Source organism: Macaca fascicularis, chromosome 4 (assembly GCF_037993035.2).
Source record: "Macaca fascicularis isolate 582-1 chromosome 4, T2T-MFA8v1.1".
Classification (NCBI taxonomy): Eukaryota; Metazoa; Chordata; class Mammalia; order Primates; family Cercopithecidae; genus Macaca; species Macaca fascicularis.
In genome coordinates, this window is record NC_088378.1 from 18699030 (window position 1) to 18843208 (window position 144179).

General features: G+C 35.4%; 1 long non-coding RNA gene across 1 annotated transcript; it reads left to right on the forward strand.

Moving 5' to 3' along the window:
- The first annotated feature begins 5243 nt into the window (after nucleotides 1–5243).
- LOC135970392 (uncharacterized) lies at nucleotides 5244–100247 on the forward strand. The gene is made up of 3 exons (XR_010586068.2): nucleotides 5244–5593; nucleotides 59952–60086; nucleotides 100088–100247. It is a non-coding gene; the product is annotated as an uncharacterized lncRNA (long non-coding RNA).
- The last annotated feature ends 43932 nt before the right edge of the window (nucleotides 100248–144179 follow it).

The window sequence follows — 144179 nt, forward strand, 5'->3', positions numbered from 1 at the left end:
TCCAAAAAGTTAGCCGGGCGTGGTGGCGGGCTCCTGTAGTCCCAGCTACTCATGAGGCTGAGGCAGGAGAATGGCGTGAACCTGGGAGGTGGAGCTTGCAGTGAGCGGAGATAACGCCACTGCACTCCATCCTGAGTGACAGAGCGAGACTCTGTCTCAAAACAAACAAACAAACAACAAGAAAAAAAAAGAAAAGTATAGACAATAAATAATACATAATAAATTTACTTATAGATATTTCAATATATAAAAACTGAAAACATTTTGATGTGTTTTCTTCAGGATATATTTCTATTTTTCTCAGCACTCCAAATATAGTTATTAATCAGCCGTTTTTCACTTAACATTATACGCCATTAACATTTTCCAATATCATTAAGAATTCTTCCAAAATGTTTTTATTAATTGCATGTTATTGTGAAACATAAACAAAATACAAAATAGTATTTTCCCCTCATTCCTGTGCTTACAGCATTTCTATTGTCTTGCTTCACATTTTTATTATTAATATAAACATTGAAATGAACATCATCAGTTTGAAACTTTTCATGTATTCATTATTAATTTATTCATATATTTTTCTAGAAGTTGAACTGCTGAGTAAAGAGGTTTAAATATTTTCCAGATTTAACACACGTTGGTAAACTGTTTTCTAGGAATGATGGACCAATTTACATTCCAAACAACAAGAAGAAGCAAAAATCAATTTAGACTTGAGATCATTGCTCTTGGTCTTTTGAGTATTCATTAAAAATTCTATAGGTGAAAAAATCGTAACTTCTAGTTTTAAATTACATTTATTTAATTACCAGTTAGTTTAAGTTTAAAAAAAATGTATTAGTTAAATCATTTCTTTTTCAGTGAGTTTTGCACTAATGTTCTTTCCCCGTTTTTTGCATATTGTATTGTTTTTCTTTGTAAATTAAAAATATTAATTATCTGTTGTGTTAATAGAAAATATTTTTCTTAAGTCTTTTAATTCGCTTTTAAACATTTTGTGTGTTTTGTAGTTTTTATGTATTTATGTGCTTTTCTCTTTTTTAGAAGGTTTATTTTTAATAATTAGGAAATGTTTTCTAGTTCAGAGATGAGATAATTATTTTACTAACCTATTGTCCTCTAATTTTTCCTTGCTTTTCCTTTATAATTTCTCTCTCTAAACTTAGTTCAACTTTCTGAAGTTTATTTCAGTGTTTGGAGCAAGAAATAAACTTTTAGTTAAAAAATAAAATTTTTAAAAATTAAAATAAGAAGTGAAAAGTTTAATCTCCCTTTTCATTACTTCCTGCCTCCAGTTTCCATGCAAAGAAGTAACCTTAACAAGTATTTATTCATTTGCTCTTACATGTACTCATTTTAGATTACTCATCCATTTGGCAAAGATTTTAGAGATCCTACTATGTATCAGCCACTATTGCAAATACCAGAGATAATGGTGAGCTGCCTTCACAGAACCCTCCTTGCAACAGAGTGGAGCAGAGAAGATTAAGAGTTAAATACATGAAGAAACACAGTAATTTCAGAGGGTGATCAATAGTATGAAGGGGGGAAACACATTAATGAGATAAAGAGCAATGTGAAGAGCCACTGAGTGAAAATTTCATTTCTCATCTCTTGCATTTTACTTTTTATTTTATATAGCTGATTAAAAAAAGTCTTTCTGAGGAGGTGACATTTAACTTAAGATGTAGAGGAAGAGGCATCAGCTATGGGAAATTTGGGTAAAGTAGTTCCAAGCAGAGGGAGGAGTAAATATAAAGGCCATGAGGTAGAACCAGATTGACACATTTGAAAAACAGGAAAAGGAAGGACCAGAAGCACTGAGGTTTAAGCGGGGAAAAAAAGGAACCCCAGTAAGGTCAGAGGTAATTTCCCTGAAGATTGCCTCATGGATTGCTTCTACAATCCATTTCTCAGATTTTGAATCAGTTCTTGACATGTGTATTTGGGGCTAATGTTTTAATTTCTGCAGCGTTTGAATGCTTGGGGAGTGTATATAGCATGGATTACTGCTAGGGGTATTCGAGGGCTGACAGACTTGGGTCCAAACGTCTATACTGTCACTTACTAAATGTGTAATCTTGGGCAATATACACAGCCCCTTTAAGACTTGAAGCTTCCTCAGCTGTAAAAGGAGAAATAAAAATTCCCAACTTACAGAATTGTTGAAAAAATTAAATAAGATAGCATTTGTAAAAGATTAAGTTGGCAGCAATAGTAAGCCAAAAAAGTTACAATTTGGTAGGAAAATAACTTTTATTATGATTCTACAATTATTATTTCAGATCTGCTTTAGAATATCTAAGATATCCTAAAATAATTCTTTGGGGATTTAAAATATTTAGATTTGTTTACACCTGTAGGTTAACTAAAGGAATATTGATATCTTATTATTCCCATCTGGAAACAGTCACTTAAATGGGAGAAAAGTTTTTCAATCTACCCATCTGACAAAAGTCTAATGTCCAGAATCTACAAGGAACTTAAACAAATATACAAGAAAAAGACAAATAATCCCATTAAAAAGTGGGCAAAGGATATGAACAGACATTTCTCAAAAGAAGACATTTATGTGGCCAACAAACATATGAAAAAATCTCAACATCACTGACCATTAGAGAAATGCAAATCAATACCACAATGAGATAGCATCTCACTCCAGTAAGAATGGTGATTATTAAAAAGTCAAGAAACAATTGATGCTGGCAAGACTGTGGAGAAACAGGTACACTTTTACATTATTGGTGGGAATATAAAAAAATCTACAACAACCAGAGATAACATTTGACCCAGTAATCCCATTACTGGGCATATACCCAAAGAACTATAAATCATTATACTGTAAAGACACATGCACACGTATGTTTACTGCAGCACTCTTTACCAACCCAAATGCCCATCAACCCAAATGCCTATCAATAATAGACTGGATAAAGAAAATGTGGTACATATACACCATGGAACACTATACAGCCATAAAAAGGAATGAGATCATGTCCTTTGCAGGGACATGGATGAAACTGGAAGTAATCATCCCCAGCAAACTAACACAGGAACAGAAAACCAAACACCACATGTTCTCACTTATAAGTGGGAGCTGAACAACGAGAAGACATGGACACAGTATGGGGAAAACACATACCAGGGTCTGTCAGGGGTTGGGAGACAAGGGGAGGGAGAGCATTAGGACAAATACCTAATGTATGCATGGCTTTAACCTTAGATGACAGGTTGATAGGTGCAGCAAACCACCATGGCACGTGTATATCTATGCAACAAATCTGCATATTCTGCACATGTATCCTGGAACTGAAAATAAAATAAAAATAAAAATAATAAAATAAAATAAAGTAAAATTCATCTGATATGGTTTGGCTGTGTCCCCATTGAAACCTCAACTTGAATTGTATCTCCCAGAATTCTCCCATGTTGTGGGAGGGAGCCAGGGGTAATTGCATCATGGGAGCTGGACTTTCCCATGCTATTCTCATAATAGTGAATAAGTCTCATGAGATCTGATGGGTTCATTAGGAGTTTCCACTTTTGCTTCTTCCTCATTTTCTCTTGCTGTTTCAATGTAAGAAATGCCTTTTGCCTTCTGCCATGATTCCAAGGCCTCCCTAGCCATATGGAACTGTAAGTCCAATTAAAACTCTTTTTCTTCCCAGTCTCACATACATCTTTATCAGCAGCATGAAAATGGACTAATGAGGTAAATTGGTACCAGGAGTAAGGTGTTGCTGAAAAGATACCTGAAAATGTGGAAGTGACTTTGGAACAGGGTAACAGGCAGAAGTTGGAACAGTTGGAGGGCTCAGAGGAAGGCAGGAAAATGTGGGAAACTTTGGAACTTCCTAGAGATTTGTTGAATGGCTTTACAAAAATGCTGATAATAATATGAACAATAAGGTCCAGGCTGAGGTGTTCTCAGATGGAGACAAGGAACTTGTTGGGAACTAGAACAAAGGTGACTTTTTTTTTTTTGAGATGGAGTCTCACCCTTGTTATGTTTTAGCAAAGAGACTAGTGGCATTTTTGCCCTTGCCCCAGAGATTTGTGGAACTTTGAACATGAGAAAGATGCTTTAGTGTATCTAGTGGAAGAAATTTCCAAGCAGAAAAGCATTCAAGTGGTGTCTTGGCTACTGTTAAAAATATACTGTTTTAAAAGGGAAACAGAGCATAAAATTTCAGAAAATTTGCAGCCTGATGATGCAGTGGAAAAGAAAAACCCATTTTTTTTGAGGAGAAATTCAAGCCAGTGGCAGAAATTTGCATAAGTAGCAAGGAGCTTAATGTTACTCCCCAAAACCATGGCGAAAATATCTGCAGGCAATGTCAGAGACCTTCATGGCAGTACCTCCCATCACAAGCCCAAAGGCCCAGGAGGAAATAGTGGTTTCTTGGGCTAGGCCCAGGGTCCCTGTGCTGTGTGCAACCTAGGGACTTGGTGCCCTACATCTCAGCTGCTCCAGCAGCGGCTGAAATGAGCCAATATAGAGCTCAGGCCATGGCTTCAGAGGGTGCAAACCTCAAGCCTTGGCAGCTTCCATGTGGTGTTGGGCCTGTAGGTACACAGAAATCAAGAACTGAGGTTTGGGAACCTCTGCCTAGATTTCAGAAGATGTACAGAAATACCTGGATGCCCAAGCAAAAGTTTGTTGCAGGGGCAGGGCCCTCATGGAGAACATCTGCTAGGGCAGTGTGGAAGGGAAATGTGGGATGGGAGCCCCCACACAGAGTCCCTACTAGGGCACTGCCTAGTGGAGATGTGAGAAGAGGGCCACTGTCCTCCAGACTCCAGGATGGTAGATCCACTGATGGCTTGCACCCTGCACCTGGAAAAGTCACAGACACTCAACACCAGCTGGTGAAAGCAGCTGAGAGGGAGCCTGTACCCTGTGAAGCCACAGGGGCGGAGCTGCCCAAGACCATGGGAACACACTTCTTGCATCAGCGTTACCTGGATCTGAGACCTGGAGTCAAAGGAGATCATTTTAGAGTTTAAAATTTGACAGCCCTCTGGATTTCGGACTTGCATACACCCTGTAACCCCTTTATTTTGGCCATCTTTTCCCATTTATAATGACTGTATTTATGCAATGCCTGTACCTCCATTGTATCTGGAAAGTAACTGACTTGCTTTTGATTTTACAGGCTCATAGGCGGAAGGGATTTGCCTTGTCTCAGATGAGACTTTGGACTGTGGACTTTTGAGTTAATGCTGAAACAAATTAAAACTTTGGGGGATTGTTGGGAAGGCATGATTGGTTTTGAAATGTGAGGACATGAGATTTGGAGGGGCCAGGGGTGGAATGATATGGTTTGGCCGTGTCCCCATTCAAATCTCAACTTGAATTGTATCTCTCAGAATTCCCATATGTTGTGGGAAGGACCTAGGAGGAGGTAACTGAATCATGAGGTCAGGTCTTTCCCGTGCTGTTCTCATGACAGTGAATAAGTCTCGTGAGATCTGATGGGCTTATCAGGGGTTTCTGCTTTTGCTTCTTCCTCATTTTCTCTTGCTGCCATGATATAAGAAGTTCTTTTCACCCCCTGCCATGATTCTGAAGCCTCCCCAGCCATGTGGAAACGTAAGTCCAATTAAACCTCTTTTTCCTCCCAGTCTCGGGTATGTCTTTATCAGTAGTGTGAAAACGGACTAATACAATTCTCCTATATCGTTCAAAAAATTTATAGAGATTTTTCCCATATAAATTCTACATGTTTTTTGTGAAGGTTAAGTTTTACATGCATATTTATAAGAGTAATTAATAAATATATTAACAGTCTGATTTTAGTATCAGTGTTATGTAATAAACCTAGTAATTCCTTGATTGGCAGCTGATATTTTTGTAAATGGAATTACCTGCTTCTTGAGAGTTTAATGCAATTTATAGTTAAAACAATCTGGCTCTGAAGCCTCTTAAACAGGAAGTATTTTGATTTTTTTAAAGATATGTAGTAACTATTTGTCTTTTAATTTTGCCTATTTCTAAATATTTTTACAGAAGTAGCCAATTTTTAATTACCAAATTTATTAACACAGAAATATAGTGTGTACTGTATAAAACCTATATTTACTTTTCCCCCCTTAGTCTAATTTTGCTTATTTGTGTTTTTTCTCTCATTTTTCTTGATTCAATTTGTATTGATTTGCTAGGGGTGCCATAACATAGATACCACAAACTAGGTGGTTTAAGCAACATAAATATATTGTCTCACAGTTTTGTAGGGAAATAATCTGAAGGGAAAGTGCTGACTCCTTCTGACGGCTGTGAAGGAAGGATTTGTTCCATACCTCTCTCCTTGGTTTGGAGATGGCCATATTCATGTTCCTATAGAGTTTTTCTATATATGTATCTGTATCCAAATTTTCACTTTGTATAAGCACACCAGCCAAATTGAATTAGAGCCCACCCTACTCCAGTGTGACTTCAACTTAACTAATTACATCTGCCACAACCCTATTTTCAAATAAGGTCACATTCTGAGGTCCTGGGAAATAGGACATCAATATAAAAAATCTGCAGGGGGGAAGCAGACACAATTTAAGCCATAACACAATTTATCATTTCATTTTTTTTTAATTCAGAAAAGTATGCCTGGGTTTTATCATTTTTAGAGATTTCCCACTTTATAATTTCATCATTTTCTTTCTTCCATATTCTTCCATATTTTTTTCTAACTTCATTTTGTTTGCTTTTGAAATGTGTATTTTCTCTTATTTAATAATAAGGAAATACATTGCCTTCAAGTGGTCTTTTCTCTATGTACAGCTCTTGCTGTATCATATATTTTGATCTGTTTTTGTTAAATAATTTATTATTGCATGTTTGCTTTTGACTTTGAAAAATCATTACTAAAGAAAAATATTTTTAAATTTCCAAGTGTAGAATTTTTTAAAAAATGAGACAGAAAATCAGTATCAGGAGACAGTTTAGCAAGCTGATTTCCAGTTATCTAAGTGAGTGATAATCATTACATTGACCACTTACCATGGTGCATGTTTTGGTTATCAACCTCACAGAGAGAAAATACATTTTAAGTTTTATACTCAATTGTGCATTCATGTCTAAGATGTGAATCCACATTAAACTCATTAGGATATTTTGTTAACAAAACCAGACATCCAAGATGTGAATTAATAAGGAACATACCTGTTGTGGGAAAACTTCCATATTAGTGACCAGTTCATTCTTTTCAAAGGTACACCTATAAGAGGTATTAATCAACTTCAGAAGTTAGCTCTTTGAACAAATAGAGTGAGTTAAATAGATTACAAATCTTGGGCACAAGGATAATATCAGTGCAAAACTATAACAGAAGGAGGTTGTTTCTAGTAAAAAGGGATGTTCTGGTGATCTCTGGTTAAGTTTCCTACTCCTCTTGAAGGGCACTACCAGCTGCTTTAGCTCAGTGCTTGGGCAATCAGGACTGAGGAATGTACTGTTATTGACTTGTGATATCCTTAGCTACACTAACGTTTTCATTTAGGTTATAAGGAGAACTTGCTGATTTAGGCAGACTGGACCTCTTTAAGGTGAGTTTTCCTACATATGCAAACGCTCTTAAAAACGAGGCTAGTCCAAAAAAACACCCAACTATTCTATCAAAAAGACATGTGCACTCTCAAGTTCATCACAGTACTGTTCATAACAGCAAAGATATAGAATCAACCTAAGTGCCCATCAGTGGTGGATTGGATAAAGAAAATGTGGTACATATACGCCATGGAATACTATGAAGCCATAAAAAGGAATGAAAACTATTGTTGGGTACTATGCTCAGTACATGGGTGATGGGATCATTTGTGCCCCAAACCTCAGTGTCAAGCAATATACCCAGGTAAGAAACCTGCACATGTATCCCCTGAATCTAAAATTAAAGTTGAAAAAAAATGAGCATAGCAACATTCTTTTCACTTATTCAAGAAATAATTATTGAATGCTAATGTAAGCTTGCCTCTGTGCTCTGTCCTGAAAATATAGTTGTAAACCTAGCAATAGGTTCTCTACCCACCTGAGGCTTTCAAAGTAGAAGAGGAGATAGCATATGATCATATAAACAAATTTATAAATAAAGAAATGTTTGATTTACCATTGTAATATCTGCTAGAATGGAGAAATATATAAGTAACTTGTGAACTAACAAAGTTCACTCTTCGGAAGTGATATATAAGATGACTGTCTTAGAATAAGAATTTCAATAATGAAAGATAGATGGGTTGAGCATTCCAGAGAAAGGAAATTGCAATGGAGAAGAACAGAAGTCTGGACCTCCAAGCTGGCGCATGGAGAAAATAAAGTAAAATAGGAAACAAATAAACAAAAACAGAATGACTACAACACAAAAAGCAAAGGGAAGAATTGCAGAAAAGGAGATTCCTAGAGACTCTGCAGAATCTTGTAGATCATGTGAAGGATTTATCCTTTTCTTAAGATAGGGTGGCCATTGAAGTGTCAAGAAGAGAAATATTTTAAGATTAATTTGACTGCTGTGCTGAGAGTGATGGGAGCTAAGAGAAGATGTGGGAAGCTCCGTTACTATAGTGATTTAGGCCAAAAGTTGGAAGGCTTGATGTAGGGTGGCAGCAATGACAATGTTGAGAAGTAAGTGGACTGGAGATATGTTTAGTATTATTGGTAGAATTCACAGGACTTGGTACTTGTTTAGATATTCAGTGTAAATGAGAGCGCTATTAAAGATAACTCGCAGATGTTTGACTTGAGAAATCTAATGGATGGCCTTGCCATCTCCTGACACTTAGTAGAAGCTCAATAAATCTTATCTATTTTTAGCTACTTGTGTAATAGTCACAAGAAAAATATGGACACGTGACAAGTTTACCCCATCCCCAATGTATCACACCATACATACATGCATATAGAAAAGCCACTTGAAAGAAGAAACTTAAACCAAACATACAAGCAAACAAAAAGTAGGCATACACCAAACTAAGCTACAAATTGCCTTTTAGTCTAAACCATTAAATAATTCATAGTTTGAAGGCTATTTAGTTGAAGACCTGGGTTACAGTCTCACACTGCCTCTGACTCTGGGGTGAATTTAGACAAGGTGAAGTGGCTTTGGTTCACTGAACTTTAGTTTTCTCAACTGTAAGAAAAAAAGGCAAGGACCGTTGGCTATTTATTATTACAAAACCTATAATCCTCTAGTAGAGAGTCAGATCCATAGAACACTATGCAAATATCTGCAGTGGTCATAACTGTGGTTATGTAGTAGTCACTATCTTTGCTTCATTATTCACACATTTATAATATGTTTTATTGCCTAGAAGGAGATAAGAGTAGGATGGTGGTAGAAAAGCAAGCCTAATTTTGGAACATGTTTGAACTATTCTTTTCAGATAGCCTTTTACATTTTCTATGGAAAACACAATGCTAAGTTGTTTCTTTTTAGTATAACTTTCTATATTTTTACTGTAGCATCCCATTTGCTTTTGGCCCTCAGTTAAATGTCCATTTGTTTACTGGTATTAATTTGCAACAGCTATTTATTAAGCAGAGAAATAATTATAGCTAGTAGGTCGTCAACTTTAATATTTTTTCTTCAAAATTCATCAATGGTTTCCAGTCCCTTTAGAATAAAATATCAACTTGCTACTAGGGCTTAATGGAAAATACTATGAGCTGGCCTTGACTGACATCTCTATTATCATCTGATATCCTCCTTTCCTTTGCTTACCATTTGTGAAAATACCTTTGCTCCAGCTTTGTATGCCTTTTTTTTTTTATTTTTTATTTTTTTTTTCAGTTCTTAAAACATTGCAAGCTGTCTCCTGGCTCAAGACTGTATATAAGCCAGTCTCCCATTCTGGTAAAGCTCTACCCCTAGTCTTTTCTTGCCTGCTTCATCCATGATATCTCAGCCTGAATGACATGTCCTCCAGGAAGCTCTTTGATTTTTCCGCCTGTCTTGTTCTCTCTTGTTAACTTCTTTTACATAATCCTGTTTGTTTATTGCATTCATCTTTTCTAATTGTTTAGGAATGTTTGCTTTTTCAATTTTTTCTTCCAGGAATCATAGCTGTCTATTAATTATTATGCTCCTAGTGCCTACCATGTTGCCTGACACAATATTTGGTGTCTTTTAGACACTCAAAAATATTTGTTGAATGAATTAACAAATAATAGAGTTACAATATCTGGAATATAAACTACAGAATCTGAGTTCTGAACTTTTTCTACCTATACAGAATATGGTATTTGAATTCCATCAGCTTACCTTCAACTGATCTCTTGAGTCTCACAATGAGATAATTCAAAAGCATTTTTTAAAACTGAGAAATAGTACAATGAAGATAGTGTCCCTGAGGCAAAGTTAAGAATAAACACAAACCTCTTCTTCAAGTAACTCCTCCCTTTTTAAACATTTTCTCATTTTTTCAAGTGATGAAGAAAATATCACCATGTTATTCACACATATGCCTGAAGCATGTTTAAGCTACATTTTTTCAAAGTGTAAATTTAATTTAAAAGTCAGAAATAGCCAACAGAGTCATTGTTTTTATAGATTTAATCTGAATAAAGAATGTAAAAGTTTGATTTATTTTCCACATTAATTTAAGTTCAAATTGAAGGTAGTTTTTAAGTCCAAAGCCTGTCTCATATCACAAAGTAGTGTGCAGTTATCATCATTTCATTAGTTGGAATCTACTCAGAATTTCAAAGAAAAAAGAGAGTGCAATGGGTGCATAGATTGAGGATTAGAAATCATTGTAAGTGATGTATCCATGCTTTAATTATACAATAAAAGTCATGTAATAATATATCTTGGACAGGAAGGATTAAATGATGTGGTATTTCTCAGTTGGGGGAGTTCACAATAGTCTTTCAGATAACTCACTTGACAATCTTTGGTAGGGTGAGAGAAACTATATTTTGAGCCTAAGGGAAATTTGTATGGCTTCGCATATAATTCTTTTCATGATGTCCACTATTCTATAATTTTCCTTTTGCCATACTGGTACAGTCACAGAGGAAAATTTTTCTTATTATTTTTTTTATTCTATATCCATTTAATCAAGTGTTTCCTAAGCAATTGGCTAAAAAAATCCATTTCTCCTTCCTTTCTGTTTTCTCTAACAATGGACTTAGTTTGAGAAAATTTTGTATACTTTGTAGGTATTAATCATTATGTAGTACAAATAAAAAGTCCTAGGATTTTTTATACAATGATTCTAAATGTACATTATTTTCTCAATCCGATTTTGGGAATTGAACCCCTGCATTTCCATTTAGAGGGGAGAAAGATGCAATGCATTGTATTCACCATAGACAACATCAAGCATACAATTTATGCTCTGCCAACTTATTCTCAGGTTATACAGAATGGCTTGCATATTTTTCACATTTTTATAATTTATTCTAAAGTACCTATGAAAACAGTACTATAACCTTTGAAGTAGGAAATTTATCTCTAGGTAATATTCCCATCCTGTCAGAGCCATCCAGCTAAGTGATATTGATGGGACTTTAATGATATAAATTCATTACAGGGTTGAGTTGTTTCTCACCATTGTGTGCCACCATGTTGTCACACTGCTTTCAGCTTCAGTGCTCCCTGCTACTTGTCTCTAAAGAAAGTTTTGCGTGTAACTGAAGCATGAGCATGTTTATCTCAGTTTGAACATATGTGTGAGTGTGGGAGAGGATTTCATTTTGCTGATCCAACTTGTGATGACTGTTTAGTTCTTCAAATCATTTTTATTTTTCTTTGTCTATTTATTCCTTCCAGGACATCTTTCATTAAAAAGGACATTAAAATCTCCAAAAACAGCCACTCTAGAGCTGTTGCTGGCCATTCGTTAAACACAATAAAGATGACATCAAATATGTTAACTTTTAAAATATTATATTTAGAGTATAATACATGCAAGTTAATCTACATTCAAGTAAAAAATATTACAATTAATCTGTGATCAGAAAAGAAGTATTAGTATAACATGGTGATCATATAAAATCACAGAATTTTGAAGTTTTTATGAGCAGGGATGGGTGGGGGTGGGGAGTTAAGAATGAAAAAGAAAAAAATAAGGAAATAGAATATGTATCAAGAGCTTATGGAAATGTTTTAAGCTAATAGACAAAGTATGGAAATGCTTTTTATGCTAGGTGATGCTTTTTAAATTCTAAAACCAGATAAGGTTTAATAAAATCAATGGAGAAGAAGAGTTAGGAAGAATCTTAGAAGACACCTAAAAAAGAAAGAAAAAAGAAAGGGAAAAGAAGGGAAAGGGAAGGATCAGGGAAGGGAAAGGGAAGGGAAAAGAAAGTGGCTTTGACTAGGAACCATGACTATGAAATGTAAGAAGTACATTTTACCTTGTGACCCAATATGTACATGTAAACATACACATATAGTACTGAACATTTCAAGAAAGATAATTATAGTTACTATATGCTATGTACTCTTACCTATTTTGTAATTAGTAAAGTTTAATTTTATAACAGTTTTAGGTTCCAGAAAAATTGAACAGAAAGAATAGAGAGTTTCTACATACTCCCTCCCTTCACACAGGCATGACCTCTCCCACTATCAACATTCTGCACATTTCTTACAACTGATGAGTGGCACATTTCTTACAACTGATGAACTCACATTGACATATCATTATCACACAAAGTCCACAGTTTCCATTAGCGTTCGCTCTTGGTGTTGTACATTCTATAGGTTTTAGTAAACATATAAATGACATGAATCCACCATTGTAGTATTGCACAGAATAGTTTCATTAGCCTAAAAATCCTCAGTGCTCTGCCTATGCATCCCTCTTTCACCACTAACTCCTGACAAGCACTAGTATATTTACTTCAGTTTTTGCCTTTGCTGGAATGTTATATAGTAGAAATCACACAGAATGCAATATTTTTTGATTGACTTCTTTTTCTTAGTAAAATGCATTTAAGTTTCCTCCATGTCTTCTTGTGACTTGATGGCTCGTTTCTTTTTAGCATTAAATAATATTCCATTTTCTAGAAGTACTACAGTTTATCCACTCACCTACAAAGGACATCTTGGTTGCCTCTAGGAACTGGCAATTATGAAGAAAGATGCTACAAATATCTATGTGCAGGGTTTCGTGTGGACATAAGTTTTCAGTTTATTCGGGTAAATACTAAGGAGCACAATTGCTCGATCATAAGGAAAAAATATCTTTAGTTTTGTAAGAAACTGTCGAAGTATCTTCCAAAGTAGCGACACCATTTTGTATTCCTGTGATGAATGAATCAGAGTTCCTGTTGCTCTATATCCTTACCAGAATTTGGTGGTGTCAACATTTAGAATTTTTGTCATTCTAATAGATGTCTAGTAGTATCTTATTGCTGTTGTAACATGGAATTTCCTAATAACATATGATACTGAACATATTTTCATATACTTATTTGCAATCTGTGTATCTTCTTTGGTGAGGTGTCTGCTCAGGTCTTTTTTCCATTTTTAAATTGAATTGTTCACTTTGCTGTTTTTGAATTTCAAGAGTTCTTTGTATATTTGGGACAACAGTCCTTTATCAGATATTTCTGTTGCAAACATTCTCCCCCAGTCTGTGGCCTATCTTCTCATTCACTTGACATTATCTTTCATAGAGCAGAAGTTTTTAATTTTAACAAAGTCCAGCTTATCAATTCTGTCTTTCACCAACTCTGCCTTTGGTATTATATCTCAAAGGTCTTTACCATATGTATTGGTACATTCTTGGAGTGCTATAAAGAACTACCTGAGACTGAATAATTTATAAAGAAAAGGGGTTTAATTGGCTCATGGTTCTGCAGGACATACAGAAAGCAAGACTGAAGAGGAAAGCAGACACATTCTACATGGTTGAAGCAGGACAAAGAGAGAGTGAAGGGGGAAGTGCTATACACTTTTATAAACAACCAAATCTCATGATCTCATGAGAATTCATTCACTATTATGAGAACAGCAAGGGGGAAGTCCACCTCCGTGATCCAATCACTTCCTACAATGCCCCTCCTCCAACAATGGGATTGAGTTGAATATATAGATCAAATTGGAGGAGTTGACATCTTGACAATATTGAATCTTCCTATTTGTCTCTCCATTTGTTTAGTATTTCTTTGATATCTTTTATCAGTTTTATAGTTTTTCTTATATAGATCTTATACATATTTTGTTAGATTATATCTAAATATTTCATTTTCAAAAGTAAATGGTAATGTGTTCTTAATTATACACTGCTGATATATCAAAAGGTGATTGTTTTTTGTATTTAACCTTCTATCCCACAACCTTACTCTAATCACTTAATAGTTTCAGGAATCTTTTTGTTTATTCTTTTAAATTTTCAACATAGATAATCATGTCATCTTTGAAAAAAGACAGTTTCATTTCTTCCTTCCCAATCTGTATATCTTTTATTTCATTTTCTTGTTTTATTGCATTAGCTAGAACTTCCTAAATAATGGTGAAAATGAACAGTGAGAAGAAACATCCTTGCCTTGCTCTTGATCGTAGCAGAAAAGTTCTTATTTTCTTATCACTAAGTATGATGTTAATTGTAGGGTTTTATGGTAGGCATTTTTAAACAAATTAAGGAAGTTCCCCTCTATTTCTAGTTTGCTGACAGTTCTTAGTATTAATAAGTGTGGGATTTTGTCAAATGCTTTTTCTGCATCTATTGGTAGAATCATGTGATTTTTTTCTTTAGCCTGTTGGTGTGATGAATTACATTAACTGGTTTCCTAAGGTTGAACCAGCCTTGCATATCCCATCTGGTCATGGTATAAAATTTTCTTTATATATTGTCAGATTTGATTTGCTACTATTTTGTCGAGAATTTTTGCATCTATGTCTAACAGAGGTATATGTCTGTAGCTATTTTGTTTGTGTGTTTTGTAATGTCTTTGGTTTGGGCTTTACGGTAATGCTAGCCTCATATAACTAATTAGGAAGAAGTCACTGTTTCTGTCTTCTGAAAGAGACTAGAGAATTTGTATAATTTATTTCTTTAATGCTTGGTAGAATTCACCAGTGAAGCCAGCTGGGCCTGTTGCATTCTGTTTTTGAAGGTTATTCAATATTGATTCAACGAGGTTTATTCAAACTGTCTATTTCTTCCTGTGTGACTTTTCATATAGGTTATCAAATTTGTGGGCATAAAGATGTTCTTAATCCTTTACTATCTTTTAATGTCCATGAGATCTGAGGAGCTATTCCTTCTTTCACTTTTAATGTTAGTAATTGGTGTCTTCTCACTTTTTTTTTTAGTTAGCCTGACCAAAGACTTATTAATTCTATTGATGTTCACAAAAGGTCAGCTTTTGGTTTTGTTTTCTCTGTTGGTTTCCTGTTTTCAATTCTCTTAGTTTTCCTTCTAATTTTTACTTTTTCTCTTTTTTCCGCTTACTTTGTATTTAACAGGCTTTTCCTTTTGTGGTATCCTAAGGTCGAAACTTAGAACACTGGTTATTTTATCTTTCTTCTTTTCTAATATATGCTTTTAACACTATAACTTTCCATTTGACATTTAAGATTATTGAAATGAGTGGATGAATATCCACAATATTTGTTATCATTTTCTATTTATTCCTCTTGTTCTTTATTCCTATTTTTGTCTTCTACACTTTTTCTATCTTTTATGGCTTTAATTTAGCATATATATATACACACACACACATATATACATATATATACACATATACATATATATTTTTTGCTTTATTAGTGGTTGCCCTAGGGTTTGCAAAATATAGTTATGACTAATCCCAGTCCATTTTAAAACAACATTATACTACCTAATGGGTCATGCAAGGTATCTTACAATAACAATATATTTCTAATTCCTTCCTTCTGTCCCATGTATCATTGCTGTTATTCGTTTCACTGATACATAATTATACATAATTATATAGTCACATCTATATATATAAGCACACATAAACAAATACACTTTTACTATTATTTTTGACAAAATGTCTTCAAGATCAATTAAGAATGAGAAAAAGAACAATTTTTATTTTATCTTTGTTTATTAATTCTCTGATGCTATTCCTTTATGTACTTACAAGTTTCTGACCGATACCATTTTACTTCCCTCTGAACTTGTTTTAAAACTTTAAAGGCAGGTCTACTGGCAATAAATTCCCTCTGTTTTTCCTTTATCTGAGAAGTATTTATTTCTCCTTTACTTTTGAATAAAATTTTGCAGGATACAGAATCCCAGTTCAGTGGGATTTTTTTTTTTCTCAAATCTTTACATATTTCACTCGTCTCTTTTCTTGCTTGCATGGTTTCTGAGAATTATGATGTAATTCTTATCTTTGCTCCTCTATAGATAAGGCTCCCCTTCTTCACGCCCAGCTTCTTTCCATTTTTTCTTTATCATTAATTTTATGAAGTTTGAATATGATATACTTAAGTGTAGGATTATTTTTGTTTGTTTGTTTCTTGGTATTTATCCAACTTGCTGTTCTCCAAGCTTCCTGGATCTGTGGTTTCATGTTTGATGTTAATTTGAATAAATTCTCATTCATTTGTGCTTTAAATATTGCTTCTGTTTCCTTTTCTCTTTATCCTTATTCTGGTGTCTATTTCATGTATGTCACACCATTTATAGTTGTTTGGCAGTTCTTGGATACTCTGTGTTTTTTTTTTTGGAAGTATTTTTTCTCTTTGCTTTTCAGTTTTGGAAGTTTCTATTGTCATATCCTCAAGCTCAGAGATTCTTTTCTCTGCTTTGTTCAATCTACTGAGAGCATCAAAAGCATTCTTCATCTATGTTACAGTGTCTTTTTTTTTCTTAGAATATTCTAAGAATTTTTAAGAATATTCTTTTTTATTAAGCATTTCTTTTTTATTCTTTCTTAGAATATTCACCTGTCTACTCTCTGCTTCCATTACCTATTTGCTCTTGCAGAGACTACATTCTCTGTTAAAGTCTGTAGCATATCAATCATAGTTATTACAAATTCCTTGTCTGATAATTCCAATATTCCTGCTGTATCTGACCCTGATTAGATGTTTATTTAATCTCTTCAAACTGTACTTTTTTGCCTTTTAATATACCTTATAATTTGTTGTTGAGTAGGCATGATATACTGGGTAAAACAAAGGGCAGTAAACAGGCCCTTAATGTAATAGTTAAATTTCAGTGGGAAGAGGAAGCATCCTATAGTCCTATAATTAGGTCTTTTGGTGAGTCTTTGCCCGTGGACTTTGAATTTCCCCAGTGCTTCTCAATTTGTCCCTTTTTAGATGGTTGGAGGGGGCTGGAGTTGTTTATATCCTTTCCTTCAAGTGGAAGGATAGAAGGGGCTGGAGCTAGGTTTTCCCTTCCTCCGGGAGGAAGGTTACAGCTGCTTAGAAGTTGGACATTTCTTTACCCTGATAGTGAAGCTGATAAAATAGTTTCTTCTGCAGACAGGCCATGTTAAGAAGAATAGTATGCTTTGATGTATTTCAAAACGGATTATTTCCCCCTCACATTGCTGGAAGCATGAGGGGACTTTCCTCAAATATTTACTGTGAAGACCTGGTAGAGGCCCTGGAGACAAAACTTACAAAAGTGTGAGGGTCTCCCTATGACTGGGTTTTCCTGGAGTTTTTATCCCTCAAACTTGTGCACATTGAGCCTCTAGTTCAAGTTTTTCTGCCTTAGCATTGATTCCTACAGTGGTTTATGCTTAGGAGTTTCTGCCCCAATAAGTTGTGAATCTCTGTATCTATCTGTCACTCCAATTTCTGGGGCAGTAATTTGCCCTGTGATCTTCCTTCTCTGATAGATCTTAGAGGAGGACTTGGTTTCCAGTCTGTTCAGCTCTTTAGTTGTAGCCATGGCGTGGTGACATCTAAGTTCCTTGTGTATTGGACTGGTCTATTTTTTTTTTCTAATTTATTCTGCTTCACCTAATAGTTTAAAAAATACAAACTAACACTCATCTTCTTTTTTTCCAAATGAGGACACTTTCCCAGACAGGTTGTGTGATTTTCCCAAGGACAAGCAGGCTGCTACTTGCAGATCTCTGAGCTCCCATGACAGAATATTTTCTATTATGATTCAAGGAAAAGAACCCAGGGTTAAATTTTTAACTACCAGGTTCAGGGCTGGCTCTTCTACATTCAGTTTGGAAAGATATTTTACATTTTTACTGCAAATAAGCAAGTACTCAGATTTTTATAAAGATAATTCTGTACAGCCTTGAACAAATTATTTAACCTGCTTCCTACTTTACAGGTTTCCACACGCCCACTTTTCAGTGCTTCAACCACCGATGACTACTTTATTTAGTGGTTCTAAGTTTTATGATGCCATAGTTTATGCTTTTGCTAACATAAAGTGCTATGAATTCAAGGCATCTGCCACACTAATATCTTTGGTTGCTATAATTCATTTTTTCTATCAATAGATTAACGCCCCATCATTAAATTTGATAGGAAGAACTACTATTGTTACCAAATAGACTATTTTATATGTGTGAGAAAACTTTTCAAGGTCATTATCTCATTGATTCAACAAGTCATGTAAACTGTGCAGGTTAGTTCTTATTGCTCTTTGTTTACTGGTTACCTTTGAAATGTTTTGTCATTGTCCAAATTCTCATATCTAATAAACAACAGAGCTAGGATGGAACCAGGACTTCTACGTTCTAAAATAGTGCTCTTTTCATAATATAGATAAAACATAGCAGAATAGCAGAGTCAGAAGCTTGGAGCTTAGTTCCATACTACAGTGAATCTCTCCTGACTGGTGCTATAGTATAGCTGATTCTTCCCTTACAGCGTTATGGTACCTTCTCAATGAATAAAACTATTCACCCATCTGTGATGTAAACTGAAAAACAAGCAAATAGCTTTGCTGTGGCCTTCAAATATCAAGTATCAAATTATTCTTTGCAGAACAGCATATCATTTCTTATAAATTAGAATGTATTTTCAATAAAATTTGCTTATTTATTATAGGATGACACATAAATATGTGTTGATTTTCAGAGGCTCATTACCTTATGGTTTAGGTTGCATTGTCAATTTGAGTGAATTATCCCAAGTAAGCATCCAAGGTAGGTAGTCAAAATTCCCAATTTCCAGGGGAGCTGGGGCTGTACTTACTGCCCACGTCCCCACCATCAGAGCCAGCATTTCCACTACCTTGACAGCTGCTGTGCAAAGCTCTGCAGCTTTAAAAAAAAAACAGAAGTAGAAGGAGGAGATGAGCTGGGACAACTTAAGAGACCTGAGCCCAGGGACACATTCCCAGGCTGGAAACTTTGCCCATATGTTGAGGTAATTTTATGGTGAACAACTGTCTCAGTTTGCCTGGGACTGAGAAGTTTTCCCATATGTGGGACTTTTGGGGCTAAAATGAAGACATTCTTAGGCAAACTGTGATAAGCTGGTTATGCTAGGTTCTGTCCCCAAAGGTAGATTGCTAAAAGTGTCCAGAAAATTTCATTTGACTGTGTTACACTCCTAATATTTCAAAAATTCAAGGTTAGTTTGAATTAAGAAAAATAAATAGGCTAACAGAGCCTGAAGTTAAGGGGTTAAAATAAATTTGCTTAAAATTATGGCTTGATTCCTAAAAGTTATCTACTATAAGCTCAAAAGGAATGGTAGTTTGGGATAAGATGTCGGGAAGGATCAAAATAGAAGTAATTGGGATCATGGGGAACTTTGTATTCTAAAAGAGAGGAAAGAGAGGAGACTTTCCTTATTTACCTTTCTAAAGTAGAAGTATGGGGATTCTATAGAGGAATGGGGTGGGGAAAATCACTCGGAGTGTAGGGGGAGAACAAGCAAGGGCTTAGAAAAACATAGAAGAATTAAAGTAAAAAATAAACCTAGACTATTTTGATCAAATTTCCTTTGATCAATAATCCTCCCCGAATCAGTAAGCAAACCTTCTATAGAGAGCACATGTACATACCTATTGTGTTTCTAGCCTACTTTCCTGCTCTCTTATTCATTCCATGAATTCTAGCTGCTAGGATGCTGATCCAAGGTTAGTAGCTCATATACTAGTCCGTTTAAGCCTCTGGGGATTTAAATGTGGACAAAACAGACACAAAGTCCTTCCCACATGGAGATTATAATGTGGAGTGAGAGAGAGACAGGCAATCCGTAAAGCAAACTGGCAGTTTACAGTACATTAGACAGTTGTAAATGCTTTAGAGGAAGATAAAGTCAGGGGAGAGGGTAGGAAATAAGAGTATTGCATGTTCATAAAGATCTCACCAACAAGGTAAAATTTAGAAGCAAACACATAAAATAAAATGCTTTAGAAATCAGAAATTCCAGCTGGCTATTATTCTGGAGATTTACTTTTCGTAGAGCCAGTAGACATGTGCAAAGGAAAGCTTTGCCTCTTAATAAATAAATAATAAAGGCAGAACACTGAACACAGTTGGAAAAAGTTAAAGAGGCTGACAGAAGAATCAAGCTTCTCTATGCGTATAAGACAATACTACTGCCATTTTATTTCATTTTCATTTGTTTGCCTGGAATTGACCAGAGAAATACTAGAATCTGCACCTTACCTGCAGCCTCAGGCACTGTATGCTACAAAGAAACCTCTAAAAGTGAACCGGAGCACAGCACATAAACCAGGGTTTCTCTTGACACAATTTGTCTCATACTTTTGTTTCAACAGAAACTAGACATTCTTCAAGCCAAGTTATAGGAGCTTACAGCCTGAGGCATTGAATTGCATTGAACATAAAAGCCCTTATTCAAAAATAACTTATTTAAACATTCTGTTATAGCTGCATGGTATTTATCTATCAGAGTGGTGAGTAAGTCTTACATCAGTAACTCTTGGTTTTTCTACACACTCCATAAATCACTGACAAATACATTATTTTGAAAGCAAAAGCTAGCATCTTTTGTTTTTCAGCAATGTGATACTATAATAATACCATTCTTACAGATTATAAAAGTGCTCTTTTTGAGTACGAAAGGCACTCCAAATACTTCTTGGCACTTAAGCTAGATGTTTATCTCATTAAATTTAATAGATATTGATATTTGCACAGTTACTATAAAATAGAACAATTGCTTTTCTTGAATTATTTTGACTATTGATCCCCTTGAGTGGATGACAAAGGTAAGAAAACAAATCTGGTCTTGCATCACAGATATTCATGTGCTATAAATGACCAGAAAAATTTAAATTAGCATGTTATATTTGATAACATCAATAATTAATTATTTTGTAATCACCAATTGAAGTACACAGACTATGGAATTTTCTAATTTCTATAAACCAACTGTGGTCTCTCAAAGAACAGATAATTATGCCTTCTCCTTCATGGGTATGAATCCAGAGGTTCTGTCTATTGGAGTCGCTACATCAGAGTTTACTATAAATTTGAAAGCTAAAAAGTACTTTGGGGCAAAAGTCTGCAGGTTGACTGTTTTGCATTAATTTATTTGGCGGTTCTATTGTCATTCAGGGGTGACTGAATTGTGGCAGTTGAAAGGACTCCTCTGGGGTTGCCTAGTTTAGGTTTTCATTGCCAAACTCAGCTAGTTGATGTAACTATTATATTGGCGTGATGATTAATTCTCTTTATAAAGTGTTGACCTGGTGGGCTTGCCTTGCCCAGTTTTCAATCTCAACCGTCAGTCAATAAGATAACAAAAAGAAAAAGTCTAAGCTCTAGGAAGCTAAATAACTGAAATTAAGTTAATTTATACTAGATAGTTTCATTTAGTGAACACGTGATTTCTTAATGCCTTTCTTTTTCATTCAAAAACAGGGAAGGGGCACTTAGTTAAAATTCATGAATACTGATTGTTTTCAACTACTGGTAGCACTTTACCATTTATTATTAAAACAAAAAATAAATTTACCATGTTTATTTCAAAGTGGATACATATCCCTAAAAATAGTGCCATGAACTCATATGGCAAAGGGTATATTTAACTTTATATGTCAATGTAGATCATGTAGTTGTGTACTTTTTTTTTTTCCGGAGTGAAAATGGGGTTTCTGTGAACTACTAGCTTTTCACTTACCCGGAATAATTTTAAAAACTAAGAAGAGAAACAACAAAAAACAGAAATAGGAAAAAAAAAATAGAACATCTTTGACTGGAAGGCAGGAACTCTTCAACAGGAAGTTGTAATTAAACACACAAGCCAAGCCAAAGTTTTAAATATGATATCTGCTTCACTGTGAGATCTTGGTTTGAGGTCAGTAAGAGAAGAAACAGTTCAATGTTCATCACCCATTCATCCTTCAAATACTTATTGATTGCCTAGCATGTGCCTACAAATTGTATAAAACTCAGACTTTTTCTTAAAGAGTTCATAATCAAGTGAGAAACTATTATAAAAATGTCTGTATGTGTATGTGTATAGATGTACATGTATATACACACATACAAATATACATTGTATATAGGTAAATATATAATTATATACTATGCAGCCATAAGAAAGAATGAGATCATGTCTTTTACAGGAACATGGATAGAGCTGGAGGTGATTATCTTTAGCAAACTGATGCAGAAACAGAAAACCAAATATCACATGTTCTCACTTATAAGTGGGAGTCAAATGATAAGAACTTATGAACACAAAGAAGGAAACAACATACACTGGGGTCTACTTGACGGGGGAGGGTGGGAGGAGGGAGAGGAGCAGAAAAGATAACTATTGGGTACTGGGCTTAATACCTGGGTGATAAAATAATATGTATAATAAACCCCTGTGACATGACATGTGTTTACCTATGTAACAAACCTTCACTTGTACCCTCAAACCTAAAACTTAAAAAAAGAAAAATTAAAATTAAAAGGAAGAAAAAAAACAACCAAACAAAAAATATATTAAATGTTATAATAGAAAATAATAGACACCACATATAAATACCACAAAGGCAATTATATTCCATATGATTTGTGACACAAATTACACAAATTCAGAATATGAATACAATTAGAGTACAGTGTATGCTACAGCAGATATATCTATATAATAAGATATTTGTAATTTCTCAGTATATGGGTTGTAGGAAAGGTTTGAAAAGAAGGGTTTCTTCAAAAAGGTTTCTGAAAGCTTTTCAAGAGAAATTCAAGAAAAGGGGAGCAATTAGAGAGATAAAAGATTAAAAATCAAAACAGGGGGAGAAGACAAAAGTGGAGTTGAGAAGTGACGGTAGCCCACAGGGCAGCATCCGCATGGTGAGAGCCTTTTGCATTAACAATGGACGCTAAAATTTGGCTTTGGGTGAGAAAGCACATGGATAGTTGGGAGAGCTCATGATAAAGAGATAGTAAGTGGGACCCCCCACCCGTCGACCAGAACTCTTGGTATATAGAAACCTTTACCTAAGTCTCCTTAGAAAGCACAGGTATTTGATTATTTCTGTGTTTGTACATGCGTGTGTGTGTGTGTGTGTGTGTGAGAGATTTGTTATGTCCCCATTTACGGATGGAATAAAAGTAAAGAGTAAAGATGTTAAAGAGCATACCATTCGTTATAAATTAGCTTTTAAAGTGTGGCTTTTTTGTTGTTGTTGTTGTTGATTTTTGTTTTTGTTTTTTTGTTTTTTTGTTTTTTTTTTTTAATGGAGTCTCACTCTGTTGCCCAGGCTGGAATGCAGTGGCATGATCTCAGCTCACTGCCACCTTCACCTCCTGGGTTCAAGCAATTCTCCTGCCTCAGCCTGCCAAGTAGCTGGGACTCCAGGCATGTGCCATGACACCTGACTAATTTTTATATTTTTAGTAGAAATGGTGTTCCACCATATTGGCCAGGATGGTCTAGAACTCCTGACTTCGAGGAATCCACCCAACTCAGCCTCCCAAACTGCTGGGATTACAGGCATGAGCCGCTAGGTCCAGCATAAAGTTTTAATGTTTAAAGTAATCTTTGCTTCTGTAGAGAACCTTCTTGCCAGAGTACACAACCCTCCTGGTGGTAATGCTAGCTGATGTTCGATGAAATTATGTCAACATTTCTTTTCATGGTGGCTAGTGTGATTAAACATCTTTCATCTCACAGCTTTATATGATATATGCATTAAATTGCTCTGCTTCTTTTTGCTATTCATAACTTTTACTTGGTGAAATAAATTGTAGACATACTGTTGCAGCTTTTTAACTCCTGTTGTTGGTACATGGGCAGGGGTGTTACAGCTTTTTTACTACTGCTGCCTGCAGCTCAGAGAGCATTACAGCTTTTTCACTCCCACTGTTTGGTGAGTTCTGGGTTCTTGTCCCATGACCAAGCAAAACAATGTACATGGACTCCTGAGAGAGGGTAAGTCAGAGTAGAATTTATTTTTTATTATTTTTTATTTTTTGAGACGGAATCTCGCCCTGTTGCCCAGGCTGGAGTGCAGTGGTGCAATCTCGGCCCACTGCAACCACCACCTTCCAGGTTCAAGCGATTCTCTCGCCTCAGCCTCCCAGGTAGCTGGGATTATAGGCACTTGCCACCACACCCGGCTAATTTTTGTATTTTTAGTAGAGACGGGGTTTTGTCATGTTGGCCAGGCTGGTCTCAATCTCCTGACCTCAGGTGATCTGCCCGCCTTGGCCTCCCAAAGTGCTGGGATTACAGGCATGAGCCACCGTGCCTGGCCAGCAGAGTAGAATTTATTGAGTGAAAGTAAAGCTCTTGACAGTGAGCAGGGACCAGAAAATGGGTAGCCATCTGTGAGACTGAGTCTGGGGTGTTTATGGACTTAGAATGGGGGAATGCATGTTGATTGGTTTATGGGTGGGCTTGGAAAAGGCACTCTGAAATTAGTCAAAAGGCACCATTCAGAAAGGACCAATTGAGACAGAGTGGGTAAGACAGGGATGGAAGTTGTCTCTCTGGTCCATGGATCCTATCTGGAAATGGTAGCTCAGTTTTCAGGCTTTAGACTGACTGTGGCTTGAAGGTCAAGTATCACTGGGGATCCATCCCTGTCTTCCTGGGAATTTGTCTATCTTCTGTTACTAGCAATACATTTTGTGAATGGCTGTTATCCCAATTGATTGATCTGTATTTTTGTTAAACTTGTATGCTATAAAAACAGGTATCAAAATCAAAGTCAGTCTCTACAGGTAAAATTGATGAACTCTAGTAATGGTTTTAAAATGTGAAGGAATAACCATGGTTAAAATAGAAAACCTAATTGGCACCTGACTTACTTTCCTTTTTTCCATGTTATTTATTTATCCACACAAATCTCTGCTTTATTTTTACTAACCTCCTCGGTTTTTAGAAATTTCAGCAATACTTATACTTTTACAAGGCCTTATTTATTACACATTAAAAGGTTTTCTTCTTATTTCTTTAGTTTGTATAACATCTTTGTGAGATAGTCAGGCATTTGTCTTAACTGTTCTACAGAATGAAACGTTATGTGATGCATTTGTCTAGAGTTCAAGTTCAAGATAAATCATAGTAGAGCTAAGTTTTAATCAAATGCTTTTCTAAACTAGTTCTCTTCTCTCTTTTTCTTGGTTTCTCTCTCTCTCTCTCTGTTTCTGGCTCTCTTTTCTTCTTTTTATTTATCAAATACTGGTGTTCTATATTACATCAAAATCACTTTTCATAATTTTTATTTGCACATGACAATTTTTTGTTTAAGTCTTCAACATGGTTGGCAATTGGTTGTACATGCGATTCTTTTAAAAGTGGGTAAGGGATCAGCTCACCCACTGATCAACCCAGTGGGTGATCAGCTTACCCACTGGGTATGGGAAGTGGTGAGGAAAGGATTTTGGTTATGGACTATTCGTATACAAGGAATATTTACAAATGGTTAGCAGAAACTTCATGACTCCCATTGCAGTTACAAGAATAAATATTTTTCTTTTGTGTAGCCTGACAGCTCAATATTCTGAGATAAATTTTTGAGAGTCTTCTTTCAGCACTTCCACTCAAATTGTCCATATACCTGTTCTTTTCTCTCATTGTACATTTTCCCTTTTGCTAAACACTCAAGTAAAATGACATTAATAATTCTGATCTAGTTTTGGAATTTTCTTACAAAGGCAGACTACTGAAGTAGCAATAAAATATATAAATTGGACATTATTTGTTTCATAAAAATAGTAACTAGATGTGAGTTCTTGGCCAAATTGATATCTTTGTCCCACTAGCTATGTATTATTACTATCTCAAATTTTTGGAGGATGAATTTATGATTATAACTTTTTACAAATCACAAGTGAATATTTATACAAAAGTAATTACCATCTATAACTATTAAATCCTACTTAAACCAAATTCAAAACCTGTCATTGACTAGTAGAGATAACTTGAGTAAGTCAGTTAATCAGTTTTTGTTTCTCCAACTACTGAATGAAGGTGTTAATGAAAAGATTGAGTACAATTCTAACATTATAAAACCCTATTTGGAACTTCTAGAAAAAATGCTTTAAGCATGAATGTATTGTATTCATGCAGTGTATTGTTCAATGTTAGATTGGAATGCCATATTTTTTTTCATGTAAGCCCTGACTTATCCCCACAGTTCAGTTGAACTGTATTTAGTAAAAAATAAATAATGATGTGTGTGGTATTTTTAGTTAGAGGATGTTATAGGAGTGGTTACAGTCTCTAATTCTGTGAGCTATGAACAACGAAATTTCTAAAGAATAAGGTAGAGGTAAACCAGAGATGGAAGAAATGCATCAAAAATGGGTTGAAAGAGACAACAAAAAAGAAAGTCCAATGTGTGATATAAAATAAATAAGGAACACAAACAGGGGCTCATGGATGGAGGACAAACAAGTTTAGTAATAGGTTTGGGATATGACATATTGTGACATTTGGCTCCCCATAAGCAATATAATAACATCTGACAGCTATAATCTCTAGAAAATTCATATCAATGATGTTCTTTCCAATAATGAAAAATAAATGAAAAGCTGACGTATTTCTTTCTTTCTTTATGTCTATTTGAGCTCCTGAAATATAGTTTTTAAATCTAAGGAAAGGAAAACATCCTGAGAAAATATACAGTAAAAAATATTTGATGAATTTTTTTTCCTGTAAGTTATTGGGGTACAGGTGGTATTTGGTTACATGAGTAAGTTCCTTCCTTATTTATTTTTCTCCTTGTGCAGTTTTACCCCCTGCTTCTCTCCCGTTGGATCCCTGTGGTGGAACCAGCAAGCTCTCAGGGCCTTTCTGCTGCTTTCTCTACTCCTATATTTCACTCAACTCTCCAAATTGACTCAGCTCCAGGTAAAGCCGGAAACTTCTCTGGCAAACAGACCCTCAGCGCTTTGCCATTGGGGGTGTGTGTTCTGGAGAGAAGGTTCTCCCTTTCCCCCTTCCCCAGCTGGGGCACTCACAGTTTTCGGGGGGTCTCCTGGGTCCTGCAGGAGCAGTCTGCTTCCTTTAGAGGGTCCTCTCGGGATTGCTGGTTTGTTGTTGCAGTAAACCTTGAGCTAAAATTCACAGTGTGAGCCGCTGCCCGCTGCTCTGTCTGGAGCTGCGGTCTAGTCCTGCCTCCCATCCGCCATCTTTCTGGTCTCTCAAGTTTTTAATGATTTAATTGATAATATAATAATAGTTAAGCATATTAAAATTCAGGTATTAATATTCAGGTAATTGTTTAAATGTACTCTAGGATAATATTATGTTGGCTAATAGAACTTAAATGTCACTGAGCAGAACCTTTGAAATATTATGAAGAAAGACAATATTTATCTATCTTGAACTAGACTGCAGCCAAATAGGATGTCCAGAGTCATTTGATTATATGACACCCATATGAGAGTACCTGATGAAGGATAAAATAATTTTTAGATGACAAAATTGAATAACGTATCTTTTTTTGGGAGACATATTCACACTAACTATTATCTAGGACTTCTGGCATTTTAAAATTTAAATTTGAGAAGTAGGTAAAGAAGAAATAGTTTAGAAATAGAATGTACCTTTACATTTAGTCTATTCTTTGAATCAAACAATTTTTGGCTTAGCGTACACAAGGGAAATAAAATTATACAAAGCATGCTAACATGACAGAAATGAATTACCGAGATAGATATTAAGACTAACTAGAAAATAAATCTTAAAATCTTAAATAAATGGGTGGATGGCAGCCGTAGAGAAAAGTGCCTTATTCATTCTATTGTCAAAGGTCACAATTGCATACAACTGTTTATTGAGAACCTGTTAAGTGCTCAACATTGTGCTACACTGTTTATTAAATAAACAGTAAGCATAAACCATAAATTGTTTATCAGTAAATAGTATTAGGCCAATACTACCTACTAATAGTAAATTAGTCTAACAGAGTTTGGGGTTGATGAATCAACTTCAACATGAAGGTTGTAATTAGAGAACAGTACAGGACTTTATATAATAAAATAATGAAATGATAAAGAGGAGGGAACACTTGACCTGGGAGATCAGAAATTTCTGTTTAATTCTCCAGTACACATTCCATCACTTAACATTTGTCAGTCTCTAAGGAAAGGAAATAAGCATAGAAACTTCATGTCTCTTTTTGCTGATAAGATTTATAGTAATAATAAAAGCTAATTTTATAGTGTTTACTTCATGTCTGATATTATTTGATGTGCTTTGTAATATTTGAGTTAATCCTCACTAAAGAGTTAAGTGCTGTAGATTTAAGAGATGAGAAACCAAAAATTTTGGGGGTCACACAGTTGGTAAATGGTGGCTTTGAGATTAAACCATGTGGTTAATTATGAAGCCTGTAATTTTAGTTATGACTCCTTCATCCAAAAACTCTTCTGACTTTATAAATCTTTAAAATGTATCCTGCAAATGTAACAGACATGTAATGGGGCATGAAAGAATTAGAAAGCAATTGAATGGATGCTCAATGTTATTACATGGGAAACATCACGATACAAGCCAAATGGAGACCTGTTTTAAATTCTTACCGAATGAATTAAGAATCCTCACCCAAAGACATTTTTCTCACTGGATTCCTCTTCCACCTCCATTAACACCCACTATTATCCTTAATGCTAACACAGCACACACATACCATATAGATGTTTTCTTAGTCTGTTTTTTGTGCTGCTGTAACAGAATAGTTTAGACTGGGTAATTTATAATAAAGAGAAATTTACTTGGTTCTGGAGACTGCAAAGTCCAAGAGCATGGGGTCGATATGTGAAGAGGGCTTTCTTGCTATGTCATCCCATGGTGGAAAGTGGAAATGTAAAAGAGCAATTGTGGGAGAGAGCATCAGATTAAAATTGCAGCCTTCAGCCTTTTTGTAAGGGCAGAGCCCTTACAACTAAACAACTTACATTAGGCCCTACCTCCCAACACTGTTGCACTGGGGGTTATTTCCAATGCATGCTTTCTGGGGGACAGATGCAAACCATAGCAATGCATATCAAGATAATTTGGCGTAACACTGAGTTGGCCATCTCTAGAGTACACAAAAAGAGAACAGCAGTATTGTGTGATCAGCCATAAGGATTCTGAAGCAAAAGTGACTACATGAACTACTGACTTGGGACACCAAGAGAAGTATTGCAACTGGATAAGGATATAGCCTCAGTCACCCTTGTTAATATGCTTTCACTGGTCCTAAATCATGCTGCTGAAGAATTTTATTTGGCATATATAACTATTAATATATCTAAAATAAGGCTATTTTGCTTTGGCACTTATGCCAACCTTGAAAAACTCAAAGATGCACAAAGTCAGATCCATGAGGAATAACATTAAGTTCTAACATTCAATCAGAAAAATGCAGAACTAGAGAGTCATTTGTGACTTAGTAAAATACAGTGACTATCTTTCAACCACTTCTTTAACTTCTATAATTACATTTGTACACAAGGATATCCCCTCATTTTATGTAATTTTATACATTTGTTAGATGCAACAGAAACTCAGAGGTTGTCATCTTATATTGGAGCATTTTAAATTCATGATAGACTTTTAATAATTTTTATTCTTTAACTAAAAGCTAAAAACAACTAATGAGAAGCCAATACAGTAAAATATATTTATTTGTATCTTAGGCTGAAATTTTATCATCAATTCTTAAACATATGCCACTAAATGGTGGGAAGGGGTGAGAATTTATTTGCTTATGCTTTATCAGTATATACCAGGATACATTAGTTATCCATATCTGAAAGCACACTTCTCATGGTAAGTAATTTCTGAATGGAATTTCATGAAGTTTTATAGCTTTACTATGACTAAAATATGTAATTTGAATAAAGTCTTTGCAAAACACAAATGAACAGTATTCACGCATCCAAAGTGAGAGGGGGATGTGGCTTAATGTGGGGTGTGGCCTGTGAATCAAGTGGAAGGCTAATCATTCACACTTTGTGCTTTTAAACAAAATAGAAATATAACTTGGGACTCCTGGAAATGATTGAAATCACAAACAAAAAAAAATGATGTGTCCTTCACTTTTCATGTAAGTCATACTTGACATAAAATATATGTATTAAAAAATGAATAATTACCTAGAGTATTTTTTTACTAACCAATATCTCAACATGTAGCAGTCAGTGATAAGTAATTTTATGCATTTATAGTAAGAATTATCCTCACTATTAAAAATACTTCAGGGTCCAACTTAGTTATAGAAACATATTTAGTTGAGACTCTTAAACAAATGCATCTTTGATTTATTTCCCTGTCACACTGTTCTTCTCTATGTATCCTAAACTAAAAAAGTCATATTATCCAAACTTTTAAAAGATTGTAGGGTAGCAGTTTTTTAAAGGTTATTCATAATCAGCATTTGAAAATAGCACTTCATCTCTCATATTCGCTTAACATGCCAGTTTTAGTTGTTATTTATTATCTATTAAATCTGATTGAAACAAAGCAGAGAGAGTAATATACTATAGCACAATTTGTTTCTCATCTGTGCTGTTGCTGGATTTTATTTGTCTAATATTATATTATCTCATCATATTGCAATTATTTATTTATCTATCTTCTTCACTGGTCTATAAGATCCTCAAGAGCAGAAGAACTGAGTGGGGTTGTAAAAATGCTGTGTCTTTGGTATCCACAAATATGTGTGGCTGGGGAAGACAGGGACTATTGTTATGTGGCCAGATCAAAAGATTTGTCTAAATTGAGCCTCAATGTATTTTTTAAAAATCCAAGTGGCAAGTCCAAAAGTAGCTCTTTTATTTTTACGATACTTTAAATGAGATAGATAGGCCCTTAAATGGATATGTTATTCATTCGTTCATTTGTTTTCTTGAAAGTACTATGATGTATTTCCACGAGTTATTCAATGATTCAAGCAAACTTTCCTAAATTATTTCAGACTTGTGAGGTTTTACTACATAATTTTCTATTAGAGTGAATTTATACAAGAATTTCCCTCACATCATGTTTTTTTTCTTCCTTATAGATTACAAATAATTCATGTTACCTAGGTGTTTGTAGGTCTCATCAATACCTGTTTACAGTTAATAATTTTTCAACTGTTATTCAATTATGTCATCATCAGATGACTTTTTAAAGGTGATAGCAGTGATACATGATTATTTAAATATTACAAAGAATCATTTCAAAATTTTTTTATATTGCCTTGTAACACTCCACAGGGTACATTTTAGGTGCTCTCTAGTATTGCTTTTCTCTGTATGGGTATTTCGGTTTGCTAATGGTTAAGGAAACAGAACTGCTTCTGATTATGTATGTTTGTTAGAAACAGTTGGTCATGTAAAACACCAGTGACTTTGATGATTCAAACTTTTCTGGCTATTTCAGGTAATTAAACACAGATGAGAATTTACGACTGCTGGGGTTTTCAGAACTTTTCCTAATGCTCTTGATGGTGATATATAGATGTGAGGGAACAAGGTACTTACAGCCTATACACACACATAGAAAAAGTACTTTTTGTTTCCAAACACTTCTGCAACTCAATGATCATATGGTAATTTATGTTAATTAGTTTTCTTTCACTCTGAGGATTCGTCAACTACCTAATGGCTCAATTTTAGCTCAGACTGGTTGTGTGATATGGTTACAGAGTTTTTGCTTCAGGATTGTCACAATCTTATGTTATTGTATAAGCATTATGGCCTTAATTTTATTCTCTCAAGCCATTAGTATAATGACAGTTGAACTTTTCATGAAGTAAGCCCAAAAGTTAAGAAGAGACTATAGTCCGTAATACTTGTGGTATCATGACTCTGAGAGTGAGAGATGAGAGATGCTGACCATGGGAGTGTGATTTCTGAAGAAATAACAAGAAATTTTTAGAATTCTCCCAGTGCTACTTAATTTGCCATAATTGAGACACTTTACTAGAATCAGGATAATTCATCTTAAACTATGCATATAACATTTTAGCCTGGGATTAATGAAGTTAAGTGTTTTCATCAAAAGATTATCTTATTGTTTTGAGAATTGATTTCCCTTTTCTAAAAATTTTGCAAATATAATTCTAAATCTGTAGAACCTCTTTGATTAGAATTCTGATTTAAATATACTCTTGTATTAACTCCTAAGATGGCCTTTAACAATACTAATATCTTGGTATTCATGCCCTTGTGTGATCCCCTCCCCTTGAGTTGACTGAATTTAATGATATATTTTTAGTGAATTGAATGAGGCAGAGGTGATGGAGATTCAGAACTTTTCCTAATGCTCTTGATAGTGAAACATAGATGTGAGGGAACGTGATATTCTCACAAGTGTCTGAGATTGTGTTTTAGAAGATTGTGGCTTCTGTCTTGGATGTTCTCTCTCCTTCTCCTGCGTGCTTGATCTGAGGGAAGACAGCTTCCATGAGCTACCTTGTGGAGAAGTCCACATGGCAAGAAACTGAGAGAAGCTTCTGGCCAACAGCCAGTAAGGAACTGTGGCCTACAGTCTGACAATGTGTGAGCAAATGAATCCTGCCAAAAACCACATGAGGGAGCTTGGAATAGGATCCTCCCAGTTGAATCTTCAGATAAGACTGTACACCTAATTGGTGGCTTAACTGCAACCTTACGGGATGTCTTGAAATAGAGATAGTCAGATAAACTTCAACAGAATGCCCGATCCTCAGAAACCATGAGATAATGATGCTTGTGTGTGTGTGTGTTTTAAGTGGGTAAGTTTTAGAGTAACTTATTATACAGAAATAAGTAACTAATACAACTGTGTATAAACTAACCTTTTGAAAATTAAAAAGAAAAGTCAACTGGTTTCTGAGCGTCAAGTAGACTTTTAATGAAGCAACTGTTAAAATTTAATTATTTAGTTTATATGTTAGTTTGCCATGGTTGCCATAACAAAGTACCATAGACTAGGTGTTTTAAACAACAGAGTTATCTTTCCTCACAATTTTGAAGGCCCAATGTTTAAGATCAAGGTTTTGGCATATTTGTTTCTTCTGGGGCCCTCTCTCCTTGGCTTGCAGATGGCCATCTTCTTCCTGTGTCTTCATATGATTTTCTCTCTTTATTTCTGTAAAGACCCTATCTCAAAATAGTCTGATATCCTGAGGTACTGGGGATTAGGACTTCAACATAATAGTTTCTAATAATAATGGTTAATATTTAGTTGGCATTAATGTATTATCTCATTTATCACAATAACTCCATATGATACATGCAATTATTCAGTGATAAAAAGAAGAAAATTAAGGCTTAAAGAGGCTAATTAATATGCTTGAAGTTATACATCTAATGTAGTCAGTTTTCATGCTGCTGATAAAGACATACCTGAGACTGAGTAACTTACACAGGAAAAAAGGTTTAATGGATTTACAGTTCCATGTGGCTGAGGAGGCCTCACAATCATGGCAGAAGGCAAGGAGGAAAAAGTCACATCTTACGTGGATGGCAGCAGGCAAAGAGAGAGTCAGTGCAAAGAAACTCCCCATTATAGAACCATCTGATACCATGAAATTTATTCACTATCACAAGAAATGGGAAAGACCTCCCCCATGATTTAATTACTTCCCCCGGGTGCCTCCCACAACATGTGGGAATTCAAGATGAAATTTGGGTGGGGCCACAGCCAAACCATATCATTCCAACCCTGGCCCCTCCCAAATCTCATGTTCTCACATTTCAAAACCAGTCATGCCTTCCCAACAGTCCCTGAGAGTCTTAACTCATTTCAGCATTAACTCAAAAGTCCACAGTCCCAAGTCTTATCTGAGACAAGGTAAGTCCCTTCTGCTTATGAGTCTGTAAAATCAAAAGCAAGTTACTTGCATCCTAGATACAATGAGGGTACAGGCATTGGGTAAATATAAAAAAGGGATAAATTGGACAGAACAAAGAAGCTACAGGCCCCATGCAAGTCCGAAATCTAGCAGGGCAGTCAAATCTTAAAGCTCCAAAATGATCTCCTTTGACTCCATATCTTATATTGAAGTTATGTTGATATAAGAGGTGGGTTCCCATGGTCTTGGGAAGCTCCACCCCTGTGGCTTCACAGGGTACAGCCTCTCTCCCAGCTGCTTTCACAGGCTGGCATTGAGTGTCTGTGTCTCTTCTAGGTGCAAAGTGCAAGCTGCCAGTGGATTGCTACCATTCTGAGATCTGGAGGATGGTGGCCCTCTTCTCACACCTTCACTAGGTGTTGCCCTAGTAGGGACTCTGTGTGGGGGCTCCAACCCTGCATTTCCCTTCTGCACTGCCCTAGCAGAGGTTCTCCATGAGGGCCCACTCCTGCAGCAAACTTATGCCTAGGCATCCAGACATTTCCATACATCTTCTGAAATCTAGGCAGAGGTTCCCAAACTCCAATTCTTGGCTTCTGTGCACCTGCAGGCTCAACACCACAAGGAAGCTGCCAATGCTTGAGGCTTGCATCCTCAGATGCCATGGCCCAAGCTCTACACTGGCTCCTTTCAGCCACTGCTGGATCAGCTGAGATGGAGGGCACCAAGTCCCTAGGCTGCACTCAGCAGAGGGACCCTGGGCTTGTCCAAGTAAACCATTTTTTCCTCCTGGGCCTCTGAGCCTGTAATGGGAGGGGCTGCCATGAAGATCTCTGACATGCCCTGGAGATATTTTCCCCATTGTTTTGGGGACTAACATTCGACTCCTCATTACTTATGCAAATTTCTGCAGCCGGCTTGGATTTCTCCTCAGAAAATGGGATTTTCTTTTTTATTACATTGTCAGGCTGCAAATTTTCTGAACTTTTATGCTCTGCTTCCCTTATAAAACTGAGTACCTTTAACAGCACCCAAGCCACATCTTGTACGCTTTGCTGCTTAGAAATTTATTCTGCCAGTTACCCTAAATCATTCTCTCAAAGTTCCACAAATCTCTAGGGCAGGGGGAAAATGCTGCCAGTCTCATTGCTAAAACATAACAAGAGTCACATTTGCTCCAATTCCCAACAAATTTCTCATTTCTATCTGAGACCACCTTGGCCTAGACTTTATTGTCCATATTGTTATCTGCATTTTGGGCAAAGCCATTAACAAGTCTCTACAAAGTTCCGAAGTTTCCCACATTTTCCTGTCTTCTTCTCAGCCCTCCAAATAGCTTTTGGATTATTTATAACCCAAAGAATAAGTGCTTGAGGTGATAGATACCCCATTCTTCGTGACGTGATTAATTCGCAATGCATGCCTATATGAAAACATCTTGTGCTCCATAAATATATGCATCTATGTACCCACAAGAATTAAAAAAAAAAAAAAAAAACCTAGAAAAAAATATAGAGTAGCATTGACATGAGCCCTTGCACAATCTGGTTCTAGGAGAAAAAGTTGGGTTTCCCTGCAGCCTTCTTTTCCACAGTACTACTGTTCTTTTGATCTATCTCAAACTATTTTATTCTCTTTTCCTACAAAAACTCCAGTTCAGGCTGAAATCTTGTTACAGTATGGTGAACTGCTTTTTTATTTAAAGAAATAACTCCTGGTTTTAGTGATTTACATCTGTTCAGAAATAGTGAAAGACTGTAGATACCTACTTTTTACCAATTGCTCAAGTGATTTTCTATTTAATGCTTTTAATGCTGTTAATTTTTTGACATAAATTTCATTTTTTACTTAACTTCATTTATATAGCCTTTAGTCTCACATTCTTAGCTGGGTCATTCTTCCTTTTCTTCATAATTTTGTTTTCAGCCTATCAATCAGAAATTGTTTGTTTATAGCCTATTAGAAATTACTCTGAAGATTTACAATTTCTTATTAAACGTCACAAAGCAGGGAAAGAGAGTAAGAACAAGAAAAGCCATTCTACTGTATAACATCAAGCTTATATAACCTTTATAATTGGGTTTTAAAAAGTGAAATATTTCAGCCTGTGAATAGGAACTTTATGGTTTATCTTTATTCCCTTTTAAAAATAAGAACAGTAAAAACATACACTTCCATATTTCATTAATAAGTTTGTTTTGGAATTAAATCGTGAGTGCTATGGGCTGAATGTTTATGAGACCCCAATATTCATGTGGAAACCCAAGGCCCCTTGTGATGTTATTAGGAGGTAAGGCCTATAGGAGGTAATTAGGTCATGAGGTTGGAGTCATCATGACTGAAATCAGTGCCATTATAAAAAGACATGATTTATGTCAAAAAATCAACAGCATTAAAATCATTAAGTAAAAAATCACTTGAGCAATTAATAAAATGTGTTCTGTCTCTGTGCTCTATGCCATGTATAGATACAGTGAGATGGCTGTCTGCAATCTAGGTAGTGGGCCCTTAACAGAGAGTGGGTCTCTTAACACCTTGATCTTGGACTTTCTAGCTTCTAGAACTGTGAGAAATAAATTTCTGTTTTTTAAGTCATCCAGTCTATGGTGATTTTTGTAGAAGCCTGAACTAACTAAGACAGCAATTTGTATAGAGGTACCCCTTTATCTGTGGGGGACATGTTCTAAGACACCCAGTGATGCCTAAAACTGTGGAGAGTTCCGAACCATATATATATATATGTTTAATTTATAAATTAAGCATAGTAAAAAATTAACAACTAACAATGAAATCGAATAATTACAACATTATGTCTGCATCACTACTTTTGTACTTTGGGGCCATTATTAAGCTAAATAAGAGTCACCTGAACACAAGCACTGTGATACCATTACAGTTGATCTGAGAACTGAGATTACTAAGTGACTAAGGGTTGGAAGCACCGACAGCATAAATATGCTAGACAAATGGATGATTTATGTCCCAACCAGGACAAGTTGGGTTGTTACAAAATGTTATCACGCTACTCAAATAATGTGCAATTTAAAATTTATGGATTGTTTATTTCTGGAATTTTCCATTTAACAATTTTTGACCATGATTGACTATGGGTGCCTGAAACAATGGAAAGCAAAACCATGGATAATAGCAGCAGACAGGGGCTACCATGCTAAGAAGTAAAGGTGCTTCTGTAACAAATACATAAAAATATATGACTTTGGAACTGGCTAATGGGTATAGGTTGGAAGAATTTTGAGGGACATGTTAGAAAAATGCTGATACTGGCATGAAGGGACTTTTAGAGGTCATTTTCTTAGAGATAACATAATTAATCGGGAATAGTATGTTGCTCGAAATATGGACAGTAAAAAACTTGGTCTGTTTCTGCTGCTATAACAACATACCTTAAATTAGATAACTTATAAATAACGTGCATTTATTCCTCACAGTTCTGGTAGCTGGAAAGCCCAATATTAAGAAACCAGAAGATTTTGTTTGTGGTCAGAGGTCTCTGCTTCATGGATGTTGCCTTGTTGATGCATTCTGACATGGCAGAATGGGGACACAGGCTCTTTCAAGCCACTTTTATAAGAACACACATTTCATTCATAAGGGTTAAGCCCTCATGAGTTAATCTTCTCCCAAAAGTCCTACCTCAATGTCATCAAAATGGGAATTAGGCTTACATAAATTTGGTGGGACACAAACATTCATACCATAACAATGCCATTCTGATGAGATGTCAGATAGAAATGAAGAACATGCTATTGAAAATTGGAGGAAAGGAAAATTTTGTTACATTTTATCAAAGAGGTTAGCTGAATTATCTTCATATTCTAGTGTTTTGTGGAAATTAGAAATTGTGGAACAATCAAATTGAATATTTAACTGAGCAGATTTCTAAGCAAAGTGTTGAAGGAGTAGCTTCATTCCTCCTGATTGCTTAGGGTAAAATGTGAAAGAAGAGAAATGAATTGAAGATGGAATTGTTAAGCAAAACGGAGTCAGAACTTAAAGATTTAGAAAATTCTCATCAGGCTTTTTATATTTTAAAATACAAGAAACAGTGTTAGGAAGATAATGCGAATGATATGGTAGATGGAGCATTTGGTAAGAAGATGAGTGTGGCTGTGAACCACAGACTTAAACGACCATCACAACAGAAGCCAGGAATAGATATAGGATTATGGTAGCAGAAACACTGCTATCTGGGACATAATTAAGCAGAGGAAATGAGCCCAAATGAAGAAACACTGTTGAACTTCTTAGACTTTTAGGAACATACCATAGAACTATTTATCTGTGAACATGCTTTTGTTTAAGACAAGGAAAGAAGGACCTAGAAGGTGATGCAGAGGATATCAAGCCTGCCACTCCCACCACAGACCCAGAGTGAATAGGTGTAGGGATAGGGCTGTTGCTATCTCAATTTCAAAGGATGGGACCAACACTCAGTGGAGCCATGAGAGTGACATGGACCAACACTCAATGGAGCCATGAGGGTGACACTGCACAGAACCATTGGCTTCAGACCTCTACCAGGCAGAACTGCAGAGAAAAGGCTGCAATCCCAGTGGGTCCTGTAGGCAGGACCACTGCCTCAGTAGATCTGGAAGGCAGAAAATCAAGCAAGAGAGGATTATTATTAAGCCTTAAAATGCAACACAATTTTCCTTGCTAAGTTTCAGATTAGCTTGGGACCCGGCACTCTGCTTCTTTCCCATTTCTCCCTTTTGGAATGAAAATATCCTGTGAGTGTTCCACTCTTATATTTTGGGAGCATATAACTTGTTTTATTTCAAAGGTTCACAGGTGGGGAGGAATTTTGCCCCAGGATGAATGGTACCTCGAGTCTCACTCATATATGATTCACATGACATTTAGATGAGGCTTTGTACTTTAGGCTTTCAAGTTGATGCTAGAATGAGTTAAGAGTTTTGGGGCTGTTGGGATGGAATAAATGTATTTAGTTTGTGAGTAGGATGTGAAGTTTGGAAGGCCAGATTCAGAATGCTATAAACTGAATGCTTTTGTCACTGCCCCCAAATATATATGGTGAAATCCTAAACCTGAATGTAATGGTTTTAGGAGGTGAGACCTTTGGGGTGTAATTAGATCATGAGGGTGAATCTTTCATGAATGATATTAGTGCTCTTATAAAAAGATAAGATACAGTTTTTTTCCTCTCTCTGTCATACACCATGTGAGGATACTAGGAGAAAATGTCATCTGTACCCCAGAAAGGTGCCCTTACCAGACACTAGATCTGTTGGCATCTTGATCATAGAATTCTCAGCCTCCAGAACTATGAAAGAAAAAATTCTGTTGTTTAGCCACCCAGTCTAACTGACTAATCCAATGGGTCAAAAGATAAATATATAATGATCAAGAAGACCAAGCCACAAAAATATCCGAGGTAGTTAATTTAGCTCCTGAGATAAAACAAAGCAGGACTCTTTGCCTATCAATGTGCCTAAAAATAAAGAAGTCAGTGAGAGACTACTGGTCTCCATTTCTGCTGCTCAACTCTAAATAACTTTGGAAGAAATGCAATCAGGAAAAAAGAGTTTTATTCTGATTGTCAGGTCTAAAGGATAGGTGTACAAGGTGGAGAAACTGACAGTATAAAAATTCTAAGCTTTTTTCCAGGGCTTGATAGAGTGAATGCTGTATCTAGACCATTATTATCGTTGCCCCAGATTCAAAGCACTCAGTTTATCCAAGACTGGTAGGGTTGGGGGCCTGTAGAGCTCAGCCGTGGCCCAGTAGAAGCCATCATCTGGAATTTATCACAAGCTATTTTCATCCATGAGGAAATGTACTCAGACTCAAAAGAGGCTTTTAGACTGATTCCAACTGAGAGGATGAGTATATACATATACATATATATACACACACATATATATGTGTGTGTGTATAATATATGAAATTAATGTGTGAAAAAATACATATGTACACCTCTTCTCTGCTATTCTTGTTCTGTACTTTTCAACTTCTAATTCAGTTACCTCCTTTTATTGTTTTTTCCAATAAGAATGATTGACTGTTTTTTCTAACTCCAGAATCAAAATTCTCTTAAATTATTATAGGATAAATGAAACATTTATTTGCTTATAATTTTCTGGCAAGAGGAGATGGCGTTCAAGATTTCTGTATGTTCCTTTTACAGACCATGGAATATCTAAATCAAGGAATATATCTTTTTAATGTTGATTTTTGAATAACTGGAACAATGCTAAAAATTCCCAAAATATATGAGTGGGTAGTATATTTAATTTGATTTAGCGAACTTGAAGTTTTAAACTAGAGTTATAATATGAAATCTCAGGGCAGCGTGCTAGAAATCAGGAGGACTGGGTGGGGGCATTCCTTGATCTTTCCATCTCCTAGAGTCCATCTCTACCTTGCAGTCATGTTCTATGATGAACTACTGGTCTCGTAGTAGGGGCTCACTGAGTATTTGACCAAGTGGAAAGGAAAGTCAGGTTTACTGGGAACCCTGAGGAGCTCTCCAGAGTGTCATCCAGAGTGTGGCCAGCTCTCTGTCCTTTTTCTGCTTTGACTTCCAATGCAGAGTGATTCTCTAGCAGAAGACAATATGGAAAAAGGTAATACAGAACCACGCAGGAAAAAGAGTAACTGATTATGCTTACTTTAACCTTCATAGAAGCAAGGCTCTAGTATCCTCTTCTACAATTTAACATCTAAAAATCCAGTGATAGATCTCAATTCTCTCCTTTCTCATCTAGATATCTGAGGGTCTCCTTGATATTATTTCACTCTCAGTGAGAAAATGAAGCCTTGATCAACATTCTCAGTGCTTTCCCTACTTAGAAGTTCATTCAACAGTTTGCTAAGTTATAACTTTCTTGACAGCAATAGTTAATTCTGATTTTATTCCGCCTCCTGCATGTGTGCCCAGCACCAAATAGGTGCCAAATACAGTTGAGAATAAATAAACTATTTATTCAATCACTCATGAGTTTAAGGACTATTTTCTTCATGTTGAAAATTTCCTTAACTTTTTCCAGTTTAGTTTTTATTGTTTTTTGCAAAGCTTATTTACTCTTTTAAATTTTCCTCCCAATTTTTCAATAGTAAAGAAGTACAAGACTGGGCATCATGCTCTATAAGAGCACAAACATTCAGTATTAAACGGAAAGATTACTTTATAATTTCAAACTGCGAGAAACCTTTTAGAGTTTTAAATACTATGTTTCCTTAAAGAAAATAATGTTTTACTGCTGACTCAGGATCAGCCTAATATCCATTCTAAAGCCCTCCCCTTCCCTGCTAAGGTCTGTTTCTCCTGTATTAGCACTGAGGCAGTCATCCATTATAATAAAATCCCAAGACAGAAAGACAATTATCTTTCTAAATGAGCTTGTTCACAGTTAGTGAAAAAAAATAAAATGCATAATCCACAAATGTGTATTTTCTTTGCATTTCAATATACATGAATACTATTGTTTAAGCTTTCAACCAGGATTATGAGTATGATTCCCCTTTCTCCTTTAGGACAGGGATCTATATATAGGCAGTAAAGACACTTTAAAGAGTGAAAACCAAGAGGAGGCCTGTTGAGATGAGCTGATAATAGAAATGGGTGTCAGACTGGAGGGCAACAGTAGACTGGTGAGTCTAATGAAGAACACATGCAAGCATTGAGGTCAGGGTAAGGCAGGAAAGAAAGCCAAATAGACAGATCAGAGGCTGATAAATGCAGAATCAGGAGGTCAGATAGGTAGCTGGAACTAAAAATTAAGCTAAAAGCTATTAGCCAGGGGGTTTTCAACTTTAGGGAAAGAAGGGCAAGAGCAAAAAAAGAAATGACTGATAAAAGACTTCCTGTTGGCTCAACTCTTTCTATTTCTCTATTTCCCTGAAGGAGAGTGGCCAGAGAGTGCAGAAGGCCACTGAGCAAAGTCAGCTGCAGAAAAAAATGAAGAATCAAGGTGTAATCACTGTCTGAAAAGAAAGCTCTTACAAGATCTATTGTTCCTAGACTGGAAAAGCAAAACTTGGCTTAGATAGGGCCTTGATTATTATAATAATACTTCAATCAATCTCAGTTATATTGGATTGTTTATTAATGAAGACATACATTACCATTAAGAAGGACCTTAATATTGGCCTTTAGTTCTCATATCTTTTCTAGGAAAAGTAGGCAAAGTGAGAAATTGTATGCATTGCTGCAACCCTGTGGATCTCTGCTTATATTTATTGGACTTAGAGTCAAACTGCATTCTCTGTGCTCTAAAGTATGGGTGATCTTGTGACAGACAAAAATATTTTGTCTTAAAAACTAATTTGTTAGCAGGAGCCAATGATCCACAATAATTTGATTGGAATTGAGACATAGAAAGAACATGGGAGTTGGCATTAGAAGACAAAGGTTCTCTTCCAGGAATGGTACAAACCTGCGTATTACATTTGGCAATGACATTTATTTCCCTCTTTGTCTCACTTCTCTCAACTATAAAATCTGGGAGAAATCGATGAGATCCTTTCCAGTTCTGCAATTGCCATCCCTTTCATGATGGTGTCTGAAGACAAAAGGTAGTATTTGTTATTGTTTATTTTTTTCTTTTCAAATATGAAGCACTACAAAAATAAAATGTTAGATTAGTCCCAAATAAATGTATATTTTAAAATTTCCTTAAAATGATTTAGTGATTTAGAATATAGCTGGATAGAAAATGACATGAAATTATAATCTTCTACCTCAATATCAAATGTCTCTTCCCTACTCTCGAGTTGTTTGTAAGTATAGGATTTTTGTAAATGATAAGAAGGGAGCAGCCATTATATGCTAGCACATTATAGAGTTTTCAGGCACAATTAGTTTTGCAAGAGAAGATAAGTAAATATGTATTAATTCTTTTTACTATTTAGATACACTTTTATATCCTTTGCAGGTTCTTATCTCTTTGGGAAAAAGAAAGGGCGTGACCATGGGTCTGGCAGATGGTAACAATTCTATCAGCCCAGTTCCCACATATGAGCCACCATAGTTTGTGATAAGTCATTTTCAGTTGATTGCTAATTTACCTCTAAATTATTTAGTAGTTTTGATTTTGATTGTGCAACACCTAGAGGCAGTGATCTGCTAGAAACTAACAGCCCGTACAAATTTGACTTTAATAACAGTCATTTGCTCTTAGAAGTTAAGTAATAAAAATGCTATCAATATAAATGTCAGGAAGGAGGGAAAATGCTCAAAACACTTAGGACATCTGAGTATAGAATTTGCTAAAAGTAAATTGATTGTAGAAGAGATTTGTTTGTGTATTTTAATTGCAAATTTCCCTACCAATTAAGAAAAATAATATTAAAAAATAAAAACCTAGGAGAGTTATTTTGTATTTAGAAAATGGCATAAACACAATTTAAATAAAAATAAATGCTAAATTAAAAATTAATTAATTAATTGCCTTCTATTAAGTTTAGTACAAATTTCTGTCAGTGACCTCCACACACAGATAGATATTGGGTTGCAGATAAAAATGATAAGAATTCAAATTAGTAATATCATGGATGCAAAATAATTATAGGGCTAATAATAGGTGTTTATTATGTGCCAGAATCTGTTCTTACTACTTTGTAAGTAAATTTATTTAATTCTAACACAAACTTATGAGGTAGGTACTATTATAATTTTTGTTTAATAGTAGAGGCAATTGAGGCATAAAGTCACCTTTTGCCAAAGCTCACAAGCCCACCCATGGTCTATTTTCTCTAGGTATAGATACACATATGTACCCATTAAGAAAATAATGTTAAAGGTTAATTATATATAAATGCTGCTAGTCAAAACATTTAATATCAAGTAAGAGTAGTAAGTTATTAGAATAAAAATATGTATAATGTTATGTTTAAAACACGCACTGCAAAATTAGAGCTCTATAGTCACCTACAATGTTTACTTTTATCTTCTTTTGTTTCCCATGAATATTTAAATTCACTACTTGGTTTTGAGGTTCAATAAAGGAAATGCACATGAAATCATTCCTCCTCCCTGTTTCCTGGTATGCATACTACTGTCTTACACACATAGCAATTTTTATAATATTGTTATGTCTTTTCATATCCTTAACCCTTAACATGTTCCTAATGTTATGAGTGCATTATTTTCTGTTTGGAGATATTCCTTTAATCAGTGTTTATATTGTTTCATTGATTCACTAGATAAATATTTATTGAGAGCTACTGTCATTTGTCAGATGCTGCCAAGTAGTGGGGTAAAATGATGGATGAAGTACAGTGACTATCTTTAGGAAGACTGGTCATATAACTAGGAGACTATTTTATGATATGTTAAGCCTAACATTAAGTAGTATTTATCTGGGGGAAAGGAAATTAATATTGTAAACAGAGAAATAAGATACACCTTAGGATGACACTCCTTTCACAATGTAAAGAATGAACTGCAATGGAGGCAATCATGGAGATCCTAAAGCCAGTTAAGAGACTGTTAGTAATACAGGAGGGAAGTTTTGGTGACTAGCACAAAAGCAGTGGCAAAGGGGATATACAAATTTTTAGAATTTCATGAGGTCTATTCATTAGAATTTAAAGATTAATTGAATATAGTTGAATAAATAATACTTTCCAATTTTATGGGGTGAATGATAGATGACCAGGATTTTCCTAGTATAATCTTTGGCATGTGGTTCAAACTAGCATAGTAATGATCAAATGTAGCCATTTTCTTCTATGACCAGTATTTTCAAAATAAATATTTACACATGAAATACTAAATGGATATTTCTTAAAAGTAGTAATTTGACTTAAATAAATAAATCACTGGAACATATGCTTTGAGAAAATTAGGAAGAATCTCAGGATAAGTAAGTCAGTGAGGAATATAATCCATTGTGTGTGAGAATAATCCAAGAGATGTCTGAGAGTAACCTACATGCAACCAAATTCTTAGAGAATGCAAACATACTGAGACACACAAAAGGTGTTCTTAAGAATGCCTTTGTAGTCACCTTGTTCTTCTTCTGAAGAAGGAATGTGTTAATGTGTTCAAAGATGGATTAATCTTAGCCAGGCATCCATAAGAGTTCCAAGAGAATGTATGTATATAGATTCTACTAATTTACTAGGTTTCAGCACAGGAGTTGTTCTGTCCCACAAACATGCAGAGGTCTGTTTCTTAGAGACTTTGGCTACTTGTTAGATAAGTTGACCTTCTGGATTTTATATATGGATCTTTCTGAGTTTGGTTAATGTAAATCTGCCCTCCTAAGACATAAGGTTGCTCATGGCATGTTGACAAAAATTATTGCCATGAGGGACAGATATGGGACTAGGATGTATATTCAAGATAAAGCCTTCCTAAAAAGGGCCACATCTTGATGGCCAGCAAGCCAGCTTTCCTCTGCTGTCCATGGCTTTGATATGGACTTTTCTCTCTAAAACTATACAACTATCTCAAAGAGTAAATTTTATCTTTTATTGGAAAATTATTTTACTAAATATTTTAAGAATCAGCATTTTATTGCATAATTTGAATAGCACAGACTTTTCATTTTACTGTTTGGGGAAAATAGGTACTATTTATTTCATTAAAATAATACAAAATATTTTTCAGCTGAAAGTAGGCTTGGTCTGTTCTAACTATTTTAAGACCCACCTTTTATCTTTCTGGAACCGTAGCTTGCTCTCTCTCTCTCTCTAATCTATCTCCCTCCTGACTTTCCCCCCTTTCTCCCTCCCTCCTTCCCTACATCTCTATTATCTGTCTCTTTTATTTGTTTCTTCACAGCCACTAACAGCTAACCCTGACAATTTACCTTGAGTGTTTGAACCACCCTTTGCAAGAGGGATTCACAAAGGGGCTATGGTGTGGAATGAAGAAGGACAAACCCATCTCTTTTAGTTGAAACATAATTCATATATCCTGAGCCCTACTAAAGGTAGGGGTAGGTGAGATGACTTTTGAAAGAAGACCTACGTGCCTCACAGTAGCAACAGTCATTACTGCAGGATAGAATTACTGATAAAGGTTCTTGTCATCTCTTCAGTTCAATTTTATAACCCGAATTTGCAGAAAGTTTTAATGTAAGGTAGCATTGAAGCATAACCTGTAAGATTAAAATCAGGCTCCAAACACCATCCATTTAAACATTTTCTATTTTCCCTAATGAAAAACTTAGTCTCAAACCACACTGAAATATCACTGGAGAACCTAAGATATTTAAGCTTGCCAGGGTACCTGGATCTTGGGAAATTATCGTGGAGTCATTTTGGAATGAGAAAGCAGCAGCATTAGGCTAGCATTCAAGTCAAGTGAATCTGCTAGAATTTTGTTTTATTTTGTGTTTAAATCATTTGTCTTTTCTGTCAATCAAAGTTATTCCACAAGCCTCTTTGAGGTCTTCATTTGGGTTTATAGCTTTCAGATGATACCCTGCAGGAACAGTTAATCAAACATATGGGCAAAGTTTATTTCTTTACAGAAAGAAGTAAAAGCATGTCCTCATCCCTACTCTTGATGTGTTAAACTTTCAATCTAATGAAACATTAGAATTTACATGGATAGGCTCTGCAGCATAAGTGGGTATTTCAAATTCCAAGTCCTGTTATTACATAAAATGTTTGAATATTATATTCCTTATTTTCTTGTTCGCTAACTTTAAAAATATTTTGGGAATGAATGGAGAGATTTATTGAGATGGATTATGTAAACTGAAGTTTAGATGATCTTGAGTTTTAAATTTATTTTTTTCTAAATGGAGGTGGTAGTATGATTTTAAAAGTAAAAGACCTGTGAATCTAAAGTAATATTAAAGATATTTATATTACATGTATGCAACCACAAAATAACTCCATAATATACCAAATTAAAGAGGTAATTAGAAAAAGGCATCCTGTAATAAAAATATAGTACCCTGTCACAGCATCATACTTTCCCCTTGATTATATTATGTATATGCTATGATATTCACAAATTACCTAATAATCAAAATTCTTTGAATTGTTTTGAATACATCTATATGTTTCTCAACAGCACTCTCAGCAAAGCACCATTATTACTTTGTTAAATACTACTTTTGCCTACTTGAGCTTAACAAACAAATCTAATGGTATGAAAGAATTTAATTTCAGAGCTGAATGATAATTTATTAGACACTGTTGATTCACACAATTCAAAGTTAATTATGTTTGGAAAAATTAGGAGTAGAGAAATTTTGTTTTGTTGAGCTATAGCTTTTATGAAATTTTATATTCCGATTAAACAAAACTGATAGACAAGATATATAACAAATTATAATATTTACAGGAGATGTTTTGTGTGTACATGTGTATGCCTAATCATATCATATTTTAGACTCTAATTAAGTCACACTTGGTAGATTTTGTATACTTCATGAAGAACTTGTGTTTCATTTTTTTCAGTTTTTCTTCCTTGTTACAATTGAAGGTGAAATTCTCAATTATCATTTCCTATTTTTTCCTATTGTTTCTTTTCTCATATTATAAAAATTTAGTGACTTTTTTTGGCTTAAATTCACCAGACCAGCAAAAATGTGTAACAAATCACACTTCTAAAGAACGTTAAAATCAGCTTCCCAAGATGTGAATGTGTGTTACATCTCTTCCATACTGTTGTCTCTCCTAGTCAAGCTTTAAATAACAGTGGAAACTCTTACTTTTGTTATGTCATAAATAGAGTCATAATGAAACCATTTCAGCTTTCAGAAAACACAGGAGACAGCATATTATATCCATAACTTTTTCAAAGGACCCATGGCAAGAGTTTGAATATTTGTTGACACATTCCTGTATTTTAAATGAGCAAAACCACCCTGGGATGTAAGTATAAAAAACAAGAGAAACAAAAAGAATACATTCTGGAGAGTATGCTTATCACGGGTCCACAACCTTGCATACGACTTCCTTGAGTCTTTAGCGGAATTCCATGGTAATTCTTCAGATCTCTTTGTTCACCCTGAACATCATTTATCCCTATGATCAGAACTGCCAATTTTTGAAGCAGTTGGATCCCTTCATTAATATTCTTTCAATTATTAAAGCTTCTCTACATACCTATCTACTCCATTTCAGAGCTGCCATAATTAACGGCAGCTTTTTATAATGGTACTTTTAGCCGAATAATGAAAACAGTCATTTTTACTTAAAGTAGCCTCATCAATAAAATAGAATAAAATTCATAGTGTTATGTACTTTCTTTGAAAACTGTAAGCTAATATTATTTACAATTTAATGTGTTTATTGAAATTTGTTTAATTGCCTTTGTCTTCTTTATTTATGTACTTTTTTTTCTGTTTGTCTTAACAAGAAAGAGACCAAACCCATTTCATCAAAGAAACTTAACTTTTTGATGAAATGCATATTTATTTTGGTTTATTATTTAAAGACTTGTCTGCTTTCCATTAGATCTTCTGGTTATTTATGTCTGAGATTTTAATTTGCATGCTTTTCACTTCAGTTAAATTGTTTTGAAGGTTAGAGAAAGATGATGAAATAAATCTCTGGCAATTGGAAAATCTCTACAGAAGAACATGATCATTTTTGATTCCTAAGTTCTATAGCCATGGGTCTGGAGCTTGGCCAGACATCCTCTAGTACTTACAATGCTTACTGTCTTCCCTTGCTTGTCTTAGTGGTAACCCATCATGCTTCAGTGCTACACAGAGCATCCAGCAGACACAAATGTTCAGGCCACAAAGCTGAGTTCTTGTACCTGGTTTCACTAATGGGACTTATATTTTGCTGTAAGCATGCTGGGAGGGTCTAATCTTTTATTCAAAAGGATAAACTTCTTCAGTTTAAAATTAAATGTTATTGGTCATAAAATACCACACATCTCCTCATTGTCTTTTAAAATAGAAATGAAGATTCTGTTAAACATTTAAAAGATACCCAAGAATGGCTGCTGATAAAAAAAAGGAGATTGAAGCAATAAGGGTAATAAAAATTCAAATATAAATTAGTAGAATAAGGTTATTTCAGATAAAAGAATGATTGTCTGAATTATAGGATGTGGCACGTGGGATGGATCTTTTTAATACCACATACTCTTTTAGAGATGTGGTAACCAAGATATCCTTGGCTGTTGAACTTCAAAACTCCTAGCTAGGTAGAGCAGTGTCTTGCATTTTGAGGATTCTCAATTCATAAACTTGCCTTACATTAGTGTTGAGGTCCTTTGTTTCTTTCCATGAAACTCTGTCCCTCAATGCAACAGTACTACCTTCAACATACAAACAGCATCATGGGTTCTAGGCCTCCAAGGCCAGTATCTTAAATCTAGCTCAGCTTTATAAAAATCAAAAGGCAATCTGAAGGACTGGGTCCATCTCAGTCATCAGTCTGGTGATTATGACCAGGTTCCCTGGTCATTATATGACCTGGTTCTCTGTGTACACATCAGATAATAATTAGAAAACGATCACCAAATTTTTCTAGGAGCCTTACTTATAAAAAACAACAACAACAAAAACGTATTTTTCAATGGTTTCCTTGGAGTTAAGCATCTTGGGGTGAAGGGTAAAAATTACTTAATTAAAAAATAGCTTTAAAAACAACAACAACAAACTAAAGCATCATCTGGGCATTTAGGAAAAGAAAAGGAGATGCGGCCCGGCGGGGTGGCTCAAGCCTGTAATCCCAGTGCTTTGGGAGGCCGAGACGGGAGGATCACGAGGTCAGGAGATTGAGACCATCCTGGCTAACATGGTGAAACCCCGTCTCTACTAAAAAAAAAAACAAAAAAAACTAGTCGGGCGAGGTGGCGGGCTCCTGTAGTCCCAGCTGCTCGGGAGGCTGAGGCAGGAGAATGGCGTGAACCCGGGAGGCGGAGCTTGCAGTAAGCGTGAGATACGGCCACTGCACTCCAGCCTGGGCAACAGAGCAAGACTACCTCTCAAAAAATAAAAAAAAAAAAAGAAAAAGAAAGAAAGAAAAGGAGATGCATGAATCCCAAAAATGTAGCTTCCATAAAGTAATAGATTACTGTTATCTATTCCCAATATTGCTATAATTATATCAGAAAGTTTTAAACTGTATTATAGTGTCATGCATATGATATAGACATTATATGGACACACATTTTTCCCCTTTAAATAAGATTATATGAATTAACTCAAGTACGATTTGGAAAGTGCTACTAAAATTAACACATCCTTTGAAAATGGCTACTGGAAGGTAAACTATTAAATCTTATTCACTTAATTTGTTGCCTTATTTAGATCTTGTTTTGGATCCTCATTAAGCAAGGCTAACCTGATCAACCAGCTGGTGATAATTAAGTTCTACTTCACCACTGGCATTGCAGATGGCAGCTGTTATCCTAGTCATCCATCCAAACAAAAAGGATGGCAAAAAGCCCTCCCAGATCAATTATAAAATAAATTCATTTTCCTCTCTTTTTCTTCCGGGAAAAAGAATTTCAGCCTAAAAGGCCAACAACTTTTATTTTTAAAATTAATTATTTAGAGCAAATTCACCCCAGAAATGCAGAAAAGAGAAAGATTATTGGCATGTCCCTGAAATTAGAATTTATCTTGTCTATCAAGAGAGCAAGATAAACTGAAAAATTTCCTTTTAATCATACTTTCTTGATTAAAGATAAGTTCTAACTTTAGGAATATGTGTGTGTGTATATACAGATAGATGAGTATTTCTTTGAAGATTTTACATACCATGTAATGGACTTTGCTATAAGTATTTATCTCTACTGCTCAACTATTATTATTTATTTAATATTGTTAAATTTTCTAACCGTAATGTATGGTGTCCCACCAGTGGCCTGTTAAGATTTCACTTGTCAGGGACTTCAACTATAGAGATTGTATAAAAGGCCACAGGCATCCAGAAATCTAAGAATAAAACACTAGATAAGAGTGTTTTCTTTTCAGGTAGCATTAGTTACCCCTGGGATCATGCGGAGGGAAGATTGCTTGTTTATTCCGGTGCTACAAGTGCAATACATTTAGGGGTGCTACGCAGTCATGGGCCAATTAGGCAGCAGCTGGAATCAACGGAGGTTTTTCAGACAGAAGCTAAAGGGTCCATTGAAGCCATGCTGTTCCACGAACTCTAGAAAGGCTGCTTCCTCAGAGAAAATCCTTCTCTCCTTATCCGCCCTGTTTTTTAAAACTGAAGTGCAGTTTCTGTGGAATTTCCCCCTGCAGTACAATTATGGAGTCTCATTCTGAAAGCATTTGACTCTATAATAACAGCAACAGCAGCCTCAGCAGTTAGATAATGGCCTGAAATTTGAGATCGGGAAATGTTTTTCTAGCAATGGCTGATAATGGATAATAAACAGTGGCTTTAGATTATATGAGACTGCTAGGGATCAATATACTGAAATGCTTCTTAGCATTGATGCTGTTTTTACTGACAGAATGAGCACTGCTGTTCATGTTAGTAGCAGCATGAACAGCAGACTGCAGATGTGGAAAATTAAGGAAATTTGAGGGTCTCAAATCCCCCCAAAATTCATGTTTCAACATGTAGTAGAAATGAGTAAAAGCCCCAGAAGGCATAAATTTTATTAAAATACCTTAAATGGCTAATTCTAGAGTCAATGACAAATTAGAACCAGTAAATTAACTTGTGCTAGACTGCAGTAGATTATTTTACTGAACTTTGATCTCTGCTTTTGTGTTTTGCTACTATACCTAGCATATATGTGTTTCAGTTGTGCCTAAATTTCAGCAACCTATGATTTGTGTGTGCTTTCTTTTAATATTTATAAAATTGTTGCAGTAGGTAGCTAGGCACACATATGCAGAACAGGAGAGTGCCCCCCACCAAGAATGTCAGGCAACAATCAGTTTGTTGATGGTCAGGCGGTTGTTAAACTGTCTCTGTAAAATAATAATTGGTCACAGCCAGTGTCAAGGAAAAATAGTCTCCCAATAGATAGAAAACACCTGAAGCTGGTGATTAGCAGCTTCCTGATACAATCTCAGGAGTTGGATGAGCAGTCCCAAGCATGCGCGCTAAGAGGCAAACTGGCAGAGTTTACCTGGCCTATGACCTTCCTCTAGAACACTCGACTGGTAAGGGAAAAACGCCTCAAGTGAACATGTGCACAACTTCAGTAAACACACTGGACATGTGGCCCCTCCTAGGTTCTGGCAGGCCACTGCACATGCAAATAGCCCACTCCAAGAGAAGAATCAAGGGAGAAAAAATGCAAACCCCAGGACCAGGCCAATGTACAAAAATCCAAGTCAAGAACTGAATGGCACACTTGGATGTCTCAAGTTGCCAGCTTGGCCTCTTCCAAGTGTACTTTACATCCTTTCATTCCTGCTCTAAAACTTTTTAACAAACTTACTCCTGATCTAAAACTTGCCTTGGTTTCTTCCTCTGCCTTAAACCTCCTCTTGCTCCTCAGCCAGATTATTTCCTCTGATGAGGCAAGGATCAAATTTGCTGCAGACCCATTGGATTTGCTGCTGATAACAAAGTCACACTAGAAGTCGTATAATATTGATAAATGACAAAGCTTCAAGTGTAAAAAAGTGCTGATGGATCAAATGCTTAAAAATTTGATATGGTTACTGTATTATCTTACATAATACAGTTGAATGCAACATAGTTCTTAAAGTATTTCCCATCCTCCCCACCCCAGTATTAAATCACTTATTATGAGATCACTAGATTGACCGTTGTATGCCTTGTATTAGGCAGCTTCTTTTTTTAGTAATGTGGCACATATTATTTTAAATTATTTAGACAGACATTGAGAAATAGGAGCATATAATCTTCTGCAAAAATAATGAATTTGATAAGCAGAATTACATAAAATAATACTGGAAAATATTGGAAATCAAGTCTTAGACTATTGACTGTTACAATTTCTTTTCACTTTTTTTTAAACTTTTGTCTCTTCTTTACCTTCTATCTTCTATTGTTTAATTCACCTTGCCTTCATCCCCTGATTCTTTCTTCATGTACTTGCATGTGTGGGTGTATGTGTGTTTTAATTCTTCTGAAATAAAGTGTGTAGTGAAGACGATTTAAAGGGTCAGATTCCAGTTGCATAAAACCTCTTCAAGAGAATTACTGGGTATCAGAACCCGGAAGGGTGCTGTGGTGATCCTAGAGACCCCACCTTCATAAGGCTCTTGGGGCAGAGCCCTGCCAGGCACTTGCTAAGTAATAGCCAAATGGCCTTTACCTGGCTTCAGTCAGACCAAATAGTGCGGCACCATCCAATGCTTTGCAGAAACCTGAGAGAGCTGTTTCAACATTGGACTTGCTTATTGTTTGTTTTTCTTCTGTGTAGAACTCTAACCAGTGAAGAGAAGAGAATTAATAAAACAGCCAAGTGCGTTTCAGCACACCAGATAGGCTGGAGAGACCATAGTCAACCTCTTACCTGGAGATGTGTCCTGCATGTAGCCACTTACCGTAGAGTACTGTACCTTAGAGATTGATTTAAAGATCAACACTTTTATTTACTATAAAATAGAAAATAACCCCTTGTTAAATGTAGAAATGAGGTTTCAAAGAAACTGTATGCTTAATGCTCCATAGAAACATGAAACTTTGGAAACTATTGAATAGATGGCCTGTTTCTATTTTATGTATAATTTCAAGACTTAAAAAAATTCCAACCAGATTAGTTGTGAACCATGGCATTTTCCAAATATTAATTTATTCTCTGCCTCAGAGTTTACTAGCATCCACCTCGTAAGGCTTTTGAGGATTTAATAAATTAGTACATTTATAATTGCTCAGAACATTGTCTGTCACAGAGTATTCAAAAGTATGACCTGTTGCTATTTGTTATGACCTATGTGCTCATAATGTTAACTACAGAGGAACTTACATAATTGATATATTTATTAAATAACTTTTAATATAAATAACATGTATAAAATACAATAAAATCAGCTAACAAGAGAATGGGAGTAAATTATTCTTTCTTGGGTTGGAGGCAAGTGCTGGAAAGCCTTCATGTGAGGTAATATTTGAGTAGGGTTTCCAAGGATAGATAGAAGCTTGCTAAGTAGACAAAGACAAGATTAACTTTCACTGCAGGTCAAATAACATTACTCTGTGTTTAGAGACAGCCAGTGTTTCCCTCATATTTGCTTGATAAATGTTTCTATTTTAATGTGTACACACATCACCTGAAGACCTTGTGAAAGTTGCAGATTCTGATTTAGTAGATCTGAGTCAGGACCTAATATTTTGTACTTCTCAGGCTCTGAGTATGAAGACACTAGATTATTATAAAATCATCCGTTGGTACAATATACTTCCCCAATTATATGGGGACCTCCGCAAATACCAAAATCTGAGCATACTTAAGTCCCACAGTCAGTCATGTGAAACCTAGAAATGCAAAAACTTGACCCACCATCTAATTGGGTTTTGCATTGAATAAAGTATTCAATACTTTATTTTCAATGTGTGTTTGGTCAAAAAAAGTCAATGTATAAGTGGACCCACACAGTTCAAACCTGTGTTGTCCAAGAGTCAAATGTAATCTCATCTTAACATTGTTTTTAGATACTGTTAACTTATTTTATAAAAAATGTGTATCCTTAAAGCACAAAATAGAAAATAATGCAGAACTGTCAATACTCACTCAAATCTTGATGTGAACTGATTAACAATCTCTGGTGGATCTTATTTTAGCAGTTGTTAACCTGGGGTGCATGAATGAGTTTTAGGTGTCTGTGAGTCCCTCAAATTGTAGACACACTTTTGTGTGTCTGTAAGCTTAATGGTTTTTCATGGAAGAGGGTTCATATTTTTCAACTGTTTTTCATGATGTTCCTCCTCTACCTGACTCATATGAGTGGAGCTTCTGGTATTCTATTCTTAGTCATTTGAATACACATCTCTTGGAGCTGTGTTGAGCTGTGGTCAACTGCCTTTACTGACTTATCTATGGTTTTCTAAATAGAGATCTAGAAGTCACTTTGCTAAAGTTGCTTTGGACAGATTCAGTGGGATATACAAACAACAAATCTAAGAGTTTAGTCAGTAATTTGTTCTAATAAGATCCACTATATCTAGCCCTACTGGGCTATGAAGGCTACTGAGACTTAGCCCTATCACATCAATGAGACAGTAGGGGTGTATTCAGGAACCTGGGAGCTAGACTAAATAAAAGTGGGCTTCTTTTAGGCCTCAGAAGTGAGAGAGATGGGCTTATAACTTGGGAAGACAAGGATTTAAGAAAGGTTTTAAATGAAGGGTTTCTTAATAGTAGTTTTCTTCCACTGGGACCCAAAATGCCTACTTGGAATTGGAAGAAAATGCTCATAATACCAGTGGTGTTTGAGGAGGCACATTTATAATCCAAGGCCCTCACAGCATACCAGAAACTGATGGAAACTTTTTTTGAGAGACACTATAATCAGAGGACAGGTGGGACAAGAGCCAGGGCCCTCTCCTGGTTCCAGGTCTTGTTTCTGAGGACTGAAAGCTTACAATCCAAACCACAAATCTGAAGGTCTCTGGCATCCTTGGCCTGACTGAGCCAATGCCTGCCATGAGCTCTGCTCAGGTGAAGGGTGAGCAGCAACAGGCAGTGCCAGGATTGTCAAGTGGCAGTGGCATTGTGGGTTATGTTCAGAGCCTGCAGCTATAGGGAGAAGTATGGTCTTGCTCCTGCAGATGAGTTCTGGAAAGAACTGGATGGCTTGTCAGGGTTCTAGTCAAGTCAAATGACCCAAGGTTTAGTGAAATGCTTTAGTTTCAACTGAGAAAACTCGAGGATAAATCAAGAATAAAGATGAATATCTCGTTATATATATTTTATACACAGGAAGTCAGAAAGAAAGGCTACGGCTTAGCGAGCATGCAAATTAATATTGGCTTTTCCTAGATCTACTGAATGCGATCATGAAGGCAGCAGTGGGTAATTCTGAACCTCAAGCACTGAGGAACTAGAGCTGCTGATATATGGCCAGACTTAATTAATATTGAGCTGAAGCCGAGACAGGGCTGGATACGCTGGCTGAAGAGCTTCAATGCATGCGTTTAGTCAGACCAAGGACAGGGCGCCTGCTGGTGTGTGATAGGAACATGAATGCTACCTAAGCACATTTTCTATTTGAGTTGTATCCTGGTAACAATTACAGAATCTATAATGCATAAAATTGACTTCTGATTCTGTAATCATGTGTTCACTTGAGAAGAGGCAGTGAGATTTTACAGCCAGTGCTTAGGACAGGTGCTAGAATCAAGGAAGTGAGAATCATTTGTAATGTCTGGGTTCATGTTAGACTAGGTTCATATTGAGACTCTCAGTAAGAATGAGGATTATTTGCTAGTTGTGATGAGGGCAGCACAGAGCATGGCATGAAAACATTTAGCCTATCAGTTATAGTCCTTTTTTCATTTAATTAACATTTATTCAGTGCTTCAGTATATGGTCACAACACTATCTTAGATTTTGATAGTAAAATAGCTAACTAAACAGTCAGACAAAGGGACAGGCAGTCCATGAAGACAAGACAAAATCCACATTTCAGGACAAACAAATATCATGACTCTAAGTGTTATAAGTGTTATAAGGAAAACACATACACACACGCACTCACACACAGTATTAGTTCATTCTCATAAGGCTATGAAGAAATACCTGAGACTGGGTAATTTATAAAGAAACAGAGGTTTAATGGACTCAGAGTTCCACATGGCTGGGGAGGCCTCACAATTATGGCGGAAGGCAAGAGAGGAGCAAAGGCATGTCTTACATGGCAGCAGGCAAGAGAGCATGTACAGGGGAACTGCCCTTTATAAACCATCAGATCTCATGAGACGTATTCACCATAATGAGAAAAGCATGGGAAAAACCCACCCCCATGATTCAATTACCTCCTACCAGGTCCCTCCCATGATAAGTGGAGATTATGGGAGCTACAATTCAAGATGAGATTTGGGTGGGGACACATCTGAACCATATCACATACACACACACAGACACACACACAGACACAATTCTGGGCTAGTAAATCAGTACTAAAGGGGCTCTTCTAGGGTGGTCAAGGGAGGCTTGTAAGGAGGTGACAGAAGCCAAATTATATTTCCTCCCTTTGGTTTTCACTGTTCTTTCATGGCAGAGTCCTTGCTGGTAGACAGATCTGGGGTACAAGTCAATCAGGAGGGCGGAGTGTCAGTCCTACAAAGAAGCTGTAGTGCTGAGAGGGCAATAAGATGGATACTGAGGTTGGACACCTGGGCAATAGGCCAGACTTTTGGATGGGCCCTATCTATGGCTGGGGATAGGGAGAATTTCCCTTTGGGAATTGAGGGGCCAGGGACTTAGTCCCTCAGTCAGTGGAGACAGTGTGGGAGGGTGAGTAGCAGGTGAGAGCCTAACTGGCAACTATGGAGGGATAAAAGTATCCAGATCAAGGGAGCGTCTCTAGCATGCATTCAGCTTCCCTTCTTGGATGATACCCCTGAAAAATCTGAGAAGCTGTAGGATAGTCAAATGTGACCTTCCAAAAGTTGCTGGTATCACTCAAATTGATACCAAACACTAATCTAATCTAAAAAGTAATCTAAAACTCATAAATGTGTGTCGCTGAATTCATTAAAAGGTCCTGGATAGTTATTTAAAACCATTCTCTGATTAATAGACTTAAACCTTACCAATGAGAGAGAGAGAGAGAGCAAGAGGGAGAAAGAGATCGAGAGAGAGAGTGAGAGAGAGAGAGAGACTGTGTGTGTGTGAGAGAGAAAACTGCAAAATTTGTCTTTGATGACTAAAGTTAGCAGAATAAACTCATAGGATAAGTCAAGTCATCTTCTCGAACTATGGTTTTATTTTATTTTACAAATGAAAAAAAAAAAAACTCTTTAAAAACTTCTCCTCGTGCAAGAAAAACTTCAAAATCTGAGAGAAATGACAGGTATTTTAAGACTAAAGTTTGATTAGAAATGTGATAAGATAGAGGTAGTTCTCAGGAACAATGGAGGAAATTTGAAAATACTCCCTCTGAACTCCAGAAATAGAAATGCAAATCTGAAACTGTCGCTGAATGATTTAAAGAAGTTGAACAAACTTAAGGTAATCATATTGCAGATCAGGCAATTCTGAGGTGAAATTAAGGATGGGAATCATATGAAAGAGGAAAAGGTCAGAGAAGAGAAGCAAGAGTAGAGAAATAAAAGGCAAAAGAAAATCATAGCTTGAAAGAGGTAGAACAAAGGCCATCTTCCCTTTGCGCTTAAGTAAAGTATGTCCTCCTGTTGTCTTCTAGGGTAGGGGCAAGAAGCTGATCTAGAAGCCAGATGATTTGATGTTTCTGTTTATCCATTTTACCCAAAATGTTGATTTCCCATCTCTTCATCCAGTTTTCTTCCGCTTCTAGTTTTTTTTTTTCTGGTTATCCTGATCAATTTTGATTTTCCTTTTCCTGGAGTGTTCATAGAGAAGATACAGCTTAGACTGCCAGATAACTGGGTCGTCAGAATAAAATCTAGAATAGTTTCATATGTATATACTGTATTTTAAAGTAAACTTGGAAGTTGATTCAATTTCACACTTTCAATCAAATGGCACTATTGTAATAGAGAACCATTATGAAGAAGCTACAGAACTTCAAGCTCGGATGTCCTCAGCTTCGATAAATTGAGGTTTGCAATACACCAACCTTAAGTCTCTTTCACTAAAACACCTTTTCTCATTCTGACCAGAGTGAGCATACTTATCCTCAACTGTGAAGAAGCTAGATTAAATGGTCTAGGGTTTGCTGTGTCTTGGGGAAGCTCCATGTGTGCATCTCACATGCCACCCTTCTTGACACTGTGTTAGTCAAGTCCTTTTGCCTGTACTTCTGTTTTGGTTTCTGATGAGAACTTTACTTTTCTGTGACAAGGTTGATACATTGTTGAGAAGTTCAGTAAACTTACAGAGGCTCTGACTTTCAGCCTATGTCTCATCTTTTGTGGGTCCTTCCTCTCAGGAGAATACACAAGACATTATTCCCTGACGTGCCTTTTGAGGCTCTGTAAGAAATGAACACTTTACCAAAAACCCCTTTGTTGCCTGCTGCTTGAAAGTGAGAATTACCACTGTGGGGGAAATTACAGCTCAATGGTTCTCCACTCTGACTTCACATTAAAAATACCTGAGGCACTTAAAAAACAATGCAGATACCTCAGCTCCCAGTCCAGGAAAGTTAATCAGAATCACCTGGATATAGGTAGTTTCGAAAGCCCCAGGTGATCCTCATGATTTGCCACAACTGAGAATCATTGCCTCTGTTAGTTGCTCTGTCTGTCTAATTGAAGTAGATTCTCTCAGGTATTGCTGAATAAGGACCAAGTTTACTCTAGCTCACTATTTCTGTAGAAATTGAGATTCTATGATGATTGCTAGAGGTAACTTTTAACAAGTTAAAAAATTTCTAGTTTGATAAGTTTTTTTTTTGTTTGTTTGTTGGTTTTTTTTGCAAACATGGTGTGGTGATTTTTAATGTAATCTACTCCAGTTAAAGACTATGACAATCTACTATTTATTATCACTATTCAAACTCATGAATAATGAATAGTATGTAACAAATCAATGTTATATGCTTTACTTTAGCACCCAGGAAGCTCAAAACCAATCTATCTGGATATAACAACTCTGAACAGCATAGCCTGATCATCTATATGACTTTGACACCATTCCTTTCCCCAACATACCACCTATTCTAATTTATATTATCCTAAATGTTTTTCTCTTATTTTTCTATTTTATTGATGGATTTCCTATCAACTGTCATAAATTTTTAATGGAATGAAATAAAGTACGAATAAATCTTTAAAAAAAAAAAAAGAAAAAAAGAAATTGAGATTCTAGTAACCACTATCAGGAGATCTATATTAGGTCAGTTCACTCAACCCTGGTTTTCCTATTTCAGCTTCCCTTGCAACTCCGTCAGTGGAAGCCAAGTTGGGGTAGACATGGCACAAGGACAGCATGGAAGAAAGAAAAAAATGCATCCCCTTTTTTGTTGTTATTTTCTCAACAGTCTCTGGAAGAAAAGAAAAAGAAGGTAAGTGTGAATAAAACCTTTGCAGCTTTATCCAAAGTGTTAGAATCTATACTCTATATTTCTTGTTGGATATAAACTAGGGCAAATAACACCCTCAGAGAAGTGTTTCTTTTCTTGTTGCCAAAAATGTAAAACCAGGATAAAAGGTACAAAGTTTTCTACGTGAGGTTTGGAGACAACTCACCTGTTAATTTCCTGCTCCTGTTGGCTTACTTGCCTAGCCTTCTGACTTCTGCTGCCTATAAAAAAGTCATATATGGGCATTTGCAGTTTTGATGAGGTAAAATTTTAGAATACTCTGGACAAGATACCCTCACAAAGTAAAATGTTGGGGTTCATCAGTTTCCGTTCGGATAAGCTGAAGGGAAATATTTGAAGGTAATTTAATTTCCAGAAATAAGAGTTCAAGTGTGATCATTAGGTCAGTGTAGAAATTAAACTTATTCTTTATAACTTATTAAGTACCATGAGAAATGTCTAGGAGTGGATGCAGATAATTTTACAGTGACTTTTATCAAAAAGGTATTCCAAGTACCACTCTTTAGGGTCTTTAGGAATGAAAACGTAGGTATGAGGCATTCTCACCTGGATTGTAATGGTTCTGATAAAATGGCATGGAGGTGTAGAGATTTGAAAAGGAGCAAATACCACCCAGTTGCTTTTTATTAGGGTTATTGAACTGTACCTGGTAAAAGGAATAACCAAGAACCCTTTATGAAGCTCTGGGAAGTCACTTGAGTGAAGCCAAGAAAACTACCTCATTTAAAAAAAGCACACATCCTGAAAGAAAATCAGATGAAAGATTATGTTCTCTCTCAAATGGTATCTGGTTAGCAGGGCCTGAGGCAGAAACTCAACATTGAAAACTAACACAGACAGATACCCTGCCACCCTTATCCTGGAGGAATTTCTAATTTCAAGAACAGCAGACCCGGACTGAAATCAGCTTCTGTATCTCCTCAGTGAGCAGCAGTTACTCTTATCCAACAAATGTTTGTAGAATACATGAATTATATATAAGAATATATATAATTATATAAGAGAATGAATAATGAGATAAAAAACCAAGAAGGCACTTTAACCCTGCCACATTGGTAATATCAATCAAATGTCTTCAATTATTTCCTACCCTTTGATCTAGCAATTATACCTTAGGAATCTGTTCTAAGGATATAAAAAACACAAATTTATGTGAAGTATCTTCTTAACAGCATTATTCATAATATTAAAACTTTACAATATTGGATTAAATCTAATTGTTCAATAATGTGAAAATAATTAGGTGATTGCATATTATGTTTCTGAAAGCTGTATAATATAAAAACCCTCATTTTCTACTAAGTGGAAAAAATAAATGTATATACACATTTTTCTTATAATTAAAGAAATAAGTGACTTTTCTATCTGTCTACAAAAGACGAAAAAGAAATATGTCACCATGTTGACAGTAGATATCTGAGTATTTGGATAATAGAGATTGTTATTGTCTACATCTTGCACAAAAAGTTTTATGCTACTTTTTTATTTGGAAAAAACTGGAGATGTTAATTTTAAGAAGCTCTTTTTATATCTTGAGATTGTAGATAAAGATATTGTACAAAGATTCCTCTGATACAGTTCAATCAGAGTATTTACCATGTGGTAAGCACTGTGTGAGGTTGTAGATGGTACTGAAGTTTCTTCAGAGGGTGTCTGGGGGCAGAGAGCTAGCTATAAGCACGAAAGTCCATTTAATGTATGCTAAATTGAAAGGCCTGATCAAAGTACTGGGGAGGGACAGAGTAGATTGAGGTATATGAGCTGCTGTAGGCAGAATGACCTCAAGAATGTTGAAGCTGATGGAATTTCAAAGAACAAGGTGTTATAAAGAACAAGGTGTTATAAAAAACAAGGTGTTACAGGCAGGGCCGGTGGTAGAAGTAGAAACAAACACTGAGTGAGCTATGAAAAAAAGAGAAGGCAAATCTGAATGGAGATTGCATGTTGGGGAATAGTGGAAAATAAACTTAGATAATTTGGGGGAAGTTGGATTTTGAGCAGGGTTATGAATTGGCAAGAGAACTGATAATGCTGTGTGTGTTCAATGTAAGAATGAAATAAGTAAGGCAACTAAGTCAGTTGTTGCAATTTCTCAAGGACTAGGGGAAATGAAAGAGCCAGACTGAGTGGGATCTACTCAATTGATGATACACAAGCTATAAATAGTCACCATCAAATGGTTGTTGGGAGAAAACACAATCTGCAAGACGAAAATTGGAGAGGGTAAGGCCAGGCTCTTGCCTGCAATCTCAGCACTTTGTAAGGCCAAGGTAGGAAGATAACTTGAGGCCAGGAGTTCAAAACCACCCTGGGCAACATAATGAGACCCTGTCTTTACAAGAAAAAGATATAAATTGGGCAGAATAAAAAGAATAAGCCTTTTAGGTTGTGAGTTAGAGGAAAAAGAGGTAAAGAACACAAATGAACAAGGCAAACACATGAGGAAGTGTGCTCTTGGCTAAGGAGTACAAAAATTCAAAATAGCAGAGTGATTCAACTCATTCATCTGAGTGCCTCCCAGAAACCATATTGCTGCTTTAAACGTGGAAACTGTAACTGACTGAATGAAACGTTGTGTTGTTTGCATTCTGTTGCCATCTGCTGTGAAAGCAAGGCCCTGAAGGTTTTACCTACAAAGAAAAACTTAAATTCATAAGATGTTTTGGAAATTTTTCTCAAAAATAAACTACAAAATTTTCTCAAGAGCTCCAAAGAATGTATAATGACAAGTAAACAAGGCAGAATTAAAAAGAAAGAAAAATCTTGGGAAGAGTTACAGGGATATGTTAGTGGCATCATTGAGAAGGAAGAAGGCAGATTTGTAATGATGAGTGAATTAAATGGAAACATAATTTATCTTTATTCATAGTATCTCAGATAAAACAGAATTTTTAATTAAACATACAATTATTACAGAAAAGGCAAGAAACTCTGTGCCTTGAGATGAGAGAGAAAGTAAATGGGATGACACAGGGTCAGGGATCTGCTGTGGGCAGCCCCTGATGCTTTTGTGACTGTTGGTCCAGCTTTTGCACTAGATAGTTCCAGGGGTCTTGAAAAATAGAAATCTGGATCAATGTTGCCATCTGTCCAGGCTTAGTTTTGGCAAGCTGTTAACTTATTGCCTCAGGTCATACATTGATTCCTAGATTAAAGGATTAAAGCACTAATGTAAATACACTAATCCAGCTACCAGGCCCACAAAATGGAGGAATAGGCCTCCAACTTTTAATTTAGTTGTGCTGTCTATTCAGGATATTTAACAAGGGGGCTATTATGTCATGCGTAGTAAGCATTTCTAAAGGCTCTGACAAAGGAAGTCAAGTCTTGTGAAGGGATCTGCCTTATAAAGAAGGTTAAAGTCTACTGAATGGTTTTAATTTTTTAAAAATCTTGTTGAGACCAACTGAAATTAAGTTAATAAAGGGTTAGAAAGATAATTCTGGAAGAGAAATGAACAACAAAAAATTCTGAGTAAAAACTAATTGAACAAATGATGTAAGATATTTTAAAATGCAACCAGCAAAATTAAATGCAAAGATTAAGGCACCCCACTTTTAAATACTCTTAACAAAAATAAATAAAGCATAGAAATTATGTAAAAAGCTACTTTATTTCTCTTGTTTTTTTTTTGAAAGATACATGATATCTGGATATCCTAAAAAAGCATGTGAGTCTGTTGTGATCACCAATAATAGTAATTAATGAGACTTCTGATGGCCATTGATGTCAGGATTAACTGTGTGATATCTGCAAAGCTAGGGAGTATGCCTGAAGAAATATTGTTATTGAACTCCTGGGAATCACTCGTTAATGAGTGTGTGGGTTAAACTACAAGTTTATTACCTGGTACATTTTTAAGGAGAACATTTCTACTAAAAGCACTTGTCCAAAATGATCTGAAGAACATCAATAAAGAACTGTAACACCTCTGCAAAATGATGCATTTATAAACTTTGACCATACATGACCTTATTAGCTATGGCAGTAAGATGTTACTGAGAGTGACAGGCACTAATCACAGTCCTTGTAGAACTGGAAGGAGCTTTAGAAAAGGATCTTTGCCAATTCTTTCATTTTATAAATAAGGGAGCTAAGGCCAGATAGGTTGTCACTTGCCCAAGGTCATATCATTAACTGGTAGTAGAGCTAGGACTGGAATCCCAATATCCAGAGAAATCTTGGATTGACAGTTCTGACATTGATCATCTTTCCTGGATATCCCCTTGCCCTACCCTACCCTGAATCAAGAATAATGTGGACTCTTACCAAAGAAACAACAACAAAAGAGGCTATTGATGAGGGAAAAACAGGTGCAAGAGAATGATAATTTCAAAAGTTATTAAAGGGTAGTGTGTATATATATATGTGTGTATATATATATGTACATATATATACATATATGTGTGTGTGTGTGTATATATTCATATATATGTTTTCCTACCAAATTTAACAATTTAAAATTAAAGACTGAGAGGTGTGTTTATAACACATTTATTTCTCTTTTCTTTTTTCTTTTCTTTTCTTTTCTCTCTCTCTCTCTCTCTCTCTCTCTCTCTCTCTCTCTCTCTCTTTTTGAGATGGAGTCTCGCTCTGTCGCCTAGGCTGGAGTGTGGTGGCGCGATCTCGGCTCTCTGAACCCCCACCTCCTGGGTTCAAGCAATTCTCCTGCCTCAGCCTCCCTAGTAGCTGGGATTACAGGTGCCTGCCACCATGCCCAGCTAATTTTTATATTTTTAATAGAGATGGGGTTTCACCATGTTGGCCAGGCTGGTCCTGAACTCCTGCCCTCGTGATCTGTTGGCCTTGGCCTCCCAAAGTGCTGGGATTACAGGTGTGAGCACTTGTACCCGGCCTTATAACACATTTCTTCAAGATACACAGATTCCTTTAAGATATACAGAATATGGAGGTGACTTAAATACTTGTTATTATCAGCAGTTTCACCATCGTCATGCCATTATCATTTTTTGAGAACTCATAATGTGCCTGGCACTGTTAGATATTTTACAAACATTATATCCTTTGTTCTTAAAACAAGAAGTATGCATTATTTTGTATGTCACAAAAACTGGTCTTAAAAAGCATAAGAAACTTGCTTAAGTAGTATACAGTTACTAAATCATGGAGCTAAGATACAAATCCAGGCATCTTTGGTCTCCAAACTTGTGTTCTAATGACTATTCACATCAGCCACAACTCACCACTGTTAAAATACAAATATTAAGAGAGTGACATAATTTGTCTTTTATAACATCATGGAAAGATTTCAGTATCAGGTAGCATTCCAGAATATCTCGTATTTTACCAACTCCCCTTGCAATACTTCATGCAAAATGTGTACCATGTGGCAAGAAGATGCAAAGTGGTGAGTGGCAGAAGAGAACCTGGAGGTAATTATAGGTAGGGTGAGCAGAGGAGAAGGATCCCAGTATGGAAAATGACCCTTCAGCTGGCCTCCTACGAAATCTGCTCCCCTGTCTCTAGACCCGGATAGTTTCTGAGTAAACGGTGGCTGATTATTAGAAGGTAAGTTTTCTGAAAAAATATTTTAGAACAGTTGTAAAAACTGTTGCTCAAATGTTTTAGTTTGTAGAAAGTTATCAAGATGTTATAGATGCCCCACAGATTCCCATTTAAAAATCTACTACATTCCTAAATTTCAACTATACGGTTTTCAAGTATTTTAATGAGCTGATATGGACAGCTAACCTTATATGAACTCTCCACTCGAGGCTGTGAGCTGCTTCTCTCAGTTGTGGCTTGGCACCTTAGAGATTGCCTTTTTTTTCAGTCAGGTCAGATGTTTTTCAAATATTTGTCATGTTTTATGATATAGAAGTCTGCAAAAGGCATGGTCTATGATCACAGATTTTTTTTAGTCTAGTGGCAAAGACAGACATTGAGCAAATAAATACATGAACAAAGACACAATTGCAAATTGTGCTAAGTGTTATAAAGGAAACACTAAAACAGTGAGTGGTAAAGAAGCATCAGAAGGCTAAGTTCCAGATGAGGTGGGCAGAAGAGAAGGGTCCCTTGGCTTATATTAGGCCTGTTAACATTCAAGTTAAGAGACCTGTATTTCATGAAGGAGGGTGGTGAGAATGCACATACGCTACAGAGAGAATTTGAACTATGACAAAAATAGGTTGGGTTCAGTCTGAAAGAAGGAATATTCTTGGAAGCCAGACATAATTACACACACTTTACATATTGGCTAGCTATATACAATGGTGAAAAACTGAGGAAATAAAGCAAGTATGATATGAAAGCAAAAGGAAATTCCAAGACCTTGTAACTAGTGATGATAAAGGAAAGCTGCATTATCATGGTGCATCATAGCGAGTACTCTAATGATCCATCTTTCATTAATAAAGAGTCCAGTTACATTGCCATTAGCAGAAGACAGCTTTTAAAAGGAAGAGTCTGGAGAAAGCATTCATATTTTTTTAATTCATGCTTTTTCTAAACTATGTGCCTGCCCTTTCAACTAAGAGCAAAAAAGTCTCTGTGGTCTTCTGATGTCTGAGGAAAGGTGAATGTTGGTAGGTGGGAAAAAAACTCTGTCATTGAAACAAAGGCTACTGTATTTCTGGGCCATCTACCAATGACACACTCATTTATTATTCTTGAGACCCAGGCCTGTTAGTACTATTCCAACTAGCAATCCATGAAAAAAATGGAGGATGGATTTAAATTAGAAGGATGCCATCTTCCCTTCAACAATATCTGGGCCCTCTAGAGGCCAATAACTTTTTAATTTTCCATCTGCATTGGTAAAGGGTTAGCACTTCCGAATGTGATAACATTTTCTGAAAAATTAGGGGAGCTGCATCTATACAAAGAACGAGGACTCTAGACCCAGAATTACTTACCTGCAGACCATTCATTCATTCATTCATTCATTCATTCATTCATTCAGATATATCTCATATATTCAATCAACATTTATACCTCGTATGTTTAAGCACTTTTGTTAAGCCTTGGGGATTCAATACAGAACTAAAATCTAGTACAGTAAAATTTAGCATAGCCTTTAAGAACTTCAGAAAGCAGAGACGAAGGCTGCTAAATAAGTAGAAACATTTTAAGGGTAGAAACGAAAAATTGCACCTGATAGAGTTTGACAAATAAGACTTTATTTAAGGCTGTTGCAATAGGGAAGAGATATTGAACTTAATTCTACTGAAACAGGCAGGAGAGTTTCTAAGCTCTGGGACAAACCAATGAAAAAGTACTGGAGGATATTAGTGGCAAAGTTGGTCAACGTAATTAGGTGATGGGTGTTTGGAATTGGTGCTCAGGGAAATTAGGCTCCTCCCCTCCCACAGAGATAGTGATGGGGTGCTATCTTTCTTGATGAGTACATTCAAAGGGTGGTCCCCAAGTCCTTAAAAATACATTGCTGGCTTGTAAACTGGCAAGAGGCTGGGAGAAAATTTTTGTCTCCAGGGGGCAGAGAAAGAATTACAATTTCAAGTATTCTGAAACAAATGTTCTAAGAAAAGGGAAGTCAGGGGCCAATAGGAAGAAACCTGTTCAAAACGTATTCAAGCTGATGGGAAGGAACATGAAGGCTGTCTTGATTAGTACAGAGTAATCAATGCAGTGATGGAATATTTATCTCAAGGAACATACAGGAAGATAATAGTTAAGTTATATAGGCAGTATAAGTTAAGATGACTCACAGTGCCATTTAAAAGTTAAAATAAGAGGCAAGGTGGTGTGGTCAAAAGATTTTAAGGTTTTAAGCCTAACTGTTGCTTGTTATAACAGTGTGTAATATTGGATCAGTAACAGTATGTTTGAGCTACTGCTTTTATCTTTGATGGAGAAATGACTGTCTGCTCTACCTAATTCATAGGTTGTGAATATCAAATTCAATAATATTTTCCTATTCACCTGGACCCCATTTAAGTAGTACAGCAGCAAATGGATGCAATAAAGAATTGTTAAATTGTCAAAAGATTCTAAACCTAGCCAGTTTAACAAACATAATGTTTTTAGTTTTCAAATAACTAGAAATTCTCTTTTTATATAAACCATCTCCCCTCAAAATTTTCATTCGGAAATGTATTGCTTTATTTCATTAAACCATCATAATTAGCATACCAAAACTTTTAAAAATAGTATAAAAGAGAAAGCATTTTCATGTTTCAGGTTTTTCTATCAAGAGATTACTACAACATGCCCAAGTGGGGTTTATTTTAGAAGGCAAATGGGTTTATGTTAGGGAACTTACTAATATAATTAATAAATCAGAGAAAAATACTATTTTGAAAAGGCTCAGAAAGGTAATTTTATGATATATAACCACCAGTTCTTATTTTTAAATTATGAAAAAATAGGAATGGACAGTTACCTTTGTAATGAGAGGCTATCTATTGAAGTCAACAGAACTTCATACTTAACCTTGAAGCATCAGAGGCATTTCCATTAAAATCAGAAACAAGACTTAGAGGCACTAACACTACTGTTAGCATTGTTCTGGGAGTAGGAACCAATCAATTGAAACAATTAGCAGTTATAAGAGATAGTATCATTAAAAAAAAAAAGAGGGAAATTATGACTCACAACATTCTTAGACAAATAAGTGTAAATTAAGAGATTCTGCAGAAGATAAATTAGAAATATTAAAAGTTTATTAAATAAACTTATTATAAATGTATAAACAATATAGTTTTATATTGTAGCCAAAAAAAATTGCAAAAATAATTTTAAAATGCCACATTCCAAATGACCTAACAATTGAATTATAAAAAGAAACGCAGAGAGACTTTGTGAAAACAATTACAAATCGATAATGAGGATGAAATTAAATGGCTAAACAAAGAGACATAATGTGTTCCTAAATGAGAAGCTAAATATTAGAAAAAATAAATACATTAATTATTTTCATATTAAGTCATTGAGATAATGTTATTCTAAACAGAATGAAGAGAATATTGAACTTGACAAAGTACTTTGCGAAGTAATAAAGTAGTTATAACATCATAAAAGACATCTACATTATTAAAAATATAACCATACATAACTGAATGAAGAAAACTTTTAAAAATTTTCTCCTTTCTTTCTCCTTCCTAGCCCCACGCATTTTCCCAAAGTGTCCAAACAAACAGAGTAGCTTGAGGTATCTGAAGAAGGGCCACCCCATTGCATGTTACAATGTGCTATCAGTAGACAGTTCTTAAAGTAATATGTTACTGGCATAAGAGGTACTACAACACGATTTAAAAAGATTGACTATGACCAATGTGGTAAAAGGAAGATGATTGAATTTGTTAGGCTTAGGGGAGTGCCTGGCTCTCTGTAAGCAGATTGCTGATTGAATCAGAGTGGATTCGTTGTATGGTGCTGGAACAATGGATCCAGAACAAAAATAAACCTAGAGTCTTTTCATACACCATGCCCCCAACTTATTTCACCAGCTTATTTCACTAACAACCACATGGAAATATAGGTAAACACAATTTCAGAATGGAGATCTTTCTAAGCATAAACTTGGCAGAAGAAATGGTATGGAAAAGTGATTTATTTGACTGAATAAAGACTACCAATACTTTAAAAGTCAAAGAATTAGAAATAATAAACTAAGGGATATATTCAGAACATATATATTAAATGTAGAAGTATTATTTTTCTATGTAAAGATATGTATTGCTAAAATCAGTTTGAAAAATATCACACCAGTATAAAATTCAGAAAATAAAGAGTAAACTAAAAAATTATCTATAAAAGCAAACATGTAAAAATAGGCTTCTTAATAGTTTATAAGGAAAGTAATAAAATTAAAACAAAATACTCTTTCATCTTCTACATTATGACAAGTAACCAACATAACATCTAGTGCTAGACAGTAGCAAAATGGGAGTTTCTCTTGTACACCAGTAGCTTGGATATAAGAACCTACAGGCTTTCTGGAAGCTTAGTTGACAAATTGTATTAGGAGTTTTAAATAACCTTTAGACTAGAAATTTCATAAATAGGAATTTTTTCAAAATGTGTACATTTACATTAGATATAATCTAAATATTCACAGATATGAGAAAGGCTATATAAATCACAGTACACCCTTAGAATAGAATATAAAAATATGTAGTCATGTTTTTAGAGAGTTTTAATGAATGGAGGAATGTTTATAAAGGGGAGCTGAACAAACAAAACAATTAGAATGAAATTAGATATGGTAGAAATACAATTTCATATGGTACATATGTAAATGCATAAGCAAAGACATGCCTGAAATCCACTGAAATAGTAATCTTCATTGTGGGTAAACTTTCATTCTTTTTCCTCTAAAGTGTTCTAATTTTTAAAAGTTACCATTACTTCTGTAGTCAGAAAAGAGTCCTAGCAAAACATAAATGTATTGAGGACTGCTAGTGGTTTGTTTATAAAATGGTTGTTGTCATGTTATTCCAACAACAATTGCAAACATCCTGAAAACATTGGGTAGATATTATATAGATTATGAATAATTTTTCTCTATACTCAGACCAACTATAACCCTAATACTAGCCATTCTGCTTCATAAATAACAAAGCAAGCCACACTTTTTCAAAATTAAAAAAAAATTCCCATTGTTCCAGAGATTATGAAAAATTATGTGTAATATAATCTTAATGCATCCGATAATAAGACAGATAATGCAAATTTATTCTGGGCACTGTAAAACAATGGAAATTTTGCACTTTATATCAAGTATCTTTTTCTAATTAATTTATTTTTTTATTTAATATCAAGCATTAAGTAAAACTTACATTCTGAAAAAGATTACATTGTCAGGAGTCATAAAAATTAAAATATTAGAAAAATAATCAAGATGATAGTTTTTCTGGGACTACCTAAATTCTAAACTCCAGAACTTTACTGATAAAAGGAACAAATCTTATTTATTCACTGCAATATTTTCAGTGAAACTTCCTATCCCCATTAGTTTTATGTATTTATTTCCCCTCATTTTTGTATTAGTGCCTGGCCTCATCATCATTTCTTTTGTGCATTAGTCTTTCAGTCAACTTGATAGTTCCCTACAGGATCCACTAACCTGTTCTAAACATAGTGACCACTCATTAAATAAATGGATTTAATTCTATGTTTCATGCACATGCAAAATTATTGCTGAATTTGCATGTTCAATTTTATATTATTTTTCTCTACTAATGGATAATGCCTTTACAGGTATTGTCCATTTAATACCCTGCATGCCTAAGACTCAGTAACTTTCCCTAAATATCTAGCTATGAAATTAAACTATTGAATATTTAATAATGTTTAAATATTAATGTTCTTGGAGGGCAGGAATATATAAAAATGGGATTCATATTTTATTCCCTTAGATAATGGTAGTGAAACAATAATCATTGCATCTCCTGAGCATATAGTTTGCTATAGTGCACAAAACTAAGTAAATGTCCATCATATAGAGCTAGCTAGAGGCCTGAATTATTGGGTGTGAGATGTCAATACCATTTGTATATTAATAGTTCTTTGCTGGATTTCCTAAATTAGGTAACTTACCTTCATTTACTTAATGAAGTAATTAGAGACTGTTATAAGAAAGTTAAAATTATAAATTATTTTTTCTTGTTAATGAAAGAGTTGTGGAATCTAAGAAGGTCTTAATGAAGTGTCAAGAAATATGTGGACTAAGAAAAAGTAGAGATATATAATTTTGCTTAATTGTGTTAAAAATAAATAAGTATTACCAGGATGGAAGAAATCTTGCATGTTCCGCTAAAATAGGAGAAAACAGAAGCAGCAGGAATTATGGCTGAAAACCTCTTTGTATAAATCAGTGGTTTCTGAACTGGTGCAACTGCAACATCAGAAACAAATGGATAGTCCACTGAAGTATGGGAAGAAAATAGCAGCACTAGCATTTACAAATTTCCTGGAAAAAAAAATTAAAGTTAAGCTTTGCCTATATTTTAAATATGAATTGGTACTGGAATCTTCACTGGTTCATCATGTCATATTTCTTATTTTGTGAAGAATCCTGAGGGAAGAGTAGAGGTTGCACAACCTGAAGAAAATGTTTGCTCTCAGCATTTTGCAATGCATTCTAATGTGCATGCATCCCATTAGGTGGTTTTATGGATTATATTATCTAGTTTTGACTACAGTAAACTTCTGCAAATGGACACATGATCAAAATAAATTCTGTGAATAACTCTGGATTGAAGATAATATTTGTAAGTACAAGTAAGAAAACAATTCTCCTCCCTACTCCGTTAAAAAAAAAAAAAGAGCTGAAATTTCGGCTTCATGTATAGGTTTTTTATTAGGTACATTCCAAAGCAAGATTAATGAAGATCCAATCAGGTCAGGTAAAAAGGTCAACTGAATTCTTTGAAATTATGAAATTATTAAGAAACTTGGCTGGGTGCGGTGACTCATGCCTGTAATCCCAGCACTTTGGGAGGCCCAGTGGGGTGGATCAGTTGAGGTCAGGAGTTTGAGACCAGCCTGACCAACATGATGAAACCGTCTCTACTAAATATACAAAAATTAGCTAGACTTGGTTATGTGTGCTGGTAATCCCAGCTCCTCCAGAGGCTGAGGCAGGAGAATTGCTTGAACCCGGGAGGGGGGAGGTTGCAGCGAGCTGAGATCGAGCCACTGAACTCCAGCCTGGGTGACAGAGTGAGACTCCATCACAAAAAAAAAAAAAAGAAAAAAAAGATTTGAACAATATGAATGATACACTTCAATACTCTATTTTTAATAATAAACATTCTACACATATTGTAAATGATAAACATATCATCCCTTGAAATATTGGCTAATAATAGTATATTTACACATCTGTATACTTTTTAAAGAAATCAAGTAAATATATAGATTATGGTCATGCATAACTGTTTATTTCATTATTTATATTTATTTTCAAATTAATTAATTAATAATTGCTGATATGGGTACTTCTCAAAGAAGTTTGAAGACCACTGCTAGAGATTGTGAATTTAGCATTATTCTGGATAAGGTGGACCAGGACTGGGTTAGGCAAAATGGTAGGAGTTAATATAAAGTGAATATTTATCAATATATACCTCAAAAAAGTAAATCTAAGCATTAGATGAGAGTTAGGAAAAGCCTGACAGTGATCTTCAATTATTGACTCATCAATACTCCAGTACTGACCAAAATTTCCATAATATTGCTGAATCCCATTTGAAAGCATAGGAGTGGTGCTATACACTGTTCCAAGGCAAGATTCCCCAGGGCACTTTCGATTAGTAACCTATCTGACAGCTGAGTTCCATGCTCAATTTCTAAATGTAAGTTTTTCCTGCTGAAGTGGATCATCCAAGACTATAATCAGGAGCATGTGTAGACTACCCTTCTAACTGTAAATTAATACTGTCTCCCTTCCTTTAGCCCTGACTGGTGCTATGCTGGATGTTGCAAAGTATTTCAGAATGGCTACTATAGGAGTCTGTATTCCAAGCTTTATTTTAGATCAGAGTAAAGCAAAAAAGACGCATTTGCTCTGTCCTATAGGTTGTACTCTCAGAATAAAATACCCTATTTAGCAAGAGGAGCAGAACCTCTGGGGCAGCAAATAGGCTGTTTTATTCCAAAATGTTAGGCAAAGCTAATGTCTGGGACTATCTCTGGAATCCCTACCGCAGTAATGATGAACCCTAGAAATCTGGAGTTTCAGAAAGCCATCATAAGAGGGAAAAACTGGGTCCTTCTTGTGGGAGACCATAGACTTTCTCCAAAGACAGGAAATTGCTGCTCTACGAATGATGTCACTACTTAATGGAGGTACTCCCTAGCATACTACAGTACTCTGAAATAAGTTGTGGTAACTTTGGAATGCCAGAAAGAAAATAGACACAGAGCTAATTCAGAAGCTGGGAAAAAGTGACCAGACAAAATATGAAGCCTATGCCTGAGGCATTCACCAGATATAAACAAACAAATGAAAAACACTAAAGCAGATTCATACCAGGCTTATATCTGAAAAGTCACAACTAGACTCATACCTGAAAAGTTACTAAAGTTACTCTTATTGAATTTTGTCTCTAGGAACAAATTGTGCACATCTGGGCAATAAATACCTGGTGATAGATGGTTTAACTCATCTTGGTTAGTATGTCTCACAGGAGAAAAGAAAGTAGCAAGAGTCCACCATAACTAGAGTGTCATGGGAACAAGTTTTCTCTCTCTTTTTTTTTTGAGATGGAGTTTCACTCTTGTTGCCCAGGCTGAAGTGCAATGGTGCGATCTCAGCTCACCGCAGCCTTTGCCTCCTGGGTTCAAGTGATTCTCCTGCCTCAGCCTCCCAAGTAGCTGGGATTATAGGCATGTGCCACTATGTCCGGCTAATTTTGTATTTTTAGTAGAGATGGGTTTCTCCATGTTGGTCAGACTGGTCTCAAACTTCCGACCTTAGGTGATCCGCCGGCTTCGGCCTTCCAAAGTGCTGGTGTTACAGAGGTGAGTCACTGCGCCCAGCCAAATTTTTTCTTTTTGTGGATTTTCTGCTAAGATTCATTCAAATTAAGCAGTGCATTTTTAGAAGAGCTTTATTTCTAACAAATTTCTCATATTTAACGTTATAATTTGATAAGCTTTAATTTGGTGTATACATCCATGTAAACATCACCATAAGAGAGGAAACATAGTTATCACTCCTTTGAGGTAAGTATAAGACCCAGGGGGAAGACTTTTTATAATGAGAAGAACATTATGCTGATAATAGATTTTTGAGGAATATTAACTCATACAAGGGATAGAAAAAGTGTAAGAGATGAGAAAATAGAAGTCAAAAGAAAGGTAGGAGGAATAACAGGAGGAGGAAACAAATGATGAGAACAAGTTTTAAAAGGGACAGGGTATAAAAGTAATAAAATCAAATGAATGAAAAATGGTAAATATCCACCAACTTGGCACAGGAAAGTAATTGTGGGAGAGATTTTAATCAAAACGATGAGGGTAAAAATCATAGTGCCAGTGATTTTGTAGCAATGGGAGGTGAGGAGATGGTAATCTTGAATATAGAATACCCTTGTCAGAAACATGGATCTAAAGTTCCAGGAAACTATGGTACTGAGAAAGAGTGTAGGGTCCCTGCAGGTTTAAGGGTTTGCTTGCTTGGTCTGTTTTCTATTTTTGTTAATGGTTGATAGTTGTTTACATATATTGACTTTTAGAGAGAGTAAGTAAGAAGATGGTGAAGATAAAATAGACTCAGGGATAATTAAGAGTGTGAGCAAATGAAAAAGAAAAGAGAGAAGACCCAGATAACAAGTGAAAGAATTATTCAGGTTAAGAAAGAAGGGTCCTCCTTCTAACAAATGATGAAAAACATAGTTGAATATCTATTTTGGGCAATTTTATCTTTTGACTTTTCTTATATCTCTTCTGTTCTGATTTCTCAGTCAATTGGCTAAGCTTGTGTTTTCCTACCCAAATCTCTTTCTCTCTCTCTCTCTCCTTCCTTCCTTCCTTCCTTCCTTCCTTCCTTCCTTCCTTCCTTCCTTCCTTCCTTCCTTCCTTCCCCTTCCTTTCCTTCCTTTCTCTTCTTTCCTCCCTCCCTCCCTTCATCTCTCTTTCTTTCTTTCTTTCTTTCTTTCTTTCTTTCTTTCTTTCTTTCTTTCTTTCTTTCTTTCTTTCTTTTCTTTCTTTCTTTCTTTCTTTCTTTCTTTCTTTCTTTCTTTCTTTCTTTCTTTCTTTCTTTCTTTTTCTTTCTTTCTTTCTTTCCTTCTTTCTTCCTTCCTTCCTTCCTTCCTTCCTTCCTTCCTTCCTTCCTTCCTTCCTTCCTTCCTTCCCTCCCTCCCTCCCTCCCTCCCTTCTTTCTCAGATGTTCTTAGTAAATGGTACCACCATCAATTCAGGACAACAATCTAAAAGTCGTCCTCAATTTGTGCCTTTCCTCTACCTTGTATATGCAATCCATCAATATATCCTTCATTGCAACTTTCAAGATACGTTTTGAATGTAATCATTCCTTACTCTCCCTACCACCAACAACCAATTCAAACCATCACTATCTATCTACTGTACTCCTGCTAAAGTTCCTTAATGGGTAGGTTGACCATAGATATAACTTCCTAACCGAAAGAGAGCATTTTCTTTGAAACTGATTAAAAAGATATTTATACTTAAAAGGAGCATTAGAAAAGGCCCAAAGGGCCTAAGAGGAGTGATCATCCCACTAATAAATTCCCGTTTCCATTCTTTTTCCTATGCAGTCTGTTCTTCAAATGACTGCAAGAGTAAAGAGTAATCAAATGGTGCCAACATTCCTCCTCACCTATTCCCACCTTCAAACTTTTTGGAGACTTCTATTGGGCATACAGTTAAAAGCAACTCCCACTCAATAATCTGAAAGGCCTTGTATAAGCTGAGGCCTGATCACCTTTTCCAACTCATTTCAGATCCTAGGCCCACTGCCTATCTTTTTCAGAATCTATCAGCCAAATAGCTCTCTTGCCTATTTTATATAGCTCAAAACAAAACAAAACAAACAAACAAAGAACAACAATAAAAAAACAAATTCTGTGATATCTCAGGGCTTTTTCATTTGTTCTTCTTTCAGCTAGGTTGGACTTTTCCTAACTCATTCTATGGGTGGCTGTTTCTGAAGAGTTAAGTCCAAGTTCAAATGTCATCACTTCAGAACTTTCCTTCCTCGCCACACAAGTAGCACACTTCTAACCTCCCAGGCACTGTCTACCCTACTACTTGTTTATATTCTTTTTGTCACAACATATAATTATTATGTATTTTTGTTTACTTCTTTGTTATTTATTTTCTTTCACTGATAGGTAATTCCATGAGGTCGAAGTCCATGTCTATCTCAGTCATTATTATGCTCTAGTCAGTGTGTGTATATAGTAACCACCCCCCCAAAACACTTTTTGAGTGAATATGTGGATAACAAATAATTATATTAGCAACGGGGAAATCAGTGATAGAATTCTTAGCTAATGGCCTCTACTTTTTCTGAGAGGTAGAAGAAAAATTAGCCTACAAAAAATCATGAAGCCTAGTTCAAGAATAGACTTAGATTTCAAAAATAGATATATAGACATTACACATGTACATATCTATTACAGGTACAGATTACATATGTGCATATTACATATGCATGTATCTATTACGTGATAAAGGTAACACTACTGTATAGTGGGGTCGGGGGAAGAATGCTCCTTTTACTAAATTGTGCTGGGTCAATTCTATCCATATGAAAAACTACATCTAGACCTCTACTTTACAACACATACAAAATCAGTATCAGACAGATTGAAGACATAAATTTGAAGGGAAATATATAGCTATTAGAGGAAAATGTATGATAACATCTTCATGACCTTGAAGAAGGCACAAAGTTGAGATACGGTCACATAAAAATTATAAGTTGGACTATACTAAAATTAAGAACTTGTGCACCTCAAAAGATTACACTAATAAAATGGGAAAAATATTCACTGTATATATGTCCAAATTATATGTAGAAGTCCCTAAGATCAATAAGAAAAAGATGACTAAGTAGTAATAGAAAGAATCTTGAACAGACTCATCACAAAAGAAGATATCCTAATAAAACCATGAAAAGGTACTCAATTACAGTCATCTGAGAAACCAAGTAAAATATGCTGAGTTTTTAACACAAAGTGAAAATTAAAAGTGATGATACTACACATTCTCCAGCATAGCTGAAATGAAAAAGACAAATACCAAGAGTGGAGCAACCAGAACCCTTTCACACTGTGTGCTATGGTCTGAATGTGTTTCCCCAAATTCATGTGTTGGAAACTTAATCTACAATGCAATAGTATTGGAACGTGGGGCCTTTTGGGAGGTGTGTAGATCATTAGGGCTCTGCCCTCATGAATGTATTAATGCTGTTATTAAAAGGGCTTGTAGGAGTGGGTTTGCCCTCTGTGGCTCTTCTGCCTTTGAGGACAAAGCAATAAGGCCCTCACCACATGCTGGTGCCATGATATTGGACTTCTCAACCTCTAGAACTGTGAGAAATAAATTCCCATTTTTTAATATAAATAACCTAGCATCAAATATGTCGTTATAGCAGCACAAAATGGACTGAGACACTATGTGATATAGTTTGGATATTTATCCCAATGCAAATCTCCTGTTGAAATGTAATCCCCAGTGTTGGAGGTGGGGCCTCATGGAAGGTGTGTGGATCATGGGGGTGGACCCCTCAGGGCTTAGTGCCATCCTCATGATAGCGAGTGAGTTTTCATGAGATCTGATTATTTGAAGTGTATGGCGCTTCCCTCCCACACTCTCTCTCCCTTGCTTTCTTGCTTTCACCACGTGAAGTGCCTGCTTCTGCTTTGCCTGCTGCAATGAGTAAAAGCTCCCTGGGGCCTCTCCAGAAGGTGAGCAGATGCTGGCGCCATGCTTCCTGTACAACCTACATAACTGTGAGCCAATTAAACCTCTCTTCTTTATTAATTAGCCAGTCTTACATATTTCTTTATATCAACCCAAGAATGGCCTACTACTTTGTGCAAAACTATAAAACGTTACACCTGCTATGGAAAGTGGGTGTTCTTTTTTTTTTAACAACTAGTATAGCTGAACATATGTAGGAAATATGATCTAACAATTAGATACCTAAGTATAATTTTACTCCTAAGTATACATCTGTCAGAAATGTACAAGTATTGCAACAAAAGACATGTACTAGAATTTTTATAGCAGCACTATTTTTAATACCTCCAAACTGGACACATACCAAATGTCTGTCTATAGTATAATAGAGAAATATACTATGGTGTATTCATAAAATGGAATTCTACGCAGCATTGATAATTACAAACTATACTCAACAACATTGAAGAACCTCAGGAACATAATGTTGAACTAAAGAAGCCATAGACAAAAGAGTACACACTATATGATTAAAAAGGAAGAGAAGAAAGGGAAAAAGAGAAAATGCAAAATAACCTGTACTGTTTGAAGTCAGGAGAAGAAGCCTGGGGGCATGGCAGAACTCTGGGTTGCTGATAATGTTTGGTTTCCTGGTTAGGGTACAGGCTTACACAGCATATTAAGTTTTTGCGAACCCATAAAGCTATATACCTTTATGCACTTTTCATTATGTCATGTTGTACTTTAATAAAAAATAACCTTAAAGCTTATGTAGTTGTGGCAGGATATAAGGATTGAGCATACCTGTAATAGCTAATGTTTAAGGGAGCTAACTAGGAGGCTTGCCAAGCAGTGTATGGTGCCAGGCTGAGGTCAGAGGCTTGGAAACTATTGTACATAGCTATGCAATGACCTCCAATCTCATTTTGGCAGTTGTGGTACACATGTAGAGAAGGTAGACTGTTACAGATCCAGGTGGAAGTTTTTTCAGGGTGGAGGTGGCAGAAGGTTATAGGGGAAAGTAAGTTCACGTTGTTAACAAGGGTTGCATTCATGTTAGTGAGTCTAGACTGGATAAGAAGAAAAAATGAGTTTATTTGCACATTGAGGAAAAGTAGGGAGATTACAGAACTAGAAATTGTATGGCTTTGAATTGTAGTAGGAGTAAATAAGTAAGAAAATGAAGGGATAAGTGGTAGGATAGTACAAATGGGAATTTACAGCTGAAAACTTCAGAAATGGAACAGTTCTAGGTAATCACAAGGTCCAATGTGGAGTTATGGGTTTGGTGGGCGGGGGAAAAGTGGATATGAAGATAATCAGAGTTGAAAAGCTCAGTAAACTATAAACCAAACAAGTGAACTGGTCTTCTGCATAGGCATTGAACTAATCAGAATATTGAAAAAATTTTGAGTGGAGGGGAAAGTCATGCACATGGTACTGAATTATTTGATAAATGTGAAGAAATGACTTGGAGGCTCATGCATGTCTCTTTAGAGCCAAATGGCATCCTATGAAAGGAGGTCAGATGCACACAATGAGGTGGAAGAGTAAAAATTGTTAAGGAACTAGATCTGAGGATGGGGTAGAGTTGGGGACTAGCAGCATGTTGATACCTTTCCTGGGGCATGAATTCCCTGTTCTGGTGACTAGCATTCTCCATTTCAGACAGCTGGGAAGTCAGTGGAGGAGAAAGAGAAAATTTTCAGTAAAAACAAGGACCGGGAAAAATATCTGATAAAGAAATGCATATGTAAAAGTGAGTTGTTTTGTTTTGCTTTGTTTGCTTTATTATGAAACAGTCATTTTAGAAGGAATCAGTAAAGATTTTGGAGGAGAATATCGGTAAAAGCTAAGTGGGGTAAGTAAGTCACATAGCTATACCGAAATGAGAGTGATGGGATACATTCTATGTTCTGATTAAGGGTGAAAAGAATGTTAAGTATGGCGATATTGCTGTATCTCCAAGTTCCAAGTATTTCTATTGTTTAGTTCAATAGTCCCCAACCTTGGCACCAGGGACTGGTTTTATGGAAGACAGTTTTTCCATGGATTGGAGTAGGGATGGTTTTGAGATGATTCAAGCACATGACATTTATTGTGCTCTTTATTTCTATTATTATTACATTATAATATATAATAAAATAATTATATGACTTGCCATAATGTAGAATCAGTGGGAGCCCTGAGCTTTCTTTCCTGCAACTAGATGGTCTCATCTGGGGATGATGGGAGACAGTGACAGAACATCAGGCTTTAGATTCTCATAAGGAGCACACAACCTAGATCCCCCACATGCGCATTTCACAATAGGGTTTGTGCTTCTACGAGAATCTAATGTCACCGCTGATCTGAGAGTTGGCAGAGCTCAGGTGGTAACGCGAGTGTTGGGAAGCAGCTGTAAATACAGATGAAGCTTCACTTACTCGCCCTCTGCTCACCGCCTGCTCAGGCCCGTTCCTTTCGGGCCATGGACCAGTCTGTGGCCCAGAGGTTGGGGACACCTGGTTTAGTTACTTCAGTATTTATACAGGGCTGGGGTCCAGGTGGAGTCAGATAATCGATGATGTAGGTAGATGGGCTGTCCTTAGGGTTCCCACAGAATGTTACTGATGCAGAATGCTACATCAACATGTTACGATGCCTCTAGAGAAATTCCAGGCTAAGGTTAGAGAGAATGATACTGCATTTCCTAAGACATATGCCTTCTTTGTAAATTGTAGCAGTTTCTGGTGGATGGGAAAACTCGGACTTCTCCAGAAGGAACCATAGAATACTAAACTAGTTCTTAGCATAATGATCCATCGTATTGATTCCTAATTCCCAAATGAGATGGTGACGGCTAACCAAGGAAAGTAAAATTCCTTAAGGCTGGAGCAAAATGTAAATGGGACTGTTCCCTGAGGTGAGGCTGAAAGAAGGTCTAAGAAAGAGAAATAAACCATTTCTAAGGATAAGCTATGCAGTAATGAAGAGGAAAATAAATGAGGTAGAAGCCAGGCTAGCTCTGCGGTGACAGTCTCTTGTCTATTTTTCCCAAAGGGGTGGTTTGCTTGTTTCCTGGGCTGGTGGAATTTCCCTTGGTAACACTCATGTGTTGCTGCCCATGGTCTTCTTTAAAGGGTTTGACCAACAGCTGGGAAATGAAAGGGTGTGCTGTAGCCCCAGGGGCACAATCACTGTCTCTACTGCAGTTTAAGAGTGCTCTGAATTTGGCTTGTGAGTTCATGTTGTGCCTTTGAATGGATAAAGAGCTGAATTTCCTAGATAATGAGAGTCATTGCCTTTCCATTAGTTCGCCAGGCTGGAAGGCCTAGAGTAAGACATTTGGTCAGATCTGGACGTTCTGTAGCAAATGCCTTCTGGAACCTCATTACTAAAATTATGAGGAAAATGATTCAAAGCAAGGTTTTGAGGCACTTTACAAAAACAGAAAACCAGTAACTACATACTTGAGAGTAAAGACTCTTGGGATGCTTAAAAATGTTTATAAGGCTCAGGAGAACCTTTTTTCAGAAAGTAAAACATGAAAAAATATGTGTACGTGCGTGTGTGAGTGCACAAAACAGATAACAAAACACCAGAAAATGACTAACATGCAGAGTGTATAATAAAAACGTTAAGAAAGCAACATCTTTGGGAAATTCATTTGTTAATTTCTAAGTGAAAAGCATACAAATTTCATTAGGTTGGGATTTAAAATATCTAATTCAAATTGTAGAATAAAGTTACAAGAAATTAAAGACTTTTTTGTTTTGTTTTGGTTTTCTTTGCATGAGGATGAAGGGGTAAATGTCTAGATGAGGGAAAAATCTATCTCCTTAGTTTTCTCTTGAGAAAAAATGTGCCCTAAAAGTCTACTGAAGCAACTTGCATGAGAAACAAATATGTTCTGAAACATCCACAAAAAATGCTTTTTACCTCTTAGCTCTGTTTTAGGCCTTAGCCTGTACTCTGTCTCTTTTTCTGCTTTGTGGGACTGAATTTAAATCAGTAAATAAAAACATAACGATGTTAAAGCACTTCATCAATTTGAAGTATTTAACGAACTGTTCCAGGGTGCTATATCATGTTATGGATGCTGGTTCAACTCCTACTCTCAATTTCTAATGACCTAATTTATATTGTGGCAATAGTTTTACTTTCAGGGTAGCTATGATGACCTTTTCTAATCCCAATGTTAATTATATCCCATCCCCCAAATTTTCAGTTTGGTGTTATATGTTTCAGTTCTTAAAATAATTATTATATGTAATCTGTGATACCTAGAAATATTTTATTTCTCATGTCATAAATATCATATAATTGTTTCTTTATCTTTGCTGCTTTTAACATTACACAGTATCCATCTTTCTAATGGCTAAAAATTAAATGTGACATTGTATTTTGTATGTGCAAGGAGTTCAGCTATGATTAAGTGGCAACAACTAGAAAATGCTCCCGTGGAAAAACCACTAACAAAGCATTATTTGCCTTTACAGTGCGGAAAATAAATGTTGTATTTTATTCCCTTCCATCGTCACCCTTAGAGCCTGCAGTAGCATCAAGAATAATGCAAGGTCATTTCTAAAGTGTTTGCTTTTCTGTGCTTTGTTCACCTTTCCTTTTAGGGAGGGAGGTTATGTGTCTGAATTGTGGCCCCAATGTCTCCAGTGTGTCTAGAAGTTCCCCTTTAATTACTCAGGTAGATAGATAAAAATAGAGTAAATGCACAAAACTTATGGTTTCCATAAATGCATTCATTGTAGCAATTTTCATTATTATCCATACCATTTGAAGGCTGTTTGCTTTTAAAGCTAGCAATTTCTAAGTCAGAAGCAAAATCGAACTATAAAAAATTAATTTCAAAAAGAAACTAGTGAATCTCTTCCTCCTTATCACTTTAAAGAGTACATTTAATAATTGTATTTTTTTTTAACTCTCTGGGACTTTCTTTCCTTGCTTTGACAAGTAGATAATGGATCTTTCTGTTATGTAGAACCCAAGTCCAGAATTCATATTCTACCACATAAGTAGGCTCTTTGAAAACCATACTTAACTGAAAAACTGAGTCTAGGTAAGTTTTCCTCTTAATTAACCTGTATAATCTGTTTTTAGAGACAAAATGTATTGCTTCATTTACATTTTAATTACAGAGGGGTACAAAATCTTAAGTTTTAATTGGCTGAAGAGAATTATGTGCAATGAAGTCTCATGGCAAATGGAACAGAGTGCTTTGCAGGGACTAGCTGGTTCTCTGTTAAGATTGGGGGTCTCATAATTGGAAAGGTTTAACTCCCTTCCTGACTCTCCAGTATCTCAAAATCAGTAAAGAAAACCTTAATAGTTGCCCTGATCTTACAAAAGACTGTCATAGATGATTTCTTCAGAGTGTTCTTAACACATTGCAATTAGTACTTTGGGCATAGTTACGGCACCTGCTAGCCCATAAGCAGTTAATGTCGATGGGATAAATCCAGTAGCATTATTATAAATCTGTGCTGAATAGTTGAGTGAAATGCCCATAAAAATCACCTAACTCCTTATGATTCCAAACCATTCCAAATCTTCTTAAGCATTTATTATGTAAACAATATTTTTAAGCCAAAAACATTCGAAGGTCTTTATATTTCTGATGTAAATGTTCAACTCTCTCCCTTGTTCCCAGTTCGCTTTCCATTTTCTCTTTTTATTCATTATTCTTAAAAGCCAGTCACTTTTTCAAAACTTACTGAAGTGAATCTGTCTTTTCACTGGGCTCTGACAGATAGAAAGGCTTAAAAAATGCAAAGTCCTCATGATAGGACATCTGAGGAAAATATACTGTAGATTTCCTTCTGAATGCCTTCTCCAGTATGAAGAGTCCCAAGTAAAACATTTCAAGTACGCATTGGGAGCATATATACAATCAGCTGAAGACAGCTTCCCTCCCCTTTGCTCTGAGCATTTCACTGAAGTCTTCTTAAGTTGGATGCCAGTATGACATTCTGACACAAATATATGGTTTTAGCATTTGACTCAGAATTAAGCTTGTATACTGCCAGCATTAAATATATGAAGTATTTACTTGATGTCAAATTAGAAAAGATCATTCATTTTTAATGATCTTTAGAGATGTGGCCATTTATTTTTAATGTTCCACCTTACTCTAGATGACTAGGTTCAAGTAAGTGCTATTTCCATTAATCTAATTCCTTTTCAACCTGTATCTCTTTTATGCCAGAAGCATTCAGTGATTTCAAAAGGAACTCCTTAAGTTATAGTGATATTCAGTAAAATGGGAAACAATGTTGCTGTCAAGATGGAAGATTTTTCTCAAACAGAAAATATTGGCCTACCCACAGCCACATTCTTGAATATTAGTCTATGTTGTCAGACTTTTATGATTAACATTTAATTATTGGCTGCTCTGACTATGGAGTACCCATTCTTTTATTCCCTTACTTTCCTAGTAAACTTGCTTTCACTTTACAAAAAGCAGAACATTCAATTATTATCTGTCACTGTGCTTCTTAATAGTAACCCTTGTATTAGAATATAAAATGATTTGATTTAGGAAATATAATAATGATTTTTTTTGAAACAGAGATATCACTGGGATGATCTCTCCAAATCAATGGACAGCACTTTTTAACCATAAGTTCAGTGACAACTCATGACAACTTATATCCCCCTAGAAATGTGATGTCGAGATGTCAGTCTTCAAATTAAGAAAAAGAAAAATCCAAATCATAAAATCAAATCTCTATCTGATAACAGTTTGAGCTTGGCAAGACCACCACCAGGGGGAGCAAGTTACTGGACAAAGGAAGTGATGTACAGTTTCAGAATTTTAATAGAAAATCCGGCTTCAAAGAACAACATGATACCACAATTGGTAAGAATAAAAGAGAAACAAGATGACTCGAAATTACATGAACTCCTAACTCTCTAGTATCTTATTAAAATAAAATTGCTTCACTTTAGTTTCTGGAGTGAGTTGCTGTGACACTACCACAGTTATATTTTCTTTGTAATGCGTTTTTCCCAGTGAAGTATCCTATCTTCCACAGCCCTTATGACCTACATGCTGACAGCACTTTCGAAAATGCAAATTACCTTACAAATTTAATGACATAATACATATCAGGTTCATGTAATTATGAATAGAAAAAAAATCTGGAAGTTGAGAGGGCCTGCCTGCTTGACAGGCAGTATATGCAATACATTTTACATGTGGGAGGGTTAATTCATATGTCTTTTAAGGCACAGTCTTCAAATATTTTACATCTAAATTAAGGGAAACTAACTTACTAAAGGAAGCAAATAGAGTGACTTCTAAGCAAGCTATGAGCATGTACTTTTAAATCCCATGACTGAAATTATTTGAGAAATCCTTTGTGATATAAGAAAGATTATTCATAAAGAATTTTAGCACCTGTTTACAAATTCACAAGTCATGTTAAGCTGCATAACTTGAAAAGAAAACCTTTTGAAGGAAACAACTTGTGTCAGTGTCATTATGAATATTTTACATTGACATCAAACAGAATAAAACCCATATTTTATTTAACATGATCTATTTATTGATTGCATACTGGGTACACAATTTTAAACAAAACAAATATGACCACATTATCCCATGTCTAAGAAGAAAGGAGAGCATTCAACACATAATTTTTCTAATCTAGGATTATGTAACAAAGTGTTTTGAGAAAGCACTGTTTGCAATGGGAAAGTATAATGGAATTATAACTTTGGTTGGGTACTTAGGGTAGTCTTCTCAGAGGAAGTTTTAATGTGGTGGATACTAAGAATTATCTAAGTGAATCATGAGAATGAAGACTGGGAAGAAGAAATAATAGTCCAGTTAGAACTGTGTCTTTGGGAACTGTACGGAGAGGATATCTTGACATATTTGAGGAACTGAAAGATTCCTATTGAGTCTCCAGTTGAGTGATCAAAGGGATGCAGGTCAGAGTAGGTGCAAGTAGGAGAACTAAGGCAACTTATGATTCTTTAAGAGTCTTATAAGATACACATTGAAAATTTTAGATATTAATCAGAATACAATGGGGCTTTTATTCTGATTTGTACAGATTTCCAGTACAAAAAGAGTTTTGTACTGGAAAGTGACATGATCTACATTATGTTTTGAGAAGGTTATATTGGCATATGTGTGAAAAAAACTAGAGGGGAAATAGAAGGGATACAGGGAAACTTATTAGGAGGCCTTTGTGGCCATCCTGGTAAGAGATAATGATGGATGAAATTATGGTGGTGACACCAGAGAAGCCAATAATACACACACACAAACTAAGTAGAGTCAAGAGGACTTGGTAATGAATTGGGTCTATAGAATGATGGAGAGGGGAATGACAAGGCTAAGACATGCCCTTTTTGGTTAAAACAAAGACTGGGAAAAAGCAAGTTTTGCAGAAAAAGATTAACAATTCATGTTTCTAAATATGTGAATGTTGAAAAGTTTGAAATACTTGTAAGTCATCCAGGTTGACATCCAAGATACCATAAATTATGGCCTCTGCTCTTATATACATGCATGTGCATGAAATAGGCAATGTAATTGGACTGGATACATGGGAGTTATTGGCCATCAAATGGTCATTAAAGGCAAGAGAGTTGACAATGACAAGATTAATCAAGGATAGAATGTAGAGTGAGAAAAGGGCCTATTACCCAATGTTGAGAAACTTGACTATTAAACATTTAGAATAAGTAAGAAGCTGGCTACAGAAGTTGAAAAGCAGGTGACATCAAGAAAAGGGGAAATCTAGAACTGTGATCATTTGACAGATAAGTGAAAATATTACTTAAATGCTAAACTTTTGTTGCATGTTTTGGGATGTTTTGTTTTTAATGAGATAACTGTATCCAAGAGGGTTGAAAGTTATGGTGGACCATGGTGACTTTATTTAGATTTATCGTTTCCAATCAAGGTTATTGTTCATGTATTTTCTCAAGGAAATAAGAATTTTATCAGTATTGTTTATTGATCAGTCATGAAAATGTAGACTATACAGATACTTGAAGCCAACATTCTAATATTCATCATCTTGCTATTTAGAAAATAAATTAAATACATGTACCTTAGATTGATATTTTTTGGTTTCATACTTCTTGAAGAACAATAAAGATTTTAAGAGCTATAATAGCTTTGAGTGCTGTGCAACTTTTTTTTCAGGTCTTCCACTTTATTAGCAAGCACTTAGAATCATAGCATCACTGTTCATTAGAACTAGAAGAGATAATTTTTATTTTTATGTATCTAAATATTTTAACTTTTAATTTTAGGTTCAGGGCTACATGTACAGGTTTGTTATACAGGTAAACTCATGACTCTTGTGTAACTTATTTATTTATTTATTATTTTTTTTTAAATGAAGTCTCACTCTGTCGACAGTCTGGAGTGCAGTGGTGCCATCTCGGCTCGCTGCAACCTCCACTTCCTGGGTTCAAACAATTCTTCTGCCTCAGTTTCCTGAGTAGCTGGGACTACAGGCATGTGCCACCATGCCAAGCTAATATTTGTATTTTTAGTAGAGACAGGGTTTCACCATGTTGGTCAGGATGGTCTCGATCTCTTGACCTCAGGAGATCCGCTCACTTCGGCCTCCCAAAGTGCTGGGATTACAGGTGTGAGCCACTGTGCCCAGCCTCCAGTGCAACTTTTTAATGTAAATGTTGGAAGTGCAAGGTACCAGCATTTTCTTTCTTCACTGCTCATTTGTGGTTCATGCTCTCACATAGTCAGCCGTAGACATTTCTTCCTATTGTTTATATGATGTTCCTGTTTTCACTTTGTATACTACTTTAGTTAAGAGCAGATTCTTGACTTCTATTCATTTATAGGCACTCCTAAGTTTGGGTAATTCCTCCAACTTTCCACAAGTTCCTTCTGTGAAGCAAATTTCTTAGAAGTTAGATTTTAAGACATTTGAAATGACTTTCCCTGTTACACTCTAGAACACTGTTTACTTCAGCTGATATATCCCTGCTTAGGTATATCACACTCTTTCACTAGGTTTCTATATCCATCCATCTAACTTTCAAACTTGCATTGTTTTCTTACTTCTTTTCAGTTGGCTACCTTAATCTATTTCTCAGGGCACAAATTTCTTCCCCAAAGTTTTCTGTGTATTATTCCCCAGTAGCTTGGGACAGTCTGGTGTACAATCTTAAGACATGAAGTTCAGAAGAAATGCATGCAAACAATTCCATCACATGTCTCAGAATAAGCTCTACAATGTAGTGAGTAGATCACAAATCTCTTTTAATGTGGCATGTTTACTGTTTGTGTTCTTTGTTCTTAACACTTCATCATGGTGAACTGCAGTTGCAAGCGAAAACAACAGAACTGGCATGCATTATCAATCTAATATTTTGTTTCAAATTAATAGCAGCTATGTCCAAATTTTACTCAATTAATAAAATTATTAGTAAATGTGCAGTTAAATATTGATCTCATTTTTGTATGTCAGATAGACATGCTGATTTTGACTGGATTTTCCATTTTAAAGTATTACCTTTTGTGATGCAGATAAGAGGTATAAATAAAGACTTTTTGTAAAAACATATTTTCTTTGATTGGTACAAGTTTTTTTCATTAAATGTAAAATTATTTAAGAGGCCAGATTTTCTATCAGACAAACGAATATGAAAACAATGTTATGCTGGTCTTAACATAACCATTTGGATTGACCAATGTGTCCTAACAAAGTAGATTGAAAGATAATTACTTCACCTTGAAAATATTGTTAACAAAATAAACATCCACTTCTATAATATACTTAGACTGTAATTAAAATTCCAAATATTATAATGACTTGTTTTCTTAAAAATGTCTCTGTAAAACCTTGGTTATTTATGGTTTTATTGCTATGACAATCATTCCTAGGCCCCAATATCCAAGATGTCTTCTTATCGGCCAATGTATCTGAAAGGGGTGGATGGGTAAGACACCCGGACAAGGAGTCCAGACCTCGCTCACTAGCTGAGTTACAAGAGAATTTCCTATGAATGTTTTAACATGGCTAATTATTTTATATTCCACAAGCAACTCTACGTAGCTATGATATGCTTAGAGAAGGCCCGTCCAACTGGTATTGAGAAGAGCCAATGTACTGAATTGTCAAAATAAGATGATGTGCTAGTCAAGTTACTCCAGAGAAATAAAGAGAGAAACGGTGTGTGGAGATAAAGAAATAGAGAGAGACACATATTTTTTAAGGAATTGGCTTATGAAATGATGGAGGTTGACAAGCCCAAAATAAGTCAGGCAGGCCAGCAGGATAGAGACCTAAGGAAGAGTTACGGTTCAAGTGTGCAGGCAATCTGCTGGAAGAATTCTCTCTATTCCCTCTCTCTACAGGGAGGTTGGTCTTTTTCTTAGACTTTCAACTGATTGGATGAAGCCCACACACATTTTGGAGAGCAATCTACTTTACTAAAAGTCTACTGATTTAAAGTTAATTCCATCTAAAAAATAGCCTCACAGAAACATGTAGAATAGTATTTGACCAAATATCTGGGCGCTGTGGTCTAACCAAGTTGACACATGTAGTTAACCATCACACATGGTCTTCGTAGCTTCTAAGACACAAGGAACACCTTTAGCAGAAAACATACCTTTTTGATTACATCAGTATCCTTTCCCTTATCATTGTCTTATGGCCAGAAAATTCAGATATATTCTGTAGAAAGTTTAGAGTCCTCCTGAGAGAGATTTATTTCACTAGATGGGAATTTCACTTGGTTTAGTATCAATGCAGCCAGCCAATAAGTCAACCTCTAAAATTTTTTTATTTTGGACATAAAAATTAATATCAGTTGAAAAGGTTTTTCTGTAGGCTAAACTAGCTTTCTACTTGTGCTGCCACTGACATTACAAGCAAGAATCCGAAAAACAACATTGAGATGCATTGTGAGAAATGCCTTGGGTTTAGATCCAATTTACTGATACCCTGTAACTAATCTGTTATACAGTACAATTTCAAAGACTAGGAGCCCTCTGGCCTGGTTATCATTAATATTGAAATGGAAAATAACTAGAATAGACAAACTCTGTTATGCATAAAGACAATAGAGAACTGAAGAAGACGTATTTTTTTTTCAGTATGTAGAAATGCTTCAAAAGGTGTTTTAATTCTTTTATCACTAATTTTCGTAAGCCATGGTTTTCAAACTTTACCTATTTCTTAAATTTTAAAATTGCCTTTGTAAAAATCAGTATATAAATTATAAACTTACTGAAAAGTGGAACATAAAGATTAGTTTGATATAGTTGCCAGTTTTCCTTCTGATCTTTTTATATCTATAGTTTTTGTTGTGGTGGTACTAAAACAGTTTCAATTATATGTTATTTATAATTTTGCATGCTGATTTTTAAAACTGATTTTTATGTAAATACATTTTAAATTATACAGTATCTGGCATATACTACAGGCATTTGTTTAATGTATGAATTATTTAGTGAATACAGTTGTTGTAGCCCATGCTTGTTGAAATTCTGCATAAGCACTATTTTTAAGTTTTGGCTTATTTAACAAGTAAATATACCGTAATTATGTAACCATTCCCATATTATCTGACAGCTAGGTTGTTTTCAGTTTTTTTAAAAATAAATAATTAGATGATGCACATCTTCAAATGTGAGGTGTTTTCTGCTTCCAAGACTCTCAGGTATATTTGTAGAAGTGATAACACTAAGTCAAAGATACAAACATTTTCCTAGGAAAAAAACGAAAATATACCTGTTAAGGTAATTAGGCAGAGACATGGCAGATTCCTTGTATTGTAAAATTTTAGGCTTTCAGTTCAAAAAATGTTTTGTTCTATAAAATGGGCTATAATTTTAATGAGAAAAGATATACTTGCAGGGATGCAAAAAGTATGAAAAAATAACAATACTAATTATATGCCTTTCTTTCTGATAAACCTCTGACAGACCCACGATCATTCTCTGGACTAAACTTCGGGGGTTTGGAAGTCCATGTAAACAAAAAGTGACAGAATTTTATAAAGCCTTTAAAAACCAAATAGCTGACATTTAACTATTGTTTTGGATTAACCAAACCACAGCTTTATTTCATACAAATGGAAATTCAATAGTTGGTAGTATTGAAAAAAAGAAGGAGATGAGTAAGGGAGAGTGCTAAGTACATGTTTAAAAAAATGGATTGACTTGGATTAAAATGATACATAATGTGAATTGACCTTACCAAGAGTTCACAATAAAGATAACAGTATTCTGGACATCTGTATATTTTTTTCTTTATCTATATTCACAACAGAATATTGGTCAGGAGAAACTAAATGCTAATATAACTAGTAATGCTTTCTTCCAACCCGAAATAGATACACATAATATTAGAAAAGTGCTGTTTAAAGAGTTTATGTTATATGACACATAGAAAATATCTTCTGAAAGCATGAGCTAGTCCAACCACTAATAAGGTCAGTGTATTAATCCATTCTCACACTGCTAATAAAGACATACTTAAGATTTGCTAATTCATTTATAAAGAAAAGAGGTTTAATTGACTCATGTTTTGCATGACTAGAGACGCCTCAGGAAACTTACAGTCATGGAAGGAGGGGAAGGAAACTCATCCTTTTTCACATGGTGGTAGGAGAGAGAATGAGTGCCCAGTGAAGGGGAAAGCCCCTTATAAAACCATCAGATCTCGTGAGAACTAACTCACTATCACAAAAACAGGATGGGGGAAGCTGTCCCCATGATTCAATTATCTTCACCTCTTTCCTCCCATGATGTGTGGGGATTATGGGAACTACAATTCAAGATGATATTTGGGTGGGGACACGGCCAAACCATATCAGCTGGAAAAGCATTTTAAGTGCAGGCACTAAAAATAAACTTGTCAACAGAGGATGCATAGAAGTAAAATACCTTTTGTCACTTGTTTTTCCTATCAAGAGTAAGAAACAGATGGGTCCTACCTCAGTCCATGCTAAGCTACCTGTATATTTTTTTTCCATAGGCCCCAGGAAATTATTTGGCTTTATTTCTTGTCATAGGTTTTTCTTCTGTATTTCCTGAGACTCTTATCTTCATGATGCTGGCTCTTCATTTTCCTTTGAACCAAGATAATCCTCATGTTTTACGACTAACCTCTTTCTAGACAATAAAAGACAATATAAATACAACAGTTAAGTTCAGGGGAGTTGCAAAGGTTTCAGGTACTTATTAAAGTTTTCAGTTATTGTTATTAGATAATGCTGTACATTTTCTGTTATCTCACTTCTACTAAACAAGTGATAAATGTAAGATATGAACACAGGAACAAACGCTTTTTTTTTTTTTTTTTTTTTTTGTCTGAGACAGAGTCTCGCTCTGTTATGCAACCTTGCAGTGGTGCGATCTTGGCTCACTATAGCCTTAACCTGCCGGGCTCAAGCTATCCTTCTGCCTCAATCCCCTGAGTAGCTGGGACTATAGGCATGTGCCACCATGCCTGTCTAATATATTCATTGTTGAAAACTGAAAAAGTAAAGAAAGGCATGCAGTAATGGTTCTCAAGATTTTCTGTGTATAATAATCAGAAGCATCCCGGGGAAGCTCCTGGAAAGGTGGTCCATGGACCTGTGGCAACAGTATCATCTTAGAGCATGTTAGAACTGCAGATTTTAAGGTCTTATCCTGGACCCACTGAATCTGCATTTTAACAAAATGCCCAGGTGATTCCTATGCATGTTAAAGTTCAAGATATGTGGTATGATTTCACTTGTATGAAATGTACAGAAAAGGCAAATCAAGAGAGATAGATAATAGATTAATGATGCCCTGTGAGTAGAGAATGGAGATTAACAGTAAAAATACATGAGGGATTTTACTGGGGCAATGGAAATGCTTTAAATCTGATTTGCGATGACGATAGCAGAAGTTGGTAAAATCTGTAAAATGATCGAATAGATGGTATATGTATATATATAATATGTAAACTATGTCTCAACATTAAGTTAGAAAAAGCATATGTTTGCCAAAATGCAGATTCCTGAGTCCTGTCTTAGATCCCATGTTGTTTTATTTAGTTTGTGGACCTCCAACTGAAGAACAGTGATATAAAGTAAATAGTAACAACCTAAATCGAAAACCCACCCCAACCATCACTTGAATGACTCTTCTCCTTCCCCTTGTTCTTCACATGCGTTGATGAATACCAGTGTCAGTGCATGTAGCTCTACACTTTAACTGCTAGGTGATAAATATCCCAAAGTATGCTGGCATCTTTTCACTATATCGATTGTGATGAAGATTTTTTTCAGTATTACAATGTGGTAGTTGTAATTTTCATTCTTGCTTCTATGTACATGTGCAAGTGTTTGTTCAGAATAAGTACATAGAGGTGGAAATTTAGTATAACTTTATGAACATTTACAATTTTAATAAATACTTTAAAACAATCTTCAAAAAACCCCCTAATTGCTCTCTAACAATATGGAATAAGAATGTCCATTTCCTCTAGGTAAATGATTTTTAAAGGCTATCAGTCTTTTTCATGTTACCCATGTGTTGGGCAGAAAAATATAATTCATTATTTCAATTTGTATTTCTTTGGATGAGAATACTTTCTATATTTTTCATCATTCTTCAAACTTTTCTTTTTTTTTTTTTTTTTTGGCCCGTTGCCTTTTGGAGATACCTATTCTTTTCTTATTTATTTCTATAAACTTTATTTATTATGGTAAACCAATCCCATTTCTTTTCAGAACTAATGCTTATAGTGTGTTATATACATTTTCACTAGCTTATGGTTTCTTTTATCCTAATTTGAAATGTTTATGTAATTATATTTGTCAGTCTTTGTATATTAGTTGAGGATATAACTTCTCTAATTATATACTAATCCCAATGGCATTTATTAATTACTCTTTTTTTAACTGAGAAATATTTAATAATTTTCTGAAACTGTATTACCACACACACACACACACACACACACACACACACACAAACACATGCCTAGCTTCATTTCTAGGCTCTTCATTATGTCTTTCTGTTTCTTCTCTAGTACAAATAGTTTCAAATACTGCCATTTCAAAATATATTTTATTATCTTGTAAAGCTAGTTCTCCTTCACGGGTTTTTCCTGGCTAGCAGAAAAACAATCAATATTGCTGTTCAAGAATAAACAAATGATTTTTTCATGTGTCTGTTGGCTGTATGCATGTCTTCTTTTGAGAAATGTCTGTTCATATCCTTTGCTCATCATCACTAGCCATCAGAGAAATGCAAATCAAAACCAAAATGAGATACCATCTCACACTAGTTAGAATGGCAATCATTAAAAAGTCAGGAAACAACAGGTGCTGGGGAGGATGTGGAGAAATAGGAACACTTTTACCCTGTTGGTGGGATTGTAAACTAGTTCAACCATTATGGAAAACAGTATGGCGATTCTTCAGGGATCTAGAACTAGAAGTACCATATGACCCAGCCATCTCATTACTGGGTATATACCCAGAGGATTATAAATCATGCTGCTATAAAGACACATGCACACGTATGTTCATTGTGGCACTATTCACAATAGCAAAGACTTGGAATCAACCCAAATGTCTATCAGTGACAGACTGGATTAAGAAAATGTGGCGCATATACACCATGGAATACTATGCAGCCATAAAAAAGGATGAGTTTGTGTCCTTTGTAGGGACATGGATGCAGCTGGAAACCATCATTCTCAGCAAACTATCGCAAGAACAGAAAACCAAACACCGCATGTTCTCACTCCTTGGTGGGAACTGAACAATGGGATCACTTGGACTTGGGAAGGGGAACAACACACACTGGGGCCTATGATGGGGAGGGGGGAGGGGGGAGGGATTGCATTGGGAGTTATACCTGATGTAAATGACGAGTTGATGGGTGCAGCACACCAACATGGCACAAGTATACATATGTAACAAACCTGCACGTTATGCACATGTACCCTAGAACTTAAAGTATAATAATAAAAATAAAAATAAAATGTAAGTTAAAATGTCCCACTTAAAAAAAAAAGAGTAAACAAATGATTATCTCTCAATTCCAGGCCTTTCTCATTTTTATTTCCTCCTCTTTTTAGAAAAATTTGCTGCTAATGGGATAGAGGGTGTCGTTACACACATTTGCATTACCAATATTTTGCAAAATAAATTATGGTATATGAAGAGAAGAATAAACATGTTTCTAGGACTTCTATATGTCAGGCATCTTAACTGTAGATATTCTCAAAATAAAAGAAGTAGGGAGCAAGCAAAATCAAGAAGAGCTACTCTAAACTCTTGGTGTCTCAAATATTTTTATCCTATGATTTCCCCAAACAACATCGAGTCTTCAGTGAAAAAATGTGGTAGTATTTTTGTTTAGTCAATTAAATCTTTATCTATACCTAAATTCCACCCCCCACACCCCCATGTATCTTATGTATCTTTCTGAAGAAAATTAGAAACAGTGATTGGGGAGGAAATCAATTGAAGAATCCAGTACAAGCAGACATATGCTGAATCTCCTTTTCTTCCTCTGTACATCCCTTTATTAGTATGACTCACATGATTACCTTCCTCTGCCCGAGACTTACACGCTGATGCTTCCCAGAGTTTAATCCTTTCCTCCTTATATCTCCTTATAGATCTTAGAATCAAGTGCCTTTAGGAGAAGGCCAGTAACAAAAGGAGTAGAGCAGGTTTTAATAGGATAGTGCCTGGTGAGAATTGAGACAAACCAGAAGGGGCATGCCCCATTAAATGATGTTCATATTCAAACATTTAATAAATGCCCTACTGACTCGAAAAATCTACCTGGCAACCTTTGATCCTTTACTCTCCTGAGCATCTATTCCATGTCTGAACTTATCATTTAATGTGATAATTACTCCTAAGTCTATGTATTAGCCTGTTTTCACACTGCTATAAAGAAATACCTGAGACTGGGTAGTTTATAACAAATGAAGTTTAATTGACTCACAGTTCTACATGACTGGGGAGGCCGCAGGAAACTTCCAGTCAAGGCAAGGGGCAAAGGGAAAGCAGGTACCTTCATCAGGCGGCAGGAACTAGTGAGAGCCCAGGAAAAGCTTCCACTTTTAAAACCATCAGATATTGTGAGACTCACTCACAATCAGAAGAACAGCATGGGGGAAACCGCCACCATAATACAGTCACCTCCTATAAGGTTCCTACCTTGACACATGGAAATTACAATTCAAGATGAGATTTGGGTGGGGATACAGAGCCAAATGATATCAATCTATATCATTCATTCAGTTTTCTTAGTTTTACATCAACATATCCAATTCTGTAAGGAACATTTCTAAGTACACATCAGATATACACCAGATAAATATACATACAAACTAAACTCATGTTATAAACCTGCTCCTCTTCATTTATGTCTCATTTACTTTTAGTGCTAAAGCCAGATTCTTGGAAAACAACCATGACTGTCTACTCTGTCCTTTTTCTCCAAATGAACAGCAAGTCAAATACAAATAACCTCCTTGGTTTTGCTGAAGTCTATGTGTTATGCCTATTCCCACTTCACTCTCTTAGTTTGACTTTTCATAATATTTTTGTTCTGGATGATTGCAAGAGCTTAATTATATCCCCAACTTTCTCGTGTCACATTTTAGCTTGTTTAAAAATACTTTACTTTTATAATCTTTCTACAATAAAAATTTGTTGGAGACATTTCTCTGCTTCAAAGCCTCAGTGGCTCACTGGACTTCAGGTACACATGGCTCTTGGTCTTATCTCTACATCTTTTCTGCTTCCTTTCTCATCACTTCCATTGTCCCATCTTCCTATTCTACCTTCTCTAGCCATGATCATTAGCCTGCATGAAATGTGGTGTGCACTTCAAAGTCTTTGTTCATGATATTTGTTCTATTTCATGGTAATCTCCCCCAACTCCCTTGTCACATTTCACGTGGCTAACTCTTATTAACACTGCAGGGCTCAACACCGTGTAACTATTCCAGGAAATTCAGTGTTTCTTGTTTTTATACCTACTTTAGCATACATAATATGCTCTTTAATCTTTTTGTTTCTCTCTTCATTACCCCCAGTGCATCTTGAAATAGTGACTGAATTTTGCTTATTTTTTACATGTGCAATATATATCTGTTACAGAGGAGATATTAAATAAAGGATTGTTTAAATATATGGATGAATGAGTGACTGGGTATAATGGGCAGTAACCTAGAACTTCAGAATGCAAACATGATTTGGAAAGAAGAGTAACATTGGGAGTGCCAAGTTTTCATGATTATTTCATGAAAGAAGTATCAGACACATTCAATATAAAGAAATATGAAATAGTAAAAATATGCTCCAGAAAAACCCAAATAAAATCTGAATTGTAGTAAACTGCATGAGTAATATAACTTGAAATATGTATAGAAATAATATTGTTTGTTTAATTTTTGTCCAAATACTAGAATACAATTAAATCAAACTTAAGCTTTATTTCAGAAAAAAATCTGATTCTTGTGGGCACACATTTTCTAATAAATAGTACACTCAACATTTTGTTATAAAATTAGTAATAACTTTAAGATAAAACTCTCTATTGATGTGAGGAGCTGCCAAAATTTGCCTTATATCGTATGAAGAATCACTGAACACTTTAATATTGCCAGCATTGGAATGTTACATCGATTTCTTTTTTATGTTTTTCATGTTATACCAGGTTTAATAGTTAACTATTTTTAATGGAATGAATTAATCAAATGAATTATGATAAACTGCATTATAATGGCATTCTGTTGTTTTGTAATTTAATTGAATGTAATTTCATATATCTTTTAGGTTTGTGATAAGTCTTAACACAGAAATAGAGACACTGAGTGCTTTCAAACCAAAATCTTTGCTTTCAGCCTAAGCTCATGAGCATAGCACTATGATAATCCTTGAATTAGTTGACTGAAAATAATAATGTTAGTAAAATAAAATGATTTACCATAAGCCAAGGAAATTAATGTAAAATTCTGAATTCTGAAATTATTTAAAAATTCTAAAATTATGGATAAAAAAGTTCTTTGAAGTTCTTTAGGCAAATATTTGAATATTACCAAAGTAGAATATGGAGATAATTTGAAAAGTAAAAATGTGAAATAAGATCCTAAACTTAGTAGGTATAAATTAAATAAAACTTAGGAGGCTGGCAAGGTAAAATATTGTTTTTAAGAAGAAAATTTCTGTTGGAAATGCAATTTACATTAAGGATGTGTAAAAAGTATTGTATTATGATGCTACAGCTTTGAGTTTATTATTAGGCTATTTGATAGTGTAATTTAACCTACTCTAATATGAGGTAGTAAAAGTCCACACCAGCTATAATCATAGGCCATAGAGGAAAACAACACCCAAAGAATGCCTGCACCTGCAATGTTACCTACATACCTAACATGTGGGTTGAAAATCTCTCAGTAATGATTGGATAATAGAATTAGAATAATTCTCTTTGCTTGATGTTTAGCAAAGAAAAGAAAGACTAAATGGAAATTACATCTGGCAGCCTCTCACACCAAGTACCATGCAATTACTTCTTTCACTCCAAATATCAAGGAACTATGGGAGAAGATAACAAAATTCTTAGGTTAGAAAATACTAAGATCTTAACATAAGGTTTTGTGTGTTTTTTTTTTTACATTCTTCCTGTCTGCTTAATTTGAGCATGATATGATCTCTGATTTTTCTGTTTATATATTTAATTGTACAGATGTCAACACAAAAACATTGAAAAATATTAGTAGTTTATTCCAAATTAAATATATATAATTTTCATAACACATAAAGATAATTATAACTAATTTATTAATTATAATTAAATATAAAAACAATATTTTCTACTTTTGATTACTATGCTACATAGTAATCAAATATAGATTATACATATAATAATCAAATATAGAAACTATAGACCTTTAAATATCACTTAAAAGGATAAAATATTAAAACACTTAGGCTTAAATAAGGTTTGAAAGTTATTTTAGTCAAAAGACTGTAGGTATAATTGAAAGTAAGAAATATTTCACACCCCTATTCAAATGCCAATAAATAAGATGAAAAGATAATGAAGTAAAATATCACTAACACATGAAACCATGTAAAATATGGGACAGAAATAAAAAACTGAATGATTTTATGCCAAATCCTTAAAAATAAATATTTATGAAACAGAAAGAATGGAAAGACTTTGAACCTTATATAAATCTTTGCACTATTTCCTTCTATAAATAAAATGTTTAAGAGTACGAAATTATGCAAATAAAGAGATCATGGCCATACTGAAGTTAAATACCCTTAAAGTTTTGGTTCTATTGTTATGCTCCTTATATACAGAGGAGTATATTAACTAGTATGTCATTTATGCTGGTGATATAAAGTAAAATCAGCTTTTCTTAAATTATTCTCCAAGAAAGCTTAAGGAATAGCCATATGTTTTCCCCTAACACAATGAATAAAGGCTGTTTGAGAGAATTGCATTGTATTTGTGATCCAGGGTTTAGCGTGGTACAAGAACAGCAGTATTGTAAAACTGACTGGGTAAGCGTCTTTTCCTCTGAGGCTTACGAATGCTGGAGCTGCTCTCTCATGCAGCCTATTTTCTGTTTACCATACAGATCCATCACCTTCCTTGCCACTTCAGCTGTGTCAGTTCAAATGACTTCCCAAACAGTCTCTGGAACGCCAACTGTAAAAGATGGATTTATTTGCTCAGTCTCCTTACTCAAGCATGTATCTTGGATGGGTATGCAGTCAGTCCTTTTTTTTTTTTTTTTTTTTTTTTTTTTTTTTTTTTTTAAATGCACAACTTTTAAGATACAGTTAGCTCTGCTATGATAAATCAAATTTGCTCCAAAATAATAGGTAAGAGATAATTGAAGCATAACATTAATTTTGCATTTGACTACATGCAATTTTCTCCACTAGAAACACAAGGTGCATGCAAAAAAAAAAAAAAAAAAATGCACCCAGTTGAATGAAGCTATGTGGGAGTAAACTAAACACATATATGCACATCTTAAATATGTACCAGTTACCTCTGTTTATCAGTTATTTGTGAGACACTCATCCATATCTGTTCTTACAATTTTCCCTCCTATTTCAGATAACCCTGCTTCCACCATTGCATACTAACTCACTAGCTAAAAACTGTCTTATGCTCATTCCTACAAGTAAAATTCAGTGACATATTTATTATAGTATTTATGCACTTTTAAATGATTAACCTATTTAAAAATGCACTACTTCGTGTTACAGCAGCACTGACCGTAATACCAAGAATAAAATAAACTCAAACTATTGCATGCTATAATATATAATATATTCTCAGATTTCACAGCATAAAAGATGTTGGAAACCATGCATGGGAAACTTAGAAAAAAAATGACAATGCTTCTCTTATGGAAAAATTCTGCTAGTTATTGTACTTTATAAAATTATTGTCATTACTTTCTAATTGTTCATGTGTTTTCACATCAGTACAACTTATTGTTATCAAAGTATAATAAGAATTAGAAAATAGTACACAAGGATTCTCTCCAAAAGTATTTTTGTAGTTTGTTCGATCTTATTGAAGCAAGAGCCCAGTTCCACTGATATTTTGTCATGCAAAATCCTGAGAAAATCTATGAATACCCCCAAATAAAAATAAATATCTGTTCAAGAGATCTATTGTACAAAACAGTGACTACAGTTAATAACAATATATTGTATTTTTGAAAAATCCTGAGAGTAGATGGTAAATGTTCTCATGACAAATATGATTATGTCAGGAAATGCATATACTAATTAGCTATATTTAGTCGTTCTATACTGCATATGTACTTCAAAACACAATACATATTATTTTATCTGTCAAAAAATAAGTAAATAAAAAAATCTGAATTTAAAAATATTTATATCAAATCTATGCCTATGATAATCCACATTCCGGGATATTTTGCATAAATATTTAAGCCTTATTTCTATTAATTTATAATTTAAAAGTGAATGGTAATACTTTTCAGTTTCAGCTAAAGAACAGGGATTTTTTCCCACTTTTAAAAAGTAACTTTAGCTTTTATTTTAGATTCTGGGGTACCTGTGTAAGTGTATTACATAGATATATTGCATGATGCTGAGAGGTTTGGGGTGTGATTGATCCCATCACACCAGTACTGAGCATAGTACACAATAGTTTTCAAACACTTGTCTGCCTCTTTCCCCTTCTCCTTAGTCCCCAGTTTCTAATGCTGCCATCTTTATGTTCGTGAGTACCCATTGTTTAGCTCCCATTTATAAGTGGGAACATGTGGTATTTGATTTTCTGTTCCTGCATTAATCCTTTTAGAATAATGGCCTCTATCTGCACTCATATTGCACAAAGAATATAATTTTCTTTTTTTTTTAATGACTGTGTAGTCTTCTATGTTGTATACATACCACAATTTTTTTTATCCAATCCACCATTGATGGGCACCTACAATGATTTCATGTCTTTGCTGTTGTGATTAGTGCTGTGATGAATGTCTGAGTACATGTGTCTTTTTGGTAGAACAATTTATTTTTCTTTGAGTATATATTCAGTAATGGGATTGCTGGGTCAAATGGTAGCTCTGTTTTTAGGTCTTTGAGAAATCTCTAAGCTGTTTTCCATAGTAACAACTTATTTATATTCACACCAACAGTGTATAAGCATTTCCTTTCCTTGGCAGCCTCACCACAACCTGTTGTTTTTTGACTTTTTAATAATAGTCATTTTGACTGGCATGACACAGTATCCCATTGTGGATTTGGTTTGCATTTCTCTGATGATTAACAATGTTGAGCATTTTTTCATTTGTTTGTTGTCTGCTTGTCTGTCATTTTTTGAGAAGTGTCTTTTCATGTCTTTTGCCCATTTTTAATGAAGTTATTTATTTCTTGCTTATTAAATTGTTTAAGTTCCTTATAGATTCTGAGTATTAGACCGTTATCAGATGTATAGTTTGCAAATATTTTTTTCTGATTCTGTATGGGCTGTTTACATTGTTGAGTTTTGTATTAGTCCATTTTCACAGTGCTATAAAGAATACCTGAGACTGGGTAAAAGAAAGAGGTTTAACTGACTCCCAGTTCTGCATGGCTTGGGAGGCCTCAGGAAACTTACAATCATGGCAGAAGTGGAAGGGGAAGCAAGTACTTTCTTCATAAAGCAGCGGGAAAGGGAGAGAGAGCAGGAGAAACCACTACTCATAAAATCATCAGATCTTCTGAGAAAAACCAGCCCCATGATCCAATCACCTCCCACCAGGTCCCTCCCTTGACATGGAGGGATTACAGTTCCAGATGAGGTCTGGGATTAGACACAGAGCCAAACCGTATCAAGTTTGTGTTGCTGTGCAGAAACTCATTAGTTTAATTAGGTTCCACTTGTCAATGTTTTTGTTGCAGTTGCTTTTGAGGACTTAGTCAAATTCTTTGCCAAAGCTGATACCTAGAATGGTGTTTCCTAAGTTTTTTTCTAGGATGATTGTAGTTTAAGGTCTTGCATTTATATTTTTAGCTCCTCTTTAGTTAACTTTTGTATATGGTGAAAGGTAGAGGTCTAGTTTTATTCTTCTGTATATGACTATCCAGCTATCCAGCAACATTTATTGAATTGGGAGTCCTTTCTCCATTGCTTGTTTTTGTCAACTTTGTTGAAGATAAGATGCCTATAGGTTTGTGGCTTTAATTCTGAGTTCTCTACTCTGTTTCATTGGTCTATGTGTCTGTTTTTGTACCATTACCATGTTGTTTTGCTTACTATGAGTTTATAGTGTAGTTTGAAGTAGGGTAATGTGATGCTTTTAGCTTTCTTCTTTTTATTTGGAATTCCTTTGGCTATTTGGGCTCTTTATTGGTTCCACATGAATTTTAGAATAGTTTTTTCTAGTTCTGTGGAAAATTACATAGGTAGCTTGATAGAAATGGCATCAAACATGTAGATTGCTTTGGGTTGCATGACTATTTAATGATACTGATTCTTCCAGTTCTTGAGCATTAAATGTTTTCTGTTTGTTTATATCAACTATGATTTCTTTTAGCAGTGTTTTACGTTTTCCTTGTAAAGATTTTTAACCTCCTTAGTTAGATGTATTCCTAGGTATTGGTTTCTTTTTTGGCTATTGAAAATGAGATTTTATTTTTTATTTGGCTCTCAGTTTGAGTGCTATTGGTGTGTAGAAATGCTACTAATTTTTGTACATGATTTTGTAGCCTAAAACTTTACTGAAGTTGTTTATCAGTTCCAAGAGCCTTTTGGCAGACTCTTTAGTCTTTTCACGGTATAGAATCATATTGTCAATGAATAGTTTGCCTTGTTCTTTTCCTATTTGAATGGCTTTTATTTATTTATCTTGCCTAATTGCTCCGGTACTATGTTGAATAGGAGTGGTGAGGGTGGGCACCCTTGTCTTTTTCTAGCTCTCAAGGGTTTAAATTGATGAAAATATGCAAGGCTAGCCTCAATTATTTTAAAAGGTTTATTTGCTAAAGTTAAGATCATGTGCCTGGGAGGCAGATCTATGCCTTTTTTTTTTTTTTTTTTTTTTTTTTTTTTGAGACGGAGTCTTGCTCTGCCACCCAGGCTGGGGTGCAGTGGCCGGATCTCAGCTCACTGCAAGCTCCGCCTCCCAGGTTTACGCCATTCTCCTGCCTCAGCCTCCCGAGTAGCTGGGACTACAGGCGCCCGCCACCTCACCCGGCTACTTTTTTGTATTTTTTAGTAGAGACGGGGTTTCACCGTGTTAGCCAGGATGGTCTCGATCTCCTGACCTCGTGATCCGCCCGTCTCGGCCTCCCAAAGTGCTGGGATTACAGGCTTGAGCCACCGCGCCCGGCCTATGCCTTTTTCTAAAGATGATTTTGAGGGCTTCAGCATTTAAAGGGAAAAGGGAATATATTGGGGAAAGAGGAAGAGTTAAAAAAAAAATGTCAGTATATAAGAGACAAAGGTTTTATCATTTTGAGTCTTTGATCAGTCTTTCACTGAATATATATTTTTTGTGTGAGAAGGACGGTAGGAAAAATAGTCACTTATGCCTTTGTGTATCTCAGTTAATCTGCATACTTACATAAGACAACATGAACAATAAGGCGGAGGAAGCAATCAGATATGCATTTATCTCAGGTGAGCAAAGGGATAATTGAGTTCTTGAGTTCTGTCCTTTGTTCTGCACCTATGAAGATAAGCTATCAATTTACATTGCCAGAGTGAAATTCAACAAAATTATTTTAGGTTAAGATCTTGGGTCCCACAAGGAGTTTCCTTAGGGACAAATTATGAGGAAGGTATGTAGCTTTTTGTCTTTGAACCAAATGGGAAGCAGATTTGTGTGACCCAGTTCCTAGCTTGACTTTTCCTTTGGCTTAGTGAGTTTGGGGATCTGAGATTCATTTTCTTTCTGCAAGGGAAATCCTTCCAGTTTTTGCCCATTCAATATGAGGTTGGTTGTGGGTTTGTCATAGATGGCTTATTATTTTGAGATATGTTTCTTCCATGTCTAATTTCTTGAGTATTTTTATTATGAAGATATGTTGGATTTTATTGAAAGTATGTTCTGCATTTATTGAAATGATCATATGTAAAAAAAATTCTGCTCATGTGGTAAACTACATTTGTTGAATTGCATGTTGAAAAGTCTTGTATCTCAGAAAGGAAGCCTACTTGATCACAATGAATAACCATTTTGATGTGCTGTTAGACTCAGTTTGCTAGTATTTTGTTGAGGATGTTTACATCTATGTTAATCGGAAATACTGGCCTGTACTTTTCTTCTTTCATTGTGGTTTTGCCAAGTTTTGGTATCAGGGTGATGCTTACTTCAGAGAATGGGTTAGGGAAGAGTCACTCCTCAATTATTGGAATAGTTTCAGTAAAATTGGTACCAGTACTTTCTGTACCTCGGGGAGAATTTGGCTGTGAATCCATGCGGTTCAGAGCTTTTCTTGATTAGTAGAGTTTTTATTACTGATTCAGTTTCAGAACTTGATATTGGTCTGATCACGGTTTATTTCTCCTCATTCAATCTTGAGAGATTGTGTGTTTCCAGGAAAGTATCTATTTCCTTTAGATTTTCTAGTTTGTGTGCATAAAGGTATTCATAATACTTTCTGAGAATCTTTTATATTTATGTAGGATAAGTTGTCCTATCACCTTTGTTGTTTCTGATTATGCTTACTTGGATATTCTCCCTTTTTTCTTTGTGAATATAGCTAGCAGTCTATTGATCTTGTTTATCCTTTCAAAAATCCAACTTTTGTTTTTGTTAAATCTTTATGGATTTTTACGTATCAATTCTGTTCAATTCTGTGCCGATTTTAGTTATTTCTTCTTATAGCTTTTCGTTAGATTGTTCTTGTTTTTCTAGTTTCTGTAAATGTGCTGTTAGATCATTATTTTGAGGTCTTTCTTTCTGAGGTAGGTGTTTAGTGCTATAATCTTTCCTTTTAAGTTGCTTTTGTGGCATCCAAGAGTTTCTGGTATGTTGTGTCTCTGTTTTAATTAATTGCACTTTTTAAAAAAATTTCTTTCTTAATGTTATATTTTACCTAAAAGTCATTCAGGAGCAAGTTGTTTAGTTTCTATGTAATTTGTGGTAATTTGTGGTTTCCAGAGGTCTTCTTGGTATTGATTTCTGTTTTTATTTTACCGTGGTCTGTAATATGGTTGGTATAATTTTGATTTTTTGAATTTATTCAGACTTGTTTTATGACTGAGGATATGGTCAATATTGGAGTTTGTTCCATGTGCAGATGAGAAGAATGTATATTATGTGGTTGATGGGTAGAGTTTTCTGTACATTTCTGTTAGGTCCAATGAACCAAGTGTAAAATTTAAGTCCAGAATTTTGTTGTTAGTTTTCTACCTCAATGATCTGTCTAATGCTGTCAGTGTTTGTCAAAGTTCCCCACTATTATTGTTGGCTGTCTAAGTCTTTTTGTAGGGCTAGAAGTACTTGTTTTATGAATCTTGGTGCTCCAATGTTGTGTGCATGTATGTTTAGCACAGTTAAGTCTTCTGGTTGAATCGAAACTTTCATCATTATGTAATGCCTTTCTTTGTTCGTTTTTTAACCACTTCTGGCTTAAAGTCTTTTTCATTTGATATAATAATAGTTACTCCTGTTCTTTTTTGCATTTTGTTTGCATGGCAGATCTTTCTCCAACCCTTTACTTTGAGCCTATGGATGCATTTATGTATGAGATGGGTCTCTTGCAGACAGCAGGCAGATGCATCTTTCTCCTCTTATTTTTTTTATTTTTTATTTTTATTTTTTGAGACAGAGTCTCGCTCTGTCACAAGGTTGGAGAGCAGTAGCTCAGTCTTGGCTCACTGCAACCTCTGCCTCATGGGTTCAAGCAATTCTCCTGCCTCAGTCTACTGAGTAGCTTGGACTACAGGTGCACACCAGCACACCAAGCTAAGTTTTGTATTTTTAGCAGAGATGCGGTTTCACATGTTGGCTAGGATGGTCTCGATCTCTTGACCTCATGATCTGCCCTCTTTGGCCTCTGAGGATTACAGGCTGGGATTACAGGTGTGAGCCACCGCACCTGGCCCAGGTGTATCTAATTTTTAAGGAAATTTGTAACTTAATATTTAAAAAATGATTGAGTAATCACTTTTGAAGTGGAGTGGTGTAGTAGAGACTTCCAATCTGTTCACAACTATAGTAGCCGTGAAAACCAGCATAATAGTAGTTCCTGGAGGGTGCAGAGCAGGTTTGAACCTCCTCAAAATTTCCATTCTCATAGAATTGTCCATATTTATCCATCTGACAATTTGTTAAAAAGCTCCATTCTCAATGTTTGTCTTAATTTAATTTCATTCAGAACTTGTCCTATGCAAAAAGCCCTATATCAAAAACATTGTCAAAAAGTCAGTGGTCATAGTTTAAGAGCTGCCCACAGTACCATTACCTTTTGAGACTCACATGAGGCTGACCAAAATGTCAAAAGAAAAATGAAGGAATATAATGTCCACATGGGCTTTGGAACTTCAACATCTCTGTGAGAATCTATTTATGCTTGTATGCAGGGCTGGATGCATACCTTGGAAAGACCTGTGAAGGCTCTAATCTCTCATCGGGGCTGGTCTTGAGGCTCTGTGCTAGCAGTGACTGTTTTAAAGTTGTAAACTGACTGCTAGAGAATTCACATACACAGGAAGACCCTCGGCAAGACTGGGAGACTTGATGCACATTACTTTAAAAAATCTGTGTCTAATCATTAGCAGGCAACAGAGCTAATATAATAGAAATAATTTACTGACCATACATGCAAATGAATACAAACTATACAGAAGTAAGCCAGAAAAATTCCTAAAGAAGAAATCCTCACCAATAATGGCAACAATAGCAAATAATAACAACCAACCCCAGGAAAGGAATTACATTTAGATGTCCAGGTTACAACAAAAAGTTTCAAGATGTGAAAAAGAAAACCAAAAAATGAAATCTGGAAAGTATCACCCATACATAAAGAAAAAATTGTAGTCAATAGAAACTATTTCTGAGGAGGCTCAGACATTTGACTTACTAGATTTTACTTGACTATTTTAAATATGCTTAAATAACCGAAGTACAACATATCTCAAGGACTAAAAGAAGCTATTAGAATATTCTCACTGAATAGATTTGAACAATAACAGATGTAAATTATTTAAAAATAAATAGAAATTCTGGAGTTTTAACGTAAATTACTAAGACAAAAAATTGACTAGAGGGCACAACAGTAGATTTAACAGAAAGAAAAAAGAATAAACAAATATGAAGATAGAGTAATAGAGATTATTTAGTCTGAGGAATAGAAAGAAAAATAAATGATGGCTCATTTATTTTATATAGGTGGGACCTATGGACACTACCATGTATGCAGTGTAGGCATGTTGGAAAGCTCACAAGCAGAAGAGAAGGAGAGGAAGTAGAAAGAATACTGGAAGAAATCACGGCTGAAAACTTTCCAAATTTTATTTTAATAATTTATTTGCATATCCGAGAAGCTCAACAAACTCCAAGTAGGATTATATTAAAGAGATCTACACCTAGGTATATCATAGTCAAACTGCTGAAAAAATAGGACAAAGAATCTTGAAAGCAGTGGGGGAAAAGCAAATCATTACATACAAGATTTCTTCAGTGAGCTAAACAGCTGACTTCTCGTCAGTTACCACAGAGCCAGAAATTCAAGGTACTGAAAGAAAAGGATTATCACCTAATAATTTTATATGCAGCAAAAGTAGCTTCAGGAAACAAACTACCTCCCTTCCCTAAAACAAAGAATTTGTTGCTAGTAAACCCACCTTACAAGAAATGCTAAAGGGAGTCCTTCAGACTGAAATGAAAGGAGACTAGATAGTAACACAAACTTATATGACAAAGTAAAGAGCTCCAGGAGGGTAACTACATAGGGAAATATAAAAGATAGTATAAATCCATTTTTGTTTGTAACTCTTTTGTTATCCTATTTTAAAAGGAAAACTACATAAAGCAATAATTAGAAAACTGTGTTGATTATCTTACACTACCTAAAGATATAATTTGTATGATAATAACACATAAAAGGGGAGGAAAGAAAAACTTGTTGAAGCAAAGTTTTGTACATTTTGAAATTAAATTAGTATTTATTTCAACTCGATTTTTAAAAAAATTAAGCTGTTATAATCCAAGTGCAACCATTAAGAGAGTAACTAAAAATAAAGTAAAAGAAATAGCTATACTCTAAAATGGTATACTAGAAAATATTTAAATGCAAAACGAATAGACGATTACAGAAAAGAAGACATAAAACATGGAAGAAACGAACAGCAAAATGGTCAACAAAAATTATACGTTATCAGTAAATATATCAAATGTAAAAATCCTTCAGTCAAATATCAGGGATTTGCAGACTCTATTAAAAAGTAATCCAACTACATGCTATCTGTAAGTGACAAACCTTAGATTGAAAACCAATAATAGGTTTAAATTAAAAAGAAAGAAAATAATATACGATTCAAACAGTGCCCAGAGGACAGCTGGTGTGGCTATATTATCAAACAAAATAGGATTTAAGACAAAATTGTTACTAGTGACAAAGAAGGATGTTTTATAATGATAAACAATCTATCAGGCATACAGTAATTATAAACATATATGTACCTAACAACAGAACTGCAAAATATATGAAGCTGTCAGAATTGAAGCTGGAGACTTCAATATTCTACTTTTAAGAATAGGTAAAGACAACTAGGCAAAAATAGTAATAACTTGATAGAAGACTTTAACAACACTATTAATGAACCAGACCAGACAGATGTCTATAAAACATTCTATGCAAGTAGAGCAGAATATACATTCTTCTCAATTACACATGGAATATTATTCAGGATGGGGAAGAATGTTAGTACTCCTAGAGAATGTTAGATCATAATAACAGAATATTTATGTTAGGCCACGAAATAAGTGCTGAAAGAAAAAAAACTTCCTTTTCAGATTGGAATAGAAGAAATAAAATTATCCTGATCACAGATAGCATGGCATTGTATATTGAAAATCTTAAGGAATCAACAGAAAATTATAACTAATAATTCAGTAAGGTTGCAAGATATAAGACCAATATATAAAATCAATTGTATTTATATTATAGAAGCAATAAAAATAAAATAGAAAATTTTATTTTAAAACTTAAAAAAAAACTAAGAATAAATTTATAAAAGGAAGTTCAAGCCTTGTCACATTGAAAACTACAAATTTCAAAACAAAAGGAAGTTGTAAATAAATAAGAAGACATACAATGTTGTATTAGATTCCTAATACTGCAATAACAAATTACCATAAACTAAGTGGCTTAAAACAACACAAATTTAGTATTTTACTGTTCTGAAAGTTAGATGTCTAAAATAGGTCTGCAAATTTGTATTCCTTTTGGAGGCTTTTTTTTTGCTTTTTCCCTCATCTTTCATCTCTTCTTTGAGTCTCTTACCTTCTTTCCTTTATGAATACCCTTGTGATTATAATGGGTCTACCTGCATAGTCCAGAATAATACCTCCATTTCAATATTCTTAATTTAATCACATCTGCAGAGTTTCTATTATCCTGAAAGGTAACATATTCACAGGTTCCAGGAATTAGAATACTATTAATTTTGAAGTGTTATTCTCTGCCTACCACATTAAGGGATTACAAGATTTAATATTGCTAAAATGGAAATATTTCTCAAATTTTTATACAAATTAATCAATATGCTTATATGAACTTAATTCTTACCAAGTTCTCAGACACATTTCTCAATTTTGAAATTTACTACAAAGCTGCAGCAAAGAAGATAGTATGCTTCTGGCATAGGCTACACATATGGATCAATGGAATAGAATCGACTTCCAGAAATCAACCCTTATGTTTATGGTCAATGGATCAAAAAATTTTTGTGGGGTAGGAGGAGTGTGTTCTATATATTATTGGGGACATACTTATAAACAAAAAGGATTTGTTATTGATTCAATACCAAACATTTTCTGGATATCCCATATTTTATCTGAAAATACTACCTATTGTTATATGATGATAAAAGAAACCTTGACATCCAGTTGTAAAAAGTTGTGTGTTGGCATGGTATATGTCAAATCATTGCTTTGCAACTAACTTTTAAGAGAAATCTGTTACCATAATTTTTTGAAAAAAAAAATTACAAGTATTTATAAGATAAATTTTAACTTCACAAAAGAAGAGAAATACTATACTGTGAATTTTCAGATACCTATTTCTATCATGACCTAAACGTATAAGAATATAATGGGAACAGAGCAAAGTTTTTATTTTTTATTTTTTTTCCCACAAGACACATAATTGTCAGATTCACCAAAGTTGAAATGAAGGTAAAAATGTTAAGGGCAGCCAAAGAGAAATGTCGGGTTACCCACAAAGGGAAGCCCATCAGGCTAACAGCAGGTCTCTCAGCAGAAACTCTACAAGCCAGAAGAGAGTGGGGGCCAATATTCAACTTTCTTAAAGAGAAGAATTTTCAACCCAGAATTTCATATCCAGTCAAGCTAAGCTTCGTAAGTGAAGAAGAAATAAAATCCTTTACAGACAAGCAAATGCTGAGAGATTTTATCACCAGCAGGCCTGACTTACAAGAGCTCCTGAAGGAAGCACTAAACGTGGAAAGGAACAACCAATACCAGCCACTGCAAAAATATGCCAAATTGTAAAGACCATCAATGTTAGGAAGAAACTGCATCAACTAACGAACAAAATAACCAGCTAATATCATAATGACAGGATTAAATTCACACATAACAATATTAACCTTAAATGTAAATGGGTTAAATGCTCCAATTAAAAGGCACAGACTGGCAAATTGGATAAACAGTCAAGACCCATTGGTGTGCTGTGTTCAGGAGACCCATCGCACATGCAGAGACACACATAGGCTCAAAATAAAGGGATGGAGGAAGATCTACCAAGCAAATGGAAAAAAAAAAAAGAGCGATTGCAATCCTAGTCTCTGATAAAACAGACTTTAAACCAACAGGATCAAAAGAGACAAAGAAGGCCATTACATAATGGTAAAGGGATCAATTCAACAAGAAGAGCTAATTATCCTAAATATATATATGCACCCAACACAGGAGCACCCTGATTCATAAAGCAAGTCCTTAGAGATCTAAAAAGAGACTTAGAGTCCCACACAATAGTAATAGGAGACCTTAACAACCCTCTGTCAACATTAGACACATCAACGAGACAGAAAGTTAACAAGGATATCCAGGAATTGAACTCATCTCTGCACCAAGTGGACTTAATAGACATCTACAGAACTCTCCACCACAAATCAACAGAATATACATTCTTCTCAGCACCACATTCACTTATTCCAAAATTGACCACATAGTAGGAAGTAAAGCACTCCTCAGCAAATGTAAAAGAACGGAAATTATAACAAACTATCTCTCAGACCACAGTGCAATCAAACTAGAACTCAGGATTAAGAAACTCAACCAAAACAGCTCAAGTACATGGAAACTGAATAACCTGCTCCTGAATAACTACCGGGTACATAATGAAGGCAGAAGTAAAGATGTTCTTTGAAACCAATGAGAACAAAGATACAACATACCAGAATCTCTGGGACACATTTAAAGCAGTGTGTAGAGGGAAATTTATAGCACTAAATGCCCACAAGAGAAAGCAGGAAAGATCTAAAATTGACACCCTAACATCACAATTAAAAGAACTAGAGAAGCAAGAGCAAACACATTTAATAGCTAACAGAAGGCAAGAATTAACTAAGATCAGAGCAGAACTGAAGGAGATAGAGACACATAAAACCCTTCAAAAAATCAATGAATCCAGGAGCTGGTTTGTTGAAACGATCAACAAAATCGATTGACCACTAGCAAGACTAATAAAGAAGAAAAGAGAGAAGAATCAAATAGACACAATAAAAAATGATAAAGGGATATCACCACCGATCCCACAGAAATATAAACTACCACCAGAGAATACTATAAACACCTATGCAAATAAACTAGAAAATCTAGAAGAAATGGATAAATTCCTGGACACATACACCCTCCCAAGACTAAACCAGGAAGAAGCTGAATCCCTGAATAGACCTATAACAAGTTCTGAAATTGAGGCAATAATTAATAGCCTACCAACTAAAAAAAGTACAGGACCAGACAGATTCCCAACTGAACAGAGCAAAGTTTTAAATGAAACAATTTTTTTTTTTTTTTACTCTTACGTGATCTACACCAGTGATAGAAAATGTGTCTTCAATCCTACCTTCAAATCTTCCAGAATTTTTTAAATATAATTTTGAATAAAATGCACATAGTTGGACATTTAGGGGTAGAAAAATGTATAGATACATTTTTCCATTATATACAACAACAGTGCATGTTGGACAATACTTCTCATCCCAAGACCTTTTTTGAAACATTTTCTATAATTGCAAATGTCTCATCTTTCTTTTAGCTCATTGTATACAATGATAGGTACTGCCTTGCTCAGTAATATAATTATTTATCATGGACAATATAAAATTATATTTTTTTGTTGTATCTTGGGAATACTGGGAAATGACTATTATAGTAAGGTTCACATTTGCCTATTAACTCTATACCTTCTAATTTTTTCCTACTTAAAATTATCCACAATCCAAATAATTCGTATTTTCCTAGGCAAAAGGGAAGCCATTTGAACATTATTGAATTAATAATAAAATAATGGCTTTCAGCTATTTTCACTTTGAGATTCAATTATATTAAGGGAAGATAGGGAGAGATGTACGAATCCATTTCACAAAGCAAGTGTCTTATGTTTTTTACACATTTTAAGTTGGGTGGTAAAGATAATTATAACTTTTTAGAGCATCATTATATAATTTAAACTGTTACTGGAGATTCGTGGTTTAATTTGTGTTCTTTATATATTATTTCCATCTACATGACAGAAACTAAATTTAGTATAGGTTTGAAATGATGAAAATTGATATGGGGATTATCAAGTCTGTCACATATCAGAATGTGTTTGCCAGAGTTCTGCTACTTAAATATTTTGACCGAGAAATCTATTTATAAGCAATGACTATTAATATATTTTTGAACTACTATATTAAGGAACACTGTTTGGGGAACATGAATCTAATCCAATTTTTTCTTCCTCATTTAAAATTGGTTGTAATATTAACTATTTTATTTATGTTAGTAATACCACCGTTCTTCCATTTTCTCAAAGTAGAATCCTAATGTATTGTACTTATTAGGCAAAAAGACTAGTTCTTGCCATAGAATTGTCCATTTACTACATTTACCAATTCGTGTGAGTCACTTTTGCAGAATACACACATACAAAAAGTCATAGAACCTTTTTTGTTTTTTTTTCAGTAAGGGAAGAATACATATCACACACACTACATGGTGCTAATTCTAGAGTTAAAATTACCCATTACTGGTATTTGAGATTGATTACTAGGATGAAGATACATAGTATATCATCAAGAAACAACCAACATAAGAGGAAACTGATGTAAATAAACTGCATATTGTGGGGTATGTCAACTAGGAAATTCACAAGCAAGATTATATACGTTTATTCAATGCTGTCTATGAAGACAGCCTTCTAGCCTTAGTGATGCTACTATACTACAACAATAATTTGAGTATCTTTTTTTCTTAACTCAAATAGTCAAACTGTCATATAGTGCATATACTTACATTTTCCTTTAAAAGTAAAAAATAATAAAAGAAAGAAACTAGAAACCAAACCAGATAACAACAAAAACCAATCAATTAATTGTTAGCTTTTTTAGCTCTTCATTCTCTTATTGGTTTCTATTATTGTGTAATAAATTACCCTAAAACTTAATAGCCTAAGAGAACAAACATTTGTCTCACACAATTTCCAGTGTCAGGAACCCTGGAGTGGCTTAGTTAGTTGGTTCTGTTTTAGGATCATTTATGAAGTTGCAGTCAGGATATTGGCAGAAGGTGTAGTCATCTGAAAGCTTAGCTGGGGAGGGAAGAAAATTCTTCAAGAGTGCTCACTCATATGACTGTTGGGTAGAGGCTTCACTTTCTATCTGCCTGTTGGCCAGTCTCAACTCCTCCTATGTAAGCTCCTCCAAAGTGTTGCTTGCGACATGACAGCTATCTCCAAGGCAAATGACTTATAGAGGGAAATTAGGCTCCACTTCATGCCAGAAGGAGTATTAAAGAATTTGGGAGCATATTTTAAAACCACTACGACCTTAAAATTTAAGATGCTAAAACAAATTTCTCATAGGTCTCTCTGACCCTAAGTTTTTCATTTTAAAATCCAATTGGCAGAGAGTAACAAAATTATCTTCTAATAATTCTCTTTTTGAATATTGCTTCTATGCTTAAAAACTTAACAAAAATTTCCTGTAGCTGTTGCATCAAGTTGACACCAGTGTCTAATTTCCAGTGTTGCCCATAATCTTTCTAAAGTATAAAGGCTAACTTATAGCCTGAACTGATTCTCGTTATAAAATCCCATTTTACATTAAAAGATTCTACAATTCAGATAAGACATTTCCACAGGGCAACTGCAAAAATCAGACTCCTTGCCTTTTATCTTAAAACCACACCCTGTCTTCCTTTCCCTTTTACTCACTCAAATCTTCCTGTTCTTCCAGGACTAGCTCAAGTCATATAAATCTTATTTACCATTCTCTCCCTGACCTCATTCATTACCTCTCTTCTGTGAATCCACATTGCAGCTAGCACAAGTGCCATTTTTTTCTAGCACAGAATTGTTCTCAAATTGTTTCACCTACGATTGTGTTATTCCTTCCAGGTGGAGAAAGAAGTCACTTTTTATCATTTTTAGTTTCCATAGATGCTTACATATTTTAGGAAATAGAGGAGGTACTCAACAAATTTTCGCTGTTTTATTTCTCTTGAATGTAAGATTGAGGTATGCTTTTGATACCATTTGTTCACTTAAAAACATAAGAATAAGAAAAAGAACTACCATTTTCCATATCTATATCTATGTATCTATGTATCTATCTATCTATCTATCTATCTATCTATCTATCTATCTATCTATCTAATTTTTTAAGATGGAGCCTCACTCTGTCACCCAGGCTGGAGTGTCATGGTGCGATCTCAGCTCACTGCAGTCTCCGCCTCCCAGGTTCAAGTGATTCTCCTGCTTCAGCCTCCTGAGTAACTGGGATTACAGGCACATACCACCATGCTCAGCTAATTTATATATTTTTAGCAGAGACCGTCTTTCACCATGTTGGCCAGTCTGGTCTTGAACTCCTGACCTCAGATGATTCGCCTGCCTCAGCCTCCCAAAGTGCTGGGATTACAGGCCTGAGCCACTGCGTCCAGCCATATTTCTTTTATTTCTTTGTTTAATATAGAAATTCAAGCTGTCCAGCTAAAGGTTTTCTTGTGATTCCAGATGCAGGGTAACACTGGAAAATAACTCATGGTAGCAAAAAACTCTAATCCCAAGCATGAAATTTATAAAATTAGAATTTATCTTGCTTGTGATTGAAACAAAATAACTTTTCTGTTCTCATTGTTCTTAAAACTATGGTTAACATAAAGAAAACATAAGGAATATATTATTTCTGTTTCCTCTGAACACTGAAATATAGAATGATTTGATTCCTAAAAGTCATAAATTTTACATAGATCGCAGTTTTGTCTTAGTTCAAAAGGGAGTTCTTCTGTGCTAAATGTCTATTTCTCTAGAGACTTTTTGAGAAAATCTTTGAAAATATTAGTTGCCTGTAGTGCTATTTCTTAGAAAATAAATTATATTAAATACTGTATTTTACATTTTTACTTGTCCCTTTTCAAATTGCTTAAATCTCCTTCCTCTACGTAAGTGGTTATTATAGAGAAAAACCACATTTTTGAAATAATATTGGTTTTAAATTAGTTTTTATAATGAAACATTTCAAAAATAAACAAAAATGATGAGAAGAATGTAACGAACCTCCATTTACCCATAACCCAGATTCAACAATTATCAACATTTTGGTAGACTTGTTTCATCTTCATATGCTCCCTACACATTAAAGACACTGATTATTCCTACAATGAACTTCTGTTATAGATCCAAATGGTTTTCAGAGTTACAGAATTTAAAAAATACGAATCTTGTCTCTCCTATGACTGTATGAAATGGAATGTGAGGACTGATAGCATCATACCTTAATCTTCTTACCCTCAGATGAGGATAGAATCCTGGAGAGGTTCAATTTCTAACTTACCTACTGTCAAATAAATGGTTTTCAAAGTTGGAAGGAAAGTCTCTATTTCCCGCCCTCTCATTTTTTACTTCTTGTTTGCTCTGGTCACTAGTTTTAGAAAACTTCCTTCCGCAGGAGAAAGTAGCCTTAGAAACAGAGATAAACATCATTGAGGTCACTTTGCTGCAGTTGCCTAAGCACCCCACCCCAGCTGGGTCCTTCAATCAAAGGCTTATGAAAAAGTTAAGACAAGCACATGTCTTATTCTCTCATGTGTTTATGACTGTTTTTATCTTTTTGGAAATATGTTTGAAGTTCTATTTTTTTTTTTTTTGGTTATACAGTTGTATCATTTCTAAAACATAATTATGTATATCCATTTTAAAATTGTATACTTATTTTTTTTTCAATTCTAATTCCATCAACTGGTATCTCCAGAACAATATCTTTCTTTTGTTTCCAACTTTACTTTTATTGTTTGGCAATTAAAAGTAGTGCAAGATTCATAAATACATATACAAAGTAGTGCATAGTCTTCATATTTTATTTGAAGTTTTCAGTTGGAATAAATATATTTTTATTAACTGCTTTTTCAATATCCATGGAAATTACTATATGATTTAATATTTAAATTTAATATTACTAGACTATTATGACATTCTTGGCTATGACCTGTTTTTTACTGTGTATTATTTGTTCATTGCATTGATGAAATAGTTCTATGAATGTTTATTTGTAATGTTTCCATTAATATTTGTAAGTTAGATTTATCTGTGGTTTTAAAATATGTGTGCTTGTTAAATATTATTTTATTTAATAAAAGCTTATATATAGCATTATGTATCTGGCAATGTTCTAAATGCTTCATCAATATTAACTGCCTTAATCCTCATGATAGACCTATAAAGGAAATACTATTACCATTCTCGTTTTGCAAATTGTAAAATAGAAACAGAGGGAAGTTAAATATTGCCATTACTTGTTTTGTTTTGTTTTGTTTTTTGAGATGGATTATTGCTCTGTCTCCCAGACTGGAGTGCAGTGGCATGATCTCTACTCACTGCAACCTCCACCTCCTGGGTTCAAGCGATTTTCCCACAGCAACTTCCCGAGTAGCGGGATTCCAGGCATGTGCCACCGTGCCCAGCTAATTTTTTTATTTTTAGTAGAGACAGGTTTTCACCATGTTGGCCAGGCTGGTCTCAAACTCCTGACCTCCAGTGATTTGCTGGCCTCAGCCTCCCAAAGTCCTGGGATTACAGGATTGAGCCACCGTGACTGGCCAAGTATTGCCATTACTTTTAATGGCAGAAACCTCAATTACTTTTGCACCAATCTAATAACTCCAGTAAAAAGCTAATTGAAGACAGGTTTTGAATCCAGGCAGTTCACAAATGAAGCAGTAACAACAACAGAGATTTTCCTCTTCCTTTCCACATTAATTTGGCAGACTTATTCTATAAATTGATTGGTGTATGTTTGAAGGTAATAGTTCCTTGATAATTTTATGAAGGTAATGAGCATATTTAACATTTTCACAAGGGGAAAAAAAACTTATTTTACTTAGATTTCCAAATTTACTTCTAAACATACAAACAAATTAATCTCACAATTATTTTAATGTCCTGTGCCTTTGGTCATTAGCACATTTTTATTTTTATATATTGTGTTGGAGTTTTCATTTTGATTTTTGAATAGGTTAGCTAATAATTTATCTAGCAGGTAATTTCTCTGCAAAGAACCAGCTTTTGGTTTATTTATTAGTCTACTCTTCTCTATTGGTAAATTCATTCATTTTCAGCAACACAATTTTAATTTATCCTTGGAGAAAGTCCTGATTCTTCTCCTAGTTATGTACTTAAAAAATCTGTCTCCTTAGTTTAGGTCAGCTTTTTGCAACTTTCTCTTCTATCTTCCTCTATGGTGCATATATGACTATTACATAATTAACTGTCTAAAATCTCTTGGCCTCATTTCCGTAAATAATATATCCTACCTCTTGAAAAATCCAAAGAGCCCTTGAATATGCCTTTAATGAACTGCATGTGTGTACCAATAACTAATAAGAAAATTATAGCAGGTGCTTGGACCATTTTCCTTGTCCTAGTGCATCTAGAGTATAACTGATCAAAAATTAAGTGGATTGTTATCCATAGTTAACAAAATCCCAAACATCCAATATACATATTCCTAAAACTTACCAGTATTCACAAATTTTGGGGTGATCCTCAGATAAACTCTTGTCCACAAAAGCAGTAATCATCATGTTGTCCTGAGACTTTCTTTTGTTTGCTTACGGTGTCCCTGAATTAACATGGTGAACTTGAGTCATAAGACTTCTAAAATAAACATTTAATACTAAGAAAGTTTTCAGTTCCAGTGATTGTTAATAAATTCCAATGGATGCTAGTTAATATGTTTTCAGAGTTGGTGTTTACCATATATATCTGGCATTCTTCAAGAAAGTCTAGCATACTCTACTTTTATCAGATAGTTATTTCAAGCTCACATTTCTCAAAATTTCTAGATCAGTACCGTAATGAGTTATGGTCAAGTTTGTCCATAACCCTGGTGAAAACAATGATACCATCTAATTATTGAAACTCTTTACATGTTATATATTTAATCACCTGAAAGTAGGGGAGAATCATTTCAAATTAGTTAAGCTTTAAAGGGTATGTGAAGGTAGTGTTTACTTTGTACCAGTAAGTAACAATCATGCTCATTCAAGTTAAATATTAAAAACAGTGACTCTTTACTAGGTGGTTTAATTTGTCCTGAATATAGTTTTCTGATCCACTTTAGGGCAGTTATTCAGAGTAAAACAGAGCCCGTATGTATATTTTTCCTGATTTTGTACACACCATTGTAAAGTGGCAGAGGATGATGACAATTATTTCATTAACAAGAACTCTCTAATATTCATTGATTTGAGAAAATGTAATTTTTTTCTAAACATTTTTTACACAGTTGAGTTTATATACCTTTTATTTTGAGGGGTTTTAATACCTCTTACATCAAAGCCAATGGAAATATTAACTTCGCCTTGGGAATTCATTTTCAATGTCTTCTTCCACAATTTAGATATTAGAAAGTCTGTAAGTCCAAAGTTCTTGAGATTTATTTTGAAGGATGCTGGGGAACACCCCAACGACAGGAGAAAGGGGAATTAGATTCTGTTGGTTCTTTCTTTCTGTAGGCTCTCTCATATGGAGTGGGATATGGATGGGTTCTATTAATTTGAATCTACATGCTATTGAATAAACACAGCTAGCAATCTTTAAAATATGCAGTTTGTTGAAATTATAGCCTCTATTTTCTGCATAAATAACAAGTCGGTCTGACTGAATTGCCGTCTGACCAGTCTTTGCATTCTTAGGTTATATTAAATCATCAATCACACAATCAAAGTAAGGGTAGGCTTCTTTATTCAAACACATAATATTAGAACCACTTAACCTTTGTTGTAAGAGGTAGTCCAGATATTTTCATTAGATAATTATAATGATCATGTGCAACTCACTGATAGGGTCTATCAGCTCAAAATTTAACTTAACTACCACTTCCTATGGCAAGAGGAACCTGCCATATGTATTTTCTGGTAAGACTTGGGAATAGGTTATATCCTAGACCTGTAATCTTTTCCTGATCTCTCTTTAGTGACCTCATCTGCTGAGATATGAAGGCAAGATTCTCTTCTAATCCTAAGCCCTCTACCTGTATGCCAGGCCACCAAAAGATAGTAATGTTATACAAATATCTAACATTTATGGCACTTATTCTGTGCCATGTACAAGTATAATAATTCATTTAATCCTTTCAACAATCTTATGAGATTGATAGTTTTATTTTCATCTTATTTGCAAGTGAGGAAACTGAGTCAGAGTTTTAACTGACCAAAAGTTGCACAGCTAGAAAGTAGTAGGTCTGGAGTCCTACATAGACATCAGTCTCCTGAGTCTGTGCTTGCAATCATTGTATTGTTGGACTTCCTGCAATAACAGATCAAGGTGTGTTCCTTCAGGCAGAACATCCTTGGACCTTATTTCATATCCATTCTTCAAAGCTCTACCTTTTAATTGGATTGATTATTCTAGTCACATTTAATGTTATCATAGATATAGTTAGATTTGCATCTGCCATTTACTTTTTATTTTCTATGTCTCACATCTTTCTTCTACCTCTATTCCTTTACTACCTTCTTTTACATTAAGTAAATATTTTCTGTGTAACATTTTAACTGTTTATTTTTCACTTAAATGTTTTAAGAGTTTCCCTATAGTGTGCCATTCACATCTTATCCAAATTTACTTCAGATTTATACAAAATTAATTTCAATGGGATATAAAACATTATTCCTGTATAAAGTTGACTCCTGAACATCACAAATTTGAACTGCACATCTACTGATGCACAGAGTTTCTTCCACCTCTGCTACCTCTGAGAGAGCAGGACCAACACTTTTGCTTCTTCTTCCTTCTCAACCTACTCAACTTGGAGATGATGAGGATGCGAACCTTTGTGATGATCCAATTCCACTTATTGAACTGTAAATATATTTCCTCTTCCTTGTGATTTTCTTAATAACATTGTTTCTTTTCTAGCTTACTTTATTGTAAGAATACAGTATATAATATATGTGATATATAAAATATGTGTTAATACATTTTCTATATCATTAATAAGGCTTTTGGTCAACAATATGCTATTAGTAGTTAAGTTTTTGGGGAGTCAAAAGTTATACACGTTTTTGACTGTGCTGGAGTTGGCACCTCTAACTCTCTCGTTCAAGAGTCAACTGTAGTTCTATTCCCTCTCTTTTTCCTGCTATTATTGTGCCATTTTTGTTATCATTATCATTATTATGAATATTACATATGTGAAATGGTCCCCACTTATTTGTGGATTTGCTTTTCATGGTTTTACTTATTCACATTCTACTATGGCTTGAAACAGTAAATGAAAAATTCTAGAAACAAACAATTCATAAATTTTACATTGCATTGGGCTCTGAGTAGTATGATAGAAACTTGTTCCATCCTTCTCCTTCCTGAGTGGAACATGAAGCATTCCTTTTTCAACTGTATCCATGCTGTCTATGCTACCTGTCCATTAGTCACTTAGTAGCTGTCTGGGTTATGAGACTGACTGTGGTAATATTGCAGTGCTTGTGTTCAAGTAACACTTATTTGACTTAAAAATAGGTAGTGATGCCTCCATAGTTATAATTGTTTTATTATTAGTTATTGTTGTTAACCTCTTACTATGTCTAATGTATAAGCTAAACTTTATCATAAATGTATACATATAGGAAAAAACATGGTATATATAGGGTTCAATATTACACACAGTTTCAGGCATCCACTAGGGGTCCTGGAATATATCCTTCTTGGATCAGGGCGATACTGTAGATTAAAAACCCCCAAATACATGTTATGATTATTAGTTTAGATATTTCCGTGACTACTAAAGTAGTTAAGGAAAGAATAAAGAGCAAATGTATGTTTATAGAGTTTGTTATATTCTCTTTATTTGTTCCCCCGGATTCTAGTTACTATATGGTAGCATTTTTTACTTCAAGCAAACTTAGCTTCCTTTCACTTTTTAAATATGTTATTGTCAAATATATTAGATTTTTATATGTTAGAGGTTCAAAAACATGATTATTTGTATATTATTTTATGTAACTTTTAAATAGCAATTAAGCAATAAGGGTAACAAATATGCATTTAGATTGTCTTTTGTAATCATGTAATTATCTTAACTGTTCTTTTTGTGTGTATGTGTGGGTTCACATTACTATCTGGGGTCACTTGCTTTTAGCCTAAAGAAATTTCTTAGTATTTCTGCATTTCTTGTTTCTTACAATTTCTTGTTTCTTCCAGCAACAAATTCTTTCAGTTTTCAACCTGTGAATGTTTACATTTTGGCTTCATTGAGATAGTTTTGCTAGATATAGAGTTGCCAGATGACACTCCCTTTTCTTTCAGCATTTCAGATATGCCTTTCCATTGCATTCTAGCTTTTATTGTATCTGATGAGAAGTCAGCTATTAGCCTCATAGGAATTACATTGTGATGAGTCATTTTTCTCTTGCTGCTTTCAAAATTTTATCTTTGCATTTAGCTTGCAACATCTGAACTATAATGCTTCTGGGTGTGGATCTCTGTGTTAATCCTACTTGGAGTTTGTTGAACTTTACTTTTTTGTTTGTTTGTTTTTGAGACAGGGTCTCACTTTGTCACCCAGGCTGGAATGAAGTAGTACAATCATGGCTTACTGCAACCTTGACCTTCCACAGTCAAGCGATCCTCCCGCATCAGACTCCCTAGTAGCTGGGACTACAGGCGTGTACTACCAGGCTGGGCTAATTTTATTTTTTTTTAAATTTTTGGTAGAGATGGGGGGTCTCCCTGTGTTGCTCAGGCTAGTCTCCAACTCCTGAACTCCAGCAATCCTCCCACCTCAGCCCATCAAAGTGTTGAGATTACAGGTAAGAGCCAGTGAGCCTGGTCTTGAGCTTTAGATGTATAAAGGAATGTGCTAGTTCATGATAAATTAATAATTTTCAACATGTTTTGAAAATTATTAGGTATTATAATTTAAAATATATTTTATGCTTCTTTCTCACCTCTCCTCCTGGTACTTTAAAGTATGTGTATATTGCTGCACTTACGATGTCCCACATTTTTTTTCTGCTTCTTTGTTCACTTTTCTTCATTCTTTTTTTCTCTGTGCTTCTTATTACACAATATCTATTGATTGATCATCAAGTTTGCTGTTCTTTTCTTCTTCCATTTCAACTTTCCTGTTGAGCTCTTCTAGTGAATTTTCATTTTAGTTATTATACTTATCACTCCAGAAGTTACATTTCGTTCTTTAAAATACTTTTTATTATTTGTTTATATTTGATAAGATATTGCCAAAATTGCTTTAATTCTTTAAGCATAGATTTCTTTAGTTTTTTAAAGATTTCTGTAATAGCTGTTTTGAAGTCTTTGACTGTTAAATCAGATATCTGGGCCCTCTCACAGATAGTTTGTATTACTTGCTTTTTTTTTTTTTTTTTTTTTCCTGTTCATGGGTTACATTTTTTGTTTGTTTGTTTTTGTTTTTTGCATGTATTATATTTTTGTTGTTAAAAAAACTGGACATTTTATTATAGTTAACGTATTTTAACAACTTGAATACTGAGTTTCTTCCTGCTCTCAGGGGCTTAGATTTTGTTGTTGTTGTTGTTTGCTTGTGTATTAATTTGGCTAGACTATTTTCATAAAATCTGTTTTGTGTATAGTGTGAAGCCTTTGATGTTGCTTATTAAGAATGCCTTGGGCATGCACACACTGGGATAACATTGGTTATAGCAGAGTTTGCTTTGACTGCCTTATTTCCTAATCATTCTGTTAAGTAGTCTGCCTCATTTGGTAATACACCCAGCTTTTGTCAAAATTATGAAGATTAAAAATGGCAATAAACAAAGTAAGGGTAAAAGTCTTACATGAGGTATTCAAAAATTTAAAAAAAAAATAGAGAGCAGTGAATTAAAAAATTTATCCAGCTCAATAGTTTATGCTCTGCACAAGGGACATCCTCATCCTCTTTGACCTGTCACAAAATTTTATCTCTTTGTTTTGTCACCTATGCCATTTTCATCAGTTTCTTTGGATGTATAAATTGCTGCTTAAATAAAAGATGCGTAAATAGATAAACAATAGCTTACCTAGTTATAACTTAGAAAGTCTTGATATATAAGTGCTCCTGCGTAAGTGTAGCAGGCCAATAACCAAACTGCTACTTGACTGAGAAAGTAACTCACATATTCACTTGTAAGACTCTGTATATATACAGCCTCCTGTCCCCATAGTAAACATAATGGATTACATAAAACTTGTAGAAAGTTTGTACATGAAACTTCATAATTGTATGAAATTTTATAAATTACATAAAACTCATACTTTCTGAAAAATTTAAGAACAAAAGTGGATAGAAGTCCCTTGGTTTAAAGTTACATTCTATCTAGCCTCTATCAAGTTCCTTTTTACTTTGACTAAGAAGATTTGAACTGATTGGGGCTTTAGAGCTCAAAAACAAAAGATAATATATGCTCCGAATGAGTCAATGAGTTTATAGCCTAGAGCATATTACTGCTCCAAATCGGATTCTGCTTTGCACCTAAATTTAAAAATAAATACTGTCTGATATTTGAAATATAGGCTGCCTGCGTTTGTGGAATTCAGTCTGGTCCTCAGTCTCTGCCTCCGTCAGCTGTTCCGGTCTGATTCATCTTGAATCAGGCATCATCAGAGAATGGTTGCCATGTCTGTGCTCACTGTTAATCCTTGCTGTGAGTATTTTGTATGAGGCCTTAGTTGGGCAAATCTGCTTCTACCTTGTTCCTTGTTTCTATGACTTAGTTGTTACATTTGTACTTCTCTTGTAGTAACCTGTTTAGTATGCAGGGCAATTTCTATTTATGGACCCTGATCTGCTCTTATTATTTTCACTCCTGAATGGAGTGTTCTGACCCTGAACTCTGGCCATTAGATGGAACTCTGCCACCCCTGATAGCTACCTTTGCTGCTGACTGTGTCTGCTGGAACTTCAGTGATCCTGCCATGTCCAGCTTCTACATTTGATCTTGAATTGTCTTTGGTCTTAGAGCCCCACTTGCTGGAGATTTGCATAGACTATAATCAGAGATTAGACTCTGCTTGCCTGTCCTATTTAACCTCCTGTCAGAACTTGCAGCTGAGTCAGCACCTGGTACTTTTTCTACCCTGGTGAGTAGGTCTAAAACCAGGTTAAGTTTCTCTTCATGTTCAGGTCTTCTGTTGGAAATGATCAAATATACCAGATTCTTGAACTATGGGAAAGTTTATTCACTACATGTTGATTTGTCAACTACTTATGCTGTGAGACTTGCCAAAGATGGTGAAAAAAGGAATCTATTATTCTTACATACTTCTAAAAATACTCAGATGGTAGATTAAACAAACTAAATACAAAAAACAACATATAAAAAATATTTCATGGAGTCTGCTGCAGACTGTGGATATGTGTAATTTGTGAAAAGCTCTTCCTGCTTTCCAGGATGATGCTGTTAGGTTCATTTCAACAGAGATTATTTCCTACAGAGAGAATGATCTGGGACAACAAGATTGTTTGGGTTGGATATAAGTGGACTATGAGATATAAAGGAAGACATTGGAAATATTTTGAATAATTTGTGTGGAGGAGTGTATTAAATATAAGTGTGCAACAAAGAAAAAACACATACAGCAGTTTAGGAAGTAGCCAGGACCACTGCCTCCGGGAATCACACTAACATATGAACCCTAGCTCTGCCATTTTATTACCTGTAAGATTTGGGGTATTTTACTTCAACTTTTTAGGTCTCTTTTTCTACATTTGTGTAAAGGGAATAGCAACTGTATCTCATGGAGCTGAAAGAAGGTCATATGAGGAAGCAGCCATTGTACTCATAGGTATGCACTTCTTGTGCTAGAAACTCTCTTTGTAACTTTGCGTTTAGAAAATCATATTAGGATGCTTAATACTGTTGTTTTGCCTTCTAGATTTATTACCACCTTTCTCCATTTGGTGCTTGGCCTCAAGAAGCTGACATTTGTGGGTTACATGAATGAATTCTGTTGCCCTCTGGCTTCCAATTTTCTTGATACAAAGAGAGGATCCAGGAGGGAAATTGCCAGGTGGAGCAGAGAAAGATCTGGGATATTTATTTTTCTGGATCTCTCTCTCTGATAAGTTATTTCTTTAGTTTCTTGTTTCTTGCCCCTTTCAGTTCAGGAATGATAAAGTAATTTCTCTCCCCCTACTCTCTCTCTCTCTCTCTGCCCCCCCTCTCTCTGTGTGTGTGTGCCTGTATGTGTGTGTGTGTGTGTATGTATGTATGTGTATTATATATGTAGTATGTATATATGTGTGTATGTATGTATATGAATACTTATATAAATATATAGATATCTACAGATATATAAGTATAGCTGTAGATAGATTTAAGTATATATATGTATAATACATGTGTGTGTATATATGTATAATACATATGTATGTGTATATATATAATACATATGTATGTGTGTGTATATATGTATATATATGGAGAGATAGAGAGAACAGAGAGAGATTTATTTTTATTTTTTAGAAGTCAATTTTTGGTTTTATTTTAAGAAATTTCCTCACAGGATTTTAAGGGTTGCCATGTCCAAAATCTGCAGAGTATGTAGGCAGGCTGGAAAATCAGGGAAGAGTTAACCTTGCAGTCTTGAATTGAAAGGCAATCTGTATGGAACAGAATTACTTCTCGTGCTCCAACACTTCCTATTGACAGGGCTGGCTGAATAATTTATGGGTCCTAGTGTAAATAAAAATGTTGGGGTCCTTGTTAAAAAAAAATTTAGAATTTCAAGATGGCGACAGTGGAGTATTAAACCAAGTGCAGGGCCCTTAAACACAAAAATCATGCAGCTGTAGAGATCAGAAGTCCATGAAGCTAGCTCTGCCTGTCAGTTTCCCTGAAACTTGCCTGCACATATAAACCTCTCCTTATTAAACATTATTCAATTAATCTATATATGTGTTTCATATGCTTACTGCCAGAATCCTGATGTGGACAATTAGAATGAAACCAAATAATAGGATTTGAGTTCAAAGTTCCATGACCCTAGAATTTTTTCATGTAACCTATATTTTTGGTGAATTTCATTATCAGTAGAATAGTCAGTAAAACGTTTTGAAAAACAAAAGTTTCTAATTCATGTAACCTAGGAAAATTTGTATAGAGAAGGAAGTTTTGTATCTACTGATGCCTAGGGCCTTAATTATACTAAGTGAGCATGCATTTATTTTATACTTACATTTATTTGCAACATATAAATGCTCTTTGATCTACCAAATATTTATATATACAATTAGTATAGTTATTAGTTTTAAACAAAATGTTCTGTATGAACAGTGACTGCTCATGATTATTGCTTCCTGTAAGTGTGATGCTTGTGTGTGTTTTTTACTTTCAGAAACCAGAATCCTGACAATGCCTGAGTCTTTGGTGTTGGTTGTCTTAGGTGATGAAGTGGTAAAAACATATGAGAAAAGGTTTCATTTGCCCTGGTCTAAGCTGTATAATCTAGCATCAGTGGTATTTGTAAAGCAACTTTCTTTCAGATTTGTGACATCAAACAAAGAGGACGAGGCTACTGAGGAGCTGCTAAGGCTGCTGGGAAATGGCTTAGCTAGGGATCATTCATGTCACTCAAGGACCAGGTGGTAGGAATTCCCTTCTTAGAATCTCTGGGTTGAGGATGTGTTTAAGAAACACAGATGAGTCTACAAAGGCCTTATAGGTCATGTTGAGGATTTTACATTAATCAGGATACATGAGGCCTGGAAGGGTTTAGTGCTGTAAAATGACATGATCTACATGATGTTTTGAGAAGATCACATTGGTATGTGTGTGGAAAGAAACAGAAAATTTTTGCCCATACCAATGTCCGAAAGTATTTCCCCTATGATTTCTTTTAGTAATTTTATAGTTTCCATTCTTACATTTAAATCTTTAGTCCACTTTGAGTTGATTTTTTTTTGTATATGGTGAGAGATATGGGTCTAGTTTCATTCTTCTGCATGTGGTTATCCAATTTTCCCAGCAACATTTATTGAAGTGACTGTTCTTTCCCTGATGGTGTTCTTAGAACCTTTGTTGAAAATGAGGTTGTTGCCTGTATGTGTATACATTTATTTCTAGGTTCTCTATTCTATTCCATTGACCTATGTGTCTGTGTTTAAGCCACTACCATGATGTTTTGGTTACCATGGCTTTGTAGCATGTTTTAAAGTCAGGGAGTATGAGGCCTCCAGCTTTGTTCTCTTAACTCAAGATTTCTTTGGCTGTTGGGGGACTTTGTGGTTCCATACGAATTTTAGGATTGTTTTCTTCTATTTCTGTGCAGTATGACATTGGTATTTTGATGCAGAGTGCATTGAATCTGTAGATCACTTTAAGTAGCATGGACATATTAACAATATTATTTTAATTCATGAATGCAAGATATATTTCCATTTATTTGTATCTTTTTTCATTTCTTTCAAAATATTTTATAATTTTCAGTGTAGAGGTCTTTCACCTTTTTGGTTAAGTTTACTCCTAGGCCTTGTATTTTGTAAATATTGTTAGTAAAATGGTTCATTGATTTATTTTTCCAATAGTTCAATATTAGCATATAGCAACACTACTGATTTCATATGCTGATTTTGTATCCTGTAACCTTACTGAATTTATTCTATCAGTTTTTTTTTTTTTTGTAAACTACACAGGTTTTTCTATATATAAGATCATGTCATCTGCAAATGAGGACAATTTCACTTCTTCCTTTCCAATTTGAGTGCTTTTTCTTTCTTTTACTTAATTGCTCTGACTAAAACTTCCAGTATTATGTTGAAAATAAGTGGTAAAAGTGGGCATCCTGTCTTGTTCTAGATTTTAGAGAAAAAGCTTTAAACTTTTCCCTATTTATTATGATGCTGGCTATGGGTTTGTCACATATAGATTTTATTGTGTTGAAGATGTACCTTCTATGCCTAATTTGTTGAGGGTTTTTATCATGAAGGGAAGGTTAATTTTTTTCAAAGGCTTTTTTTTTTTTTTTTTGGCATCTATGGAAAAGATCATATGGTTTTTGTCCTTCACTTGGTTAATGTGATGTAACATGTTTATTGATTTGGTATGTTGAGCCATCCTTGCATCCCTGGGATGAATCTCACTTGATTATGGTGAATGATGTTTTTAATATGCTATCAAAATCCATTTGTTAGTATTTTACGAATTACTCTGATTTGATCATTATAGAATGTATGCATGTATGTATGGAAACATTACATTGCACCCCATAAATATGTACAATTATGTGCAAATTAAAAATAAAAGCAAACTTAAAAAAGAAATAGAAAATGTTATCCACATAAAGAATGAGTGATTCTGGTGTTTATACAATATAGAAAATGCTGATTGCTTGCTGTGAAACAGAGAGAGAGCTAGAGAGAGAGAAAGTGAATTTACTGTTGATCATTTAAACACTTCTCCATGTTTTGCCAATGTTAGAATAAACTTGAGTCTGTCATTTGTCGAGGAGCTTTGTTTAGGTGAGTGAATGAATGCCACTTGCCTTAATCACTGTTGGGTGCAGTTTGGTTCTCACTGCATTCTGACAGGCTTCAAGAGGAAAGGTTAAACACAAACTGCATATCATTCCAAGTGTCTCATAAGAGGTCACATCTTTGAATTTGTAGTTTGTCTCCAAGATGTAATAGAAATGTTTGCAGTCCAAAAAGTGTTTTATTTTCTTTAGTTTCTTGGATGTCACCTTATACACTCATTATGCACAGTGGTAATTTTTATCTAACTAGTTTCTATTACGATATTTTTTACAGGTAGAAATAAAGGCAAAAAGATCATGAAAATAGGTAAGTTCTTGTCCAAAGGGAAGACAAACCCAAAGTTTCTTGCTGTCACTCGTATTATTAAAATGACACAATAATTTTCCAAGAACATATTCAGAAAATGATTTACAAGCCTCAGTGGTCTGTATTAATTAAGGTATAAACTTGGAAAAGCACCTTTAAGCACATTCTTTTCCCTGGACCTGGAAGACAGAGCAAGAAGTAGAAAACTCATTTTAGGTTTGAAAAATGTGTTCTGATCTCTGGTACCTCAAGATGATATTTAGCTTTTTCACACCTAATTTCATTTCTTTAATGGGTTTCCAACATTCTCTGGTTCTCATGTTGCATAGTACCCCATACAATCTTAAAACAGCTTATGTTCAAATTTTGGACCTCCATGTTGGGTGGATTTCTGCTGTGCCAAAATGTGACACTGATTGGAGTGAATTGATGGCAATTCTCTCCTGCTTGAGTGCCTTTGAGATTGAAAGCATGCAATACCTAGTCTCTTCAAACTTCAGTGCCCATCCTAGTGTGGTATTTGTTTCCTTTGATGCTGCCTGTGAAGGTGGAGTCTTCCTGGTCCATCTGTTCTGAATGGAAAATGTCATGACCGCTCTTCTTCCAGTCCATCCTCTTGTCTTTCAGGACACATAAAGATTTCTGCTCTTTCGTCACTGTTTCTGCTTGTTTCATTTTCTTTTTTTCCTCCAATTTGCCTTAATTGACACATCTACTTTCCTTAACAGTATTTAATTTAATTTTTAAAGAAAAATCCCATAATCAATTTTAATTTATTATTTTTAAATTTTAATTTATTAATTTTAATTTATTAATTTTAAATTAATTATTCCTGTTAAAAGAAAAACAAACTAGTATTAAAAAATCCTTTCCTCCAATTTTTTCTGGTCTCATTAATATGTCTAAATTATATACAATTATTTGAAAGTTCTTTGAACATTCAGTTTTAATTTTCAGAGGCTGGATATTCTAATATTAATTACTAGAATGATAAGACAAAGCTAACATAGGCAGAACCATACCATGTACTTTACATATCTTATAATTACATATCTTGCATATCTTATAATTCTCCTACAGTGATCAAAGGTAGGTCAAGTGTTCCAAGAAATAAAATACATTCATAATTATAATATGGTCTATATTAACTGTTATAACTTTCTTTTCCTTCTGCTCAAGTTTGACTATTTCTGTTGAACATTTCCTTTGAGACCCAAATTATTCTTTGATTTGTGGAGATTACAAATATTCTAATAAATAGAGGTTTAGTTAGCGTGGCATAAGGTTGACTGCTTTCTCGCAATTTTTTTTTCAGTCTGAACCCCTAAATGCTTATAATTTTTGTTCATTCTCTGTCATTTTATTTTTACTAACTCAGCTGATTAATCTTAAAATGTTGTTCTATCCTCAGTGTGAAGAGACAGACAGCTGATTCTATCACAAATAAAGTCCAATTTATTATGCTTTTGTAAGATCATAAGTGTTTCACGTTACAAATACTCTGGTATCAAGTAATAACTATGCTTTCTTACCTAGGGCTTTTGAGGTGTCATATGTACTTTGAAAATTTTGTGTTTTAGTCAATGGCTAGTGAGCTTACCAATAACAGAACACTTTTTGTTTGCCTTTATACCAACAAAAATGTAGAACTGACTCTAAAAAAGCATGAGATATGAAAAATAATAGAAAAGTGTTCACTAACAGAATGGGAAAATAAGAGTTTTCTCCAGTGCTTTATTACCTTTATTAGAAATGGAACATATCTTTTAATATAAGTGACGTAAAGATCCCAAACTGGTCCATAATTTTTTGTTCATTACCTTTGATGTCATATGGATTTTGAAATTCAGCATATTTTGGATTTTAGGAAGATAGTAGGGTGTATATGTCTTATATACTGTAATACCCTAAGTGAAGTCAAGGGCCTGTAATCAAACACATTACTATCTTTATGGTGAAAGTATTTTGTCTACATATGATGACTAAGAATTGTAAATTACCTTCATTAATTCAGATTAGGTTTTGCCTCCAAGTGATTTATCAAGCAAAACAAAACAAAACGAAACAAGAAACAATAACCTTTCAGTGTTTAAGATTTTTAAAAAAATATTTTGTAATTATAGATACAGAATATGGATCTGTTTTATAATAAAACAACATGCACAATTAGGTCTTTCTCTCTCATTGCAGTAATGTGTAAATTGCCTGCCTTGTAGTTTTCTCATAAAGATATTGTTCTTCTTTCTACTTTTATAACCAAGGTTACCCGATTCGTGCTGGAAGAAGATTCATTTTGAATTTATTGATATGTGACTATTATTCCCAAAACTTTGGGAAATTACATAATTAAATCTGGGGTGAGTTCAACAATTCAGTGAAATATGAGAATTTTTATGGCACATGAGCAATGAAATAATCACTGGGACTAATACTCTGTGTGACTTATTTCAGTGAAGCCCTCTTATACAAATTAATTCCCTTTGGAATTAATGTATCTAAGGAGTAATATATATCTAAGGAGTAGTATGCCTTTATATATTGATTTCTTCTGCTCCATACAAAGATATTATTATTATTATTATTATTATTATTTTTATTATTATTATTATACTTTAAGTTCTAGGGTACATGTGCATAACGTGCACGTTTGTTACATATGTATACTTGTGCCATGTTGCTGTGCTGCACCCATCAACTCATCAGCACCCAACAACTCGTCATTTACATCAGGTATAACTCCCAATGCAATCCCTCCCCCCTCCCCCCTCCCCATCATAGGCCCCGGTGTGTGATGTCCCCCTTCCCGAGTCCAAGTGATCTCATTGTTCAGTTCCCACCTATGAGTGAGAACATGCGGTGTTTGGTTTTGTGTTCTTGTGATAGTTTGCTAAGAATGATGGTTTCCAGCTGCATCCATGTTCCTACAAAGGACACAAACTCGTTCTTTTTTATGGCTGCATAGTACTCCATGGTGTATATGTGCCACATTTTCTTAATCCAGTCTGTCACTGATGGACATTTGGGTTGATTCCAAGTCTTTGCTATTGTGAATAGTGCCACAATGAACATACGTGTGCATGTGTCTTTATAGCAGCATGATTTATAATCCTTTGGGTATATACCCAGTAATGGGATGGCTGGGTCATATGGTACATCTAGTTCTAGATCCTTGAGGAATCACCATACTGTTTTCCATAATGGTTGAACTAGTTTACAATCCCACCAACAGTGTAAAAGTGTTCCTATTTCTCCACAGCCTCTCCAGCACCTGTTGTTTCCTGACTTTTTAATGATTGCCATTCTAACTGGTGTGAGACGGTATTTCATTGTGGTTTCGATTTGCATTTCTCTGATGGCCAGTGATGATGAGCATTTTTTCATGTGTCTGTTGGCTATATGAATGTCTTCTTTTGAGAAATGTCTGTTCATATCCTTTGCCCACTTTTTGATGGGGTTGTTTGTTTTTTTCTTGTAAATTTGTTTGAGTTCTTTGTAGGTTCTGGATATTAGCCCTTTGTCAGATGAGTAGATTGCAAAAATTTTCTCCCATTCTGTAGGTTGCCTGTTCACTGTGATGGTAGTTTCTTTTGCTGTGCAGAAGCTCTTTAGTTTAATGAGATCCCATTTGTCAATTTTGGCTTTTGCTGCCGTTGCTTTTGGTGTTTTAGACATGAAGTCTTTGCCCATGCCTATGTCCTGAATGGTACTACCTAGGTACTCCTCTAGGGTTTTTATGGTATTAGGTCTAACATTTAAGTCTCTAATCCATCTTGAATTAATTTTCATATAAGGAGTAAGGAAAGGATCCAGTTTCAGCTTTCTACTTATGGCTAGCCAATTTTCCCAGCACCATTTATTAAATAGGGAATCCTTTCCCCATTTCTTGTTTCTCTCAAGTTTGTCAAAGATCAGATGGCTGTAGATGTGTGGTATTATTTCTGAAGACTCTATTCTGTTCCATTGGTCTATATCTCTGTTTTGGTACCAGTACCATGCTGTTTTGGTTACTGTAGCCTTGTAGTATAGTTTGAAGTCAGGTAGTGTGATGCTTCCAGCTTTGTTCTTTTGACTTAGGATTGTCTTGGAGATGCAGGCTCTTTTTTGGTTCCATATGAGCTTTAAAGCAGTTTTTTCCAATTCTGTGAAGAAACTCATTGGTAGCTTGATGGGGATGGCATTGAATCTATAAATAACCTTGGGCAGTATGGCCATTTTCACGATATTTATTCTTCCTATCCATGAGCATGGTATGTTCTTCCATTTGTTTGTGTCCTCTTTTATTCACTGAGCAGTGGTTTGTAGTTCTCCTTGAAGAGGTCCTTTACATCCCTTGTAAGTTGGATTCCTAGATATTTTATTCTCTTTGAAGCAATTGTGAATGGAAGTTCATTCCTGATTTGGCTCTCTGTTTGTCTGTTACTGGTGTATAAGAATGCTTGTGATTTTTGCACATTAATTTTGTATCCTGAGACTTTGCTGAAGTTGCTTATCAGCTTAAGGAGATTTTGGGCTGAGACAATGGGGTTTTCTAAATACACAATCATGTCATCTGCAAACAGGGACAATTTGAGTTCTTCTTTTCCTAACTGAATACCCTTGATGTCTTTCTCTTGCCTGATTGCCCTAGCCAGAACTTCCAACACTATGTTGAATAGGAGTGGTGAGAGAGGGCATCCCTGTCTTGTGCCAGTTTTCAAAGGGAATTTTTCCAGTTTTTGCCCATTCAGTATGATATTGGCTGTGGGTTTGTCATAAATAGCTCTTATTATTTTGAGGTACGTTCCATCAATACCGAATTTATTGAGCGTTTTTAGCATGAAGGGCTGTTGAATTTTGTCAAAAGCCTTTTCTGCATCTATTGAGATAATCATGTGGTTCTTGTCTATGGTTCTGTTTATATGCTGGATTATGTTTATTGATTTGCGAATGTTGAACCAGCCTTGCATCCCAGGGATGAAGCCCACTTGATCATGGTGGATAAGCTTTTTGATGTGCTGCTGAATCCGGTTTGCCAGTATTTTATTGAGGATTTTTGCATCGATGTTCATCAGGGATATTGGTCTAAAATTCTCTTTTTTTGTTGTGTCTCTGCCAGGCTTTGGTATCAGGATGATGTTGGCCTCATAAAATGAGTTAGGGAGGATTCCCTCTTTTTCTATTGATTGAAATAGTTTCAGAAGGAATGGTACCAGCTCCTCCTTGTACCTCTGGTAGAATTCAGCTGTGAATCCATCTGGTCCTGGACTTTTTTTCGTTGGTAGGCTATTATTGCCTCAATTTCAGAGCCTACTATTGGTCTATTCAGGGATTCAACTTCTTCCTGGTTTAGTCTTGGAAGAGTGTAAGTGTCCAGGAAATTATCCATTTCTTCTAGATTTTCCAGTTTATTTGCATAGAGGTGTTTATAGTATTCTCTGATGGTAGTTTGTATTTCTGTGGGGTCGGTGGTGATATCCCCTTTATCATTTTTTATTGCATCTATTTGATTCTTCTCTCTTTTCTTCTTTATTAGTCTTGCTAGCGTTCTGTCAATTTTGTTGATCTTTTCAGAAAACCAACTCCTGGATTCATTGATTTTTTGGAGGGTTTTTTGTGTCTCTATCTCCTTCAGTTCTGTTCTGATCTTAGTGATTTCATGCCTTCTGCTAGCTTTGGAATGTGTTTGCTCTTGCTTCTCTAGTTCTTTTAATTGTGATGTTAGAGTGTCAATTTTAGATCTTTCCTGCTTTCTCTTGTGGGCATTTAGTGCTATAAATTTCCCTCTACACACTGCTTTAAATGTGTCCCAGAGATTCTGGTATGTTGTATCTTTGTTCTCATTGGTTTCAAAGAACATCTTTATTTCTGCCTTCATTTCGTTATGTACCCAGTAGTCATTCAGGAGCAGGTTGTTCAGTTTCCATGTAGTTGAGCGGTATTTGATTGAGTTTCTTAGTCCTGAGTTCTAGTTTGATTGCACTGTGGTCTGAGAGACAGTTTGTTATAATTTCTGTTCTTGTACATTTGCTGAGGAGTGCTTTACTTCCAATTATGTGGTCAATTTTGGAATAAGTGCGATGTGGTCCTGAGAAAAATGTATATTCTGTTGATTTGGGGTGGAGAGTTCTATAGATGTCTATTAGGTCTGCTTGCTGCAGCGATGAGTTCAATTCCTGGATATCCTTGTTAACTTTCTGTCTCGTTGATCTGTCTAATGTTGACAGTGGAGTGTTGAAGTCTCCCGTTATTACTGTATGGGAGTCTAAGTCTCTTTGTAAGTCTCTAAGGACTTGCTTTATGAATCAGGGTGCTCCTGTATTGGGTGCATATATATTTAGGATAGTTAACTCTTCCTGTTGAATTGATCCCTTTACCATTATGTAATGGCCTTCTTTGTCTCTTTTGATCTTTAATGGTTTAAAGTCTGTTTTATCAGAGACTAGTATTGCAACCCCTGCTTTCTTTTGTTCTCCATTTGCTTGATAAATCTTCCTCCATCCCTTTATTTTGAGCCTATGTATGTCTCTGCATGTGAGATGGGTCTCCTGAATACAGCAGACTGATGGGTCTTGACTCTTTATCCAGTTTGCCAGTCTATGTCTTTTAATTGGAGCATTTAGTCCATTTACATTTAAGGTTAATATTGTTATGTGTGAACTTGATCCTGCCATTATGATATTAACTGGTTATTTTGCTCGTTAGTTGATGCAGTTTCTTCCTAGCCTCTATGGTCTTTACATTTTGGCATCTTTTTGCAATGGCTGGTACCGGTTGTTCCTTTCCATGTTGAGTGCTTCCTTCAGTGTCTCTTGTAAGGCAGGCCTAGTGGTGACAAAATCTCTAAGCATTTGCTTATCTGTAAAGGATTTTATTTCTCCTTCACTTATGAAACTTAGTTTGGCTGGATATGAAATTCTGGGTTTAAAATTCTTTTCTTTAAGAATGTTGAATATTGGCCCCCACTCTCTTCTGGCTTGGAGAGTTTCTGCCGAGAGATCTGCTGTTAGTCTGATGGGCTTCCCTTTGTGGGTAACCCGACCTTTCTCTCTGGCTGCCCTTAAGATTTTTTCCTTCATTTCAACTTTGGTGAATCTGGCCATTATGTGTCTTGGAGTTGCTCTTCTCGAGGAGTATCTTTGTGGCGTTCTCTGTATTTCCTGGATTTGAATGTTGGCCTGCCCTACTAGGTTGGGGAAGTTCTCCTGGATGATATCCTGAAGAGTGTTTTCCAACTTGGTTCCATTTTCCCCCTCACTTTCAGGCACCCCAATCAGACGTAGATTTGGTCTTTTTACATAATCCCATACTTCTTGCAGGCTTTGTTCATTTCTTTTTCTTCTTTTTTCTTTTGGTTTCTCTTCTCGCTTCATTTCATTCATTTGATCCTCAATCGCTGATACTCTTTCTTCCCGTTGATCGAGTCGGTTACTGAAGCTTGTGCATTTGTCATGTATTTCTCGTATCATGGTTTTCATCTCTTTCATTTCGTTTATGACCTTCTCTGCATTAATTACCCTAGCCATCAATTCTTCCACTTTTTTTTCAAGATTTTTAGTTTCTTTGCGCTGGGTACGTAATTCCTCCTTTAGCTCTGAGAAGTTTGATGGACTGAAGCCTTCTTTTCTCATCTTATCAAAGTCGTTCTCCGTCCAGCTTTGATCCGTTGCTGGCGATGAGCTGCGCTCCTTTGCCGGGGGAGATGCGCTTTTTTTTTTTGAATTTCCAGCTTTTCTGCCCTGCTTTTTCCCCATCTTTGTGGTTTTATCTGCCTCTGGTCTTTGATGATGGTGACGTACTGATGGGGTTTTGGTGTAGGTGTCCTTCCTGTTTGATAGTTTTCCTTCTAACAGTCAGGACCCTCAGCTGTAGGTCTGTTGGAGATTGCTTGAGGTCCACTCCAGACCCTGTTTGCCTGGGTGTCAGCAGCAGAGGCTGCAGAAGATAGAATATTGCTGAACAACGAGTGTACCTGTCTGATTCTTGCTTTGGAGGCTTCCTCTCAGGGGTGTACTCCACCCTGTGAGGTGTGGGGTGTCAGACTGCCCCTAGTGGGGGTTGTCTCCCAGTTAGGCTACTCAGGGGTCAGGGACCCACTTGAGCAGGCAGTCTGTCCCTTCTCAGATCTCAACCTCCATGTTGGGAGATCCATTGCTCTCTTCAAAGCTGTCAGACAGAGTCGTTTGCGTCTGCAGAGGTTTCTGCTGCTTTTGTTGTTATCTGTGCCCTGTCCCCAGAGGTGGAGTCTACAGAGACAGGCAGGATTCCTTGAGCTGCTGTGAGCTCCACCCAGTTCGAGCTTCCCAGCGGCTTTGTTTACCTACTTAAGCCTCAGCAATGACGGGCACCCCTCCCCTAGCCTCGCTGCTGCCTTGCGGTTAGATGGCAGACTGCTGTGCTAGCAATGAGGGAGGCTCCGTGGGCGTGGGACCCTCCCGGCCAGGTGTGGGATATAATCTCCAGGTGTGCCTGTTTGCTTAAAGTGCAGTATTGGGGTGGGAGTTACCCGATTTTCCAGGTGTTGTGTGTCTCAGTTCCCCTGGCTAGGAAAAGGGATTCCCTCTCCCCTTGAGCTTCCCAGGTGAGGCGATGCCTCGCCCTGCTTCAGCTCTCACTGGTCGGGCTGCAGCAGCTGACCAGCACCAATTGTCCGGCACTCCCTAGTGAGATGAACCCAGTACCTCAGTTGAAAATGCAGAAATCACAGGTCTTCTGTGTCGCTCGCTCTGGGAGTTGGAGACTGGAGCTGTTCCTATTCGGCCATCTTGCTTCGCCCCTCATATAAAGATATTTTGAAAGAAGTATCTCTTTTCTTGCATCTTAAAGATTTGTCGAAAAGGAGTATCTCCTTGAGGGAATAGAGAGATTATTTCACGTATAGCTTGCAGTGTGTAAGACTCATCACTTCCCTCCCCCATCCCTGATGGTGCAGTCTGAATCTAGGAGATTCCAAGAAAACTGCATGAGCTTTGGGAAAACTCTGGGGGGCCTGCTATTAATAACTTCTGAATCATGAAAACAGTATCTGGTGTTTGCCTATATATTATCATATTCCAAGAAGGTTTCATATGTAGTTGAGTCAATACCCAAAGAAGGGTTTTGGCACCCTGAAGTAGCCAGCAACTCAAATGCCAGAGAGACTACATTTGGCCAGTCACAAGCTCATGCTATGTTATTTCACAGTCCTGGGATTATCATCAGCTTCAAAGATATGAAAAAAGTTTGTTTCTGCTATCTGTAAACCCAGGTGGAAAAGGCTCTCACACTATAAAGTAAGCTCAAAATCTAACCTGGCACAGCATCTGGCATTTGGTAAGCACTAATTAGTATGCAACAAATGAACAGCTTATAAAGAAAAGTTACAAGTGCATATAAGTTAAATCATTCAGGCTACTTTCTATGTGAAAAATTTCCTTTTCCGTTGTCCAGGCTCAATTAGCATTTGAAAGTAACAGTTCTATTGAATTGAATAAGCACTATTCTTTTGGTACAAGTATAAGGTAATTTTATCATTCTATCCCTGGGTCCAATCATGTTCCTTTTATTTGTAAATGATAAGAAGGACTGATCCCATAGCTCTCTAAATGTGTTCAAGTATACAAATCTTGTTCAGTCCAATTTGATTCAAGTTAAATTCAATTTCATATCCAATGTAGAATTCTATGTCTCCCTATCTTTGTCTTGCACTTGGCCCTAGGAATCAGTCTTGAGAAGGGATGCTTGGTCCACTGAGGTTTTCCTTTCTGTCCTGGTTTCCTTCTCATCTTCGATGGATTAAAGATGATCATAAAGCATTTGTTGCCCCTGAATCATGAGGAGGGGCTTATTTCTACCCTTACTTTGAATCAGGGCAGGCTGTGTAACCACTTTAGCCATTATGCTGTGGTAGAAGTAACTCCATACCAGTTCTGGGCCTGGTCTTCAAGAGGACTGAGGTTTCTGATTTCTTCCTCATGAAACACTTACTTGCTCATGCTGGTAGACCATGTGGAGAGGTGAGGTCCTAAGACTATAAGAAAAGAAGAAAGGCCCAGTGTCCCCTTTGAGCCTCCAAGTGACTCCAGCTCCAAATCCTAGACTGTAATCTCAAAGAAGGACCCAAGTGAGAGCAGAAGGACTCCCCGGATTAGCACAGTAAACTCACAGAAAAACACGAGACAGAGAAAGTAAAACAGTTATTCTTTTAAGCCTCTTAAGTTTATAATGGCTTGTTTCTCAGCATTGATAACCATTTATTCAACAGACCATTCTGGATCTCCATTTCTCCTTCACAGTATGGGACGTGAAGATAGGAAAAAAAAGCAAAATTCCCTTACTGAACTGCTACTGTGGTAATCCTCTTCTGGCTAATTCACATGAGTCCCTCAGAAGTCCTCACCTGGGAATGTCTTCTGAGTTTCAACATGTCCTCATCTTCTTTCAGTAAGAAATCCTGATAATACTCCATGTAGCATGCTTTGATATTGGGATCTTTGCCTGGGAAGCAGCTCAAGCTTCACTAGTTTATTAGAGTTCACTTGAACAGTGGGGAGTCATCCACTGTTACCAAGCCAAGGAGTAGGAACTCAGACAGATCAGCAGCTACTTTCTTTCTCCTTCTTGTCATCTCTGCAGTTCCTTTGTTTCTGTTTGTATGGGCAAAGGGAGAAAGAAGCAAAGCCAGTGGGGAAATATATATCCAACCGAAAAAATGAGATTCTGTTTTCCTCTTCTTGTAAACATCTGTGTTTTTTGATGAGGTCTTCTTTTGCAGAACCATTTGCTTGATTTAGACAGAAGGAGAAAGTCACAGCAGTAAGCCCCTGAGTGGACAAATCTAAAATGACGAACGATTGTTCTAGTGATCTTTGTAAGCTGGGTTAGGGTGGTGGTGGTGCTGAATGATGGTGATGTTTTGGGTAGCAGAGCTGTTCTGCTGGTTCTGAGCAAGTCCTTAAGAAATATCTGGTAATCTCTTTATTTGGAAGAGCGTGTGCGGTCCCAGCATCTGTGATCTTTAGCTTTGGGGATGTAAGAATAATTTTGAGACCAAAACCAAAAAAATCCTATTACATCTCCTATTAGTCATGACTTTTCAAACTTGTTACATTTGGTCATTTTTTTTTTCTGATAAGAAAACACATGATTCTTGAAGAAAACTTTAGAAAATACAAGAAAGTATATATAAATAGGAAAAATCCCTCACTGTTAAACCTCTCTTTATCCACAGACAATCATTCTTCTATATTAATTGAATTCTTTTTCATCTTTCTTTAATCATTATGCAGTTTAAATCACTTGTATGTGCATTTTTGAACATTCTCTTTTATACTCACCATTACATCCTAAATTTTTCCTTATGCATAATTTTTAAACAGGTTTATACCAAATATTTTATCTTCTTACAATAAAGGATAAAATGAACTAAAAAAACATTTGTTAATAATAATTTGTGCAAATCAGATTTACCTGAATACTTACAACAAAAAAAATTATTCTCAGTTTGCTCCTGGCTTGACAGAAACAATTCTTTTATGCTTCTTAACTTTGTCATAAGAATATAGGGGACTGCGCTCCTTTTGTTACAATAATAATCACAATATTCAGTGCCTGCCATGTACTATTTGCACTATGAAACATAGAGAAACAGCCCCCAGTTGGGTGATTATTCAGCCAATATAACACAATCCAAGAGCTGACAGATAGTCAATATTTCGGCAGGAAGCAGTGAGAAAAATGTCAATGCTCTCAATTTCTTCTTTGACTGGGGAAACTATCTAGAGGGCATTGGAAGAGCTGAATTTAAAGATTGACACAGGTTATGAGAAAAAGAGTAAATGCTCCTTGATAATGTCTGCTACAGAATGAGAAGGGAACAGAGTAGAAGAATAGGATTAAAGTAGTAACCCATTATGCATTCATTCATTCATTCATTCATTCATTCTTCATTCAGCATGGGGGGAAAGCTTCTGCTCTCAAGAGTTTAATAACAGAGTTTGAAAGGATGACAAAAAAATAACATTATAACATATAACACCGACTTAAAATGTGAGCTGTATTTTTTTTCTATAGATGATAATTGACTGACTGCCATGTGCTAGGAAGCATGCTCCATAACACCTGTTCATGAAATTGAGAAAGCCTGTGGTTATTGGGGAATGGAATGGTCAGGGAAGGTTTCTAGAGGAAGATGCATTTGATCTGGATCTTAAAGAATTTAAGATTTTAAACAGTCATAGAGGTAAGCCATTGACATGGGAACATCATGAAGAAGAATAAGATGGTACGAATAGGTGCAACTAAGTGCAGCTTGGTCAGCCCATGGGCTCGTGTAAGGAAATAGGAGACATAAGACTGGAATGGATAATAGACTTTGTCCTTTTGCCCTCCAGTACGTACTACCCTTTCATCAGGAAATATGACCTCATTTGGCCCTGAAAAAGGAAGAGTGGCTGTAGCGGAAGAATAGAGAGTCTAAAAGGGGTGGATGGTAGAGGAAAAGGTAGAATGGTGAGGAAGGGGGACTAGGAAGGCATTGGAGAGAAAGCAAAGATGATATAAGAAGCTGCTGACCATATCAAGCCGTTATACTGAAATTTGGATTCTTAAAATTAGGAAGATGCAATGGACATAAATATATAAAGACATAACATATTAAAAATCAGTATGGCAACCACAGAAGGTGATAGGTGAAAATATTTTTCCTCTGATCCTGTATGTTTCCAACAAGGCTTTCTAAGTGGAGCTCCTAATGCCATCTGATCTTCCCTTACTGCCATCTCCACAAAACCTTCAAAGTCCAAGCAATAGCTCCCAAGACACTTACAACTTTGGAAAAAATTACTAGATGTGGTTCTGTCCCAGAGTAAATAGAAGATGAATAAAGTAGTAACGGGCCTCTATATCTTTGAAGGACATTAAATATATCCTTTGAGCCTGTCTCCTAAACACTCCTGCTTGAATGAGACCGCTGTTTCTAGCCTCAGGTGGGAGATGGCTTGGTAAGGAGTTAGCCTGAGCACAAAAGGATTCATCTTTTGATGCCTTTCGTTTCTTTAACTGATAACTGCCAAATGATTATCTTAAAGTTAATTTTACCTTTTGGAATCTCTCTTTTCTATATATAGCAGTAGGGGACTATTTGAAGTGCATGGGTATCAGCCTGTGTTTGTGTAGATGGATATTAATCTAGAGCACTGATTCTGAACTAGGGACAACTTTCCCCCTGGAGACTCTGGGCAATGTTCCTAGATATGGCTGTCACACAGGGCAGGTATCTAATGAGCAAAGACAAAAGATGCCACTAAAAGTCCTACATTGCACAGGACAGCACCGCCTAACCCCCCCCAAAAAAGTCTCTGATCCAAAATGCTAATATCACTGAGATTAAGAAACCCTGGTCACAAGTACAGGGCTGACCTCTTATAAGTGTGGACAACGTAGTATACTCCTTATCAGTATGAACAGTGCAGTCACACAGGGCCAGTGAGGCACACGCAGTCAGAAGGGCTTGGACTTTAATGTTTGTGGTCACTATCTCAACATGTTGA